General features: G+C 40.1%; 9 protein-coding genes across 14 annotated transcripts; 3 read left to right on the forward strand and 6 right to left on the reverse strand.

Moving 5' to 3' along the window:
- Window positions 1–30315: 30315 nt before the first annotated feature.
- LOC119915101 (growth arrest and DNA damage-inducible protein GADD45 gamma-like) lies at window positions 30316–31740 on the reverse strand. The gene is made up of 3 exons (XM_038734681.1): window positions 31331–31740; window positions 31009–31216; window positions 30316–30897 (listed from the first exon to the last, which is right to left on the reverse strand). Exons 1-3 carry the CDS (start codon window positions 31429–31431, stop codon window positions 30784–30786), a joined length of 423 nt encoding a protein of 140 aa, XP_038590609.1. The 5' UTR covers window positions 31432–31740; the 3' UTR covers window positions 30316–30783.
- Window positions 31741–34746: 3006 nt separating this feature from the next.
- On the forward strand, window positions 34747–36865 carry gadd45gb.1 (growth arrest and DNA-damage-inducible, gamma b, tandem duplicate 1). Its single transcript, XM_038734680.1, has 3 exons — window positions 34747–35514; window positions 35638–35845; window positions 35957–36865. The coding sequence occupies exons 1-3, from the start codon at window positions 35375–35377 to the stop codon at window positions 36068–36070; spliced, it is 462 nt and encodes a 153-aa protein (XP_038590608.1). The 5' UTR covers window positions 34747–35374; the 3' UTR covers window positions 36071–36865.
- A 789-nt stretch (window positions 36866–37654) lies between these two features.
- si:ch211-22d5.2 (serine/threonine-protein kinase NIM1) lies at window positions 37655–45694 on the reverse strand. Of its 2 annotated transcripts, none has more exons than XM_038734677.1 (4): window positions 45603–45694; window positions 41148–41444; window positions 39794–40062; window positions 37655–38965 (listed from the first exon to the last, which is right to left on the reverse strand). In XM_038734677.1, exons 2-4 carry the CDS (start codon window positions 41419–41421, stop codon window positions 38207–38209), a joined length of 1302 nt encoding a protein of 433 aa, XP_038590605.1. In that variant the 5' UTR covers window positions 41422–41444; window positions 45603–45694; the 3' UTR covers window positions 37655–38206. The 2 variants fall into 2 exon arrangements, with proteins under 2 accessions (XP_038590605.1, XP_038590606.1); XM_038734678.1 differs by lacking the exon at window positions 45603–45694 and adding an exon at window positions 41782–44220.
- On the reverse strand, window positions 44216–49988 carry LOC119915016 (coiled-coil domain-containing protein 152-like). Its single transcript, XM_038734554.1, has 7 exons — window positions 49874–49988; window positions 48930–48998; window positions 48628–48692; window positions 47700–47835; window positions 47214–47341; window positions 45603–45713; window positions 44216–44344 (listed from the first exon to the last, which is right to left on the reverse strand). The coding sequence occupies exons 1-7, from the start codon at window positions 49986–49988 to the stop codon at window positions 44216–44218; spliced, it is 753 nt and encodes a 250-aa protein (XP_038590482.1).
- A 2207-nt stretch (window positions 49989–52195) lies between these two features.
- On the reverse strand, window positions 52196–81798 carry LOC119915103 (growth hormone receptor-like). Of its 2 annotated transcripts, XM_038734684.1 has the most exons (9): window positions 78464–81798; window positions 73029–73104; window positions 64911–65046; window positions 63224–63402; window positions 62375–62553; window positions 61981–62125; window positions 61629–61719; window positions 56351–56420; window positions 52196–54129 (listed from the first exon to the last, which is right to left on the reverse strand). In XM_038734684.1, the coding sequence occupies exons 2-9, from the start codon at window positions 73093–73095 to the stop codon at window positions 53287–53289; spliced, it is 1710 nt and encodes a 569-aa protein (XP_038590612.1). In that variant the 5' UTR covers window positions 73096–73104; window positions 78464–81798; the 3' UTR covers window positions 52196–53286. The 2 variants fall into 2 exon arrangements, with proteins under 2 accessions (XP_038590612.1, XP_038590611.1); XM_038734683.1 differs by lacking the exon at window positions 78464–81798 and having other exon boundaries at window positions 73029–73134.
- A 164-nt stretch (window positions 81799–81962) lies between these two features.
- c7b (complement component 7b) lies at window positions 81963–92922 on the forward strand. The gene is made up of 18 exons (XM_038734682.1): window positions 81963–82055; window positions 82703–82770; window positions 83009–83084; window positions 84881–85022; window positions 85367–85511; window positions 85631–85769; window positions 85903–86031; window positions 86198–86441; window positions 86875–86988; window positions 87128–87294; window positions 87839–88067; window positions 88239–88410; window positions 88617–88704; window positions 88890–89022; window positions 89784–89975; window positions 91035–91131; window positions 91239–91420; window positions 91904–92922. Exons 1-18 carry the CDS (start codon window positions 82050–82052, stop codon window positions 92080–92082), a joined length of 2502 nt encoding a protein of 833 aa, XP_038590610.1. The 5' UTR covers window positions 81963–82049; the 3' UTR covers window positions 92083–92922.
- A 646-nt stretch (window positions 92923–93568) lies between these two features.
- LOC119915106 (complement component C6-like) lies at window positions 93569–119347 on the reverse strand. Its single transcript, XM_038734689.1, is given in 22 exon segments — window positions 93569–94847; window positions 97111–97355; window positions 97677–97764; window positions 98313–98507; window positions 98672–98804; window positions 100259–100370; window positions 100656–100824; window positions 101634–101859; window positions 101983–102149; window positions 102272–102394; window positions 103243–103438; window positions 103440–103487; window positions 103991–104185; window positions 105295–105433; window positions 106114–106255; window positions 106507–106651; window positions 107821–107977; window positions 108520–108651; window positions 115811–115949; window positions 117543–117673; window positions 118504–118676; window positions 118939–119347. Coding segments are annotated over 22 exon segments (3369 nt in total). The 5' UTR covers window positions 119071–119347; the 3' UTR covers window positions 93569–94665.
- Window positions 119348–121487: 2140 nt separating this feature from the next.
- On the reverse strand, window positions 121488–132189 carry LOC119915104 (E3 ubiquitin-protein ligase RNF180-like). 4 transcript variants are annotated; one of them, XM_038734685.1, is made up of 8 exons: window positions 132066–132189; window positions 130980–131078; window positions 130249–130344; window positions 127130–127888; window positions 126095–126217; window positions 123965–124184; window positions 123285–123410; window positions 121488–122301 (listed from the first exon to the last, which is right to left on the reverse strand). In XM_038734685.1, the coding sequence occupies exons 2-8, from the start codon at window positions 131034–131036 to the stop codon at window positions 122105–122107; spliced, it is 1578 nt and encodes a 525-aa protein (XP_038590613.1). In that variant the 5' UTR covers window positions 131037–131078; window positions 132066–132189; the 3' UTR covers window positions 121488–122104. The 4 variants fall into 4 exon arrangements, with proteins under 4 accessions (XP_038590613.1, XP_038590614.1, XP_038590616.1 ...); XM_038734686.1 differs by having other exon boundaries at window positions 130980–131137; window positions 132066–132156; XM_038734688.1 differs by lacking the exons at window positions 130980–131078; window positions 132066–132189 and adding an exon at window positions 128337–128474.
- Window positions 132190–134218: 2029 nt separating this feature from the next.
- On the forward strand, window positions 134219–135830 carry htr1ab (5-hydroxytryptamine (serotonin) receptor 1A b). The gene has a single exon (XM_038734690.1). The coding sequence runs from the start codon at window positions 134349–134351 to the stop codon at window positions 135597–135599; it is 1251 nt and encodes a 416-aa protein (XP_038590618.1). The 5' UTR covers window positions 134219–134348; the 3' UTR covers window positions 135600–135830.
- The last annotated feature ends 7407 nt before the right edge of the window (window positions 135831–143237 follow it).

Raw genomic sequence — 143237 nt, forward strand, 5'->3', positions numbered from 1 at the left:
AATAGGGTTTTATGAACCTAACAAGCACACAAACACAGACATCAGTTATGTCAACCCACAAAGGAGCATTTAAACATTTTAATTGTATCAAATCTGGAGATCATGGGTTTCGCTTAACAGCACTGATGACCATCAAATGAGAAATAACACGATGAATTCTTTTTAGCTGCTTTTTTGTTTTTCCTCTGTGCTTTAGTTTTTCTGTGTTTCTAAGTCAGTCCCTCTCCCCACCAGTGACCACTTCCTGCACAGTTATCATCCATTAGAACTGATCCTGGTCCTTTATGTTTGATTCCACATCAAATACACACCCTGCCTTTTTGTCCTGATGTGAATGAGGGTTTGACCAAACCTGCTATGATGTTCTCTTCCCCGTAAATGTTATTCCTGCTCTCATCGTATTTCCCTGGCAGTATCTGTGTCGCCTCTTCCTGCCGAGAACTAACTCAAAACATGTTTGCCTGTGATCTGGCATACCAGGGCCGAATCGTTATTTTTTCATTAAACAGAGCATGAGTTTTGGCTGGGAAAAAGATCTCGAAGGTTCCTTGTCGGGATCGGATATCGGTTATCCCATGAGTACGGAGAAGATTCTCTAGGTCGCTAGGAGGGAAGAATTCCAGAGATAATGTCCATGTGAATGCCAGCCAAGTGTGGCAGCTGATGAGAAAGCATGTCTTTAGTTAAGTTTAGACATAATAAACAATGATTGAAGGTCTATAAACATTCTGAGTATGACAGTTAAAAAGGAATAAGAAAAATATTGTACATTTATTAGACTTTAACTTAACAACTGAAAGGGATACAAGGGGAAAAGCCAACATTTGCGATAGACCCATATGTATACCAAAGTGACACTGTTGTAAACGATATAGCAGTATATCTACTGAGGATATTATATCTGCAATAAATCAAGGACATTACTTTGAATGACCTTCGAATGAGCTGGTTCTTAGTGTTGCAAAAGACTTCTATTATATCAAGAGGCACTACACTTTACATTAACACTTAAACACTTTTGCGACATTTCTGGCAATGCACCTGACAATAGGCCTCATGCAGGAACCAATAGTATGAACAGAACTGTTCAAATTGTTTAATATTTAAGAGACTTTGTGGCAATCATTCAGGGGAAAACAATCATTTGACTTTTTGATTCATAATGCCTTAATCTAAATTAAGTTTAAATATGATACCAAATTAATTAAAGAGGTGGTATTATGCTTTTTGGCTTTTCCCACTCCTTTATTGAGTTATATACCTTTTTTGTGCATGTAATAGGTTTGCAAAGTGAAAAAGCCCAAAGTCCAGCCCAAAGGGAGTTCTGATCTCCCACAGAATACTTTGCTCTGAACTGCCTGAAAACAGCTCATTTGTAGTCCAGCCGCTTCCCTTTCATCCCTGTGACGTCACTCTGAAACTCTTGCAAAGCCATGTTTGCTTCTCACTGACCCGCCCTTCTCTGCTTCTTATTGGCTAGTAGTCCTTAACTAGGAACTGAGCATGTACACTCCTCACAGTTTTGTAAATATTTTATTATATATTTTCATGAGACAGCATTGAAGAAATGACACTTTGCTACAATGTAAAGTAGTGAGTGTACAGCTTGTATAACAGTGTAAATTTGCTGTCCACACAACATAACACATCACACAGCCATTAATGTCTAAACCGCTGGCAACAAAAGTGAGTACACCCCTAAGTGACATCTAGCATACTTAATTAGAAAATGCTCTCAGACTTGTGCCAATGACACTGTTCTCTTAGGATTCAAGATTGTAATCTGTAATTGTAAATGTAACTGCAGTATGCAATTCTGATTGGCAGGAAATATTAATCAATCGTTTTTTTTCTACAGTCTATGGTTTCGACGCAATTATGCATTTGAGACGTTATTATGCATGTGACACCTGTAGTTACCGGTGGTAACAGCAAATCCAGTTTAATACTAAAGGTCACAAAAGTCTGGGGCAGATAATCAAACTATTGTCAGGCAGGAATTGGTCTTTCTCCAAAATTATCTGAGCAGTCATAATCTGACTTTATACTACAAACAGCGAAAGTGAAAGTAGTCAAATTGGTTACCTAGTTGAGAAGGAGGAGGTGTACAGCCTGTCACCTTCAGCTCTTCATCTAACAGCTCGCTGTGGCTGCTCATGACTGTTGCATTACTCGCTGCAATATTTGAAACTAGTCCGCTAACAAAATAAATGTTGAAAGAGACAGTTGTTTTGATTTGTAGTCGCATTTTGATGATTGACAGTGGTCAGTGCCAAGCTCACTGACACACAAATTGCTTTTCCTGTGAAATTCAACTCCATCTAATAAATATACCAACGTGCAGTGATGACTCCGTAGTAATCGCCACTATTACAGTAGTGATGAGGAGAGCAAAACTGTGAAACTGAATTATGAGAGATAAAAGTGCATGGCAGAGGAATGGGAGAAGTGAAAGTGCTTTGCATTTACATATTTAATAGGATGTAATCCTCTTTCACAGAACACATTACTTGTTGTTTTGTCTCTCTGCTGGCATTAATTTAGTCCAGTTCATCAAGGAGAAGCCATTGAGAATAAGCTAATTAACAGATCAGTTCCAAACTTCACCTGACAAAAGTGTGTGATGTCAACAATAAATCCCAGACACTTTATATGGCTGGGCTCATTTACACAGAAATATACAAATCTACAATATATGGTCTAGTGGTACACTTGTTGACAACATGCAGCAAGGAAGAGAAACATACTTACAAAGAGGTGAAGGTAATAATTATTGAAGTGCAAAATCATTATTTGGTCTGTCAAAAGAAGAAATGATGTGACTTGGCAGCTTGTAATAAATTAAGTTAATGCTATTTCACTGTAAATTTGAACAGCAGCAGAAGTTGCAGCACTTATTTGCTAAATCCTTAAGCAAGGTAAGCTCATCTGTTGTCCTGATTTCAATGCAGAGTTCATTCCACTCTGAGGCTAGGACATAAAAAAAGCCCTGACCAAGATGAGCAAACACAGGGCCCTTGTGGTTACTGGAAGGCCATTCGAGCGCAGTTATCGCCCTAGAATGTAAGGTTTGATCATGACATGGACGTAGGAAGTAGCTGTTCCTTTCACTATCTCCAGAGTCTTGTATGCAGCAGGGAATCAGTGTGGTGCATGAAGAAATGAACTAGTGTAGGAGGACAGCATTCTGGACTAACTGCTGAGATCTTCTGGCAGACACCGGGTCTCTTGCAAAAAGGGTCTCCAGGGGGTTTCAAGAATAGCCTGGAATCAGCATAGCAGTTGTAGGAGAAGCCATTTGACAGCATCAGGTGTCCCTGGGTAGAACGATAAGTGGAGTTACCAGGCAGCATGAATATCCTTTCCATGTCACCTAGTGGGAGCGACCCATCAGGTAGGATGTAAATATAGAGACACCCCATCAGTCAAGGGTGGAGAGGGGGATATGGTGGAGGACCGCAACAGACAGATCAAGGAGTATAAGGACAGAGAAGACAGTTCCCACTGCCCCACATGCTGGACGGACCTGTGTGGCCCAGAAGGTAATCACCTACCAGGTCCATGTACAGTGTTGCCTCTTTTCACAAAGAAATCTAGTAGGAAATTCCAAAGAAATTGACTTTGTGTGGAGATTGTTTTAAACAAAACGCAGTCCTGGTTTACTCTTTTTCAGTTTGGGATGTACATGTAACCAAAATTTCTGAAATTCAGTTTCTTGGAAAGATATTAGACTGGCAGTGTAGGTACTGAGGCTTGTCCTAAGCATGTCTTTCCAAAAGAGTACGCATGTACAATTTAAGGAGTCTGTCACACAATGTCTTTTGCAGGGACACAAAGCAACATTGTTAGTATTAGTTTGTAAGTAAAAAAACACTCAAACAACATGCAAAAGTGCAGAAAAAATGTCAAATACAAAGCTGACCAAAGACAGACAGAGGTGACATGTTGTTAAGTCTTACTCCAATTTGTTTGTTTGTCCTGGATGTCGAATTCTCATTAAGAGAATGAGTAGCAGATAGAGAAATGCACACTGGTCAAGGTCTCTACTGCAACTGGAGCTTTCTGTTATGTTTTGTATGTTTAGTCTGGCTGGCAGGATGTCAAAATGTATGATTTCTGTGTTCACTGATGTCAAATGAGGAAATGTTATCTCTTCAAGAAATACTTCAGATGCCATCCAATCTCCTCTACTCATGACTCCTACTTCCTACTCACCCTGCTGCTGTCTCAATAAAAAATAAACGTTCTGCCAGACTCTCACTTCCCTATAAATATTGCAGAAATACTTGATATCATTTGAGCTCAGTGGCTTTGACCCTTATAGTCTTGACTGTCAGCTGGTTTCATTGTTATTATTGTAGCTTTCTGTTGGAGTCATTACACAGTATGTTTTCAGGAACCCACACAGAAAAGCCAAGCTGGAAAAACAACAATGGCATTTCACGCTGGTGACCACTCATCTTAACAACTGTACACGGGTTGTAAATTGGTTGTAAATGTGTACATTAAAATACTAATCGGACCACAGAGAATGCATTCTTCTTTCTTTTTTTTTCATTTAGCTGACGCTTTTATTCTTATTGGTTAGAAGTTTATAGTGGGCATTGCATGGTTCTGTTGAAGCATCCCAACACTATAATTACTGGGTAATTGGAATAGTGAATTAAGTGTATACAAAATTTGTCAAAGATCCATGTGATTAAGAAAAATCAAACTAGAGTGTTATTAGTCTCTATGTCATACATTTACACAGCATATGTGTATTTTATTATAAATTGCTACCTTTGGTTTCATTTACACACATTTAACCAGGGAACAGACATGTTTTATGCTCTCATTTTCTACACACTAAAGCTGAAATATGTACTGTTTTAACCATGCTGGCAGGTATGCCTACGGATGGCAATGTTGGCTGGAACACCACGGACTGAAATAAAACAGCTATCGAATGACTTGCCAGAACATTTTGTCATTTTCCCAGAAGATGAATCATGATGACTTTGGTGATCTAGTGCAACCAGCAAGTCAAATTTCTCACTTTCCTAGAGTGACAGAGGCCAGCGAGGCTGTGCAGTGAGCCATGGTACCCGAGGTTGCTGGTTCGAGTCAGGACCATGCAGTATAATCTCGGGAGCAGCCAGTTACACTAGTGAAGTTTAGGGCAATGGACAATGGATCCAACTGAATTTAGTGACACCACAAGGTTGAGATTTGTGATTTTAAGTGACATGTCTCAACATTACTACTAGATGAACCACAAGATGAATTATAATAACTTTGTTAATGCTTTAACTTTTCCTGTAGCGCCATCTTTGGATCAACATTTCAAATTGTTCAGTACAAAACTAATGGCATCCCCATCAGCCTCAGCTGCATATTGTGTTCAGTGCTAATTACTCAATGTTAGCACGCTAAAAATTAAGATGTGATCATGGTAGCATTGTGATTGGGAACATGTTAGCATGCTCATGTTAGCTCAAAGCGCTACTGTGCTTAAGTACAGTTCACACAGCTGATTGGTTGGAGACTTTTAGTCTTGTTTACCTGATCTTTTGTTAATGTCCTTAATATAGTGGTGTTACTGTAAAAGTATTGCAGGTTCTTGCAAGATTCTAAATATAAGTAAGTTCAAGTATGACCTTTTTACCCAACACCAACAAGCACTTTGAACTTGTTTAAAAACCCGAGGCTGACATGTAGAACAACCTCCAGGCCTCCTTCCTTAGGGCAAAGGAAGTGACGGCGCCTTGGGGCCCGGCGCTCCTGGTCCTGATTGATTCTCTAATAAGGAATGAACAGCAGTGCCTGGTACTTTGGGTAATTGTCATATTTGTCACCCTCAGAAGCGAGCTGAGGCGGTGAGTGTGAGCAGCTTCTGTGATCTAATTGGACATAGTTATCAGACGGTGAACAGCGGCAGCGGCGCAGCGAGCAGCAGTGATCCATATTCAGCTCCAAACGAGAATGAGGAGTCATTAAGAGAGACAGAGAGACATTAGGAGCGTCACACATGCATCAATTTACACACATCCTTGTAAACACATCCACACACACATTCACTGTATCATGTTGATTTTAGTGCCAATATGTCAAGTCAGATTTATAGCCAGGACTGGTTTACAAATCTACATGGAAATGGATTCATTCTCACCTCAAATTCACACCAGAAGCAGCACATCATTGTAGTAAGCACTACAAAAGCCTCCACCTTTACCAAGCTGACGAATATCATGAAATGATTAATTGCATGAAAGTATAGTTTCTTCCAATCAAGAAAAGTCAAGTATTGGCAAAACATTTTTTTTTCAGAATCTGCAGGAAATCATATTTAAGCACAAGTGTAAATAATAAAATTAATGATGGTTGATTTTCATGTACTGCTGGAATAGAGGCAAGACTAGTCAAACAGGATTTACAGGAAAATACGTGGAAATACTCGTGTCTTATTGGCAGGTCTCTGTGACTGATAGGGTAGCAAGCTCTTACAGTCGGTCATTAGCCGTCTTTCCATCAACATTTTTTTATGTGCATTCTGAAGTGTCGAATTAGAAAAGGTTGAGGAAAAAATTTGAATATAAAATCTTTTTCCATTTCGCAAAAATGTTTTTGCCTTTGTTGAAGAAGAGTAAATGTGCTAAATGGGAGATGGAAACACGTAGCAAACTTGTAACATGTCTGTTTCCATTGTTGGCGGCATCTTGCAGGATATTCCCATAATCTGCGGAGACATGGCTGCAACTGGTAGCAATGGTAGCAACTTGCCCACTTGAAACACATACCTGAGGACCTCTCTCCATTTTTCTAAGATCAATGGCCATCAGTTCCATGCAGCTGGTTTTGTTTCTGGTTTGGAACCCATCGTCAACTACTGACGTAACTACGCTGACCGTATCCTGGTGTATTCTCTCCAAATCAGCTGATGGAAATGTACATATTTCACATACTGGACTGGAGGAGATCAAGCCACCAACCTTCTGATTAGCGGACTATCAGCTCTACCTCCTGAGCCACAGCCACCCCTGAGCACAGCAGGTTAAACAGATATAGAAACTACTAATAACTCCATGGTAAATATCAGTTTTGTGGTGCACTGGGTTTCTGTCATCATTTATGCCAATAGATAAGTAGAAACTCTTTTGATTGGTAACTGAATCATCTTTGATAACAGTTCCACAGTCTGCAACTACCTTATCTGTTTATAAATGCTTTGTTCCCGAGAGCAGATTGACTTGGGACAAAATTCTGGCCGTTTTTTTGCCCCAGTCCACCCCTCCAAGGGGATGGACAGCCAACACAGCAAACAGTAGTAGTCATGCAATCCAGTGAAATTAAAGACAATAGTGTAACAGGAAGAACAGCAAGTACCACCCAAATAAATTTTTCACACCTTGACCTCAGCCCCAGATGGTCTGAGCTGATCTGTCACGTCTATGGTAAACGTTTGGTCAAGTTTAGGTGACTAAACCTCCAGTATTTGAATTTATTTAATTTTTTTTCCATTTTGGTGCAGTGAGAAAAAACATGGGAACACATTGACATCATCACCTTTTAAGTTGATTTGGCAAACTTAGCAAACAGATGCTAATCGACGCATCCATCAGTTACGGAGCAACATTATCATTCATTTGGAGTTGTTTGTGTCCACCTGATGAATGCAAGCCCAATATTCATTCTCTCAGCTTTGTTTTTGGTCTCTACAAACTCCTGAGGGAAACATCTGGCTCATTAGCTGCTAAATGCTTTACTATGTTGACCAGCTGGTCACTGGTCACTGTGTCTGTCGGCTATTGGGTGCTCAGCTGGAAATGTATAGTGGGTTTTTAAAGCTTTTTCACTGAAAATGACTCAGTGGAGAGAGTGACAGCAACAATGAGCTGAAACTTGCTACAAAGCTCGGTAAAGACGAAGTGAACTGCTGATTCAGCTGATAATTCTCTGAAGGTCATCACTACAGAGGGTCACAGGGTCTGAAAAGTTCACTGCCTGCCACTGACAGGAAAGTGTTTTTTTTGTGTGCCACTTTTTATCCGTAACTTTTCCAATGTATACGGTGAATGAAGGAATAACATTAAGCTGATTTAGGAATCATTTAATGTAAATAATGTTGTCATTCAATGTTCAGTATATTTACACAAAAACATTACATGCTTGCATGCACAACTGGACAGATGTCTTACAGTACAAGACAATCACTCCACCTTCCTTAACAATTTTGAGTTTCAGTACAAAAGTTGGCCAACCAAAATAAAACCAAGTGCCGTCTCTCGCAGCTAATAGACAAGCTTAGTGATTCTCCGACACCAGAGTTACCTTCTACATATAGTCTAGCTAGTGCCTGCTGACAAGCTAACCTGCTGTCACTCAGGATTGGCTACGCCTCTTCCACTGGTGAGTTTGGTCTGAAACACTGCCATAATATTCCTGGAGCTGACTGGTTGGTGTGTGTGTGTGTGTGTGTGTGTGTGTGTGGTGTGTGACACAGGGGCATGCGGCGATCGCCATAATATGTTAACCTTATTCGTCCTTCTGTTGTGTGTTTTCCCTGTCTGCCAAAGTGGCTGATGACCTGACCGGTTTACCCGCCACTGACAACAATTTACCCACATTTGGCAGGTGGTGGTGCTAATTTCAATTATTGTGCAAACAAACCTTTCTTAAAGCAATCTCATTTGTTATTTAACATTTCTTGTTGCAAGCAACAGTGATGGGGACAAAATCAGCCATTTCAAAAAGTGGTGGAGACATGTCCCCAGCGTCCACAGTGTAAATGACACCTATGGTGTCATTGTCAAAATAATAAATTACTAATTAAAGAAATTCTCTAAGGAGAACAACTCCTGCCAAAAAGCGGGAATTCCTTCCTAAAATACGCCAATTTACCATTTTCAGTAACAAATTCAGTTCACCATATATGTGGACGGAAATGCAAGCAATCTATTTTGAAAAATGCTAAACTTTAATGTACTTGGCACAGACATTATCAGAAGCCAACTAGCAGATGGCACAGCAATATTCTTAAAAGAAAGATATCAAATTCCAACAACTATTGCAAAAATACTATGTTAGTACATGACACTTTACTAATCTGTGCTATCCCCATTAAATCAGAGATCAAATACCTGGGGATTTACCTTTCCAAGGACCAAAAACAAAGGAAAATTAAAGCATGTAAGTCAAAACTAAGAGACCTATCAATACTCAGCTGAAAAAATACTAAGATAACTAAGATGGAATGTTTATTGAGACGTATGAAAATTATTAAAATACATTCGATATAGTTCTGGATCAAACACAGCCTCTCCTTTTGGTATTGTATGCTAAAGCACTTACATATTTTTACTATTTGTAGTAGCTTGTTTCTTATTTCACTGTTTTAATTACTTCATTCTCCACCTTATTTAAGGGTCACTCACTTATTGAATCTGCCTCCTTTCCCTCAAGTTCTCTTTTCTCCACACTCACAGACCTACTGTACCTCTGCTACAAACACATCAGCGTGCCCTGCTTCTTTTCGTCTCTCTCTCCCTGTATGTGTGCTCCGGTTTCTTTCTCCATCAGTAGTAGACTACATTATAAAGTCGCCAAAAAAAACGTCTGCCCCCGAATATGTTCACAGCAGCTCTCTCCCTCCATGTTGCGGACCCAAACAGCGGTACAGCCATAACGTGGTGCACACACCGCCTGTGAGAGTCCAGGGTAAGTTTCCATTTGTGAAGTACCCATGTTGTGGGCTTTTATTGTGAAGCTTGAAAAAGGAACAAGAAAATTGGTCCTGGTAAAAACATGTAGGAGATGAATAAAAGTGTCTTACTTCTCGGTTAGGACAACGGAGCCTCCACGTTTTCATTGAGTAACATATATTTTGGCGCAAGTGATAAGCCTCGGTTTTGTTCATTATCATATTTTCTTTTCCCGCTGAAGGTGGGGAGGATCGGCTCTAGCTACCTAGCTAGCTTGCAAGCGTGTATTTTACCTCAGACTTTCTGCTAGTGAAGTTCCTAGTTACCTCTCTATTTAAAAGTCTGAGAAATAAATTATAGGAAAGCTAATGACATAAGGCAAGGCAAGTTTATTTCTTAAACATAGGTATCGGTCCATTATCCCCTTGCTATTAGGTATTTATTTTTCTTTAAATTATGTTACTCTAAGCATGGCCATCTCCAAGATACAAAAAAAACTATCAAATATTATTTCATGCATCAGCAAATAGACATTGAGCTTGGGGGGGTGTCTTACCCCAAACTACCATATACTGTAAATAAGAGAGATACAGTATGGCAGACATGGAGAGAGTGTTCGAGAGTGCCTCCTTGACAACATGCAGGGAAGGAAGAGGCTACCTTGTTTGAGAACTTGTGATGAAAGAGTTGAACTAATGTGCGTGTGTCTTCTGCAATAATTTATGACCCCCTGCAGCTGTGCAAATACCAGTGTTGAGCAACATTCCTCACTGCAAATGACATGCCGAGTTTCAGTATTATAATGACGGATCAGCTCTGGATAATTCATCTGAGGGCCCTAAAATATGCAATTACTCTGCAGTTGCTCCAGATCCATCTATCACAGCACTCAGCAATTCGCCTACAAAAAGCCAGCGCTTTTATCAACACAACAGTAAGTGATAGAAAGTTATGGACCCTTGTGTTTTGTTGTTGTTTGTTCTCGCTGAGCAAGACAAGGATCTGAAATGCAAGAGGAAAACAACACTGAGGGAGGGAAATATCACAAGTTACAAAATTCCCCCACTGTAAAGAGCCATGAGTTCAGTTTTTAACCTCTCGCCTCAACAATGAGGAGCCAGCAGGGAGTGAATGAACAATTTACAAAACACAATCAATCCATCCTGAAACAAAGAAAAATCATTCCCCATAGAAATCTCATGTCCAGGCCTCTAAATGTCTCATTATTCTGTCAACACAAGCTCGTTTGCTCTCTGTCATGAGTCCAACAGTGGTTTTCAGATGCCAGAATTCCAAGGTTTTGAAAAAGAGCGGACATGATTGAAATCCTCCTGGTGATGACTCTCGCTGTAATAAGCAGAGGTATCAGTCATCATGTTTGCCAGAAGAACTGTTTCTTCCTCTCTTCTTCTCCTGTAATTTAGATTAGAGTCTGGGATTGAGATGTCTTTGTATCTCAGTGGGACCTGCAAAATATTAATGTCAGCGTTTTTTAGTTCAGTGGTTCTCAAACTCTTTGTGCCTTGAAACCATTTGAAAAGTAAAAAGAAATGTCAAGCCCCGCTCCCGCTGAGAACCTTTAAAATGAGGGGGGAAAGGGGAATAAGTTGTGTAACTAATTAAAATCACTGAAATGTTCAGCAATTAAAGTTAATCATTTTAATAATGTTCTTTTAATTATATTTCAAATTAATTAAAATTATATTAGAAATTAATTTAATTAAAAACAAGTCGTTTTTTTACATTTACAGTTGCTGGTCATATAATTAGAATATCATCAAAAAGTTTATTTATTTCAGTAATTCCATTCAAAAAGTAAAAACTTGGATATTATATTCATTCATTACACACAGACTGATATATTTCATTTAATTGTGATGATTAAATCTGACAACTAATGAAAATCCCAAATTCAGTATCCCCGAAAATTAGAATATTACTTAAGACCGATACAAAAAAGGATTTTTAGAAATGTTGGCCAACTGAAAATTATGAACATGAAAAGTATGAGCATGTACAGCACTCAATACTTAGTTGGGGCCCCTTTTGCCTAAGGTCAGGTGAGTTTGCTGGCCAATTAAGAAATGTGATACCATGGTCCTTAAACCAGGTACTGGTAGCTTTGGCACTGTGTGCAGGTGCCAAGTCCTGTTGGAAAATGAAATCTGCATCTCCATAAGGTTGGTCAGCAGCAGGAAGCATGAAGTGCTCTAAAACTTCCTGGTAGACGGCTGCGTTGACCTTGGACCTCAGAAAACACAGTGGACCAACACCAGCAGATGACATGGCACCCCAAACCATCACTGACTGTGGAAACTTTACACTGGACTTCAAGCAACGTGGATTCTGTGCCTCTCCTCTCTTCCTCCAGACTCTGGGACCTTGATTTCCAAAGGAAATGCTAAATTTACTTTCATCAGAGAACATAACTTTGGACCACTCAGCAGCAGTCCAGTCCTTTTTGTCTTTAGCCCAGGCGAGACGCTTCTGATGCTGTGTCTTGTTCAAGAGTGGCTTGACACAAGGAATGTGACAGCTGAAACAAACAGCTGTCTTGCATACGTCTGTGCGTGGTGGTTCTTGAAGCACTGACTCCAGCTGCAGTCCATTCTTTGTGAATCTGCCCCACATTTTTGAATGGGTTTTGTTTCACAATCCTCTCCAGGGTGCGGTTATCCCTATTGCTATCTTTTCCTTCCCTTCGCCTCTCTATTAATGTGCTTGGACACAGAGCTCTGTGAACAGCCAGCCTCTTTAGCAATGACCTTTTGTGTCTTGCCCTCCTTGTGCAAGGTGTCAATGGTCGTCTTTTGGACAGCTGTGAAGTCAGCAGTCTTCTCCATGATTGTGTAGCCTACAGAACTAGACTGAGAGACCATTTAAAGGCCTTTGCAGGTGTTTTGAGTTAATTAGCTGATTAGAGTGTGGCACCAGGTGTCTTCAATATTGAACCTTTTCACAATATTCTAATTTTTTGAGATACTGATTTTGGGGTTTTCATTAGTTGTCAGTTATAATCATCAAAATTAAAAGGATTGAACACTTGAAATATATCAGTCTGTGTGGAATGAATGTATACATTATACAGGTTTTACTTTTTCAGTGGAATTACTGAAATAAATCAACTTTTTGATGATATTCTAATTATATGACCAGCACCTGTACATAAAATATCACTGAGGTAACAATGCCTCAACCTGAATAAGACCTTCTAGTACTACGTTCACTGTAGGAAAAACAAAAACAATGAAATGCTTTAAACTCCTTAAAAATATATTTTGAATTAAAACAAATCATGCAAGCTGCTTCCTTACTACTGGTAAATAGTTTTCTAATAATGATCAACACAGTCATTTAATCACATCACAGGCGTATCTAAGGGAGGGGGCAAACTTAAAAAAGGGGGATGGAGGTAAATCACCCCTATCCATTATGTACTATTGCGTACAAGCAGCTCTTCCCAGGATATTCAAATGTCGGGGCCCCTACAGTTCAGTGTCCCCCTCCTTCTTTCAATTAGGTAATTTCATAGGCTGCCAGAGATCCATGAAGTATTTGCCATGTCCCTATTTTTTTAAGAATAAGAAATTATTTTAACCAATATCAAAATACCCCAAATCCCAGTGTTTTGAAATACAATTTCCATGATTATAAAAACCATTAATAACCAAATAGAATTTATCTAATCTTTAAATGGGGGAACTACTAACAGACATGAAGAGGGTCTGCAGCTGTAACTGACTGCAAAAAGCGGAGGTACGTTAGACAGTCGGCCTACTGATTCCACAGGAAGCACACAAACACAGCAACAAACAAAATAAAAAAAAGAAAACAGATAAACATGTGGTCACACTTGCAAATTCTAAAAGAACTGCCATTTATTAAAATGCATAAAAATCTATCAATATTGTGTTCATTGCAGGCAATTATAAAACATTTTATTTATCATTGTCAAATTACTTGTAATCCTCTCAACTGGTCCAATAATGGTCATATTAGTTTATTGACGTAATTAACAAACTTCATCAGGTATGTGAACAAGCATCACATATGTACATCACATATGTACACCACATTATATACAGCAAATCTAGAGATACAAAGTAAATTACACATTCAGAGGATAACAGAAAAGTGGTGAGTGAATCAAACACATAGCCATCCAGTTTTTAAAAAGATTTTAAAACATCACAGTGTCTAAAGCTTAGAAAGACAGGGCATATAGCTCAAATCAAATCAGATCTTTCAAAACTGCTGGGTCTCTCTCCATCCATCAGTGTGCGTGTTGCTCTGACCTCTGTGGAGTCTCAGCAGTGCTGCAGGACAAAAAACAACCCATCAGCAAACACATCAGAGTTTATTTACCCCTGCTAAGCCACTCAGCAGCATCTTTATATGGCAGATGAAGCCTGCTCCTTTGATATCCATTACTGTATTATTCGCCGGTAATATTGCTGCCAGTATTATGACTGTAATTATGACTGCCATTCGAGCCAGGCTTTTAACATAATTGAGTCATAAGAAATTAGCATAAAGGCTAATTTGTTTGATTATGCGTGAATTTGGGAATTATGGGGCTAAATGATGACGGCTGTGTGGCAGGTTAAAAATGAGCTGTGGGGAAATTGTTTAAGGAGCTCGACATAAGTGCAGCGATGCAGCCGGTGTTCATAATGTGTCCGTCATGCCTGCAGATCACCGCTGTCCTGCTCGCACCTTGTGAATCAAAGAAGTCTAAGATAGCTTTGACTTTCATGGTTTAACATCAGCTGAAAGTCCAGCTGCTAGTCATATGAAAATCTTTCAAAATGACATTGTGGACACTGAGGTTTCAGTTAGCCAGCAATAGGCCTTTTTCACATCAGATATTTTGTCTTGTCATAGTAGGAAAAGCAACAGTGTGACTAAGTAACGATTGGCTCCATTGTATTCAGGGGTTTAAGCCGTGACAGTGAGCCAGCATGCACAATACCAGAACCCTGAAACTGAAGCAGCTAATCGGAGTTCAGCCATCATTAATCTTATTATTTACACCTGTGCTTTTCCTACTGTGGTATGTCAAAACGTCTGTCTGTAAAATTTTACCATCAATTAGTGCACCCATGGACGTGATTTCAATTATTTTGGCTAATTAGATGTCTTCTCAGGACTGTGTGATTTGGACTGCTTGAATGGCATCTAGCTTTTAAACCTGTTAGGGTCAAAGCTTTATGACATATCTTAGCAAGTGCTACATGGGACCAATTTAATAAAACTCTTTTGAATTGGATGGATGGATGAATTGTGTTTTGCGTTGTGTTGCATTGTGTTTATATGGGCAAGTCAGCATAAAGGTATCTGAATTCTGTTATTTAAATTAATTAAATAAAGTAAATTTAAAGTAATTTATTGATGGTCCCTTTAGTCAATGCCCAGCGCGAGAGGCTGTTAATGTTAATGAGATGGTACTGTAGGTGTACTTCAAGCTCTTCAGCCGGCTTATAGACTGTTTACTCTGAGTGAAATGTTCACCATGTTTTTAAGGGTGCATCATTGCCTTAAAAGTAAGTATTCTTGAGTCTTGCATCATTCACTCTGCATTTCCCTCAAATTCAGGCTGATATTTTTGCGATCTTTGGAAGCTTTGGGATCTGCTAGTTAGTAACTAGCTGGCTATAGCTTGAAAGCTAGCTACATAATGGCCGCTGTTAATGTGGCTCTTACCCTGAGTCTGTTATTTTCTGAGGTTTTCTGACAAGAAAAGGGAATTTTACTAAGGATTTATTGGATGGATGGAGGGTAACATCTCACTTATTCATTAAAAGTTGACAGGTCTCTCTCTGCTCTGTATTTCATGCAGTGAGCAGATATGACTCTTTCCACCCCAAAATGTCGCTAGGTTTTGAGTGCAGTCAGCTTCTAATGGATCAGAATGACCTTATAATTCTATATTTTCTATGTTCAGCACTGCACTTTGACATAGATACACCCCAACTCTCTCCTACCTCTAAAGTCCCCATTTTCTGTTAAGACACAAAAAAGTAAGCCTTCACTCTGTATCCATTTATTACAGATTAGTACTGTTACTGAGGACGTTTTGCCCATTTTACTGAGAACATGTTCTCCGTTGTCAGTAGAGGTGATCTTTTTCTAAAGCTCAAAGACACGTATATAGATCAGTGAACCATTGCTGGCTTGACTGATTTTGCTGTTGAAATTCATGGAAGCATGTTTTTTTACTGGGAGCAAAGTTCAGCTCCTAGAAAAGATTTAAGAAACTTTAAATTCAGTTACTTTGGTTTGTGTGGATGAAAGACAGTTTGAAAAGGCTACAATGTTTGTAGTTCAGAAAAGTCTGCAACAACTTAAATCCATTAAATGTTTTATTACTGCTTTGATTAAACTTTTACAACAAAGTCTGACATGCACAGACTAAATTCATTATTACATGGAAAGAAATAATATTGTAACGTAAGGTGAATTAACAATATTTTTCTGTAATTTATTGACCTCAACCTCATCTACATCTTCTTGTTTTCTTACAAACACAATTAACATTGGGGCTGCAGGGCAGCATAGTAATCAAACATATAACAACATTACCGCAAAATAATGAGGAATGAGTTGCTGATTTAGGTTTAGATGTAACAAGTTTTCTTTCTTTTTTTTTTTTACCTCAAGGGAGAATTCATGAGAGTAAATTTTAATAAAGTAAGTTGGTAGTTACACTTTGAATGTAAGAAGTGTTAATGATCTCACAGGAGGTTTGTGCTTCTTTATCAAAATAGGATTTTCTGACAGTAGACATGTTATATGTTTTACTTACATTTTTACAGCAGTTTTTGTTAGGGTTTTTTGTAACAATATCAAAAGCAACCATGAAAAAAAAATCCCTAAACATTTTCAAAATATTTTACCCCAACCCCCCCAAAAATGGAATTACAAAAATAAAAATAAAAAAATTTACTTTTTAGTAATCAGTTAAAAACTTTTCTTTTTCCAAAAACATGAGAACACATGGTTTACTTTTACATTTACCAGGAGCAGCCGTAAGTCCAAGCTGGGCCAGCATGGCTCTATCCCAGCAATCACAGTACCCACTGTGGTGCCTGGTCCTTTTGATTAAGTACATAAACATGCATATTGAACAGTAGTACTATATCAGCATAAGTAATGCCCGGTTCAAAGTAAAATTCAATAAGCTGATCCATACCGAGGTGTCGTGCTGGGAGCAGCCAAGTGGACACAGCTATGGCTCAGAAGGACCGGAAGAAGAATAGTATTGCTAGGGAACGCAAAACACATTTCGAGGGAAAGCAAAAGTAGGCCTCAAAAAGATTCTCGCCCTGACCTTTAGGAGGCTCCGTATCAAAGAATCACTTTCATGCAAAAATGTTTCACATTTTGCAAAGGCGAAGGCATGTTTTGGGCCTTTTAGTTACAATCAATGGAAATTCTAATGCAACAGCATACAGTAATATTTTAGACAATAGTTTTCTTCCTACTTTGGGGCAGCAGTTTGGTGACGGCTCTTCGCTTTTTCAGCACGACAGTGTCCTTGTGGCTTAAAGAAATGGTTTTCCCAGCCTTACCAACCGACATCAGCGTTGCTCTTGTGATTAAATAAGAGCAACTCCCTGCAGTCAAGTTCCAAAATTTAGCGGAAAGTCTTCCTGTAACACTGTTATAGCAGAAAATTAATGCATATAGTTTTATTTTCCGGTGTCCACATACTTTGTATGAAGTGTAAATGCAACTAAAAGTTACCCAAAAAAAACGTGCCAAACCAAACACACTTCTTTCTTTTTTAGTCTGAGAGTTTAGCTGTGTTGCAGCACCATCATCTCTCCCTTGAGTCTGTGTTTCTGACTTGCTGCAGGAGGCTTTGTGTCCTGCAACACACTGATACTCAGAGTCAGCGGAGCGCACAAATCCAATTTGCTGTGTGGGAGCATTAGAGTATTAGACTCCTGTGTTAATTTCTTTCTGAAATGACTTCCAGTCTGTTCTGTGTTCACCCTGGAACAAAGGAGGGAGGGGGTTAAAAGAGAAAGAATGAGGGGAAAAGACAGTTGGAGACAGAATCAGAAAAAAACGAGATAAAAATAGGAGGCACTTGCAGGAGAGATGAGCCAAAGAACTAAAATCTCTTACTTGAGTGAAAGCACTAATTCAGTTATCAATGAAAATGTGACAAGAAGAGTACAGAGAAGGATGTACAGAGGTTCACACCTTATGATGATATAATGTTACAGTGTTTGAATAATCGTAAAATATTCAAACCTAACCTAGTTAAAATCAAGTTTAGTTTGGTCAGTGCAAGATGGTCATAGCTGGCCCTCCCATCACAATCAAAGTGGCATAACGTCAGCTTCAAAACGACCAGCCACAGCAAAATGCAATGTACAATTGATACCTAAACTAAATGAAACCAGAGAGCATTCTTTAAAGAAGATGAGTCATAATAGCAAGGCTAAGACAGTGATAGACTAGCCTACTTGATCAAATCGGTGTTGGAGCACCATGAGAGATTCAAACATAGCCAAACCAGTAATCAAAAACATTTCAGCTTCTTCAGTCAGCGCCACTGACCAGTGACACTGGCACAGATCTGGAGTTGGACCCTGGCGCTGCACAGTGGCTGCCCACTGCTCCCTTGAGCTATGGGTTTACTGCAGAAAATGAATTTCACTACATGTGTATGTGACAACAAAATATCCTTACAGCGAACCCTTCACAGCGTTTGGTCAAATAAATAATAAGTTTCATTATAGGCACACTCTCCAGAGCTTTTTGCTGTGCAAAGTCGTGTATTAAACCCGTTAAATCCAGCTGGCAGATAGGGCCTTCTGGATTGATAGAGTGGCAAGTCCAGATTAATGGGTCTGTGCCAGTGAGCTCTTCAGGTAAGATTTGATAGGTTTTAGTTGGAAAAAGATCACTCTGGAGAGGCCACACTCACTGGAATTAAGAAAAGCAGTAAAGGTGCAGACTAATCCAAAGCTTGCGGCGATGCAGTTTTTGTCCAAGTTGCTGTCATTTTTGTAAATATGGCATAACTCACTTGTTTGCTGAAAATATTCCATCTGTTGCAGTCAGTGCACAGTGTTTCAGGCTGTAGAAATTTGAACGTGTCCGGGGACGCATAATGTTACTCCTCATAACACGGTGGATGGCGCGCTGCTGTTGCTATAGCAGCAGGTGTCCTCTTCGGCTCTTCTTGCTCACAACTCGTGCTTGCTGTCTTTATTTTTAATTTTCGCTTCTGAAACCCACTTTTGTGATTGTACTCAATAGCATGTTGTTTATTTCCCAGTTGCTGTCACTTCACTAGCTAGCTACTCTTCTGTGTGGATGCAGAAAGTCAAACAATATTACCCAGAGTTCTGTGCAGGCCCACATTACACATCTTTAAAATAAAATCCCATGAATTCATCCTTATTTAGATTTACCTACTGTTGTGTGGTAGAGTTGTGTGGCAATGGAGTGTTTGTACGTCGAAGTATTTCGTGTTATTGTATTGTTATTGAATATGAATGAAATCAAGTGTGAGACAGACACACCATAAAGTAAGAGGCTTAACTCACTGACTACTATAAATACCTACTGTAACACTAAAAAAATTTATTGTATGTAAATGACATCAGTTGATGTGGTCAGATAAATTCACCAAAGCCAAAATTAGACTAACCTAAAAGGTAAATTACGGGCCTTGCATACACAGTAGTTACGCCGCTGTCTTTACTACAACAAAAGGCACTGTCTTTCATTACCATATACCTGATTTCCAACATCTATTTAGGAGAGGTTTTGCATTATACAGTGTCACCTGTAAGTCAAACGTTAAACATGAAGGAGATTGCATTAGGGTTTTTCCGCCCTGAATAGTGTCTGCAGATATCTGTATACAGACTCAACAAGTTCCGTCTATTAAAAGGGCAGCCTGGATGGAAGTGAAGCCAAAAGAAGATCACAAAGCAGTAACTGCTTATAAACTTATAAAGCTGTCAGCGTGAGCACACAGTAACAGCTGAAGGTTACTCAGATGGCCATATTACCTTTTTCATCTACTTTCATCTGGATTTTGGCAGCTGGACAGTAAGTGTGTTTCCATCCAACTTTCACTGTGCAACATTTTAAAAGCCTTAAATTCATAAAAAATTCAAAAAGTTGAATCACAAACAAGTTTTTACACTTGGTTGGGGTGGAAAAGTTGGTATGTCAATAAAAAAAAAATAATGACAAAGTGCAATGGAAATCGACTTTGTGAATAATTCATGAAGCATGTGACTTAAAGCTGATGTAGGGAATTTTGTTAGTTTATGGCTTCAGAAGTTTTGTAAACAGAATGTCTGAGAATCTGGAAACTGCCCATCCCTCCTTTGCTACCACCAGTGTATGCTACAAAACACGTGTGATCACGTCCCGGTTCCACACTGATCTCCGGGCTCAATAGGTAGGTTCGATACCATGGCGCTCATATCAATGAGTGGCATGATGACAAACAGGGTGGAATAACTTCCGAGGGGAGACAATGGTATGTTCTGTGAAAGGGCTATATTAAATACATTTTACTTACTTATTAGCCTTTCATTCTGCTGTTAGACATTGTCGCTGCGGTCTATGAAGCCTGGGGCTTTGTTGGACGGGGCTTAGCGGAGAGATACGAGCAGCAGAGAGAGATGCGGAAGTTTTTCCATTGTATATTCAGTTATTACTGACTATAGCTTTAAAGCTTCCACTGGAGAGATGAAAACATGAGATCTGTGTGGAGCGATGAGGAGACGATAACCTTGATACCACCCATATTTGTGTTTATTCTCAAGTAACTCTAGTGACCATAGTAATTATTGCAGTAACAAAGGAGGAAGTCAGGTGAGGAAGTAGGCAGGAGGTCTGGGTGGATGGATGTGTCAAACAAAAAGTCAGTTAACAGATGGATTTTATCTTGAATAATGCAATAGGTTTCAAAAAGTGGATCTTAAACTAACAAGATTGCACCCGATATCTGAGAATATTCATGAATGTCCACCTGTGGGCTGGTGCCACACTAGAATTTCCTTGTTATATTCAGTTTTTGAAACAGGGTCATGAACAAGGGCGGATTGGTCATCAGGAATTTCGGGAACAATCCTTTTTTACGTTCAAGAGTTTTTATTTTTCAGTTTCTTATGTTCAACTTTAAATGATCCGGTCAGCTGCAGGGAACGCTGGCTGTGTCTATAACATTTGGTCAAACCGATGCTTTCAATAGTGAGGGGAGGATACAAGCGGCCCCTCCCAACTTAGACTGATCCCCGTTTTTGCTGAAATCTGATTGGCTAAATCTGCCAAATTAACCGACCTGTTCCTTGGTGGAAAGTATTTGCCTGACCTTGTCTTCTTCAGTGCAGTGGTGCCTTTCTTATACAAACTTAAGAGGCAGGTGTCATCAAAAAGTTTCTTGAAGGTCGTCATCATAATGAAATTGACTGTATACAAGTACGCTATTTATTAATATAAAAATCTGTTTCCGCGCCCCCATGCAGCGCTCGCATAAAAGGCCTCTCCGGCTCAAAATCCCGGGCTGAATTTCAGTTCCAGTACACTCCTGCTCATGAATGCACATGCAGTGGCCCTACATGTTTTTATTAATGCATAAGTGCAGATCTGTTTTCCTAGAGAATCTATTGGAAAAAAAGGGGGGGGAAAGGAAGTATCTTCACTGAACTGTGTTTCTCAAGTTGAGCAGAACATGGCTGTAAGTCAGCAGAGTCTCATGGTGCTTGATAGTCATTCATCTAAACTGTATATGAACTAAAGAGCTTAAACATGTTAATGCCTTTCAGCCACACACCACTCTCTGAACGACAGATGTGTTAGAGGGAAACCAGGGTGAATCTCTAACATAGTCCTCCGACCACACACAGATCCTCTATTGACTCAGTAAACACTCTAGCTTGCTTGCCTCATGTGTGTGTGGTCTGGTTGTTGGGCAAATGCAGGTTTGACCACTTCCTGCAGCAGCTCACATCTTCTTTCATGATCCAAATCTCAACTTAATTGTAGGAAAAGAAAACTTAATTTCAGCAACAGAGGTAACCCGACATTAAAGGAGAGCACTAAAAACATACGAACACGAATAAAGTAAAAGCAATTCATGGCTGAAGCAAAGGCTCTGGTTACTCCATGTCCAGAGATGGAAACTTTTTCTTTTTGTGCTTGTTTCCTTTTAAAACAAAATCTCTGTGCATCTTAATGTGTGTGGCTAGGAGGTATATGTATTGAAATGCTTACTATGACATAACTTGTTGGTGAGCTTCTCAACAGCTGAGAAACATCTGGCCAGAGGGATAGTGGGGTAAGGGAGGAGGGAAATGTCAAGTTATCCTTGAGGAAAAAGGAGGAAGTCGTTTCCAAACATTTACTTAACATACTTTTCTGTCATGGAGCCTAATTTGTTAAAAGGAATACCTAAAGGCCCCGTGACCCTGTACGCAGGATAAGCAGTTGACGATGGATGGAATACCTAAACGGGCACTCCACAGATTTTATGCATGTTACCCATCATATTTAAAGCTCAGCCAGTTAAAACAGTTGAGCAGCGTCTTCTTCTCTGGAGGAGCTTTGTCAATTCTGAGACATATAACCCTAATGATGTCATAGTGATACCAACAGGGTTATCTCGACTTTGGCTTGGAAACTACAAACATTTACAGCGTCTACTATGTTACAGACTGGGGGCGTGAAGTTGGAAAGAGGTGGCTGTTTACCAGGCAGTTTAATGGCGGTCTAATGTCAGCAGATGTCTCTGCTGCATCGATTTTTACCATTCTTTCTCTAATGTCACTCTTGTGAGTCCCCAATCTTAATAAAAGTGCAATACTACAGAGTACGTCTTTAATAGATCTTTTATTGGATGTAAATGCTTCTATATGTGCACTCATCTATGTTTATGTCCCTTTTTTCTTTTTTACAATGTCATAACCCAGCTCCTAGACCATGGCAAATATGGAAATTGGACACAATGGATAATGTTAAATTCAAGGTATTTATTTTAACAGCAACTAAAAAAAAGAACTGCAAATGCGCATTGTGTCAGTCAGTCTACAGCTCTGCTGGCTGCGGAGGCTCAACATGGACTCCAAGATTCTCTGAAACTTCTATGGATGTAAAATTGAGAGTTTCCTCACTGACTGCCTCACCACCTGGTGTGACAGTTTCACTGCCCTCACCACCTACTGCAATGCCCATAAGAGAAAACTGCTCATCACATCACCAGGACAAAGCTGCCATCCATGGAGGACCCAGTACACCCAGTGGTGAAGAAAGCCAACAGGATCATCAAAGACCCCAGTCACCCCAGCCACAAACTGTTCTACCTGCTGCAGTCTGGCACACGGTACTGCTGTAGTGCTCTGCGGTGATACACTTTAGACATGGAGGTAAATCAAAGTGCTTGATGAGACAATTAAATGTATTAGAAAAACATTCCTAATCACAAAGGGTTACAGTTACAGTGCAGTAGAAGAGAAATGAGCCTATCAAAAGCACACTGGTTGTGTAGCTCTCCTTGACACTCTGTGGGTCTGTATATGTTGGACTCGGTCGGTATGGGGGATTGGATATGAAACCAAAGGAAACTGAATAGTTCAGCAACTTTGTAATGTTTATACAGATAATATTTTGTGTTTAACTGAATACATTTATTGGATAAAAAGTGTGCAGCTTCTTTATTTTCTCATCTAAATTCAATGTACATGTTTTATGATAGGTTTAATCAAAACCAGATTGTCTAAAATCACATTCAATTCAGGAATTTGCTCTCATGCGACTTGTAACCACTAGGAGGAGGTATTGCTCTGTGAGTTTGGAATGGAGGGACGTGATGAGCCCGAGAGGACTAGTGAGGATACAGCCTGTAGTACCACTGATACACCACTGGATGGCACACGTGGACAAGATCCATTCATTCAACTGGATGTGAGGACTGTTTTTTTCCACATTCAGAACAATTTCAGACTCACTTTTTGTAACCAGTGGTTCTCAACATGGGGATCACGAGCTGATTAACGGGATAGGAACATATAATAATATATCAGTCACAGGGGACATTTGCTACTACTAAGTATATTTTTCTTATAATTCTTCTGTACTTTTACTTATTTAGAATCAATTATATATAGTTGTTATGGTAGTTTTACTACACAATCTGAAATGTTCTTTCAGGACTACAGAGATGTTTAGAAGAGAAATATTACTTTTTTTAAACTGCTCAAACCTCGACAGGTTATTATACCTCAAACAGGCTTTTACTGTTGAAATACTGACAAATAATCTGAGTGTAAAGCTCACTTTATTAATTTGAAATGTCCTCATGCTTCTGTTTACAATAACAGCAAGTCAGTTTTAGGAAATTCCTCCTCGCGGGGTGGTACGTGTCATCCTCAAGCTCGGGTCCTCTACCAGAGGCCTGGGAGTTTGAGGGTTCTGCGCAGTATCTCAGCTGTTCCTTGGACTGCACTCTTCTGGACAGAGACCTCTGATGTTTTACCTGGACTCTGCTGTAGCCACTCTCCCAGTTTGGGGGTCACAGCCCCCAGTGGTCCGATCACCACTGGCACCACTGTTGCTCTTACTTTCCACATCTTTTCTAGCTCCTCTTTCAGCCCTTGGTATTTCTGAAGCTTCTCGTGTTCCTTCTTCTTGATGTTGCTGTCGCCTGGGATTGCCACTTCTATCGCTGCAGCCTTCTTCTGCTGTTTGTCGATCAACACAATGTCTGGTTGGTTAGCCTTAGGAGGTGTCTTCCATTTTGACCTTGGGACTGCCAGCCCATATTCATGGCAGATGTTCCTGTACACTATGATAGCTACCTGGTTATGGCGTTCCATGTACGCACTTCCTGCTTGCATCTTACAACCTGCTGTTATGTGCTGTACTGCACCTAGGGTCCTGCCTGGTGTGGTAGACCCCAGCCTCTATTGATCTTGTGCCGCTATGATTAGTGCTTCTGTGCTGTCCTTCAGTCCAGCCTTTTCCAGCCACTGGTAGGATTTCTTGATATCAGCCACTTCTTCTATTTGTCGGTGGTACATGCCATGCAGGGGCTTGTCTCTCCATGAAGGTTCTTCGTCTTCCTTGTCCTTACCCTATAAATATATATATATGTATATATAAATATATATATATATATATATATATTTATATATATATATATATATATATATAAATATATATATATATATATATATATATATAAAATATATATATATATAAATATATATATATATATATATATATATATATATATATAGGGTAAGTCATAGAGAGAGAGAGAGAGAGAGAGAGAGAGAGAGAGAATATATATATATCTCTCTCTCTCTCTCTCTCTCTCTCTCTCTATATATATATATATATATATAAACAATTTCATGTTCATCATATATTCGGTAACAATTCACATCACTATTTATTTCACAATGTTTTATTTATTTATTTAATATAAACACTTTATGTCCATTAGGTTTAAGGTATTGTAAGATATTGTAGTATAAAGTAAATATGCCTATAACGTAATACATTTGTGTTTTATTCATTTTCACATAGTTCTTTTCTTATTTCTTGTGCAGGTGCAACGTTGGATTTCCTTCATGTGGATCAATAAAGTGCTGTAACAGTACATTCCTGTCTGAAGTCCTCTCCTGATTGAGAAAAGCATAGATATAGTTTAGGATTATGACCCCGGCCTTTTTTTAAAAAGCGATACCAGAAGTGATTCATGGAAATTTGCTTTGAAGCAGTTGATATATGACATTTTGGAGAGCAACCATTGTTAATGGAGATGTGTTCAAATATTTTTTTAACAAATGTCCTTAATTGTCATCAACACTAATCAATCGCCACACAGATACTCCTGGAGCACTAAAACAACAAAGTGGCCTCCTACCTATCTGGCTAATTGAGACACTGTGTTAATGACAGCACCTCTGGAGCCAATCAGAAACTAGAGATGTGTTACTGGGTAGAGCAGGGTGCAGAGCTTGTGCTGCTATTGGCTGTGGTTGGATTTTCTTTTAGTGATTCCTGAACAGATGATGTGCCTGGTCCATATGGCAGACCTCTGGGACTCCTTTGTGTTGTGACTGATGTGACTTGCGTCAACTTTAAAGGCTTCCTCCTTCACTTTAAGACCCTCCCTCACCCCCCACCTCTGCTGCTGATCTGCAGGATGAATGGGGAGTCTGCTCCAGTTGATCAGGGAAAGTGTGCCTTTCGTTTTGTATACAGCCTCCTCTTCCTCCTCCCCCTGCAGCCGTGCAGCCTGCACACTCTCAGTTCCAGACTTTGTGTTTAGTGAAAGAGGCCGTCTCAAATGTCATGTGCAGCCAACAGCAGCTGCTCATGGACCTTGCCATTCTTCAGCACAAAGGAGGAGAGAGGGCCGGGGTCTCGGTGCACCCTTGTGCAGGGCCCCTCCTGTCGTTTCTCTGCTCTTTGTGCCCATTGATGAGGCTGTAGAAGTGTTGGCTGTAGCTTTTGTCTGAGTTTTGTTTTGGTGGAAGTGTGCAGTGGATGGGGGTACACAAGCACATTTAGACATGTGATCTGGTTCTAGATAGATAACTAAAGTGTTGATGTACCTCAGTCTCAAGTCAGGTCTCCAGTCCACATAATTATGATTCCACTTTCATTTCAATCACCTATGCACAACCATCTGCAGAGATTTTCTTAATCTTGTGTGATATCTGGTTGAAAGCTAGCGAGTGTACCTTGAAGAAGTATTTCCACTAATGAAAATTAATGCTCAAGATTCATATTCTGCCATATTGGCGATCTCAAACACAACACACACATACACACGGTGTTGCTGTAGTGTCTGAACAAGGCCCTTGAGGGCTTCAGCAAGTAGACCAGTGTTTAGGCAACAACTGGCATTGTGTTTGTGTGTGTGTGTCAGTCAGCCTGTCAATCAGCCTGGAATCTCTGATTCCACTTTGTTTTTACAAGCTGCAGCGGTGGATGTAAACAGATAAAGAACAAACTTATGTTACTTTATGTTGAAGTCTTTAGAATTGGACATACAGTTTCTCACTTTAAAACCAAATTGTTCATGTTTGGATTATTACATGACTGATGTATTTGAGTGAAAACTATACAACGTGTTTTATTAAGAGAGGAGCAGCCTGAGGGGCTCCAGGGATGTTAATGTGATCAGTGATTAGATTCATCATGAGCTGAAACAGGCCTGACTGATGGATATCAGAAACAGAAATTAGCATTAACAGCTGATGACTGAGGGAATGGGCGTGTGTGTGTGTGTGTGTGTGAGTGTGTGCGTGTGAGTGTGCGTGTGTGTGTGTGTGTGTGTGTGTGTGGGTGTGTGTGTGTGTGTGTGTGTGTGTGTGTTGTCTGACCCTGGGCCTGCTGTGACCTGCAGCACAACAGTAGCAGGCATATGGTAGTGATGAAGGACGGCATTAGCATAGTCAAAAAGTATATTAGCATAGCTATCAGACAGAGCAACTCGGCAGACTTTGAACTCTGATACTCTTCAGCTAATCTTTACTGACACCCTTCAAACATTTTTCCAAAAATGTATATTATAGTTGAGATCCCAAGAATATAAGATGGAGTTTGAATATTTCACATGATACAGCTCTAATGAATGCAAAATGATGCAAAATACATTTGATGCTTTATTCTACAACTTTATTTTTCAAAAGTAAACACACCTACAGCAAGGTTTTGGTTAGGGTCAATGGATGAACAAATGCTTTATGGTTTTAGATACATAATGCGTTTGTGTCTTGTTTTGACTTACTGACTGTAACATGATTTTGAGAATAATAACTTCCTGTCTATGTCGTCTTCATTTTTAAATGTGATCTTAAGTTTGATCAAGTCTGCCACTAAAAATAAATAAACTGACAAAGAAATATAGATATATATTTGAGATGTGCTGTGGAGGGGATGCTCATGCAAGAACCTGTTACCAAAACACCAACAAACTAAGAGTACCAAAACACACACACACACACACACACACACTTAGCCTGCAGCCCGTCAGTACCATCTGCTGCAGCTCTATAGCACACAGAAAGGATTTTGGCTTTTATGTTGAAAGGACACTTGAGAAGCAGCATGTGGCTGCAGCAGCAGAGCTCTTTATGACCCGGGTTGAGGCGGAGGACAGCCGAGGTTGTTCAGGGTGAGAGTTCAGAGACACTGACTGAAAAGAAAAAATTCATTTGTTGTACATTTGTTTGTGTGAAGATAAAACATGTTAATAGTAAGCTTTGGAGGAGTTAGTTTGCTTAGTTTTGAAATGTGGACAGTCAGGCTTGCGGTTTCCCCTTGCATCCATGTCTTTATGCTAAACTGGGCTATCCAAGGCCTGACTCCAGCTCTGTGTTCCACACAGACACGTAATTGGCATCAATCTTCTCATCTCACACTCAGACAGACAGCAACTAAGTATATTTCCCCAGATGTTGAACTATGCATTTAAAGCAATTTTTTTCTTACATATTTGATTAAGTTTACCTCTAAAGAAATCTCATTAGCACTGTGATGTTCCTGTAAGTGGATGCAGCTCCACCCTGCAGGTTGTTTCTGCTGACTGTTGGGGGATGTTGTTGTTAGTCAGGATTTGGTCCTGAATGGATGAATGGCAGCAGGCTTGTGCCAGGCACACGGCCTCCTCCTCCTCCTCTTTCCCTTTCTCCTCATCATTAAATTGGACAGCAGATGGAGTGAGTGCCGGGTTGGTTGCCGTGGAGATTTAAAGGGGTGATTGCATTTCAGCTTGTCCAGCTTGGTCCACTGTTTGTATTCTTGTGAAACATTACATTCTATCAAGTTGTAATAAGCAGTTTGATACAAACACATTTTAAAAATGCCTGTGTGTGTGTGCGTGTGTGTGTGTGTGTGTGTGTGTGTGTGTGTGTGTGTGTGTGTGTGTGTGTGTGTCACAGTGGGGCGTGGGGGCTGCAGCAGCTGTTGACTCCACAATAGTTTGCAGTGACAGGCAACATGCAGGTCAGAGTGACTTTAGAGTTTGATTCCAAAGACACAAAAGCCTCTTAAAGGTTCAGAATCACAAATGAGACAAAGAAAAGAGAAACCAAAGTGTGCCAGGAGCAAAAGATCAACTTCATGAAACTGCAGCTTTAGTTCGGTTGATTTTTCTTGACTTGACACGATGACAGCTTCTGTTAATGATGAGAATTAAAGTTAGAACGAGATTTATTTCTGGAAACACACTGAGTCACGGATCAAAATGGAACAGCTCAGAGTCACTGTGATAGACCTTGAGTCTAACAATCCCACTACAAGAAATATGGCACCCTGCTGCATCAGCTTGAAGCTTGAGTTTTACCACTCCGGAAAGTTCTTATGGAAGAAATATTTTGCTCATCTGTCTTGACAGTGAACAGCAGAATTAGCATAATCCAAGTCTGTGTGCATGCATATATTTGATTGGTCAAATAATCAACCTGTAGTAAATGCACTTTTGTGCCTGACTCCCTCAGTCGGTACCTCTGCTGTGCCAACAAAGTGACTGAAACGAATGAGCAGCCTGCGTTAACTGGTTACGTGGCTTGCTGCCTCTTGAATCTTGTGATCATAAGATAAAAGGAATACTTTTAGGAAATACACTTTCTTGCCAAGAGTCAGACCACTCTCATGTTTGTTCTATGAACATGCAGAAAGCTAGCAGGCAGTTTGCCAAACAGCTCAAATTTTAATTTTTAATGTTGTTGTATAGATTTAACAAACAATATAAAATGTACAAGTTAGGTTTAGTTAGGAAGTGGAAGCTGTCACCATCCAAACACATGGCTTACATTGTAATCAGCACATTCACTGGTAGGAATTTATGGTGTTTTCCTGCTGAAGTTAAATTAACTTTTTATTTGAATTTGACCTCTGTTTATGTCACACGATGCACAGTTTCATCTCTTGCCTGCACATAACAGCAAGAATTGTATATATATTCTATACTACCAATAAAAACTAATCATGGGGTTCCCAGTTTTGTGCAGGACATTTTACTGATTTTTGTCGAAGCATCTCACGTTAAGAAGGATCAAATACTTCAGATAATTCCGAATCGCCTCTCCAGAGCTGAGAGGGATGTGTGAAAGGGCACAAATGTAGATATAAAAAGACATGTTTGCTGTTGTTTTGAGTCGCAGACTGATTTCAGCTGAGTTAGCCAAGACTCAGATTTTCATGTAAAGGGGAATTTTTAATAAATTCCACGAAAGGGTTCAGACAGTCAACAAGGCAAACCAGGAGCAGCTTTTCCAAACAAAAGGTCTACATGGGGCTCCAAATTAATTTGTGCTTCAGACAACTTTTACCTGAGATGGAAAAGTCAAAGTACAGTCAGAGTTCAATAATGAATTCAAATATTTTATTTATATTGCTTTCAAAAATCAGATATGCAGTGAACATGTTATTTCATCTGACATAAAGCTGAAGTGAAACCTTCAGGAAGTATTACATTTTCATATTTTTCACATTTCATACTTGTATTTGTTTTCATTTTAACACTTTTTTGTATTTTTTTCTCAACTGGTTAAATATCTAAAGTGAAACCTTTATTTTTTAAAGAATATTTTTGTCATTGTACAAATACTAAAGTGAAACCTTTATAGAATTAAGACAATTCTGGAAAGTGGGAAACATTTTCGCTGATTGCAACTGTTGTCGTGTTGCTCAGCAAAGAGGACATCTTTAAAAAGTCCCTTTTTAAGAATGCCTCTTTCTCAGCACCGCTTCTTCGCCTGCCGCGCGTGCTTCAAGATGCGATATCTGCTCTGTGGAACCACAGGACGCAGAACTCGCTTCTCCTTCCTCTCCAAACCTCATCCGCACAAAGAATGAGGGTCGATGTGTCGCTCTTGTGGCATACCTGACCTCATTCACATAAAGAATGAGAGTCATCTTGGCATGGACGGGACAAGAGGCGACGATCCACGGGGGCCCCTCGGGCCGGCGCCGTGCTGCCTGGACGGGAATCCTCCTCAGGAGTATCCAGGGATGAGCAGAAACAGGGTCATCCTGTTCATCAGGATGAGTATTTCCAGATAAGAAGCTTTACAGCATCTGAGCAAGAGGGGAGCCGAGTCCCAGATCAAGGCTCGGGGAGGTTGATCTCAGGAACCCAGTCGTTCAGACGCCGGCTCTCCTCACAGAACAGGTGCAGCTTCTCTAGAGCAGGGTCCTCCCAAGACCCATCAGCTGGGTTCTGTTCAAGGAGAAAGAGGAGAGAGGCTTTAGTCACATGATTCTTTTCAAAAGCATCCCACTGCTGAGATGATTTAGAATAACGTAAACACATTAGCTGAGCGCCACATACCGTGATGAGGACGCAGTGGGCATCTTCAAGCTGCTCCGCCTTGTCGCCAACAATCTCAGCCAGACGCTGCATGTCGCTCACTCTGACGATGCTGATGTCGTTGTCGAAGCAGAAGGACTGGATGAGGGTGAAGTGGATCTGCAGAGCGATGTCACACTCAAACTCCTCATCCATGGCCAGGACACAGAAAGACACACTGTCCGGGTCACTGTGGAGACAAAGAAAAGTCACCTCTTGTTAACTGTTGCTGTTTGATGTTGATTATGTTGACTGTTCTGCGAGAATGCCAAAGTCATATTTAAGTCATGTTTAGTTTACTTACTCAGTCATAATTTTAGCGCTCTCGTAGACTCCAACAGTGAGTCGATCCTCGCTCTGAGCACAGAGCAGAGCTTCTTTCAGAGGTTTTCCAGGAGACTGCATGGTGATGGTTTAGCTTACAGTTTGGCTGATGTGATCAGGAAGTCCAGGCAGGAGTGTTCCTCTCCAAGAATCTGCCAGCATTTATACTGCAGACCCGGCACACGCTCACTCTCTGATTGGCTGTTTGGGGTACAATGGCTACAACTGGTCTGCAGCCCCTGCCCCATCCTCAGGGACGCGTGCCTTTAGAAAAGTCTTAGAAAGTCGGGGTTAGCTTCAGTTGAAAGGATCAGATGTAAAAACTCTCTGACCTTTAATTGATTCTTTCAGCTTACAGGAATAATACAACCACACAGGAAGACCAGACCGCTGTCGTCAAAGTCTTCAAAGTTTTGGAAGAATCAGATGCGAGCAATAACTCCCATTCAAAGGAGGACCATACAAAGGGATTTCCATGTTCACATCTACAGTACTTTACATCACAGCTGAACATTTTGCAAACCATGCCATTGTGTTTTAGATTTTTTTAAATTAATTTTTGGACTTTCTAGGCTTTCCATTAATTTCTTCTTTAAACTTGCTTGAGTTGTGTAATCCATCACTGTGAACATCGAGCTTGCATTTATTTTTTGTCCAGTTACATTAATAGTTACGAGGTAATTCAGTTCAGACTCTTCAGATTTTTTATAGTCCTTCCATGTTTTTTCATATTTCCAGATTCAAGTTCTGATTTAAAAATGTATTTTCCCTGCCAGTGCAGCCATTGGCTTCTATTCATTTCCCCACATAATTAGGACATCTTAAAAAAAAGAAAAAGAGAACATCAGGTATGCATTCATTTTGTCAAAGTTACATTATTATGTAATACAGTTGAAGGAAACTTTACTTAAAATGTAAAGATTTTTAATTTGATGTAATGTATCTTCCTTGTCAGCCATTGGCTTCCATTCATTTTTATATGACATGAAAATCAACTGGCAGACTAGTTTGAGCTGTGCAATCCATCAAAGAAAACATCAAATCTGATTTAGTAATTGTAATAAGAAAATGCAATGCAGACTTTTCAAATCAATGTGCACGTACAAATTAAAAAGCATAGTTTTAACTTAAACTCTATTAACATGCAATTATTAACATTGAGCAGAAAACGAGGACAGACTTGAGGTTCAATGTAAACACACATTTGAAGCAAGATTCAAGACTCTGCTGTGTGATTTTCATGTCGTACAGATATGATTGGAAGCCCCCCTATTGTCAAATTCTTTGGAATTTGGGGCCTCATTACATAAGAGCATTACAATAAAAGCATGTGTATGTTTTAAAAGTGTGTTGGTGCACCATACTGATAAAACCCATGTATGCTGATGTTTTTTATCATACTGCTGAGATATGGAACATTTTCAATGCACTGGATGTCAGACAGACTTTTATAACTCGTGACCAATTTCACTGCATGAACTGTTCTTGTGGATTAGATAGTGGCACGCGCCGCTGCTTTGCATACGTAAAGTAAAGGCTCACTTGAGGCGCGTGGCATCTGGAGATGCCTGCATGCTTTATCTCTCTGTCTGTATCACTCCTCATAGCAACCGAGAGATACCATCTGTCCCCGGGGGGGGGGACGTGAAGGGACGGGTGGACAAAAGAAGTCAGGCAGCACCTGCTGGGCGTGATGACAGTTTATCATTTCGCTGCAAAAATGATTTTTAAGTCTTCAGGTTAAACGAACTCTGAACGCAGAGGTTTAGCTAAATCACACTTAGGTTTGTTGAGCTCAAAAACACTTTTTAAACAAAAAAATATAAATTATATTTGTACGTTTTCCTACTAAAATATTCGTCTTATGTTCCCAAACCCCAAGTCATATTTGCACGCACCAGAAGCAAAGTAAACATCTTATCCCGCAGCTTGAAACACTTTTATCCTTACAAAGAGGTTTGGGGTTTACTTAGTCGCCGCAGGTCACCAAAAAAGAGCTTTGACCACCAACACCTGTCGCGCGCTGCCGGGGAGGCCTCCGTCTGGCAGATGTGCTTCAGCAACAATAGGTCGGTATCGATTTGCACGCGCCTGCCCTGTGGCCGTGCAACTGATCCTTCCTAAAATAGCTCAGTGTTGGAGTCTCTATCAGCTGGATCCAAATCAAACTTTGGTCCAAATAAGCTTCTCTGCCAGTGGATGCGCCAATACCCGGACAGGAAGTGAAAGACATGTACAAATAAACGAATCATTTTGTTGCTGCAGTAACGTACAGATAAGAGTTATGTTGTGAAACAAAACGCGCTTTCAGCATTCTTGCATGTGTTTGCAGCACAGGCTGAAAGTGATTTTTATCTGTCTTTACACGTCTGGCATATTTTGGAGATAACGCTTTTCATTGTGAAAGTTTTAGACCAACACGCTCATCTCTATGGCATTCAAATTTAATCAAAACTCAGACAACAGCCGGGAGAATGTAGAGACTTGTAGACAAAAGATCGGCACGCCCTGGGCCCGTGGTTGACCTGCGTTTGGAAGAGAGGAGAGGAGGGGTGACCCTCATAGCGACAGTTCTCCATCTGCCGCTTTGCCTTCCGCAGAACAATAGCGCTGAATCAATCGCCGCCAACCTGTGTCTCCTGCACCGCCTCTCGACTACAGCCCCCTTTCTCTATTTACGCAGCAGCGACAGCAGGCCTGACCTGATGCAAGATGTATTTTGGAATTATTATGCAGATAAAACAGAACCAACTAAGCACGAGCTGTTAGGTAGAAGCTGGTCTCTCAGTGGAGCAGATGAAGTAGAGCAATGCGTAAAAGTCTCATAGTGCGTAAAAGTGGGTAAAGTGGTGGGAAATTAATAGAAAGTTGTCATAAACAAGTTTATTTGAAACCACAGATAAAGACATTTAGTGTCCCTACACTTCAACTACTACACTTGACCAAATAAGCAGGACCTGCCGGGGAGAAGCAGCTTAGTCAGTGGAACAGATGAAATAGAGATGTGCGTTCAGTTTTCTTCCTGCTGTAAAAGTGATCCGAAATAAACTTGATAGTTGTCACAGATAAATACATTTGGTGCATCTATGTACACAAAACAAAAAACACAAAGGTGCAATAAACTTAACAAGTGTTCCAATAGAATTCCGTCCGTGTGGCCCCAGAACTCCCCAGAGTAAATAAATAAAACCGAGCAAGGATTTTCTGGACAGCTGATGACCACGTGGTAGGCATTGGCCAGCAGCGCAGATTGCGCAGCACGTACAGCATTCTGGCACGCGCTGGTCATTTGCATTTGTATGGGGGGCCATAATAGAAGGCTTCTTTGCTCACAATGAGGCCGTTTTATGGCCAGCCTCTAGTCCACAGATGGCATCATCCACCTGCCCTTTCTCTCTGCTATTGGAAGGGGGGGGCTTCATACTCTCTCCATGTTTCTGCAGAAACACTGTCACCAAAATTCTTGAAATGCAAAAAAAGTACTAAGAGTTTATCCAGTTTTCTTTTAGTGGAGCTCGTGTACGTTTTTTTAAAGTTTGAAAGGTGACCTAAACTGGTCGCTAAACAGTTTCCTAAAGGGACAGCATGAAGCTTCTGTGCATGTTTAAGAGTCTTTATAAATGCATGCATGTAAAGTGAAGTTGATGTGCAGCATGCAATATCTGCTGCATGCTGGGGCTACAGTGTTCTCTCTAATTTGCACAGAAGTGCTGCAGAGTGATTATACTTCTTGTTTTAATGAAGCTATTTTTAGTTTCAGTCCAGACTGCTGCGCTCAGAGGGGGAGCGTGCGTGGCTCGATGACCCCCATCAATCTGCCACGAGCCGGAGAGTGACAATAGCATTATCATACCAATACACCATTCACCTTTAGCCAATCAGAGCGCAGCGCTTTCACTGCGCCGCACGAGCTGGATAGTATAAAAAGGGGAGGCTGCAGGTTTGAGGTCACTCTGCTTCTTTTCGGATTTCGACTAAACTCTCCAAAGCTCTTCCTTTGCGGAATATTTCCATCATCTTCAACATGACTCTTGAGGAGGTTCTGATCCAGAAACCCGAGCGTGCTCAGTGCACCGGCAAAGCCCTGGAGGAGGTCTTGGTGTCCGCTAAAGACAACGACTCCCTCACCGTCGGTGTCTACGAGTGCGCCAAAATCATGAATCTGTAAGTATGAGACTCTCAGCTGAAGAGTAAATGCTTACTACATTTTCATCAGTCATATGATCTAGTTCGGATACTTTTTGGATGAAATCTTATGAGCTTTTTTCCTTTTCTTTGTCTCCACAGTGACCCGGACAGTGTGTCTTTCTGCGTCCTGGCCATGGATGAGGAGTTTGAGTGTGACATCGCTCTGCAGATCCACTTCACCCTCATCCAGTCCTTCTGCTTCGACAACGACATCAGCATCGTCAGAGTGAGCGACATGCAGCGTCTGGCTGAGATTGTTGGCGACAAGGCGGAGCAGCTTGAAGATGCCCACTGCGTCCTCATCACGGTATGTGGCGCTCAGCTAATGTGTTTACGTTATTCTAAATCATCTCAGCAGTGTGATGCTTTTGAAAAGAATCATGTGACTAAAGCCTCTCTCCTCTTTCTCCTTGAACAGAACCCAGCTGATGGGTCTTGGGAGGACCCTGCTCTAGAGAAGCTGCACCTGTTCTGTGAGGAGAGCCGGCGTCTGAACGACTGGGTTCCTGAGATCAACCTCCCCGAGCCTTGATCTGGGACTCGGCTCCCCTCTTGCTCAGATGCTGTAAAGCTTCTTATCTGGAAATACTCATCCTGATGAACAGGATGACCCTGTTTCTGCTCATCCCTGGATACTCCTGAGGAGGATTCCCGTCCAGGCAGCACGGCGCCGGCCCGAGGGGCCCCCGTGGATCGTCGCCTCTTGTCCCGTCCATGCCAAGATGACTCTCATTCTTTATGTGAATGAGGTCAGGTATGCCACAAGAGCGACACATCGACCCTCATTCTTTGTGCGGATGAGGTTTGGAGAGGAAGGAGAAGCGAGTTCTGCGTCCTGTGGTTCCACAGAGCAGATATCGCATCTTGAAGCACGCGCGGCAGGCGAAGAAGCGGTGCTGAGAAAGAGGCATTCTTAAAAAGGGACTTTTTAAAGATGTCCTCTTTGCTGAGCAACACGACAACAGTTGCAATCAGCGAAAATGTTTCCCACTTTCCAGAATTGTCTTAATTCTCTAAAGGTTTCACTTTAGAAATTTAACAATGACAAACATATTCTTAAACATTTAAACAAGTACTTTCTCTAAAGGTTTCACTTTAGAAAATGGCAAAATTAAGTTTGTTTAAAAAGATGAGAATTTCTAAGATTATTTTATAAACATTTGATTATGTAAGACAGAAATGAGAAAAAAAGAAAATGTTTGACTTATGATGTGATCCTGTTGGAACAATGTTGGAAAGAAACTAATTTATATCTTTCTAACAGTTTCACATTGGAAATTGTTGGAAGTTGTAAGTGGAAAATGCCTAATAAAACCCTTAAATGTCATTTTTGCCGTGATGTGTTTTCACTTTATGCTTGAGTTGTGTGTTTTGTGGGTGCTTGGGAGGAGGGGGAAGAGAGGGAGAGGAGGGGGTGGCTATGAAACTAACAAAAGTTTTAAACTGAGCAGATTTGCATGGAAGGCGCTAAGGCCTGTCATCTACTCGCTGTTGTCCCAGCAGTAAAAAAAACAAAAACACCCTCTGCGGTCCCTCCTCCAGCAGACCTCATCTGCATATCTATGGCGCAGCGCACAATAGCGGAGCTCCGGGCCTGTCAGCTCCAGCGGTCCGCACACAGCGCCTATTGTCTGGCCTGCAGATGTCTCTGCAGCCACGCCGCGCCATCTGCCGTTTCCTGCAAGTGGGGGTCGGGGAGGGCAGGGCTGGGAGGAGCCGGGGCTCCAGTGCCAGAGGGGGCAGCCGAGTTGGGTCTGACCGGTTTGTGCCGGCTGAGAGGGGCCCGAGTATCATCTGGTGTCCTGCCAGCTGCTGTCGGGACTTTTATTTACCAGCACGCACTTAGTGAAACTTTGGTAAACAGAACACAACGGCGCGAGATCAGCTCTGTTTGGGTGCAGCAGCAGCAGCAGCCACCTGCTCTGCGCCGCAACAATGAAATCTGCGTGACGCAGCGGTTTTTTTCTCTCCAGCAGTTTAAGTTTTTCATAAACACTACGAGTCTTTTCAAGAGACAGAATAGGTTTAATTGGGCGAACGCTTTTCCCTTTACAATGGTGTGCGTCATTCTGTGCACAGAAAAGGACTGAAAGGTAAAATCAGGTGCACAGACATATTTTGCATCATAGTTTTATTGGATCCGTTGATGGACAGAAAATGAAATATTAACCAATGCAGATTTTTTTCGTTTTACATCCTAACTAATTACTAATTGTGTTTGTGCTCTGGGAAATTGCAAGAGTGTTTGGGATTATTTTATAGATCTGAGGGTCCCAAGAGAAAAGTTACAGAAAATTACTGTTTAAAATTTTTCTCTGACTTCTGCTTTTCTTCTTTGTAAAAACTGGATGCTTTCACCTCTTTGCTCCTCTAAAAATCCTTTAAATCAAAACATTTGAGAAGGAAAGATCACTCTTTAGTTGAATGTATATAGATGCTTTCACAACTTTTCTGCATTTTCATCAGGCACTTTCACATATACCTAAGGCTATCCCATAAAGATGCCTTGGAAAGAGTAAAATAAAAATGTATCAGAAGCTACAAACTGTGAAAAAGCTATTGTCAGTAAAACACTACAAGCCACTTTCCCATAAACAATGTCAAATTACATTTTAAAAAAGTAAAATAAAAATAGAAGTCTGTATAAAAAAGTGTCTCCAGCAGTCTGTTATGAAAGCACACAGAATTTGGAGGTATGTCTGAGGCCCCTGTAGGCCCGGAGCCCTTCCCTTTTGGGGTCCCTCACCATCCCTCGGACCACTGGGGGAGTGTCGTAGCCCCTCCTTTTCTGGGCTCGGTGCAGCAGGATTCGATGAACCCCGGTGACAGGGCTGCGGCTGTCTCTGGGCTGATTGTTCCGGAGGTGCTCCATGGTAAAGCCGAGCTCCTCCAGCGTGCTCCTGACCTCCTCCTGCTGCTCCTCCATGTCCCCGCTCTCTGAGTCCAGCAGTGTCTGCATAGGGCTCGCTGAATCGTGAGGCATACACAACCAGGGAAACTCCACAGGTAAGAGCCAATCGCAGCCCAGCATCTGGTCAATGGCGTAACGGTCAGCAGGGACCACCTTCAAGATGCCCTTGATGAGCCTCTGGCAGGGGCCGGGCACCCAGGGAGGGATGGTGTAGGCGCCTTCGATGATGCAGCGCCGCAGCTTCCCCAAGGTCTCAGCTCGGAACGGCATGGTGCCGGTCACCATGAAGAAAAGCAGGACCCCCATGGCCCACACGTCCACTGGGGGCCCCAGGTAGCACTCGTCCCTGAAGAGCTCGGGGGCGGCGTAGGGCGGAGAGCCACAGAAGGTGTCGAGGATGTCGCTGCGGTTTGGAACCCGCGTGCTGAATCCAAAGTCAGCCACCTTCACACAGCCGTTGCTGGTGAACAGAACGTTCTCCGCCTTCAGGTCCCGGTGAAAGATGTTGTTGTTGTGCTGCACGACAAAACATAGCCAGCGGGATAAATTTTCTGTTGGACATTTTCTTTTAACCTGGGTAGCAATTTCACTGCCTTGGCCATCATTTCTATTGACAATGATAACCTTTTACTTTTCAGCCTAATTCCTTAGGTCCTGGGTTTTTCATTAATTACTAAATGCACGCTTGACAAATCTCAGTACTGATCGCACAGAGTACTGATCGCACAGAGATTAAATTGATAGACAAGCGTATTCCTGAATGTTGGAGTAACACTTAAAGGGACTGAGACAAAAGAAACAACCTGATCCGAAACATTGCCACATCATCATTTCCTTATGAGCATTTCCCGTACCAGTCCAGTGACAGGCAACCGCATCTTAATTGTGTATGACAATAAACACTTGGTTAATGTGAAAAGCTCACAGTCACAGTCACAGTCAGTTTGGTTAGGTTTAGTCATCAAAACTACTTGTTTAGGTTTAGAAATATATCGTAGTTTGGGTTAAAGTACGTGACGTAAATCACTTGACATAAGTCAGTAACGCTATTTAACTTAAACGGGTCGTAATAACGTGCTTAAACCAACAACCTTCTTGCACAGTTCCCTCACACTGTGTGTGAGGTTCCGCTGTCGCCACATGTAATCACCTGTGTTATCAATATGTCTGACTGCACAGTGTCTAGTATCTATTATTTTTATAAGATTTAATATATTTTATGATATTTCTACTTGTAATAGTGGGGAAGGCAGCGTGACAGTGAACTAGGATGCACCAGGACCAACATGATTTATATGGATAAATAAATACAACTGAATAATAAATACAACTGAATAAGCTAACCATATATTTGATGGCAGAAATGATCTGGGCGAAGGTGGTCTTGCTGGTGTTGTCAGACAGTTTTCCCTCATTGCAGATCCTGTTGTGGAGGTCTCCTCCTCCTGCGTACTCCAGCACCAGGTAAAGCCGGCTCGGCAACTCCACTACCTCGTACAGACGGACCACGTTGGGGTGCTGGAGGCACTCCATGCTGCTGATCTCCCTGGAGAGCAGACGCTGGGCCTGAAGGTCCAACCTCGCCTTGTCGACAATCTTCAGAGCCACTTTGTCTGCATGAGGACAGATGAAGGGACATGGACACATTAAACAACAGTCTGGCTGTCAACAAGTGCACATGGTAAAATACAAACTCTGGACTTGTGTACAACATCGAAGATGAAAGGGGAACAGAAACAACATATAAAGACTAACAACTTAACAATGAAATTATTAATCAGTGGAAAGAAAATAAATCAGTGACAGCTGAACAATAGTTTATTTAGATAAATTCACAAACATTATCTGCTTCAAGTTTCTGAAATTGGAGGATTTTACTCTTACTGATTGTAAACTGAATACTATTGGACAGACAAAAACAGTAGTTGAAGACCTCACTTTTAGCCTGTCTGTCGTTACCTTAGTTCTGAAACAATTAGTCAATTAATTAAAATTGATTATTAATCATCAACAATTGTCATAATTGGTTTATCACTGAAATCAGCTTTCTCTGGCTCCAGATTGTAAGAATGCCCTCTGTTTCATATTGTAAATGAAGTGTTTTTGGATTTTGGTCGGTCTGACAAAACAAGCCATTGGAAAACATTTGGGATCTTTCAATGGGCTGTTTCACTATTTTCTGACCTTCTAGAGATGATCGTCAGATCAGCTGATAATGAAAGTACTGCTTAGTTGCAGCCTACCTTACTTTTAACCTTTTACTAATTGAAAACAGTAACTGCAGCCTTAGCAAGGACCAGAGTTCTGCTACCCGACCCGGTTGTGCTGCCAATCATCTGCACCGTGCTTGTCAAGAAGAAGTATAATGCCCAGTGAGAAAGAGAGCATGTAGCCAATGTGTTATAATACATAATGATGAATGAAATATAGCCAGCTTTATAGATTTGGGTAGTGTTCGGCTCTGTCTCTCTACACACAGGTATGGACTGGGCTGGGTTTGGGTCTCTGTTTCAGAGTCCTCTGTTGTTTAACTTTCTATGACCACCCTCTGCTGCTCATCCCTTTCCTTAAGCTAATCACAAGGTGTTCTGCGTATCTCTAAACAGGGAAGGCACATTTAATTGGGAAAGGATTACAGGCAAAGTTAGCAGGAGAAAATGGGACTCTATCGCAGATGTCAGATCGCGTGTACACCTACCTTTAGTCAGAGCATGGAACGCCAGTTTGACTCTGGAGAAGGTCCCACAGCCGATCTCCCCGCGGACCTTGTAGAAGCCCACCCTGCGGCCTATGATCAGCTCCTTGATGGTCTTGTCGTCCTTGCACATGTCGGTGGTGAGCTTCTGCAGGGGGGTGAGCTGCAGCGGGACGGCGGCCTCCTCGTCCTCGGGGCCGACATCGGAGCTGTCCGTCAGGCTGTAGAGGCTGTGGTGGCGCTTGGTGCTCGTCACCTGGTACTCCCTTCCAGGCATTTCTGCAGCAGGCTGAAGGTCATCTTCAAGAACATGATAACGTCATTAAGTTCATGGCTACTTTATTTTCCTGAAATTCCTAATCGAATGTAAAAAACACCGTAAAACTATACTGAACACAGCTTGATAGCAAATACTCAGGTAGGGAAACCAAATTTCCACTTAAATTCCCCCTTAACATCAAACATACATATTCTACACTTGCTGACTGCACTGACATATTAAATACAACAATTACAAAATTTTGTACACATATTCCTGTACTTTTACAAGAAAGATCTAGCCCTCAAATGGCTGCAGGTTTACAAATACGTCAAGAATATAGAATGAATGTAGAAAACATGAGTCTAGTTTTCTTACCAAGTTTGCAAATTGCTGCTCTGCATCAAAACACAGCCGTGGAAGTCATTGCAAGCAGCAATACAAAAAGTCTTTCAGCCCGGTAGGACCCCGAAAAGTGAACTTTCTTCTCAATTACATGACTGACAAAGAAAATCCTATCCTTGCGAGCAGAACGCCGCCGTCGCATCATTCTCTGTCCTTACTATCGGACCACTGGGCACTGACGGCCGAGAACGCAGGAAGGGAGGATCGTGTGTGTTTCACCCGTCAGTCAGGTGGACAGTCATCTCTGGCTTCCCTGGCCACACCCCTCACAGCCCACCTCTCCCTGTCTTCACCTGCTCTCCCAACTCAATGAGGGACGGAGGATTAAAGCGGTGTTGTGAACTCTAATCCTGTTTTAATTTAGGTTCGTCCCAATCCCTTCAAATGACTAACATCAGTTCAGGGTGGCAAAGACGAGGCCAAAAGGTTGCAACAGACGACAAAATATGCACATGTATTTGTATCTACAGTAAATATGACCAGGATGCTTTGGTTTGCAGGTTTAGCACAACACACCTGGGTGAGAGGAACGGCTGTGTTACGCAGCTAAGGTCAATCTCCTGGCTTTTGTGAAGATGAAATGTTATGCAACAGTGTTACCCAATGTTCCCATAGAGATTAGCTCCCTGTCTCCTTTAGACGCTGGCTGAGCAGCGCGGATAAAGAGATTACACATGCACGCATGAAGTCAGCGGGAGGAGTGCCTTCATTCAGGTGTGCTGTCACTGTGAGTAGCAGTGGAGGGGCAGCGTGGACACACGACAGTCAAAAGACATCAGAAGACTTTTCCTGTTCCTGTATCTATTCTGTTCCTATCTATACATGTCACTTAGTATTTCACCTAATTGTATGTTCAGAGGTGGCTTTGAACAGTATATGAATGCTTTTTTCCTTTCTTTTTAAAAATATTTATTAATGTACAATATATTGAGGAGGTGTGTTAATATAATGCAATTTAATGTAATGTGTTATGTAAAGTATGTCAGGCGGGGGCCCCAGGTGGATTAGCTGACTCCCATGGCATCTGCTAATGGGGATACTTAAATAAACAAAGCAGGACAGTTATAAGTAATAATTGTATTATAAATAATTATGTAATGCACGTGTAGTTTTATAACTTTAGCCTCGTCACAGAAATTGTGGTATCGGCAAACATGTCGGCCTATAAGGAAGAAGACATTGCAGTACAGAAATGCCAAAGATGTTTGAGGTCATTTAGAAACAGGGTCTCAGCTACATAGTGTGCTGACCAGAGAATGCGCTGCACATATTTTGGATGGAATTCTTTTACAGCAGCATTATTTTCCTTAGTCATCACTGATTGATCTATTTCCCGAGGTGATGTCTTCATATTGCATGTTCTTTAACAGTCAACAACCCAAAGATGTCCAGCTTACTATACTATATGACAAAGAAAAGATGTAAGTCCTCACATTTAGGAAGCTGTCTGGCATTTTTGCTTAAGAAACGACTGAAAACATAAAGAGTAAAGAGAAAATAGTCTGCCTATTTACTAATTAATCATCAATTAATAGTTTCTGCTGTCAATTACCCATTTTAAGGGATCCTTAAACTGTTGGTTTTTGATATTTAGTTAAAAACATAATGTTATTAAACAAATATAAGCAAATGTATTGCTCGGGCCAGTTTTCTTTTACTCTCAAATATGTAAACAGATCTGCCAAATCCAGTATCAATAGGGCTCTACTAGTGTCTGTAAATGGTGCATTATCAATCACGGAAGGGAATCTTGGTACTGAGCTCAGATAATGCAGGAGGACTGCTCAGGAGTTCATGTCCAGAATGACTGCAATGTTCCCACTGAACGCTTCACTCTCGTGTTCAAAATCAAACTTGGTTAAGAGAAAGAAACTGATCATTATTCAGGTGACGCAAAACTTTAAAGCTCATGAGAATAGCAGATAATTTCACACTTTCCTAAATATCAACAACATATCATTGAACACAAATTACAACAAGTAGTGTTCAAGGGAGAGACTGACTTCAAGGAATCTGAAAAACTAGGAGAAATGTCTTTTTTCTTTGAATGAAAGGAGAGAAACAGGTTTAATTCCCTGAATGAAAGTGGCCTTCCAGCTATCTAATGTACTTAGAACAGCTCTTCTCCTGCATCCGCCCCTCCCTGCCTCCCTCCCATGCAAGCGCCTGATTGGATTAAAGCCTTAGACAGGAACCTACACGTGTTTAAGTGTGCTCTCTGCACACTGGTCGCCTGCAAGCAGGACAGTGAGACTGTAAATCTAGTCAAGTGTGACAGTGCACAATGTGCAGTGTAGTTCAGAAATAGTATCTGGAATCTGGAAATATCAAAACACTTTAGTAACTTCTGTCCCCTGAGAAATGCATATGCAACTGCAGAGCTGACAGGTCAACAGCTTGTTAGTGTCTACATCTTTCTCCTCTTCAGACGGCTGTCGTTCAGGCCGCCGGCACGCTGGTTCTCTTCCAGCTCTTTGATTCTCTGACGCAGAACTTCAATCTCTTTGTTCTTCTCCTCCTGGAAGAACTGCAACTTCTGAGTAAACACACGCACAGTTAATCCACAAGAAAAGGGCAATATAAACACAACATGCCCCACATTCTCTGAACAGCACAGCTGGAAGATAATAAAAAATCCCACCTACTAATTTAAAACCTTTTATTCAGTGATTATTTTGAATGGCTGCTCCAGGTAAATGATGGACTGTTGACTTTAGCGTACTTTCTATTTAGTGCCTACTGATCAAATTTGTTCTAGGGCTGGAACTAATGATTATTTTCATTATCGTTTATGGGTTGTGAAATGATTATCTTCTTGATTGATTTAGGGTCTAAAATGCAACTCATGATTTTCCTGAGCCCCAGGTAAAGGCTTCAAATAGCTTATTCAATTCATAATCATAGAAAACAGAAAAGCAGCAAATTCTCACATATGAGAAGCCGGAACCAGAGACACATGAATTTGCTCTGGGCAGTGACATTTCTGTGTGAGTTGAAAATGTATCAACTGCAGTGAGATAATTTGCACTGTCTCTTGGTTTTATGAGAAAAGAAACCGGCACGTTGCTACCTAGCTACGGCTCATGTCTCTGCAGTCAGCATATTGGCTGTTTGGGGTGAATAAAGTTGAACGATGCAGCTGTCAAATTCATTAGAGTAGCGTAAGGTAAAAAATAAAGTCTGAATACCAATTTAGGCTACCCATCAGACTTTTGTCCTTCAGACAAATAACAAAACTGATGGGGCATGCTGGGAATTAGCCCGATGTTGCTTAGAAAGCGGGGACTGGAAGGATGAAGCAGCAGGTGAAATCAACTTGTTTGCTCTGCTCTCAGCTGAGGTTTGCACACCAAGGTTACAAACAGACAAACCCAAACCACCATTAACACCAGTCACACTAAGGCAAGGATTATACTTTCCGCGTCCGCAAGTATGCGAGGGTCCGCTAGGGTCCGCGTGAGGAAAAAATAATCATCAGTGGGGGTATGTGTAGGGTCACAAAAAATGGGACTAGCGCTACCAGGGCAACAACTACTGCTCATTTGTGGAACGTGTCCGCCAAACTGACTGCTGAAGGTAGTATAAACAGAAGTGGTCCACATCTGTCCGCGTGCGTATAATCAAGGCTTAATGATTCTGTACTCACTCCTTCACAAACTGGAGTATGAAATATGTTCCTGCACATCAAGACCTGGAGCACAAAATTGATTACCTCTTCAATTTGCTTTGTATGTTGTTAGTTACCTTTATAATGGAAAAGAGAGCGTGTAAAAGACATTGTGTGGCCTGCTCACCCTCTTGAAGACACTCTGTGGAAGAAGGCTGGAGCCATGTTGTTGCTCCTGCCGCTGCTGCTGTTGGCTCCACTGAGCTGCACTCTGAACTCTGGCTAACTTCGCACCAAACTGCCAAAACACACAGAGCAAAACGCCAACCAGCTTACAGAGAGGCCGAAACTGACCCCTATAGACCAACGCAGAGCTGTAGTTCATCTTGATATAATTCCTTGAGGCGTCTTTTCACAGAGCTTTCCTGAAAACACTCATGTGAACTGTGTCTTGTTGTCAATACATGAAAGTAGATTGCAATTATTCCAATAAGCCATTAATCAGTCCAGTGCTTCCCCTATATGCATTCAGCAGGGGCGCACCGCCGCTGCTAAAATTTCCCACGATAATTAAACTATGCGCTACAAATGTTTTCACTCACACACTGTGGGAGCACGGCAACACTCAATGCTTGGCTCGCTTCCTCTCCTCGTTCTATACAAAACATCTGCGTGACAGATGCTGTTATAACAGCGTAACTCCTGTGAGGAATCAGGAGGTGCGTAGCGAGTGTTTGATTGTCTGAGCGCCAGAAAGTTAGCTAACATCCCCCCTCCCCTTCAGACTGAGCTGAGCAGGAAAGCTTCAGCAGGCTGCGTCTTTTGGCTGCTATGTAACTTAACATTAGCTCAATAGAAAGTAACTGGTAGCTGTATTTTATTACTGCCTACTTGTCCAATGTTGAGAACATCAGTTACAATCTGAGAGTAAACTGGTGTAGCCTGCAGCTATTTTTCAGATGAAAGAGTGGTTGTTAGGAAAAGAAAGGACGGAGGTGACTGAAGGAGCTGAGGTTAGTAAAGCAAATTAGTGATGCAAACTAGTCCTTTTAAGCTAAAGAGGAGACATTTCTTTTTGGATTTTAATGTGCAAATAAAATGCACCTCAGAAGGGAGGAGGTTTCTCATGTCGCACACAAATGGCAAACATGAACAACCATATCTATAACGATTCTGAGGTCATATTAACAGGGTTTTAGGGGGTGATGTCCAAAACATGCTGTGCAAAAAATGTTAAATCACCGTGGAGAGCATCATAACTTTCCCCAAATCTAAAGTTTGTAGTTCCTCCCCAGTAGACTGATCTTTGGCTGTTGGTTATTTAAGTATTATCTGCTCTAGCTTTTCCAACTCTTTGTTCAGACATATGGTGAAAATAATGGCCTAATGTGATGTGAAATTACACATTTGTCATTGAAAAACGTAAAATTGTCTTGGAGGAAGACCCCCCACCACCCTGACCATGACCACCAACACCAAAACATTCAGCTAAAGCTCACATTAAACTGGGAAAACACTGAAGCTTTAAACTATTCTGATGTGCATCGCATGCTCGTGGAAACAAGAGCAATACTGCTGAGACATGTTGTGTTGGGGTTTTATATTCATACAAAAACTTCACCTCCGCTGCTATAACTCCATCCTAGGGGAAACACTGCAGTCTATTCACATGTAAACCTGATTATTATACAGCAGCCTTGTTTAGCTTTTTAAATTCTTCTGAGTTTTTCATTGTACATGGTTAATTGATTCACTCCAGAATCACTGTTAGAATTAAGAATCGGTGGCTTTTAATTACCTCCATCTGTAACTTCAGAAGCTCGCTCTGCCTCTCCCTCTCCTGGTTCTTCAGCACCTTTTTCATGTCCTCCAGATCCCGATCCTGTTTCTCCAGAAGGTTCATTACTTCAGCATCTTTAGCTTCTACTGTCAGAAAATAAAACAAAAAGCAGAATAAAATACAGATTCATCTTAAACATACTTGTTTTGTTTTTCTATTTTTGTCTAAATAAATTTCCGTTGTGCTGCTCTGCGCTGATGCTGTGAGCTGATCCCAGGACAAACTTTTCAGGGATTACTGTTATGAAACTCTCACAATGTCACTTTGATCATGTTTTACTGAAAAATGAAGGAAATGCAACACACATCTGTCAAGTGTAAAACAGAAATTTCAGGATATTTACTCCCTTGTCTATGTCCTGTATAATGACTTTAATGCTGTAGGGAGCTTATAATGTCAGTATTCCCTGAAACCTAAAACACTGACTGTTTTGTGAGGCCTTACACTGACTGAGAGCCTCCCTGTGGGCGTCCTCCACCTCTCTCCTGCACTGCTGCCTCACAGTCTCTAGCTCCCTCTTGTGTCTCTCGCTTTGTGCTCTCATTTCACTGACCAGCCGCTGAACCTCGGCCTCTCCGTCCTGATGACAACACACAGGCCGCAAACACACACACACACACACACACCGCATCACCGACTGACGCTAGAGTTCAAATTACTTCTACAAGGTCCAAGGTCCAAGGTAGATTTATCATTTTACAACACAGGGTTGTTTAACGAGATGAAGTTGGAGTTGCCTTTATGCTACTCACAAAAAGCAAATGTTATATACTAGGGTAACACTTGAAATTGCTACTTAGTATTAAGGTTTTGAAAGGCACCAACAAGTCTTAAAATATTGGTAAGAAAATATACGTAGGGAATCATAATGATGTCAAACTGAACTCTAACTCAGTAGCTAGAAAAAAAAAGCTTTGAGACTGAAAATTACACCTACAAATGATTTCTGTCTCAGGAACACTGTCCTTTACTGCCGTGGCTTGATGTTGTAAGTTGAACTATATTTTTTATCAGAAATATAAATAAAATAGAATAAAAACATTTTATTTTATTCTGTGCAGTGACTGCAGAGCTCACAAAGCTTAATATTGCTGTGTGTGCACAGTAATAATTAAAGGCAACCCACTTATACACATCAATGTGTTTATCAATTCAGAGCTTCACTCATTTGGATTTTGGCAGCTGGATAGTAACAGGACAACATTTACAGAGATAATAATACATAAACTGAAGGTAAACTTGAACCTTGTGTACAGCTTACAATAGATAAATACATTTCTGGGAACATTGCTAACACACAGAGCACATGACTTATCCACATGGAAATGGACACATTTGCCTTTTTTGAGTTCACTCCCTCCTCACTTCTTACCTCTGCTGTTCTCTCGTTCTGTTGTTTCAGGTTCGCCATTTTGTTCTTCAGTCTCTCGTTCTCCACTACAACATGAGCAGTTTGTAAGTAAATGCTTACAGAGAATTTCATCTTCGGTATCCCAAATATAAGTGTAATACTAGTTGGATATCACACAGACAATAGGACATTTTTATTCTTTCCTGTGGTAAATCTGTGTTATATGAGTGCTTAAGATTGACCCTGTACATATTTCTTCATCCTGGTTTTATTTTGATAAATCACTTATCAAATATCTGTGTCCAATGGGTTATTGCAGTTACCTCTGAGGTTGCACTGCTCCTGCAGAGTCTGCTGCAGTCTGTTCACTGTGACAAGAAGACTGTCTCTCTCTGCAACAGGTAGATTCACAGAATTAGCAATGTTTCATGGTTTGTGTGATTGTTTTCAGGTGCCATATATATTTGCAGGTTCTGCTATATACAGTATCTCACAAAAGTGAGTACACCCCTCACATTTTTGTAAATATTTGATTATATCTTTTCATGTGACAAAACTGAAGAAATTACACTTTGGTTCAGATGGTGTCAAGCGTGTGTGGCGGCAACCAGGTGAGGAGCACAAAGACAACTGAGTCTTGCCTACAGTCAAGCATGGTGGTGTGAAGCTCTGGTGAACTCCATGCCCAAGAGGGTTAAGGCAGTGCTGGAAAATAATGGTGGCCACACAAAATATTGACACTTTGGGCCCAATTTTGACATTTTCAATTAGGGGTGTACTCACTTTTGTTGCCAGCGGTCTAGACATTAAAATCAAATTTAAACTGTTAAACAAGCTGTTCACTCACTACTTTACATTGTAGCAAAGTGTCATTTCTTCAGTGTTGTCACATGAAAAGATATAATCAAATATTTACAGAAATGTGAGGGGTGTACTCACTTTTTGTGATCCTACATAACGTGTATACAACCAGTGAAATGTATTAATTAATTAATTAATGCTTAATTTTCTTGGTTATAACTTTACCTTACACTATCTGAAATCCACCCATCTGTAAATTTGAACAAATTTAGGATTTCCTTTCATGAATTGAAACTGGAGACAGCAGGTCAGGACTGTCATTTGACAGAAATCACCAGCAGAGGGAGACATTACAAAAACCAAGCATCACAAGGACTTTAAATCGCAGGAAAACAAACACTGTAGTCAAAAATAATAATAAATAAATGTGAAGCTCCAGCTTTCAGATGAAAGCGCAAAAACTCACCCTCAATCAGACTTTTCTCCTTGGTCAGACAGAACTTCATGAGCCTGTTGGCATCCTCCAGCTTGATCTCCAACACGCTGTTTTTGTCATTAACCTCTGTGATTTTCTGTTTCATAAAAGATTTCACTACTTATTTACAGTTACATTACTCATTACTGATTTTGGGTGTATGTTCGATAACGTTAAATGTTCGAGTAACGTAGTAGTGTCAGTTTAGTTTTATATCAAGCTATGGCTTTTTATTGTGTTTTGTTTCTTCATTTTGATTTGGTTGCTGTAACATTAACAGTACAATTTACCTTTGTGATTATGGAAGGCAACTGTTATTTATCCAAGTTACAGTTAACAAAATAGAAACTATCATAATCATAACTGAAATTAAAAAAATAGAAAAAGTAACTGTTAGCTAACAAATGTTGATCACGGTCATGGCACATAACGTTAATCACATAATAACTCAAATTTTCTTTTTTGTCAGATTATGACTAAGGTTATCACTCATTTAACTTAGTCAACCTTGAGTTAGCTAACGTTAACGTTAGTTATCATCAAAGTTAACTTAACTGTTACCTGTTCAAGTCGAGTAAACTCTTCCATAAACTTGTCAAGATTAACACAGTTTAACTTTATCATTTTACTAGTCTAAGAAAGAACAAACAACGGTAATAAAACGTTACAATAATGTTACGATAGAAAAATAAAACAACTTTCGTGGCCAGCAACAAAGTTTCGCCGTTAAAGCTAGCTGACACCCTGCACGCGCTCCGTCTGGTTTCTGTTGCGCCTACAGCAGTGTTATTATGGTAAGGACGAGGTGCGAGTGAGCGGGAGGTCCTGAAAGATACATACGCGTTTTTTGTGATGGTCTTAGTGATTAAATTAACACAGTTACATACAACGGTAATATGATATTACTAATAATAACAATGTTGATAATAGTAGTTTTAATAATAATATTATTTATTATTATTTGACCTATTTGAATTATTTGAAATTTGACCTTTCACCAGCATAATTCCTCAGCAGGTAGTTCAGCGTTGTCATGGCTTCTCTTTCCTAGTGTCCTCTATTATCACTGGTACAGATATCATAAAATTTTACTGTACCAACTATGAGATATTGCACTCAAAACATCCCTCAAACTGGGAACTTTGACCTTACAACAAAATAATTCCTTAATAGGTGGCATCATCATTGTCATATCATCTCCTTCATAATGTTCTCTACCATCACTGGTACATATATCAAAACAATTTACTGTAGCAACATGGAGAAATTATACTCTAAAAACCCTCCATTGGCGAAAATAGACAGTTAACATTTTTGTGAACTTTGACCTTTGGTGAAAGGTCAAAGTTCACATAAATGTTAACTGTCTATTTAGTTTTCACTGTTGGAGGGATTTTTAAAGTGCAATATCTCATAGGTGGTACAGTAAAATGTTAGGATATTTGTACCAGTGATACCAGTGGTACCAGTAGAGGACACTAGGAAGGAGAAGCCATGACTGAACTTACGTTGGTGAAAGGTCAAATTTCATATAAATTATGTCCAGATTAATAACAAATAATAATAAATTATACTACTATTATCATTATTGTATTATATATATTATTGTAATATTTTTATTGTATTTGTGTTCATATAATCACCAAAACGTCACAAAAAACCGCGTGTGTATCTTTCAGGAACTTCGGCTCACTCGCACCTTGTCCTTACCATAATAACACTGCTTTAGTTTAGGCGCAACAGAAACCAGACGGCGTCTGGCTTGACCACGGTTTCGCATTCGGCTGCTCACGTTACCGCAGTTCTTAAACGGCTGTGAAGTGCTTGCACAGGGGTTCGCCGATAACATTTATCTACTGGCAAAATCTCTTATGCAAGTACGTTTTTCTACTTCAGTATTTACTTTCGTTGTTCTTTTACTTAACATTTCAGAACAAAAGTGTTAACAGTTAACCTTACACTTAAAGTTAGACGCAGCGTTAGCTGTGTGAAACCAATAGACTATGAAACGGTAACTTACATAAATACTTTAGCTTTCTGAATGGGAGTTGTTTCACAAATTAATACATAACCATAATGCATAAAGTTAGCCTACCCACTTTTACTTAAATTGGCAATAAATAGGATCAACTGTAATCCAAATGTGCAATTTCCCAATGCAATGCTGCTACTTTTACTTGAAAAACCCAATTTGTATGGTTAATTCTTCCACCCCTGAATAGGAGTAACATTTTACTCCTCTTGCAAAGTCTTTGCAGTGCTCTTTGCAGTGCTGTGAAAACATTTACTAGGTAAGGTTAATAAGAAGACAGACAGGTATGAAAGTACTTTATTTGCAACAATTTGAACAGTTAAATGCAATAACTGATGATCTACCTCAGCATCATATGTGTTTTTAATCAAAAACATAAAAATAAAAAAAACTTTTAGGCTACAGTCCATGCATTCAAAAACAAATACTGACTGAGCATAACACTGACAAACCAAATGATTTATGCCAGTTCTGAAACCATTTCCCAGTTTAGAACATAATGGCATCAAAGTATAAGCATCTAATATTGTATGCTACAGCTGATCCTTTTACATAAAGCTCTTGCTTTATTTTACTTGTTTGGTAGTTCATGTGTTGGCAACAAGGTGATACCCCAATAAGGCTGAGTATTTAAAAAGCAGTGGTTAAGTAACATAATTTTACTGTGGTAACAGTAAACACTGATTTATTAAAAAGGCAGCTTTTGATATGTACCCTGCAAATGTTTGTAAAATTACATTACATTAAATGTGTTCTCATTTAAAGCTGCATTAGTCCATATTTACATATTTACACTGAATGAAATGACTACCTATACAAACCATTACCACCAACTCTGCAGCTCTGCAAAGCTTTTTAGCAGCTTTTCGCTCCTAGCACAAAACAGCAGACAAAATGGGCGATGGGCTAGTGAAGAAAATGGCGGACAGAAACATGACTCTAAATGAATGATAGCTAGTGTTTCTAATTGTCAGCTGGTTGTCTAAATAGGCAACTAGTTAGCTGTCTAATTAATTCACTAGGGCTGTGTGTCTGTCAGCTTGTCTTGTTTTCTGTCCTCTTGAGGCCAAAAAATGATCAATGCAGCTTTAACACAGTTACTTATTTAATAAGTGGTTTTGTACATCTGCTCTTTTCCCCTCATACCAAACTTCCTACCATGCTGACTTTACAGCCCTGTCAGAGGGAGTAGCGGGACGAGGTAGAGGTGGTGGCAGGACAGGCCCCGACACCCCTTCAACTATTTTAGGAGAGCTGACACTCAACCTCATGACCCACAATCTTCAAGACTGCTCCCAATCTTATCTCTGCCTTTGACTATGTCATATATAGTATACATAATTGTCTTATCTTTGCACCGTTCACCGCTGATCTAAGGTGTGATGCTTCTCAAAAGGTCAGGGGTCAAGTAGCCGCCTGGTGTCGGCATGGTCTTTGGGATTATCAGCTGGGGAGCAGGTGATGAGTTTTGTGTCAGTAAGAGGCTGTTCTGCCCGTCAACACCCTCTACCACGGTGTACATGGGAGCAGGGGGAAGAGGGGACGTGGGGGTGGAATCCAATTCGTGGTAAGGCGACGGTGACGGCGAAGAACACAAGTCTCGTCCTGTCTGGCGCGTTTCACTCATGTCTTCTGTGGACAATCTTGGGCTAATTTCTCCTGCGTTAAGCTCGGAGGTGTAACCCCCATGATCTGTATTCACCACCAGGAGCTGAAACTCTTTCTTTTCTTTCTCCTTATCTACTATTATGTCTTTCTCTGTGTCTTTGCTCAGCAGAACCTTGCCAGACAACATCACCTCACTCACCTGGGTGTACATTCCCCCTATGCCTGGCGCTACAAAAGGAGGCTCCCCATTGGTGGGACTCTGGACCGGGGAGCTTGGCTCACAGGCTGTGAGGAATGACGGTTCTTTGCTGAGAGTTTGAGTTGGGATGAGAGGAAGGAAAGGTGATGGTTCCGGGTCGCTGGGGAGATCTGGGTCGCAGCAGCTGGCCCGGCCCGAGTCGTCATCTCTGAAGCCGATGGAGAGGGGAGTGCAGTTGGAGGACAGGGAGCGGTGCATGAGACAGTCTGTGTCCAGGTCATTCTGTCTGTCGTTCTGCTCCTCAATGTCCAAATCGATGAATTCCACCCAGGGGTCATTGTTGTACAGCTCCGGCCTCAGATCAGGGGGCCCTCCCAGGATTGACGTCAACTCCCTCAGCTTCCCCTTCTGTGAGATGAAGAAAATAGATTAGTGAGTTAGGTCGATTGCTTCAGGGATAATACCGCTTCCACTTTATCACTCCTTCTGCCTTTTGTTAGCATGGCCATCTCATCTCACTGGGAATGCGGTGACATTGCTAAAAACACGTCACACAGGTCCAGAAGCATGAGCAGTCAGACGATCAGAAAGGTTTAAACTAGCTGTTGGGACCTCACAACATGGGGAACAAAGAAGAGGCCTACATGTAAAACACAACAACAACAAAATTCCTCTGGTCCGTTCAATCTCACCCGAATGTGAGCTTTAAGTTTAATCCAAATCCTGGATTCTTACTGGCCGAGCCCCATGAAGCACAGAAACCTCCTGTGGCGCGACGATGACGTCACCATTTAAGAGGAATGGTGGACCCTTCCACTGTGACTCCGGAGGCTACAGGAGGTGAAAATTTTAACTCGCTGGGCGAGACACTCAGTTTTGTGTTTGCTGAAGACATGGATAACCGCTTCGCCCCACTAAGTCAACTCTGCTGTCGCCCGAGGAACAGCTTTACATTTATTCATTTAGCTGACGCTTTTATCCAAAGTGACTTACAAATGCTATACATGTCAGAGGTCGCATGCCTCTGGAGAAACTAGGGGTTAAGTATCAGGGGAAACAATGGTGGATGGGTCACAGTGGGGGTTAGAACCCGGGTCTCTCACACCAAAGGCATGTGTCTTATCCATTGCGCAATCACCACCAACAGCATTTACAATTGGACTCGCTGACAGAGCGGTACCCCTGCCATCATCAGTCTCTGAGCCTGAGAGGACTTCGCCGGATGACCTACAGTAAATGGACTTATCTAATCGCTACCAATAGCAATCTCTTGTGAGGAGCACAGACAAGTTTATTACTGTTTAATTTTTGCATTGCTGTGGGAAATAATGGACCACAGTGTCCTGTTTCCTGCTGTGTGCCTCTGGCTCTGTGCTTAGCCTGTTTTCATTACTTGTTTCGGTTCCACGCCACCAGGCCTTTACTTGTGTTTGTTTCTGCCTCTGCACTTTATGAGACAAAAGTCCAGTAACACAGCTGCCAAATACAAGTTTTTTGCCAGGTTCCTGTGTGATAAAGGGATACTAACTGCGTTTTTCCACCGCAATTATGATCTCTTGATTGTCTTAGTTTCTGCCACTGCATGTGGAGCTATTAACAATACTATGTTTTTTGCCTTGTTGGACTTTGATCTAGCAAATTACTTTGTTGAGTACAGATTTAAAACTATGAAAAAAAGACTTATTCAGAAACCAGAAATTACTTTTGAAAGGGAAATACATATACGTGAACACAAGCACAAACACAAGTTTCCTCCCGCCTCCACAGACACACATCCATGGCTTACCAACCCTTACCAACACAAAACCTTTTTGAGTTATTGGCCATTGAGACTTCACATTCCACCTCAATACAATGGAGTCAAACAGAATTTAGTTTGCTGTGCTCAAATTATCACCAAATGACCTGTACATTTAAAACAATGAACAGCTTCCTCTTCCAAAAAAAAAGCCCTCGTTACTCAAGATATAATAACCTTACCGTGGAGTAGGGATGGGTACGAGAATACGGTATATCGATGACTCTATTACTAATCGGACACACAAATGATTAATTAAAAAAAATATTTTTTTTCCCCCTATCTTATCTTTTTTTCCTTTACTATTGCATTTGTGTAAATCCGGGTGTGTATAAAAAAAACATGGCGTGGCGCTTCTCAAACAGCAATCTAAAATATTACTATTATACAATACTGTCAAGTCATAATTGCCGGTGTCACAGATGATAAGGCGCTCAAAAACACAGTCTGAAAAAATGCTGACTCTTCCAAGGTCTGACAGGAGAATGCCACACAAATATGTGATTTATGTTTTGCTTTTCCATTTATAATCAGGGTTGTTCTCTGTGCGATTAATGACTCCCTCTGTGAAAAGCATGAGAATCAGCTGTGGAATGAGAACTTATACACACACACACACACATATACATATATGATTAAGGTGAAATGATCCCTTTAAGTTAGGAAGTTGGGAATGATGACAAAATCTATGTTAATCTAGGTCAAAAGCTCTGCTGGGAAAGATTTCTGTGGACCTGAAAATTGTTTCCCTCATACACTTTAGGTGATGAATGACTTTAATACAGATGTGCAAGTAAATGAGATCAAGCATCATAACATGTTGATAAATACCTTGAGTAGTTCAGAGTCAATTCCTCTTATTTTAGGTCCAGGAACAGGAGGCAAAAGAATAACCATCAACCTTAGGGAAGCAAAACAGGAAAAATTTAAAATTTGACATAATACATGCAAGGCAAGGCAGGTTTATTTGTATAGCACATTTCAACAACAAGGTAATTCAAAGTGCTTTACATAAAACATAAAAGCAACAGGGAAATATAAAAAAGCAACATAGGGAAAAAAATAATAAAAGTGTGTACAATCAGGGTTAAAAGAGTTAAATGGAAAATAAAAACAGGCTGAGGGGTTGAGCAAATAACTGAGTTACAATTATTCTGAAAAGAGAACAAACAGAGAAGTACACTTAATCTACTCTCTCTAGCTAGTCTGTACTCGGGTCCATAGCAATCTTTGGGTCCACTCAAACTCCAAAAACCCTCGGACACTACAGAGAAACCAGGACATGTCTGTCCGCAGGCCACTTTGATCCAGTTATACTCTGGACCCACCTGCGCGTTTACAGGTGGACAGAGGTCCCTGCAAATCACTCAATCACTCAGACGCGAGATTTAAGACCACTTCCTTCACTCTGTTCAATCTCACTATCATTATCTTTTCACTCAATTACCTACTCATTTCTCACCGTGTAAATATTTAATTAAAAGCAATGGTAAAAAGCTAAAAACAAAGAAGAAGAAAACAGGACAGTAAAAGTTACAGCGCAGTGTAAGTTATCAATCTACTAGTTAAAGGCAATGGTAAAAAGAAAAATCTTAAATATTTAATTAAAAGCAATGGTAAAAAGAAAAGTCTTCAGTCTTAAATTAAAAGAACTGACAGTTTCAGCAGACCTGCAGTTATCTGGGAGTTTGTTCCAGATATACGGAGTATAATAGCTGAACGCTGCTTCTCCTTGTTTAGATTTGACTCTGGGGACAGAAAGCAAACCTGCCCTAGATGACCTGAGAGGTCTGGATGGTTCGTAACGAAGCAGAAGATCAGAAATGTATTTTGGCCCTAAACCATTTAGTGCTTTATAAACTAACAGCAGGATTTTGAAATCAATTCTTTGACATACAGGAAGCCAATGTAAAGACCTCAGAACTGGAGTGATGTGATCCACCTTTTTGGTCTTAGGGAGGACTCGAGTAGCAGCGTTCTGAATCAGCTGCAGCTGTCTGATGGATTTCTGTAAGGACACTATTACAGTAGTCGAGTCAACTGAAGATAAATGCATGGATAAGTTTTTCCAGGTCTTGCTGAGACATAAGTCCTTTAATCCGTGATATATTCTTCAGGTGATAGTAGGCTGACTTTGTAATTGTTTTAATGCGGCTCCTCAGATTCAGGTCTGAGTCCATGACTACACCAAGATTTCTGGCTTGATTTGTGGTTCTTAACGTTACAGATTGAAGTCGAGTGCTGACTTTCAATCGTTCCTCCCTGGCTCCAAAAACAATAACTTCAGTTTTATCTTTGTTCAGTTGAAGAAAATTCTGGCACATCCAGCCATTGACCTGCTCAATACAGTTACTCAGCGCTTGTATCGGATCATAGTCCCCTGGTGAAATGGTTATGTAAATCTGTGTGTCATCTGCATAATTATGGTAACATTTTGTTGTTTTTCATGATCTGAGCCAGTGGAAGCATGTAAATGTTAAACAAAAGAAGCCCCATAATGGAGCCTTGGGGAACTCCACATGTCATTTTTGTCAGCTCAGATGTGTGATTACCTATAGACACAAAGTAGTCCCTGTCCTTTAAGTAGGATTCAAACCAGTTTAGTAATGTGCCAGAAAGTCCAACCCAGTTTTCAAGTCTGTCTAGTAATATTTTGTGGTCGACCGTGTCGAATGCATTTTGTCTGTGAAGAAGGAGGCAAATTCATTGCAGGCCCTGGTGGATAGAAGTTCAGAGGCTACAGACACAGGAGGGTTGGTTAGCCCGTCGACAGTAGCAAACAGGGCACGTGCATTATTAGTGTTTTTGGTGATGATGTCAGAGAAGAAGGACCGCCTTGTATTTCTCAGTTCTAAATTATTAATGCGAAGTCTAAGATGTCATAATGAACCTGGAGATTTGTTTTCCGCCACCTGCGTTCAGCTTTTGGACACTCTCTTTTTTTAGTTCTAACCAGCGTGACATTTCTCCATGGAGATCTTCTCTTACCAGAGACCACCTTCACCTTGGCTGCTGCAATGGCATCAATAACATTTGTAATTTTAGAACTAAAATTAGAGTGAGAGGGCGGGTGTCGAGGAGAAAGCCTCAATACATTTTTCACTAGTGTTTTCAGTGATATGCCGTTTTGTGAACACCTCTGTTTGTACATTTGTGTGCACGCAGATAGCACTCTCAAAGAAAACACAGGAATGATCAGAGAGAGCAACATCAGTCACCACAACCTTGGAAATGTTCAGACACTTGGAGATGACTAAGTCCAAAGTGTGCCCCTTATTGTGTGTGGGCTCCATCACATGTTGGGTCAGTCCATAATTATCAAGAACACAACACAGTTCTTTAGTCCCTCTGTCCTGGGGGTTGTCAACATGGATGTTAAAATCACCAATAATAACTACACAGTCAAAGTCAATACAGATTATAGACAGCAGTTCACCAAAGTCATCAAAAAGGTTTGCACAGTATTTAGGGGGCCTGTAGATATTTAGAAAAATAGCTTGAGAAGAGGAATTCAGCTGAAGAGCCACATATTCAAAAGAAGCAAAATTCCCTTAAGACATCTTTTTGCATTGGAGGAAGTCATTAAACAAAATGGCAACTCCACCTCCTCTCTTATGCACTCTAGCTTCACTCATAAAACTGAAGTTGGGAGGGGTAGACTCAATAAGGACAGCTGCACTGTTATCTTGGTTCAAACCAAGTTTCAGTTAAAAAAATGAAATTAAGATTGTGAGTGATTATCAAATCATTGACTAAAAATGTTTTTCCTGCCAAAGACCTAATGTTTAACAAAGCTAATTTTAGTGTGTTAAAAACATTATCTGGCCCACTTTTTTCGACAGGCTGTGGCTGACGAGGAATTAATACTAAATTTTCAGGATATGTTGAGTGTTTCCTGTTTCTTAACACATTCACCGTGCTTTTTCTGTTACCTGTCAAGACAGGGATGGAGAAGACTACCAGCACACTGGGCCCTGGCTTGTCCTGGGAAGAGTCATGAGTGCTATTTTCCTTGTAGCCTGGACCCAGCACATATCAGACAGAGCTTACTGGGCTTTTTCGCCATTGCGGAGCGGGAAGGCGGGTTGTGCGCTGAATTTGTGACACGTGTCAAACCTGGAGAACCAGTGGTGGAGGTGGACGGTGAGGGGGGTTTATGATAGAGAAAATGGGAGTGGAGCAAATAAAGGTACAGGGAGTAAATTTGGTCCCAGCGCTAACCAGGTCTTCCATGTGATCAGTGAAGTCCAACAGTGGGGAGAGGGGAGAAAGGGTGTCTGAAGATAAGGGTGACCTAGATGGGGATTGGGGGGGGTAAAGATGGTGAATCCTCACTGTTGGTTTTCAGTGAGGGAGGTGGAGGCTCTTCCTCTTGGTTCAGTTGTCTCCCGTGATAAGAGCTCTCTTCCGGCGGGGGCTGAGGTGGCTCTCCTTCAAGGTTTCGGGCGTGTTGTGTTATGTCTTCTTCTTGTTTAGATTCCTCTTGTCTCTTGTCCTTGGCAGAGGGAACAGATGAGTGACGCAGAAAGTAAAACAGGTTGGAGCTGAACAATTTTACTCCTGACTTGTTAAGGCGAAGTCCATCTGCCTTAAAAAGATGTCTGCGGTCCCACAGAAAGTAAAAGGTTTTCAATGAAATGCACTGAATGGACAGTACATGCCGTTGAGAGCCACGTGTTCAATGCCATCAATTTGCTGAATCTCTAAGCTCTTCTTCGGACTGGCGGTATAGGGCCACTGATAAACACCTCAGCATTCAAAGAGCTGACTGTGTTCAACAGATTATTAAAGTCCTCTTCCAACACTTCAGACTGTTGCTTCACAACATCATTGGTCCCGATGTGCAGTATGATATTTTTCACAGCAGGATATTCAGCCACAATATGCAGGATTCTTTCTGCCAAGTCAGACACAGTATTCTTCGGAAAGCAGAGTATTTTGGTGTTCTTACTGCACATGCTTCTTACATCGTTAACAGCAGAGTCACCCACAATCAGAGTTTGAGGCCCAGTCGTTAGCTTTCCCTGCAGCCTTTTACTTTCTGATTTACTCTCAGTCCTTACCCTTCTGTGTGAGGACGGGATGTTATCCAGGTCATCAGACGGAGATCCAGGGTCCTGCAATAGTGGTGAAAATCTGTTCTGCTGTTGCACACTCGGTTGTTTGGGAGGTTTGTTGCTAACTCTCCCTTTCGCAGATGTCCACGGCTGTGTCCTACCAAGAACAGGGGTTGAAGAGGCGCTCTGCCTGGATGATAATGCAGGCCAGCCAGTCGCATCACAAATCTCAGGGCGCTGGGTTCTGCCTGTTACTTGTCCTCCCATTTCCCCAGGAAATGATTTACTCTTAGGCTTTGCTCCAAGAGCGTTCCAGGGAGGACTCCAACTTTCCTCCTGCTTCTTGGTAGTCTTGTTGGTGCTAATTAGCCGTGTGTTAGCATGTTCTTGTCCACTGTTTTGGGTCCACGGTAAAATAGTGTCATTCCCACATAGTCCATTCACTTCCACATTCACTTCCAACCTGTGGATCTTGGTTTCCAGTACTGCAATCTTCTGTAGAAGTTTGTAGAAGTCGTCCATGGAGAAGGGGGGCATGTTGTTGCTAATTAGCATTAGCTGTAACTCCAGTCACTGCAGTACAGGCTAGTGCTATTGATAGGCCGCACTCGCGTAGCACTAAGATCATAAAAGTTTTTAAAGTATGGTAAGAGCCAACTTTATCTGACAGGCCCAATAATTTAAAAGTATCCAAGAGCTGCTGATTTCTAGCAGGAAAAAAGAGAGTTTCAGCAAAAGAATGCAAGCAGAGGCAAGAGCAAGCAGCAAAGTGTCTGCACTGTAAGAAAGCAGGACGCTTCTGTTGCATGACAACAGAAAACACACTTCAGACCTCAGTATAAACAACGAGGAGCAGCTATACAGAATGCCTTGATATTTAATACCTTTGTATGACAGCCTCCATAACAGAGACACTGAAGAAGTTTTTCAAGGTCCAGCAGCCCACACAGTGTGCTGATTACTGAGCAGCAAACTGCCCTTTCTCATTTCTCTACACTTTTTTCTCTCCTTTCAGCCCTACACAGACATTTACATGGTTGTAAAACACTTACTTTTCCTGCTGCGATATGACGACTAACATCAGGATGGCCAATAAACACAAGGCACCAAAGACAAGCAAGGCCACCACCGGGAATCTCGACACTGGGAAAAGAAATTCACATATACTTAATATATTGGATTGTAAGATCAAAAAAATCTATCAAAATAAATAAATGAAAAAAGCAACATGAAAGGCTATGTTAAGGTTTTATATTAACAAATGTATAATTCACTGAAGCCTTTTCAGGCATGAAATATATAGCATTGCTGCTTTTATCTATCTGTTATCTATGTATTGCTCTCTATCCTTCAGACTCAGACATGACAGGACTTTTATGCAAAAACAAGATGTTGAGTTTTTACCTTTAGATGGGATGTGGACGAAAATCGAGTCACTATATTCTCCAAACTCTTTCCCACCAAGCATTTTGCACCGGACCCGAATCTCGTGATTGATGTTAGTTTGAAGCCCATAAAGCGAGCGATGTGTGCTTTTCACAAGGTCGACCTGTGGTGGAGAAAACAAGGTTCAAATACCAGACGCAGTGCTAAAGCTTTACTATCTTCTCCTCAAAGAAACATTCATGTTTTCCTCGACATTAACAAAAATCAATTAATGTATATGAGAGTCTTGTAATCTTCATATCAACTGCACTTACTGAGGATAACTGATGCACACAGAAGTATGTTTTAATATGATACTAAAATTCAACCTAACTGAATTTAGACACTGAAATAAAACTTAGAAGACACCCACCGCTTCAAACATGTCAGAGCTGGCATCGCGGTATTGGACCTCATACTGCAGTGTCATCCATCCCATCTTCACATCTGCGGACTGAGGAGGCTTCCAGCTCAGCATGATGTCATAGTAAGTGCCAGTCAAACTCACATTCAGCAGCGTCCAGTTCAGGTCAACTGGAGGATCCGGTTGAACTGTATATGGGTGGTGGAGGCAAGTTAGTTGGAGTCAGAGCTTCATCCATTGTAATACATTTGTTTTTGTTACAGGGAAAAAAGAACCAAACTAATTCTTCAATCAAGATCACTCCCACTGATTGCTTTTTTACACCACATGGTCACAAGTGGACACCCAAAAATTACATCAATATATGATTGCTGAACATGTCAATCAAAAACCACGGGCATTAATCACCAAATCACCAAAGAACAATTTGTCCTCTGGGCAACATGAATGTGTACATTGGCATCCCTAAAAAGAATTTTTAAAACCCAACAACCACATGAGGCTACAAGACTCGTGGGATATATTGTACAGGACGGGCTTCCCTTTATCTGAGAATATGGACAAAAAACGCATGTTTAGACTTTTCAGAGACTAGACTAGTAGCTAATCTCAAATTTGGGGAAGAAAAGGTAATTTTCCCCCCGCCAAAACAGTTCCTGAAGGCCATTCCCATCAAAGAGCTTAGTTTGCAGCTTGAGAGGTGCAAGTCAGGATAAATATTCCCCCAAATGCTCTATGCTGGTCATTAAACCTTTAGGTGGAAAATGAATTATGGTAAGACCTCACAAGCTAATCAGCTTTTTAGTAACTTTCTCTAATCTGAATCATGATTGGTGAGCAGTGAGGCAGTAAACTCACCGATGTCTTGAACATGGAAGAGGTTCTCATCATAGAGGATGGCTCGATCCCTCGAGCGGAGCTGGACACTGTAATATGTCCATATGGATGTGTGGTTCTCATTGAAGAAGCACTCATTTGGCCTGTCTGTGCTGTACTGAGGACACTCACTCCACTCTTTAGGAGAGGCATGGGGGGGTCTGCAAAGGAGAAGGAGGCAACATGTGGTCTAAACAACAGTATGAGCAGAGGAAGGAGGTGACAGAAATCACCTATTCATTTGGTCAGAAACACAGTTTCAAAATATTTAAGATTGTCTGTAGTTAGTATCTTTACAGCTGTAGAGCCTAGCCAGGTTTTTGCTCTTCTAAGTCCCCTACCAGTAGTGGGGCTTAAATGTTAAGTTTGCCTTGAAGGTAGTACTAGAGAAGAGGTCATATTAAAATGAAAAGCATTCATTCTCTTGGGAGTATGAACTGCCAATAACATTATGAGATTCAGTATCTTATGAACAAAGCTGACATTTTGGCCTGAGAGTAGTTTAAAGAAACAGTTTGACACAATGGCGGCAGTATTCCGCCATGTTTTTCTTATTGGTAAACAAAGAAATGAAAATAAAATAAAATGAAGTCGTGGCTGTGTAGGATATATAGAATATATTTTATTCTTCTGTCTGCAGCTTGTATATACAACGGTGAGACCCAGCCTTCGGCTCCCATAATGCCTTTTCTTCAGCACTGACAACCAAGGTCCAGTGAGGCCTTCAAATTAGAGGGCTGCGCCTATACTCATAGAGTTACAGTACATAACTACCGTTCTATTTCGTATAGGCTTCGCTCTCTAAAGCTATCACTATTGGGTTAGAGGCGAAGCAGGATGAGTAAACGCCTCACTATTTTATTTACAGCCTTGTTGTTGGTGTGGACCAGAACGTGCTGGTCCAGCAGCAGAGGGGCAAAGTGTCAGACCACCTTCCACACCGTGAATGTTTATGTGGAAAGGCATGTGGCCCTGCTACAGACTGCCTACCACCTGAGAAAGGCAGGTCCCGCCCTAGCCCATCAGGGAGGCGTCTCTGAAGACCGAGACATGGGACGTGACCCTGCCCGGGGGACCCCGACTGAAAGAGAGAGGGAGTCCCGCCAGTACGTTAGATTCAAACCGTACAGACAGATTATTATTGCTTGAATAGATCAGATGAGCAGTTGAGTAATAAAGAATAAAAGTGTGGGTGAAGGTTTTTTTTAAAAAAGTGGTTTAAGACGACTGTTCCTTACACGTGAGTGCATATATACACTTCTTTCCTTCCCTCGTCGTTTCTTTGTACGATGCTACATTATTATTTTTTTCTGTTATCTGAGTCACACACATGCTTTGTTTCTTTGGAGGTCTATCTTTATGTATCACACATTTGTGAAGACAGCTGGAAACTAAATAAGGAAAAGCTACTGCACTGTAAAGGAAGAAATGTGAATGTGAATTGTTTAAGGTTCTACCTATTGAGTTTGCTTAATTTATTATGCACTGGAAAATGCAAACATGATATTACACATTTGTCAAATCTGTACTGTTTAAAAAACCTGGATAGTCAAGGTTTATATCTTTTGTTGTAGTGACTAATCTTTTTTGTTTTTTGTACCCTGATTTCCCTGAAAGCCCAGATAAAAAAATTAATTTCTGTTAGTAATGACAAAGTTTTCCCCCTCACTTTTGGTTAATGTAGAATAATCGTAAGTCTCCAGGCTTGGAGAGGCTCTGGGAAGTGCCGACATTCCATCTGCAGCGGAAAGTCTCCATGTTGGTGGAGACGCAGCCAGTGAGGTGTGGGTATTTGTGGAGGAGGACTGCAGGGAGACAGAGAGGGAGGAAAACAATTACATATCTAAATATTTCTGATTTTATAAAGATGTGTTTCTCTTTCTTTTCTTTGTTGCAACTGACTCAGCATTGCCTTTTAAGTGCTGCACTTCATAGACAGGATAACAAATGTAACGTAACTCCAGTGAGCAGTCTAGCCAGAGGGCAAATATCAGCATTTTCCTGGAAGTCATTTTACTGCTCTCCAAGCGAAAGCTGCAGCTGGAGAATTCCCTGCCAAGGCTGTCGTGGAATAAGCTGTTTGCGTTCGCTGTACTCAGAAACGCATTTGCACAGAAAGTACCACTCTGATCCTGGATTACAGGCTCCATAAACTAAACAATGTGTGCACATAGCACATTTGTGTAACTCTCTTGCAGCTGACCTTAGCTGTGTCCCAATTCCTGTCTGTCTGTAGTGTGTTCATAATGTGAAATGTATACACGTATTGTATCATTTCTTGTTATTACAAAATGGTAAAGTACTCAGATTTTGGGTATGCTAACAGCAAAAACAGTATATTCCCCAATGTATTGCAATGTATTTAATTTAAGACTGAATGCATAGTAATAATAGTCGATCGGTCAGGTCAATGTGTTTGATCTTAATAGCTCCTCATTTATGAGCTCATTTGCCCCGTGCTTGGTACTCTGCAACATATCATCTCTTTAAATGGATTGTCTGTCCCAAATGTACAAAATAAAATGCTCACTCGCTGCTAGTGGTATCTAGCCATGTGGATAAGGCTATTTAATTATCCCACATTTTAAGATATCCTTCTGATACAGTAGAGGTATGGAATTTCTTTTGTGGTTTTCACAACATTGAAAAATGTCTTTAAAATACTTAACAACATCTCTTTCACACAACACTATTCTGGTTACTCTAATCCACAGAACTAACTATCAACACTTTTTCTTTGGGTAGAAAAGTAGTTCCCCCTGAAAATTGTGAGAATTATCCAGAGAAACTGGGACAAATACTCTGAAACTAGAGGCAGACCGATCCATCAGACAGGCGGACATTATGTGCAGATATTAGCTTAGTGCAGATGAAATTTCAGAAGAGAAATATCATAGATATGTGAGATTCATTTTCAGTACAGAACACAGTTCGTTAAAAAAACACATTTAAATGTGTTGTACATTAAAAATCTATATTGGCAGATTTTTTCTTTTTAAGTCTCAAATATTGATATTGGCTCTCCCAAAACTTTGACAAAAAGATCTTCAGCTACACGTATTACCTTCTTCTACACTAGAGCATCTCACGGTCTTAGTGAGTCTTAGTGGATATAGTTTGCTTAGAAAAAGATGCAGGTACTTGAGACACAGTGACCATAACCTGCAATTCAAGTACCAACTCACCGAACCAATTCTGCTAAAATACAAGCACATTTCCTGCTTTATACTCAGATTGCAGTTTTAAACCACACTTTTTTCAACCTTCAAAACACACAGTTCTCTACACACATAGACGTAAACATAAACTTTACTGTAAATATTCTGCAGGATATTTGTCATCATTCTGTTTTAAATGTGTTTTTAACAGTTTTGGACACTGTGTGTTAGCATTTGAAAAAAATGTTCTGCAGATATACAGTATAGTGTTTTGCAAGTGGTGGAGTAGTAATGAGAAAAAGTTCATGCAATTTGGAGAAAGTGGTCAATGAACACATTTTGCATGAAAGCAATGAAAAATGGTCCACATACACTTCTGTTTCACTGACTCTGTGAAGAGTTTTGATAATGTGACTTCTTAGCAACAGAAAAAACTGTAATGGGAGTGAACTGGGCCTTTAACGAAAGAGCTGAGTGAGCTTCTTTTTCTGTTTTTACTTTTTAAAGCAAACACTGTTGATTCTATTACCAGTAGGCTTTGTCATTAATGATTCTGAGGACAGCAGCAGTCAGCTGACCACTTCCAAGATTTCAGAGAGGAACAACACACAAAGCCCGTGCTGCTGGCTGAGTGCCGAGACGTGTGAGGACAAGCTGAGAGGCAGTGATCGGAGCAGATGATGAATACCTCTGGCCTGTTTAGGGTGCTTCAGGCAAGGGGAGCTACAGGTTAAAAATAACCTGTTTACCAGATCCTCGACTCCTCCTCAGAACTCTGCTTAGCTCAGGATTAAGGGAAAAATCAATTTGACACTCAGCTATGCAGAACATTTTTCTGGCTCACCTCATGATGACAAATGAGGACATATGCATGGTCTGTAAGTTTTGTGTGTGTGTGTGTGTGTGTGTGTGTGTGTGTGTGTGTGAGAGAGAGAGAGAGAGAGAGAGAGAGAGAGAGAGAGAGACAGGGAAAATGTGTAAAAACAATAGTTTTACCATATTGATTTATTTTACATGTGTTCATTGTGTGAAAGAATGTTCCTGTTTTTATTATTATCATCATTTTACATTATTGAACATAAAGATCTGAATAAAGATCAAATTCAAACAGTAGCAGCAGTAGATTTACTCAAGTACTATGCTACTGCTGTGCTAAGCACAATTTTTAGGTGCTTATAAAATGACAGTATGACAATATCGACTAAAAAAATTGTCTCACACTTTCAATTTGCTATACTGTTTTATCAAGCTATGCATTTAATATCTCTCCTTGCATTAGACAAATGAGGACAAATCAAGGGGCAGGACTACCACCACTTAGTTATGAAATAATGACTGTAATACTTGTTATTTTTGTGTATTTACTTTATAGGTTTTGTCAAAAGCAGATATTCAGATGAGGTTATTTTATCTATAATTGGCTTCTGAAATTAGTTTAATAAGATTTACAGTATTGCAAAATATAGTAAAATTGCAATATAAAATCACATAGAATGTGGTAGTAGATTTCAACCACATCACCCACAACAATTTTTACTCACAGTGCCTCCCTTTTACTCCTTATACAACTATATTTATTTGCAACCCTGCAACAAATTATAATTTGCATAACCATATACACTGTGAGGGAAAATTAAATCACTGCCTGGATTATTAATGTTTTTTTCTCGACTGAGTGAAATGCTCTGTTTACTTGCTGGACGGCATACGTAGGTAGGTGGTCTGGGTGGATGGTTGGTAAACAAAACGCAGGGGAACATTTTGAAAACTGATCTTTTCTTTCTTTTTGCTGGTTCTGGACCTTTTTAACTACCGTTGGACATTTTTATATATCAATTCAACAATGAATTGATAAAATAAAATGTTTGTTTGCGTTAACTTGCATTAACCTGCATTATACTTCTGCAGTTTCAAGTGAAATTGTGAATACGTGTGAGTATTTTGCCAACTGAGTACTTTTTCACCACTGAGTGAGCGTGAAAAAGGAATTTAAAGAGAACACAAAGGATCGGAGTGGATTGCTCTACGATGCCTAATTCTGACCTAGTACATTTTGACATACATATAATGTGCACATCAGGCCCTTATTGGCAGAGAGGGTGGTTAGAATAACCAAATCAACTTGAAAATTAATGGCCTTCATTTTTTTGCTTGTCAGGGTAAGTGCTGCTGTGTTTACTCAACAGCTGCCAAGCAGAGTTCACTTCTGGTGTAAGTAAACATGTGAGCAGCAAATGCAGAGCCCTTTCTGAAAACAGCCATCACGGAGCCAATACTGAAGACAGTAATATCAATTTATAACGTACTCTTATTACAGGGCTCTGCCACAAACTGCCACAACCCGATGAAGTAAACATGTTTACAGCATGATTTTCCTCTTGAGTGTTGCCGACAGGGTGGAAGAAAACATCCTCGCTCAAGCCTAGATGTGTTTCCTTTCAGCCCATAGAAGAGAGCAGGAAGGAGCAGCTATAGCATTAATTTCCTTAATAGCAGATCCCACAAATTATCAGGTAGCTTATTGTCAGTTTTTGTTTATATAACCTCTTGATGATAATAAGTGTGTGTTTTTCCATCTATTAACATCTGTGCAGCGTGTTGGTGGGAAGCCTTCATTAATGTATTTCCTGAGAGCACACAGGCCAAACAGTTATTTAGGGAGTCACATGTTCAGGCATCAATCAGTGCACTCTCAGGAGGACATACTTCATCCTCTGCATTTAGAAAAGCCATTTCCTTCCTTCCTCGGCTGACGAACACAATGCTTACATCAGTGATTAGGGACTGTTCATTACTTATGAGAGCAGGGGGAGGGAGGAGGGATGGGCGTCAAATAATTTAGTAAGCACTTGACTGGTAGAGGACAAAAAGCCACACACTGAAGGCAAATATGAACGATCTCTGCAGTCCCTACAGGAAAGACACCTGTCCCTCCAAATTTCACGGGTCTCTTTCATTGCGATTGTCATCGACTGTCATACACAGAGTGCACGTTGGCAGCTAACATTTTTCTGGCCACTGCTGCCACTGTGTCTGATACGTTTATTTGGGTCACCACTTGAGCACTGATGGCTCCTGTACCGGGGGCAGCATGCGATTTTGCATTTGCAAAAATCATGTCTGAAACTACTATTGCATCACCCTATCCATACTACACACCTCTGTGAAGCTAGGAGGCTCAGCTAGAACGTCAAACCGACCATTGTCATCCACACCAAACACACGTCAAACACCAAGCATCTAAATGAACTTATATCACAACATAAATCGCTCTGCACAGTGGCTGCAGTCATTGCCATCCACATATCTCTCATCTCATTCCGCACCGCAGTCTGACCACTCTAAAGAAAGCTCAGCTCCAGCTCTGATCAGCTGAGTAACTTGTATCACTCAAATCACTAAACTCACAGACTTATTAGCTGGATAATAATAACAACAAACGCACCAATATACATATTCAGTTACAACCGCTGACTTACTTTTGACATTTTTGCTGTTTTCAGTCCAAAAAGAGCTGTTTTCTGTGTGTATAAAGATCGTCTTGGGCTGCAATCTTACAATTGTGCAATAGCTGAGCTGTTAGGTTTAGTTTTTCTTGTCAAAATGAAGGAGAGAAGAAGTGTTCCTTTGGAACAGACGGTCTTTATGTTTGTCTACAAGCCGACCCTGTTGTGATTTAAGGATTTTGGTCTTGTTTTAGTTCTGTGTCTTGTGTTTTGCCTTATTCTTGTGAGGATTTTGTGTTTGGTTCTCTTTTCTTGTCTTACTTCTTAGTCCTGCATTTTAGTTCTGTGTCTTAGTTCTTAGTCCTGTGCCTTAGTTCTTGATTTATTTTGTATTTGTCTGGTGTTCTGTTTAGTTTCAGTCTTGCCTTGCCCTGTTATGTTGTGTTCACTCCCCGCCTCTGTGTTCTAGTTCTGGGTTCTCATTTAGGTTTTGTCTGTTATGCATGCATGCTGTGGTTTGTGTTACTTCTGTCCTGGTCTATTGTCGCATGCTTTACTTCCTGGTTTCTTTTGTAGTAGTCTGTGTCTGGTGTTTGTGTCTAGCTTATCCCTTTGTCTGATTAGTCCCTCATGTCTTTCACCTGTTAACTCCTGTTGCGTGAAGCTGTCTTGCGCTGTCTCCTGTGTATCAGCCTGCGTTTGGATCCATGTACTCCGCGCCCTTTTTGGTTTTTGTTCTGGACTCAGCCACTGCCTGTAAGTATGCTCGCTTTGTTTTAATAAATCACTGAACTCTGCCTGCTCAGCTCTGTGGTCTTGCGTTTGGGTCCTCAACTTGCTCACACAGACTGCAGCCCCCTTAACAGACCCGTAGGAGCTACGCAGACATCCAATATATCAAACAATTTGTCTGCTCAAGATGAAGAGATATAGCCCTGTAGGATGTTCTGTTCTCAAGTTGTGGGCCTGTAAAGCATGGGAGTGCAGTGGGAGTTTTTATCAATATTTCAATGTTTTGGAAGCTTTATTTGGAACGTGGTTGTATGGACAGAAATAGTCTTTTGAAGAAATCTCCCAATAAGAGTGAACAGTAAATATGGCCAAAACATGGACATTCGCCTGGTATATTTTTGAGAAATTGTGTAATAACTGTTGTTTATTAGTTTCTTTTCATCAAATTTACAGTTACACTTGTATTCCAGGTGTATTAGAAGATATTCAGTTGCATTATAATCAGTTGGATGATGGTTTTGATGGTGATATTGCTATTAAAATATAGATTTTATACCAGGCGAGAATGAAAATTGCATCTCCATTTACTCTTTAATAGAAAAATAAATAGGTTCACTTAGTTTATTTGATTCATATTCCTTAGCTTCTGACCTATCTAAGGAGACTAGAGTTATGCTTCTAGGCCTAATGGTTGAGGAGTTATTACTGAATCATTTTGGGTATGTTATTTTAGGCGTTTTTCCTGGAAATAGGTCTCTGTTTCCACATATTGCTAATGCTGGCTGTGTTCGCGCGTGCGTGTGTGTGTTGTGTAGGCCTGTTGAATTTTGTTGGTGTTGTGTGACAGAGTATGAGTGGCCATCATGCACCCATACTCTGCTGAAGGGCACACACGGCTTGTGTGATGATGCAATCATTTGTAAGGATGATTGGCAATTTGCTTCTCTCACTCCCTCCATGCTGCTTGCTGGTTCCATTGGCTGGACTAAGTTAGCGTTGGTTAGCATTTTTGTTTCACAGCTGGAACTGTCACAGTAACTTTTGCAGTAGTCTACTATGAGAGGATACAATAAAGTTGGGCTGGTAGTTTTTTTCCCCGACAAAGGAAGGGGGGGTGCAGAGGGCCAAGGTTTAAGAGTCATGGTTTGTTATTAAATGCAATGGTTAGTAAAGGTCAGCCTTTCCTTTTTATTTTCTCCATTATTAGCTTCCTTAGGTGTGAATATTATTTTTTAAAAAAGGTTATTTATGGTGGGGGGAGGCATGCGTTTTCCTCTACTCATTCAGGGAGGTTCAAGGAAAAATATTTATAGCTGTGGGTAGGGTAGTATAATAACAAAGTCAGAAGTTTCTCATCCATTCCAAGAGTAGCAGTTTGCAGTCAGAAAGCACTATGTCTAGGTCTGCATTATAAAGTAAGTCTCTTTGAATATACTAGGATTATAAACATGTTTCTTATACATTTGTTCTTCGGTTACATGTAGTGGTTTCTCTTCGCTTAAGCCACACCAGACCGATTTAAATCACACTACAAAATTTGAGATGAATGCAGCGATTTAGAAATCTGAAGGTTATTAAAAGTTGTCAAACTTGCTACCGAGTCTTTATTAAAAAAATATCTACTTAGCTGAGGCACCATTCTAATCGGTATATTATGCTACAGGAAAACATGCCTGTGAGAGCACAGCAGCTTTTTTCAATCCCACAAAAAGAAATGAAACAAAAGCAGAATAAAAATAAGTAACAAAAGTAACAAGAGAATAGGAATAGAGGGGAACACACCCTGCGTCCACACATCTGCTAAGCTACTGACAGTGTTACGTAACAAGACAAAGCACAGAATGTCCATGTGTCACTTTACTGGTCACTGTAGACCTTGTTTCAATCTGTGGATAAATCACGGCCCATATATGCAAATACACAGCCTTTCCACTGCCACTGAGGGGCTGTTTTCTGGAAAGGGGTGGGGGGGCTCTACACACTAAACAGCTTTCCATTGTTCAGCGGTGGAGTACTCTCTGCGCTCCAGAATTCCTGGGAAGCCAATTCACTAGAAATCTGCTGGCTGTTCCCCCTGGCCCTCTGTGGAGGGCTTCGCTGTTGTGCAACACATTTCATGTTCATTTGAATGCCAAAGCAGCACAGTAAGTACGCAACTGTAAATGTTTTATTTTATCCATTAAAAGCAGATCTATATCATGAATTGGTTCCATCTGGTGTTTGGTTTGGAATTTTTTATTCCAAACCAAATATATCAACAGGAAAAATCTGGGCATCAGGGTTGCCAAAAAATTACAAAATACGTTAATGCATGTTACATAATAAAAATTATTTCAACCGTGCTCAAGTCTTCAAATGCCTGCAAATGTGTTAAAATTCTAATCTATTTATGCTATGCTAATAAACTGAAGACAGTAATTACCAAATTAATATCAATATTCATAAACATACCTGGCTCAGAGGCTGACGCAGTGAAGACGTGAAGGAGGAAGAAGAGCATGGAGAGTCTGGCGGCCATGGTGTTGAGCTGTGGAAGAAACATGTGGTGAATGTTAGTTACTCAGTGCAGTCCACCCAGATGAACCACACAACCCTTGCAGGCCCAGCCCACTACCACAATTAAACAGGGACTCTCTTGCCCCTCCTTAACTTTTAAAAAAAAAAGAGGAGCGGTTGGGTACAATCAATTGTGAAAAGTGCTTTAGATGACATTATCAAATGACTTGATGTGTCAGCTTGTAAACCCCACTCCGGTGCATACACAGCAGCTTATCTTTTAGGTTATTCTATATCCTCACATTCAGCTGGATGAACCTTCCTTCCTTTCCTTTATTTCACTTATTGCAACTGAAATTCCAGCTACTTTTAATGCTTACACTTACACTATGTTTACACTTCAACTACCAATTTGTACATCTATTCAGCATCACTTCAGCTACTACTGTACTTCACTCAGTGCAGCTGAAACTGTCATTTCAGCTGTGTGAGGCACTTACACTTTCAGCTGAAACTTCAAGTCTTTAGCCCTTCAGTTTTAACTGCAACTTTCAACTTCTCTCAGAAATCTTCCTTCCGTGTTTACACTTCAACAAACACGAATTCCTTTAAGGGCTTTGTGACACTCCTTTTAACATCTCCACTTCAACTGATTAATTCACTGAAACTTCAACAACTGGTACTTCCTTTTTGCGGACACTTTGATTATTTCAGTAATGCTGTTCAAACTGTCACTTTAACTTAACTTCATTTATTATCTTTCATATTGTTATCATATCAAAATATCTAAAGACCCAACGTATTAGGAAATAATTTCAGATGTTTCACGCTGAAAATTTTGCATAAGCAAGCACACTGTCTTTTTCCATGTAATGTGAAATTTCAAGTGTAAGTGATGAATCATAGCACACAGCACTTATTGGACAGCGGGGGGGACCAGCAGGTCTAAATCAGAATCTCAGCATGTTTTATTCATTATTTTCTATGTAGTATTCACACTCTTTATCCTTCCTGGTGATGGGTGTTGCAAAAGAGTACACACTTTTGTTCTGAACGTGACATCCACCTCCAGCCAACAGTGCTGGATTCCTGCCAGCACTTGTGAAATCCATCCCTACTACATTCTGGCCTTGATTGGATTTTGTTTACTGATCCGTGTATAGGGATTCATACAGGACACATATAAGTTCATCTTGTAAGTTGGGGTCCTTTGTGCATTTGTGATTCCCAAAACATTTCTCAGTCTGATTTCTCATTTGAAATAACACACTTCGCAATATCTTTATAATCTATTTGGACATGGCTCCTTACTCAGATAAAAATGGCAATGTCGTTTTCAGAGTTTGCTGGCATTATGATTACTTCATGGCCTAAAATTTGTGTCAATAGACAGAACAGTAAGAACAAGTCAATTTTGTGCAGAGAGTATACAGGACAACTTGTGAACAATGCATTGGTCACACCCAACGGAAAAAATAATTATTGCATAGGAGTCACTGGACACTCTTCGTGACACTCAATGACCTTCTATATGGAGGCAAGAGTACTAACTCTTGGCCATTAGTCCTGAATAAATCAGTCACAGCTCTATGATGCTGTACAGGTGGAATACATTTCCAATGTATTTGTGGTTTTCTTGATTTGTAGTAGATATTTTAATACTTTGATTTCTAGAGAGATTTACTCTTCAAACTCTCTTATGCAAAGCATGGATAAAGATAGATTAAACCTCAAACAGATTGACTGAATGAAGTCAAACTAATACTATATAATGTTTCTGTCAACCCTGTAAACTGTAAAATATCCTGGCTCATTACAAATCTTTGTGACAACTCTATAAACGCCACATATGAAGGCAATCTGTCAAAAAGAGTTTTGGGCAGTACTGACTGGATTACTTTTTTTACTCTCCAACTCTCCACTCTCTCTACATCAGCCTCCAAAGTTAAGCATCAGTCAAGCTCTGTGTTATGTTCAAAAGGTTCACATGAGAATATGCTAAAAATAATTACTGTATCACTACTTGTGTTGGTTTAAGTGAAGGCTAAATACCTTAGAAGTGTTTATTATTATTACATGTATCTCAAATACAAGGGCCAGGAGTGAGAATGACAATGTTCATTTACACCAACATAAACTTTGCTGTAGTCACAGCATTATTATTTTGTAGTCTCTGTTTGCCACAGTTGGCCCACACTGAGTTAAGATAAGACACACTTTTACATTCAGGGATTTCTCATGCTGATAAGACAGACTAACAAACTAAACTACCCACATGGCAGCAGATGGCACAAGCTCTGTTTAGAAGAACATTCTCAAGGTCATCAGTTTGGGAGAATCCAGCAAAATGTTTAAATGTATTTTATTGCCATTTAGTCACTTTTCCCTGATAAACAATATTAACAACACTCAAACTATATTTTTGAGTTTCTCACATTTTATAATACAGAGAGGGTAGTGGGAGTTTAGCTTCCTCTATGTTCTTGCAAATGCAGCCCACAATTGTCCCTCATAACTTGGCTACTCAAGATTCATGACAATTGTGGGACTTGGAGTAATGGGACATAAAGCTTGAGAACCCCTGCTGTAAGAGGACATTGGAAAGTATCACCAGGTTGACATACTGTGTGGAAAATCTCATTACAATCACAATGCAAATCATTGAATTAAATCACATTGCAGTAAAATGTACAAAATGTATGTCAGAGTTCGCTGTCAATTGTGCTGTTGTTGTTTTGAGGAAGAAACAGCAAATGGAAAAGGGCAGCAGGGTGAGAACACATTGTGTCGATCATATTCCCCACTATTTTAAATCAAGATCAGTGTAAATGATGACTAACTCTTTATTATGAAGAGTACAGAATTATTTTACCTTCTCACTGTAACTCTGAATGCATGCCTTTTATACCATATCTGGATTGGTTGAAGTGTTACAACCATCCCCTTACATATAACTAAGAACACTTTCTTGATTTGAATAATTAATAATAATTTTACAGAATGCCCAAGCAGTGCACAAGAAAGCCTGACAGAGGTGTGCCTGCCCAATTTTTTTTTAAACGTCTGATAAGGTCACAGAAAAGGGCAAGTCAGTCAGGTCAGTTGGATCGGCCATGTAACGCTGAGTGGAAGCTGAGAGACCAGGGACCCAGTGATCCTCCCAGTGTAAGTAGGTTACATGAGCAGCAGCAAGGTGCAGGAGGAAGTGTTGGCTGACTATTTGACTCAGACAGCAGATGTGTATTATGGACTGACTGCACGTGAGATAAGAATATGACAGGTCAGCCAGTGGAGTCCAAAGTAGAATTGGATACTAGCGTAGGTGCCAGACAAATTGAAAAAACATTTTGTCTATTTACTCACATTTTGGGGCGGCTGGAGATAGAGCGGGTTGGCCGTTAATCGGAAGGTCGGCGGTTCAATCCCTGGCTCCCCCTGGTTGCATGTCGAAGTGTCCTTGGGCAAGATACTGAACCCCGAATTGCCCCTGGCGGCTATTCCGCCAGTGTATGAGTGAGTGTGAATGTTAGTTTCCGTTTGAGCACTTAGGCTCAGTGTATGAATGTGTGTGACTGGTGAATGCAGATGTAGTGTAAAAGCGCTTTGAGTGGTCGAAAAGACTAGAAAGGCGCTATACAAGTACGGAGCATTTACATTTTCTATTCCACTTTTTTTAAGGTGGGGCGTCATGGTGGTCCAGTTGACAGCGCTGTGGCCCTGCAATGGACTGGCGACCTGTTCAGGGTGTACCCCGCCTTTCGCCCGATGTCAGCTGGGATTGGCTCCAGCCCCCTGTCAGTGACCCTGTACGCAGGATATGATGATGGATGGTATTTCTTTAAGGTCAGAAAGTTTGTCTACCAACTGGCAGTAATATATAACATCAAACACCCACAAACATGGGGTGACAATCAGATAACAGGGCCTGACTGCTACACATCCTATATGAAGCGGAACCCCAATCTGTCGATGAGGAGACCAGAGGCAAGCAGCCTTACACGGGCCACAAGTTTATATCACACAAATGTGGAATGCTTCATCAACAGCCTTGAACAGGTCACTGAGAGACAATCTCTGATATTCAAGTAGTGTGAAGATGCTCTGCCTGCAGCTAAGACACCCAAAAACATTCAAGCCGGTTTCCAGTCCACACGTATTTGGCTCTTCAATGCTGACAGGGTGACTATGCACCCTCACAAGACCATGACTGTCCAGTCCCAGGTACGTCATTGACATCTGGAGATTTCCAGAAGAACAGGCAGTGTAAAATACTCATTGATGGAGGAAGAACAGAGAAGAGGAAGCAAACATGTAAGAGAGTATCTTCTGGAAAGAATAAAGGCAAGCAAAGAAAATGGAAAGAAAGTCTGCCAAGAAAATGCTGAAAGCCAAAGGTGAGGATTAGGAGACTTCAAATTATGATGTTCTATACACAGATATGTTGTAGTGGAGTGTTCATTAAGCACACGTACCTTAAGGAAGTTCTAGTAGACTAATTTACACACACACATTACTGATTCAAACAGAAAGTGGATTTGAGTTCTGGTCAATCACACACAGAGAGAGACACTGTTCTGGATTGTCCCTTTATTTCATTAAACCTCTTATTGAAGCATATCGCATATCTAATTTTTACATCTTATGTGTTACAATCTCACCCAGTGTTGGGGTAGATTCCATAAAAATCGTGACAAATGCCTCTCAGGATTTTTTTTGTCTGCGCAACAGTCCAAAATAAAAAATAGCAAATCCTTACAGAAGCTGGAACCAGGGAATGTTGTATTATTGATTGAAGAAGGATACAATCAATTATCAAACTTGTTGCTGATTAATATTCAATCAACTGATTGTTTCATTGGGATTTTTTTTCTTCTTCTTTCTAAGAAATAAACAATAAACAGTATTCCACTTTAAGATTGCACCAAATGGAAATCATACAATAACGTAGTCCCCATTAAGTGTATTAATTCATTAATATTAATTAATATTTCACTTCATGGAGTCCTGAGTACATAACATTGCTATCCACCTCGATAAGCATTTTTTGTTATGTACTTTAGACAAATTTAACATTTTCTTCTCAGTTTCATTGTAATTACATCTCCAGTTTGTTTTCCAGCCAGTGTTTGGACTCAGACCTGTTTTTCCCAGTGCGCTCTCTGACATTGTGCAAGATTCATGGAGAACATGTAAATAAAAAGCTGTGAGCTCTGACACGATAACCTGCAACAAGAAGCAGGGATATAAGCTGCCTCTATAAGACAGCTGTAAACATTTCAGTTTAAGGTTCTGAGTTCAACGGACCGCTATCAGTTCACATTCTGCTGCGTAAACACCACAGACTGTATGGAAAATAGACATGAACATGCAGGAGACGAGAGCCTACTCACCGCTGTGGTGAAGTGGACAGCAGTCTGCTCCCCGTCCAAAAGGTCTCACGGGGCCTTGATAAAACAGCAAATACAGCGAAATAATACAAAACTCCAGAGTCCCTCTAAACAGACCCAGGACACCCTCTAAAAACCAAACGGGACTGTTAAACCGAGATCGTTGCAGGCACTTAACGCTGTCTGTAGAAACCCTGCCTGACTGGCTGACGGTCTGTGTTTGAAGCAGCAGCACAGCTGTTACACTCACCCTGTTGTTCCCGAGGCAGAGTGAATGGCGCCATCTGTCGGTGGAGACTCGGTACAGCAGATCTCCAGGAAAAAGTGTATGTATTCTCTATATGTCCCATTTACTGTTTGTCACTGACCTACTGCACATTGTTTGTATATGAGGGTACTTTATGTAAAAGGTAAATGGCTGCATTTATATAGTGCTTTTATCCACAGCACTTACAGTTGAATAAAGCTCAACTACTGCCATTTTCTACTAAACTTAAACTATTTGTCTTTGTGTAATGAAACTGCTACCCAACAGTTTTAGAGTAGTATTCCCCAGCCTGTGGAGTCACCTTTCAGGTCATGTTCAGTCAGTGGTGCATGTGTCTCACCCACTCACATGTCAGCAGTAACTTTTCTCAGACTGTAAGGACCACCGACACACTCTCCACATGCTGTGCATACCACACACCTAGTCTAGAATTTGAAAGAGGCCACTACATCAGTCATGTGGCTAAATATTGACTATAGTATAGTAGATACTGTATAGCTGTTGTTAGTGTAAGACAACCATCCTGTTTTTGTATTTCAGCCTTCAATAACTCATTTATTCCATTTCATATGGCTTCCCCACCACCACCCCTTAGAGCTGTGGGTTTATCCGCTTCAAACCAAGTTGATCATTTACTTGGGTGTCCACATGTGCTCAGCCACCATGAGAGCAAAGCTGTCACAAACAGTTTATAAGTGTACATGGCAGATCTTCACCAGGCTGGAGTGAATGTATCTCAGGTTGTTGGAGGAAGGTGAACGAAAGCCTCCTTTTCGCCACATAAGCTGTCTGGAGCTGTCCACGGTCCTGGAAGTGTTTTAGCACTTTGTGTCCCACAATCATTCAGATGCTGTGGGACAGGTTTGCGAGGTGAAGGTAGATCTGTTCGCCCCATAAGAGAACATGTAATGCACACTGTGGTTTTCAATGAATGCATGACCCTCCACTGCTGGGAGTGAACACCATCTCTCACCAGTCGTTGTCCAGAGCTCTCCTTCAAGCGTTTCCCCCAGTGTCCCTCATTCCTAGCCTCTCTGAGTATAGGCAAAGCCCTCTTAAACTCAGCCCCTTTGCTCCAATCCACTGGCAGTACTTCAAGAAACTTTTTTTGAAAGCAGAACTCAGGTCACGCAAATTGATATATACAGTAGTAGAGTGCAGGTCTACTAAACCAGAAGCTCTTAGAAAGCTACATATATCATTTTCGTATACTCAAAGAATCTGGAGCTACAATACACAACTAAGGTTTGGCCACTTGAGGGCAGTAAACAAACCGTTGCCTATTATCTAAATACCTGGTTCTTTAGCTACTAAATGCTCCAATATGTTCACGAGCTAGCTGCTAGCTGCGCCTGTCTGCTTTTTGGTGCTGGGCAGGTAGTGTACAGTGGGTTTTTACAGCTTTTGCCTGGAAATTATACTAAAAAGTTTGTTGCTTATAAAACACCATCATAGGAACAGTGTAAGTTAGTGTAAGTTGAGGTAGTGATAATGGCAAAGGTAGCTGAAAGTGAAAAATATCATAGAATCATAGAAGATTTATATTCTCTATTTTCTCTATTTCAGATCTGACTAATTGTTGAGGTGAAAGATAAGTTATTTTGATTGAACCTGCATTAATTCGTTTTTGGGCAGTAAGGGCAGAAAAGGGCCACAACATGCTGACAGACACTCATTTCCGATCAATGATCTCCATGTATAGTTGTCCTGTCTAAAATGCTAGCAATGTGCACATCCAGCAGACACAGAGCAACATTATCATTCCATTGGAGCCATGTTTGTGTACACCTGATGCATTTATGTCCAATTTCTCCTCTTTTAGTCTTCTCAAACTAAAAAAATATTTGGCTAGTTAGCCGCTAAATGCTTCATTATATTTAAATATTTGGGCAGTTAGTGTAAAGTGGCTTTTAACATGTTTCAATGTTTCTGATTAAAGCACTGAGAGTGAACCAGAACAGTTATGTTGCTGGCTAGAAAACCAAAAAAATTACCTTAAAGTCACTGTGACTAATAATTCTTTGTGTGGGAGCTGCTGCAGCCAGCGTTATAGCCAGTGATTTAGAAATAGTAAGGTCATAAGTTCAAATACCCCCAGCAGAACCCCACCCAAAAAGTATTTCACTAGCCAGTCATACTAGAAAGTAAAGGAGTCTCCACACAATGTCCGCTTCATCTTGAATAAAAACAGGTAGACATGCTGTGGAGATACATTTCTTGGTGCCCCGAAGAAGACAATAAGTCACCACTAGATAGCAACCACAACTAACTAGGCCTACAAAGACACTGACACATATCTCCCTGTTCATCAGGTGCTGGTTCTCTAGTTGGATTAGCTCCAGGTCTGGTGACAGGTCTGGTACTTTTTGTTACGTTAGTCCTGTTCTCTGGAACAAACTGCGCCATGTCCTGAGATTTGTCACAACGTAAAGCAAACTGCTTTTCTTTTTCTTTGTGTATAGTTTATTGCATTCCTCTGGATGTCACTTATTGCTTTGGATGTGAAGCACATCAAGTTATCTTGTAATGAAAAGAGATTAAATCTACATGATTAAGTGACACACAATAAATAACGACTAGGATTGGTTTTAATTGTGCACAAAATGAAAACTAAGGGTTTTGGAAGACTTTACAGCTTATTTTAAGATATTAGTTGCAGGGTGTATGTAGAGGAGGATGAGCCATATAAACAGGGTTTGATGACAGGCTGAGGAATTATTTATGGAATTGAATTTATATTTACAGATATAAAACAAATTTAAAAGAATAAAAAAGATGATTAGGAATAACACTTAAACAATGGACTTTATATTCTTTGTTTCTGGTTACAAAATACTCACACACTGCATAAATAGCATTAAAATTGTAACCAATTGGGGATTTTTTTGACCTTGGTCATACTCTCTTCTGACAGCAGGATAACCAGTTGTGAAACATCTACTTCTGTTGCAATCCACTGAGGCTATTCTGACAAAAAAGCAGATTTCGTCATGCTCCTTTTTGCCCTTCAGCACTCAAAGCAAACAGGATTATCTTTTTTTTTTTTAAACTGGAAATAAGCTTACAGTGTTGTTGGAAATAATCAAGCTCAGATAAAAGAGCACAAACAAACAAAGCTCGACTGAAGCTGTGGAAAAGAACACTGGGTCTCTGTTCATGACTCAATGTGTGAACAGAAGCGGTAAGATCTAATGGGTGAAAGTTTCTTCAGAGTGGGAATTCCTAAACAGGGAACAGTTGAGCAATCGCCCCTGCTGATTATATGAGCCTCAATACAGTGCTGGACCAGACGAGAGAGCCGAACTTTTTGAGGAGCACATCATGAAGGTACTGTAAACTCCACAATCCATTTCCATTCAAATTTGGTTCCACTATTATATAAAAAATTGTTTCGTATTATTTTGTTTCTGTGAGGAAGAGAAATCTGAGAAAACTCAGTAACAAAGTCAAAGTTTTAGTAATATTTCTGAGGATTTGTTGACAGAAATGCAATATAATATACATAACTATGTTTTCAGTGGTGTATAAAGGCCTTACATAATGAACCCTTATGTTTTTATTACCTTAGAATGGGCTGTTTCTATTTACATACACCGCGGGTCCTCTTAAATGTTGGTCACCATGTTTCTACAGTAGTCCAAATGGACAAAACTCTCTACAAAATGCGTTTTATCACTATGTTGATTATTACAAAGGAGAAAGAAGAAGAAGTAGTAGAAGTAGTCGTCTGGTTTGTTAGAAGTACAAAGAGTATAATTTGGACTAATGACGGAACACACATATTATTTAGCACAAGAACCGACAGAGCGTGTTAGCCACTGTAGCTTCTCCTGCGCATTAGCAAGTGGGGGGTTGAGCGGTGATTGTGCACTTGGTTGCAATTTGCAACCCTCATCACTAGATGCCAATAAAACTTACACACTGAACCTTTAACATGAGATTAAGTTAATAATTTTCTTGCTTTTTGTGTACAGTTGGCTTTGGATTTGGTTCCATCTCTGTCTTCTTTGGCATTGCTGCTCATCTTTTTGTCTCCAGTTTGGTAGGTGCACACACATATACCACACAAGCTGTCTTTACATCTTAATGTATTGCTGTTGTGAAAATGATGTCTCTTCTCCACATTATCCATACTACACATAAGAATGCAGCTTTTTTAATTTGATTTCAAAAGACTGGTTTTGGCGTGTGCTATGTTGATCTAACAAGTTTCTCAAGAATTCTCAAGAAAGGAATATAACAAATATCATTTTAATAATGTCAATATCCATTCCTCTCAGCTGTCAGCAGCCTGTAAACTGTAGATGGGGGCCTTATGGAGAGTGGTCTGAGTGTGATGGCTGTTCCCGTACAAAGGTACTTTAGAGCATGCACACACTCTTACTGTATTAATACTGGCTATGGCTAAACTTGTGGTGACCAATTGTTGTCCCCAGATTGATGGTGAGTCCCCACAATGTGGATGTGTGAACATGGCTTTGTCCTCACAATGTAATTTACTGAAAACAGAGCACACATCAAGTATTTAAACAGTTGCCTAATCCCCTGTGTTGGCTGATGCTCACAACATTGACACTGTTACATAAATCCATTAAGTAGCTTGAGAATCATAGTGTATGTGAAGAAGGTCAGGTCATAACAGGCAGTGCCACAGACAAAACAGGTGGTGCTGAAAGCTTGGTGACTTATTAGCTACTAGCAGGGCTTGTTTGTGAATTCTGTGTCATGCTGTAGCCATGTGGAAACTCCTCAATACTAGCCAGTCGCAATAGATTTCCAAGCTAGCTAAAACGTATATACAGTTTATTCAAAAGATGTACAACATTTACCACTGACTCCTGTCTCAGAGATTGCAAACCATGTCTTTTTCATGGCACAGTTTACACCCTGTCAGAGCAGGGTTATATCAAATCTGATGGAGCAACACAACTAACGATAGCTCTCTTGCTCTCCGTTTCCTCATATGTCAGCACTGTTTAGACGGTTCACTATTGGTCAGTGGCACAAATTCAGGTAAACCTGCAGCAAAAGATTTGCTATGATTTAAAGTTTGCCCCCACAAGCATGTCCAAGGATGAACATGATTATAGTGAAATGAAATTTCACTATAATCATACATTTTTGCCGCATTATAACTGTTTTAAGTGCTTTTGTGATTTTGCCTATGGACAGAGTTTTATTAATAATAAAAAGAATATTATTTATATAGCACTCATCAAACAATAGTACAAAATGCTTTACAAAAGATAAAAAAGGCATGTAACAGCACCATAAAAGATAAAATGCATGAGGACAACGCAAGATACAAAATACATATAAAAAATGGAAATCACAAATAAGTACAGATTAACTATAAAAATAGACCAGAGTAAATAGCAACTTTATATAACTAGAATAAATAATCGTAAGATAAAACAGGCAGCTCAGATAAAATCCATATATACCTTCTGATAAAAATGCATTTTTAAAAGTAGACTTTGAGAGCCTTACTTACTCTGGCCTTAGCACTGTACACTGTTAGCCAGAAAATCTCAAATTACGCAGAGGTTCAGAAGGAGTTAAGAGGTCTAACAAATAAGTAGGAGCCAAGTCATCGAGAGCATTCATAGTAATCATTAAAATCTTAAAATCAATCCTAAAGCAAACAGGGAGCCAATGTAAAGAGGCTAACATAGGAGTGATGTGATCTTACCTTTTGGTCTGAGCAGCTGAATTTTGTACAGTCTGTATTCGTTTTAAGCTGTTGCAATAATCAAGAAGTGAGGAAATAAAAGTATGTACAACAATTTCTGCACCTCTGAAATTTAAAATAGAGCTAATTTTAGCAATTTCCGTAACTTGTGGGTCAGAACATCATGTTGGGACTATGCACAGTGTCAACGGAAATTTCTAGGACTGACAGTAACAATAGTTTTTTTATTTAGTTTATAAACTAATTTGGGCTGCCTTCCTGTTGAAAATAAACTATTGTGTTATTAAATGGAGTCACCAAAAAGTCCAGAAAACGAACAGAAATCCCAGTCTGACATATTATGTACTGTGGGCCTTCCACTGTGGTTCTAAACTGATGCGTGAATACATAAAAACAGACAAAGTATTTACTTTGTTCACTTCTTTAAATCATTTCATGTTTAAGGTCATTTTCTTTTCAGGTGCGGACTCGCCATATGCAGGTGTACGCCCAGTTTGGGGGCGTACCTTGTACGGGAGAAGCTGCACAAACAGAACAATGTGTCCCACAGAAAGGATGTCCCTTGGGAACAGGCTGTGGAGACAGGTTCCGCTGCACCTCTGGTATGTTGCGACATATACTGTATTTTACAAATTGTACCTAAGCAATTTTTTAATAACATTAATATGAAATTATATTTTTGTCAAATAACAACAAACGTGCCACAATACTGATGTATTTGTTTATTTATTTAAAGCTTGGGTCTGAGTAAATGTTTTGATTTTTGGGGCTTCACTTGATGTGTCTCACTTGTCACCATCACATAATATTCTTTTACACATTTGTTCAAAAAGACTGTACAGACATAATTAAGAATTTTTAGATATAATAAAACATACATAACTTTTTTTTAACTTATGCTTCTTGCGATGTGCAAATAAAACTCTTCATTGAAACCCTGATGCAGGTAAGTGTATCAGCCGGTCTCTGGTGTGTAATGGAGACCAGGACTGTGAGGACGGCCTGGATGAGAGAGGATGTGATCAGGACAGCAGCCACTACTCATGTGACCTGGACAAAACGCCTCCCAACTCTGACTTCACAGGCAGAGGGTGAGTATCTACTGTAACTAGTGATTTTAAATCTGCTTGTAAATAAGAATGCCATTTGGGGGTAAAATATATATCACCTAAAAGTCTATAAAATGGATTTGTTGTGTCATGTTTTACAGGTACGATGTGCTAACAGGCAAACTGAGAGCAGGTGTGATCAACACTCTAAGTTTTGGTGGGCAGTGCAGGAAGGTTTTCAGTGGTGACCATAAAGTCTATTACAGACTGCCACAGAACATCCTCAGGTACAACTTTGAGGTGAGTAATGGAATATGAACAGAGATAAAAAATAAAGTAAATGACAGAGGAATAAAGTAAATGACAGAGGACGGTGAGCTGTTCTTACAGCAGCTGCTCTATTGAAACTAAATGTTTCCTTTTTGGGCTGCAGGTGAAAGTAGACAATGAAGAGAGCGATGAATCCTATGAGAGCTCCTGGTCTTACATGCAGCACATCCAGTCCAACGCCTTATGGGGACACGACCGTCGCACTTTCCACAAAGAGCTCACCGACAATAAGGTAATGATGTAACCTGAGCTGCTTCACAAATCACTTATTCAGACTTCTTACTATAAGTGTTGGACAAACAGACATTGCTGTCGTTGGGCTCACTAGTAGGGTTAAAGGTTTCTGTTCACCAGCATACAAGGAATGACATCCTGGTCTTTTCACATCTATCATCCAGGCCCACAGACTTATAATCCTGAAGAATAAAGTGGAGCTGGCCCAGTTCCAAAACTCTGCCCCCCAGTATCTGACCTTGTCCGAAGGCTTCTGGAAGGCCCTGTCCTCGCTGCCTTTCACATACGACTACTCAGCCTACCGCCGGCTGTTTCAGACATACGGCACACACTACCTCTCAGAGGGCTCGCTCGGAGGCGAATACCAAGCCTTTTTGGAGTTAGACCGTCAGGCGCTCGCATCGACCAGTAAGAACGTTTGGTGTGATAATTGTTGCTATTGATATTAGTGCTTTTACGTACACAGAAATCTTGATTCAGCTCATAAAATCTGAAGCAGAGTGAATATGATGTGTTGAGGTGTTTTGTATTTTTAGGGAATATTGTGAATTTGTTTCTTGCAGTACCACCTATGAGCCTTTAATTTTTAGACGTAATAAATAGAGTAGTTGATAGTAGTTGAGAAGTAAGTACTTTTACTTGCACTGTATCGATTGGCTAAAAAACATTGGTGATACATTTATAATATAAAATAATTCAGACATGCTATTTTATGAAGTACACATATTATTTAAAAAAACAAGCACTGTTAAACACTTATTTTCTATGTATCACAATTTGATGCCTGTCAGCAGAATTTTGATCTGTTTGTATCTCTTGCTCCTGCCTTATTTGTGGAAAGGTACAACAAATATAGAGTACCAGAGGTGTTGGAGAAAGGTGAAGCGCCGTCTTTTCAGGAAGAAAGTCACAACCACCTGTGAAAAACTGACAAAATCTTTATCATCCAGCTACGGTGAGTGAAAGCTTTCTTATTTAGAGTTTTAAACCAATTTCCCTGGAGGGTCAAATGAATTCTAAGTTCTAAGTATATTTGAATTTTGTTTAAGTTTGGATTTAAATAAATAGAAATTAAATTATATCGACTGTTGCAGGACACAACGTCAACAAGATGCCCATTAAGGTCAATGTGTTTGGAGGAGATCCGGCCTTTATAGGCGCTCTGTCTGTTCTGGATCTGGAACACCCAGAAGCTAATGGAGAGATGTACGACAACTGGGCCTCATCTGTGAAAGACTTCCCTGAAGTCACAGACCAGAAGGTATGTAAGCACAGCTGGTTGTGTCTTTTATATATAGGTAGATTTTGGCTGGGGTCCCGTGAAGTGAAGTGAGTGAAGTCTCCAAATCCAATATAGCAGGATAAAGCTACTAACATTAGCCTAAACTCTTACATAGTTGCATCCTCAACTGGCTACCGCACAGAGAATCTCTGTCCTGAGTAGGGCTTTTTCAATTGTACATGTAACCTTAGGTAATAATGATGCTTAGCCTTGGAATGCTAGGTACTGTAGGTATGCTAGTTTGCCAGGCTTGCTAATGTTTGCAGGTCCTGTGAGTGCTTAAAGACATAGGCCTAGAGTTGTTTTTCTTTACATGATATTAATGAACATATTTATGTATTAACATTAATTAGATTAGTTAGATTAGCAGATATATTTAGTAAATAAATCTATTAATGAAAGGCACAGGAGAACAGCAGTTTTAAATTTAGATTTGAAAGTGGTTAGGGTCGGGGCGTAAATGAGATAATCAGGAAGTTGTAGTTAAGAGTATACGTTAAAAAACTGTAAACTTGTTTTCCAGCTACGTCCTCTGTATGAGCTGGTGAAGGAAGTGCAGTGTGCAGGTTTGAAGAAGGTCCACCTGAAAAGAGCCACAGAGGAGTACCTGGCGGAGGAGCATCCCTGTCACTGCCGGCCCTGCCAGAACAACGGCCAGCCACTGCTGACGGGCTCAGAGTGTCGCTGCGTCTGCCGGCCGGGGACCTCAGGACAAGCCTGCGAGAAGGGAGCTGTGATTGGAGAACAACCAGGTAAGCAAACAAAAACTAATGGTTTAGTTTGGGTTAAACATGATAAAACCAGATTCAATTCAATATTAGGGGGGCGAGGATTGAGAGGTCAAGATTGAAGTTTTATGTTACTGTGGTGTCCAGTTAGCACGACAAATAACACAGAAGAACCACATCTATTCTCTCTTTCAGGAGTGATCCATGGCAGCTGGAGCTGCTGGTCCTCATGGGGATCCTGCTCTGGAGGTCAAAGGTCAAGGACCCGAAGCTGCAACAACCCTGCCCCTAGCGGAGGTGGCCACCACTGCTCCGGACTGCAGGTGGAGCAGAAGCCATGTGAGGATGGAGACATCCAGTACTTACAGTAAGGACACATGCAGACACACAAACATATTTGTCATGTAATAGGACACAGATTTACCCTAACCCTAACCATAAGCCCTAAAAAGTCTTAACCCTAAAATTTAATGGTTTATCTTGAGGGAACCTGATTTGTATAAAAAATGGGAGATTTTTGCCCCCAAAGCATCGTTAAAAAATGTTTTCTCACTGTAAACTGTTTGTGTGCAGGATGATGGAACCTCAGTGCTTCAGTCTTTCTGTGACTCCACCAAAGACATGTGGGCCGCCTCCAAACCTCAGGAATGGATTTATTCAGGTAGGTTTGCTTGATTGACGCTGTTTTTCCATTTATGTACTAAGTTCCCAAAAGAGTGACAGATAAGGTTGCAAAATGTGTAGCTCTTTTGTGCTTCTTCTTAGTTATTGTGTGGCAGACAGGAAAGGAGGTGATTAAGTGCATGCTTTTGATTATTGCTAGTGTTTTTGCATTTGTTTTCTCAGAATCCCAGAGATTTTTACCTGGTTGGAAACACGGTGGAGTATTCCTGCATAGGCAGTCATTACCTCAGTGGAGACGCTTTGGCTGAATGCACTGAAAACCAGAAGTGGAGGACAGGAGTGATGGTTTGTAAAAGTACGTCTTCACTTTATTAACTGTCGGGGAGGTTAAATACTCACTTCCATTGTTTGTTCATTAACAGGAACAATTTCCTGTAACAGACAGAAAAAAGATCTTTTGATTTCATTGGTATGGCATACCATTTCCCTGTAATATGTTGCCAAATTCAGTCCACAGCCATGCTAGCAGCTCTGTGAGGCTGGGCAAAGTGGCACTTTGAGGTAAATGTTAGCACATTTTAAACCAAAGTATTGTACAAATGAAGATTTTGACCTGATGATGGAGCTAGATGAAAAGTTAAGGGATCACCACAGTTGTTGTAGTTCATCTTGAGGGAAACACGAATGTCTGAATTCAATTTTATTGAAAAGCTAATGTCATCCTCATGGTGACCTTAGAGTGAAAGTCAGAGGATCACAAAAATAATTAGGATACATCATCTGGGGAACATGAGCATCTGTACCAAATTTCATCTTTATCCATCTAAGTGCTGTTGAGCTATTTAGTCCCAAGTTAAGCAAGTCCTAGATCTAGACTTGGGTCTGAGTCTTGAAACTGACTTGAGTCCACATCTCTGCTCTGTATGAGTCTGAGTCACTTGTGTTTTTGCACAATGTGGGAATTAAGTATTTTCCACAAAACATGAGATACTTTGCCATGAGATGTTTTTTTAAATGCACATGTTGATCCAGATGCAGGTTAAACCTTTCTAAAGATTTGGTTGTTATGTTTTTCTTATTTCTTCTTTCCCCATAATGCCTCTCTTTCTATTCCAGGTTCCACGTGTGCGATTCCTCAACTCAACAGTGAAGTTAAAGCCACGCCCACCAAAGCAGCCTATGAGATTGGAGACAGGGTGTCCCTGTCCTGTCCTGCAGGGTCAGTGCTGGATGCTGAGGTGTCAGAGATCTTGTGCAGTCCCAGTCTACAGTGGTCTCCTTCTCCGGCCAGTGCTCATTGTAAAGCCGGTACAGTACATTTATTCTCAGTATAAAATCATCCCATCAAGGTTTGATCTGACTATTTTCTACAACTACAAATTTCACTGTCACAGGTGCTCAAGGGTTTTGCTCCAATAATACCTTCATAGAACCTTATTTTCATATAATTCCAAGCAGAAAGTGTTGTTGCAGAGGACATGGATTGGATCAACTTCAGGATCAAGAAACTTGATCCTACTTTGACAAACCAATAATTATCATCAACTTTGTTTGTTTGGTTAAGTCCCATCCCTGTTTCCTGCAGATGGGAGCAGTTGTTTTCATCAAACAAGATCTGATAAACCCACTGTGCACTTCTTTCTCAGGAATTAATTGAGACCAAGCTAAAAGGAGAGTGACTATTGCATTGCATTCATCAGCAGTACATAAACGGACTTCATTGAGATGATATTGCTGCTCTGTGTCTGCTGGATGTGTAAACAGGCAAACTTTTGTTAACAAGTTAGCCAGAACAATGGTGATCCTGTATCAGAGTTTGTTTTGCCATTTGTCTGACCCCTAATGGCAAAAAAAACCTTTTGCTTTACCTAATGTTTTACTGCAACATATGGTTAAAATGTTTTCAAAAAGCTTTCATTTTGAGCTGCATTGCCCTCATTTGTCATCATCTTAGATGGCAGCAATGATGGCAAATGATGGCAATGCAGCTGAAAATGAAAGATTTATCCAAAACCTCAGACTGGGTGTCTATACCAAATTATCCAAATTAAATCTGTTTATTTTGCCTCTTGGAGGAAGCAGAAACAAACTTTGAACACAACACTGGCATATCATCACATTTTAAGTTAATGTGGCTAACATGCTTGCAAACAGTAGGCTATTTACACATCCACCAGATTATGGCAGCTTAAGCATTCACATGTTTCCAAACCAAAAAAATGAGCTGAAAGTCACTGTAAAGCTCCTTAGAACCGATGAGAGCTGCAGAGATGGGTTGTAATGCTTTATGCGTAGAATGAGAGATATATTTAAAGATTGTGTTTCTGTGGACACACACCAATCCTGCTAACTAAATTTTATTCTCAGGGCCAACAGCTCCCTCTCCTCCATCTAGCCTGAAGTGTAAGCCATGGGAGACTTTAGGAAAAACTGAGTGTGTCTGTAAGATGCCATTTCAGTGCTCGTGAGTATGATTTTTGATATTTTCTGCATAACACACAAGGAAATGCCTGGTCTAAGTAAAAAGCAAAATTTTAATACTGCATCGTTCTATATCTTGTCTTCATTTAGGAATTCTCTGCAGTTGTGTGCTAGACTTGACTCAAGCAGAACCCGTTTACTTAGTGTTTGTCAGCTTGGAGCTCTGCGGTGTATGGGGCGGAGCTTCACGTTGGCCAGTGACAGCGACTGTGAGTGGCCAGTGGAGACCTCCACGTCCTGCGAGGACTGCAAACCAGGGACAGTCTGTCAGGGTAAGTCTGCTTGAACTTTTTTTAAAGGAAAATTCCTATGTATTACGACATTTTTATTTTTGTAGTTTTGACCATAATTTCAATCTATCAGTTATATTAACACTGTATTAATCTCTACATCTTAGTCCGATGGGACAAGAAACATAGTTTCATAGTTCATAGTTTAACCAGATGGTCCATTAGCCAAAATGAAAGTGAGCACACTCAAAATATTACTAATAATCCTTCACTGAAAAAGTAAGGGGTCTGTAAACTTTGATGGATGTTTACAACTGAAAGTTGGGTCAATAATTTTTCTGTTTGCTAAGTCAGTCTAGCTAACCTGGGGTTTTGTTTACGAACTGTCTGATAGTCTGACTGCAAGTGTTTCTTCCCCCCATCTCAGGAAGTGATAGGAATGATGGCCAAAAATCCTTAAATTCTTTAATATGAGCATGTGTGTGACTGTATCAGTATATATAACTGTTACTTTTTCATTTCTAGACTCGACAAGAAAATGTGTATGTCAGAACGTGACAGAATGCCCTAAAGACTCCGCCCCCCTGTGCCTCAACTCTGGTGTTGGCAGCGTAGCGACCACGGTGACAGAGTGTGAGGTGGGAGCCAGACGGTGTGCTGGGGAGCAGGTCAATGTGATCAGTATTGAGGCTTGTTCAGAATAAAGATGGCTCTTAGTTTTCTAACTAAAGCACAAACTTGTTCTTTCTCAATGAATAAATTGTAAATAGGATTTTTTGAACACTGAATTATGTAAATATGTTCTTCTGCCATCCTGTAGTGTCTTTTTATATATGTACTGGAGGACTGATGATTGAACACATTTGCATGTAAATTAAATGTAAGATTTTGTTTCAAAGGTTTGACTAAATCTTAAATAAATGCCTTTGTTAGAAATTGTTTTTGTTATAGGAAGTTAATAAAAGTATTTTCTCTTGGCTTTGTTAAAACAATAGTTATTTGAATGGGTTTCTTACTACTTGGTTGCCTATAAGATTTATGAAAAAGACAACTTTGCAAATCACCAGTAATAACTTTCAATGTACCTTTCGTTGATGGTGTGGAGCCAAAACTTCACATTTTGTCTTTATGCATTTATCCAAAGCATTTACAAAATGTATCAGAATACGTACTGTACAGACATGTCATTTTTAATTGAAAATTGAAATGGCCATTATGCAGAATTTCAATTTATTTCATTTCATCTCCCAAATCCTGAAGACAGAAGACAGAAACATAAAAGGTACTAAAAGATGTTGTCCTTCAGATTTGGTGTTGGCATTTAATGTGCTAACATGTTGTGTCTTGGCACTGTATCTCCTATTGTATCTCCAGGCTCAGTAAACCATGCTATGTTAAGTCTTTATCAGTTTCCAAAACCTCTTCATCACACCTGAACCTGTGATCTGCATATTATTAACAGTCATGTTGTGGTATAGTATTTCTCGATATAGACTGTCGAGCGCAAAGCAGAATAAACTGTCCAGCAGTAGGACCAATTTGAATTAAATTTTCCTTGTGTGGATAGAGTCACCCAGCCTGTGGTGCATAGGTCATTCTTGGTGTAAAAAAGTGTTTCATTTGACTTAAATGCTATCTAGTCTTTGTACACTTAGTAAGAGATACTCTTCTGTGCTACCTATCTACACTTAAAAATCAAAGGACTTAATTAAAGACAAAAATAACTTAAATAAAAAGTGTTTTTGCACTGCAGCCCAACAACGTTTAGTTATTGTATTAGTTTCCTGCTTCCATTTCATTCAAGTATTGCCATTGGGCATTGGGAATATTTCATTTTATTTTACACAGTAGTAGTCCCATGAGACCCCTGGACTCACAATCAGAGCGGGTCTAGCTGATTACTATCACAGCGTACATCGGTGTCAGTCAGCGGGGCGGAGTCGATTCACTCGGTGAGTCTATCTTATCGGTTATACATTTGTATTTCACTGCATGAGAAAATCAATGTGTGGTTTTACAGCGTATGAAACATGTAATTTGCATGAGTCTCGCGAGACAGCTTTTTATCTGATGAGAAATGTCACAGTTTCAATCAATCAGATCTCGCGAGATCTCACGGAGCGAGATCTCACCATATCCCTAGTAACTAGAGAGCAAGAGGTGCAAGAAAAATAAACAAAACAGACAATGTTATGATTTGACATTTTTATTATTACATATGTGCTACACATTGTAATTAGACTCAACTGACCGCTGGAGTGACCAAGGACATTCTCTCTGTACAAACTGGCCTTCAATGATATGATGACATAAACATAACTACAGATAGATGACCATGGAATGTTGACGTAAATATCATTTATTCACAAGACAGGATGCAAAAAATATGTTCAGGCCTCATTAGGAAACAATGTTGACATGACTTGAGTTACAACAGGAGACAAAGACCATCTGGCGGTAAAGGAGATGAGAGGAGGTTTTCAAGCAGGCCTTGCTGTTAGTATCATCAACAGCAGAAAACCTCCTCTCACACAGATGAGATTGGAAGGTATGTCCTGCTTGCGTTACAAAGCTTTTCCAGTGTTTTACCTGGTGCTTATCTTAAATGGTTCATGGCGATTCATTGCACAAACTGAGTGGGACTAAGAAAGTTTTTTTTTTTTATGATCTTTGAGTTAAAGAGAGCGAAGTTTATGATACGCTTCAATGGCTGTGACAAGAATAGCAGAATAGCAGTAATAGCCTAATTTTACGCATCATCCATGATAAAGATACAGAAAAATAGAAATGCTAAAATAGAATATTTTCAATATTTTAGATAGCAAAAAAATCATGGTTTTAGGGGAACCCCTGTAGTTTGCACCCTGATCTTTATGTTGCGTTTAATTTTTCAGTTGTGTCTCAGGTCCAGCTCGGGTTTATTGTGTATTCTGTGACATTGCAATAAAGTTTCTATCTGCCTCTCATCTTTGAGTTTTTTCGACTAAGTGTAAAGAAAATCTTCCACAACATTGCACCAGCTGTATGGAACCTTGAATACGTACCTGCCAGTCTACTTTTTTTTTTTTTACAAATATATTGATTTTTTGACATCACATAGTGTAATCTTTAAAAAAAATATATGGTCTATAATGTCTCTAAATGAGTGGATCTAGTGCACATTGAAAGGGAAAAAGAAGAAGTGTATTTTAAACTATTTAGTTATTTTTAACTACAATTATTTAAACATTCTACTGTTAGATAAAGTCAGAGGTTAAGTGTAACCACACAGATACCCTTTAGAAGGATCATCTGGTCAGACACACGCCTTCATTGAGAATCTCAAACTGATAGCTAGCACATTTGAGGGCGGCCATAGAACAAAGGTCGATGCTGCGAATCCTCTGGGTCCTGGTCAGCTTTATGCAGAACATGTGCTCTTCAACTCTGGAGCAGTCCCGGGCAGCTCTGCACTCACACTTCTTAGACGCTGAGGACAGATGTGAGTTAACGTTATGGAAAATAATCTGATACATACACTCACCTAAAGGATTATTAGGAACACCTGTTCAATTTCTCATTAATGCAATTATCTAATCAACCAATCACATGGCAGTTGCTTCAATGCATTTAGGGGTGTGGTCCTGGTCAAGACAATCTCCTGAACTCCAAACTGAATGTCAGAATGGGAAAGAAAGGTGATTTAAGCAATTTTGAGCGTGGCATGGTTATTGGTGCCAGACGGGCCGGTCTGAGTATTTCACAATCTGCTCAGTTACTGGGATTTTCACGCACAACCATTTCTAGGGTTTACAAAGAATGATGTGAAAAGGGAAAAACATCCAGTATGCGGCAGTCCTGTGGGCGAAAATGCCTTGTTGATGCTAGAGGTCCCTGAAATAGGTTGACTGAAATAACCACTCGTTACAACCGAGGTATGCAGCAAAGCAGAAGACCCCACCGGGTACCACTCATCTCCACTACAAATAGGAAAAAGAGGCTACAATTTGCAAGAGCTCACCAAAATTGGACAGTTGAAGACTGGAAAAATGTTGCCTGGTCTGATGAGTCTCGATTTCTGTTGAGACATTCAGATGGTAGATGGTTGGCGTAAACAGAATGAGAACATGGATCCATCATGCCTTGTTACCACTGTGCAGGCTGCTGGTGGTGGTGTAATGGTGTGGGGGATGTTTTCTTGGCACACTTTAGGCCCCTTAGTGCCAATTGGGCCTCGTTTAAATGCCACGGCCTACCTGAGCATTGTTTCTGACCATGTCCATCCCTTTATGGCCACCATGTACCCATCCTCTGATGGCTACTTCCAGCAGGATAATGCACCATGTCACAAAGCTCCAATCATTTCAAATTGGTTTCTTGAACATGACAATGAGTTCACTGTACTAAAATGGCCCCCACAGTCACCAGATCTCAACCCAATAGAGCATCTTTGGGATGTGGTGGAACGGGAGCTTCGTGCCCTGGATGTGCATCCCACAAATCTCCATCAACTGCAAGATGCTATCCATCAATATGGGCCAACATTTCTAAAGAATGCTTTCAGCACCTTGTTGAATCAATGCCACGTAGAATTAAGGCAGTTCTGAAGGCGAAAGGAGGTCAAACACAGTGTTAGTATGGTGTTCCTAATAATCCTTTAGGTGAGTGTATGTGAAGTCATAAATCATTCAAACCTCACTTGTGTTCATTAAGTTGCCAATTTAAGTTTTCGTACCTAAATTTGTTGAATCCAGAATTCATACTGACAAGTTTTTTGTGACTTCAAGTTCTAAATACAAGTGATGATGACAGGTGCAGCAAGCCTTTCCTGCAAATCATTATGGGACTCAAGAACATTTACATTTTTTTTATAATCTTTAAAAAAAGGATAATTGTAGTAGTAGTAACACAAGATTGTGGTGACTCAGACAGTACAAACTTTTGTGTCTGTCCATTAAATATGTGACAACGGCCAGTAGATGGTTAGCTTAGCAAAAGCCGTGGCTGGGCCATGGAAATACTGTATTATAAGAACTGGATACCGGACTCCAAGATGGCGCCAATCCACTTAAATGAAAATTACTTGGCAAGCGCATTAGCCAAAAAAGTTTTCTAGCACGTAAAAGCGGTTAGGGAGCGCGAGGGAGAGCAGCTCCAGCAGCAGCACTGATTGACAAGCCCTAAAATTCTGGCCAAATCTTACACATTGTACATTTTAATTAAAAAAAAAATTTCAAGAGGGATTGTACAATAAAATGTTATTTTTATCCATAACAATAATTTCATAAAAATAATATAATTTATATTCTGCACTAACTCATTAAAACAAATGTGCGTATTCTAAATGCTAATGTCATGGTTTAGGGTTTGAGTTTTGTTATTTCCTGTGTTATTTTGAAAGTATCCTTCCTTGTGTGTCTTATATAGCTTTGCTTCTGGTTCCCTTGTCATTTCTCAGATTGTCTTTGTATATTATCAAAGTGTTTTGTCTGTCTTCAGTGTTCTCTTCCTGTGTTTGTGGATGTCTTTTGGATTATGGATTTTTGCCTATACCTTCTGGATATGATTGCTAGTGTTTTGGACTGCTTACTTGGTCTTTGCCTGCCTCACAATCCTGTAAGTTTGTGTAAACTGCATTTGCTCTGTGTTCTGCACTTGGGTCTAAATCCCTTTATTCCTGTGTCAGCGCTTGTCAAAAGGTGACAGCTAAACCCCACTGAATGTATAAATGGTTTCATATCAGACAAACTCACCAGTACAGGTCTCCCACTCGTAACAGGTGTCAAGATCGCAGGGCTGCTGAACAGAGCTCTTAGAGGACATTTTGGCTCTGAACTTGGCCCACTCCAGTTTGGCAGAATCGGCTGCATCACACACGCCCTCGCTGACAAAGAAGAGCGGATCATTGTGGCAGCGCCCGGCATGGAATGAGCACAGGGACATCGGCACGGTGACGCCGACATCTGTGTTCAGGATGCAGAGAGTCTCCGGTTGTGAACTGCGCGCGCGCACACACACACACACACGCACACACACACACACACACACACACACACACACACACACAGGTTGGTCAGCTGATGGCTAAAAAGAATAATGTATTCCACTTAGCGTTCACATTGAAAATCTCTCATAGTCAGTAACTTTTGAGGTTGAGTTGTTTTATGATGAGCTTAAAGTGTGCATCATTTTTTTGTGTTTTAAAAAAAACTTTTTTATAAAGCACAATTTATGGATGAAATACATCACATAGCATCACATAGAAATAACCTAACAAATACAATAAAATAAAAAAAATACAATGAAAAATAAAACTTACAGGCATCTCTCCCGTTGAATACAGACACATTGAGAGCCCTGTAGTTTCTGTCCTGGAGGGCATTGACCATCGGGAACAAACGGTTCCTCTACATACAGGAAATACACAGAAACAAGAGACACCTTTGCATACTTCTCATACAGAACACATGCTTCATTTGGGTCCATCTCATCCACTGCGTGGGATACAGTCCTGGGCCATTACAACTACAAAATGAGGCAAAGAACATGCTACACTGCTGTTTATGCTTTATTGGAATTTTTTTTCTAACTGTATGTTTAGCTTTTAGGGGAAAAAAGACTTCAAGCATGAGGAGGAAAGCTGCCTGTGTGCTTCTCTCTCTTTTATTTTAAAAAGCTTCAAATAAATTATATTAATGTCTCACACATGAATTAAGGTTCACAAATATGTGACACAAAAAATAGCTTGTTCCCGAAATTAAGTTTATGTTCTGTTGTAAGCCCATATGAGCTGAAAAAGACTGATTATTAATAATTTAAAACATATCTAAATTGCAAGAACCATAGGAGTGTCCCTTTCTCCTCTGTGACATACCTGCATTAAAAGTATTGGATGTTAAAGTTTTTCTGAATTTCCCATCAGTGTGGGAGTTTAAGTACTCTACTGTAGGCCTACCATCAGTGCAGCGTAGGTCAGCAGGTAACGGAGGCTCCCAGGCGAGACTGTTGCTGCATCTGTAGGAGCCCCGTGGCAGCGGCGCCAGGCCCGCCTCGTTACAGTTCAAACCCACTGATTCCCCCACTTTGTACTCATTTTTGTTGGGGAACAGCACCATGCCATCAGGGATTTCAGGAGGAAGGCACAGTTTCCCTAATGTTAAAGCAGACAGATTTTAAGCTAACGTAGATATGAGGTGTAGAAATATTTAACTTGATCTTAACAGTTACTTGAATTGAGACTGACGTAATAAAGAAATTGCAGACACCAGAGTTCTTATATTACTGTTCACTCATCTGGTGGGAAAACAAACTTACTGATGCATTTTCCACTTGGTTCACTCCAGGTCCCATCAGGAAGGCAGTTGATGAACTGAAAGCCCTCCAAGTCAAATCCAGTGAAGCACACGAACTCCTCATCCTCACCAAATTTATAATATTGCTTTGCTTTCTGTCAGAAAAGGAAGTTAATAAATGCAAGAAAAGTTAGGAAGAACACATATATAAATCTTCCTGGGCTTTCTAAATGTCTACAACTCTTGTCTTCTACAATTTTTTCATGCCATTTTTTCTTTCCTTTTTCTTGTGTTTCTCTTTCTTTCCCTTAATTCCTCATTTCATCTGCACATTATGTCGCTTTCAATTAGATGGTTTAATATAAGAATAGCTTCCTATTGCCATAATTTTGACCACATACTGTATTAAACATGGATGTAGTCTCTGTGACTGTATATTCGATGAACTGCAGTTTATGGCACTTCTGTGATGTATCAATTTTGCAGCCCCAGAGGTTACCGCTTGACTATGATATCCAGAGTCATAATTCTGATGTATAATAATTCTGTTGTTTTTACCCATTATTTTTTACTGATTAAGGCATAATTAAGAGATAATTTTGTTTTAATTTTGCGAGCCCTCAAAGTGCTTTGTGGGTTGGACTTCAGTTTACACTTCTTTAAAGAGATTAGCCTTTAAATTAAAAGGGATGCCCATTAAGTTGGGGGTCTCACAAAATACAGAATAAAAGAAGAATGATCAAAATTAAAGATGCAGTGGCCAAGCTATCCTGACTTTTGTCTCTAGTATGGCCAAGCCCCAAAAACTTTGGAGCCTACAATTCTCACAATGCAACTGAACAACATCCAAAACGCCTGCATCTTTCAGTCTTCATGCACCACGTTCGTAACACAGACTAGCACAAGACATCATCAGATGAATGAATTGTCAGGTGGAATTTGACAGGCAGACACGTAAGTAAATAAATAACAATAAAAAGCCTTTCTGGCATTCATTTTTCTACTCTCAGACTAAGGAAAATTAATTATTTAATTTAATGATCTCTTACTTTGGCTGAGCTTTATGCAAATTTAATAAAGCATTTGCAATATATTTATTCAATGTATTAATTCATTATAATTAAACACTGAAAAATGTTTGAAAAAAGTGGCACACTCCAGACTCCATTCAGAGGTTCAGAGATTGGTCTTTTTAACTCCTCAAGCGAAACTTATATAATTAGATGCTATTATATAAACAGATAATAAAAATAACAGTTCTAATTATGTGAAATATATCGTCATAGAAAAAGTTATAATTGTTGAAAATACTGTACATTAATAAACACTTAAAAATGTACCCATAGCTTCTTATAAATACACTATAATATGTTTAATGTGTTATTATTATATGCTGGTTATAGATGATAAATAGGGGTGTTGAAATAAAGTGTTATTCATAATCAATAATCAATTTTTATTTGGAGAGGTGAGACTAGAGAAGCGGGTTTTTCTCAATATTTTGGTCAGTTAGCTGACACATTTATCAGAGCAATAAGCAATGAAGTACAGACTCTGTCTCTGTCATTCATTACTATCACTGATTACAGGCTGGAGGATTAGTCTTCACCCTGAGGAAACTGTTGGCAGGTCTCTGTGGCCTCAGACAGCCCTGCACTCCAGGTGGCAGCTCGTCCCTCCAGCCCACAGTGAAGTCGTCATCATTGTCACAGGTTTCTTGTCTGGGCACAAAAAAATTATCCAGACCAGATTATATATATATATATATATATATATATATATATATATATATATATATATATATATATACATACACAAAATCCATTTGGAAGTTTTGAGTTTAAATATCTTTAACAGCAGTAGTGCATCAATGGTTCCACATATTTGGGTAAAAATTATTATTATATAAAAAAAATTCAAAATTTCTTTCTTCTACTAAAATCTACTTTATAAAATTAGATTTTTCATGACTGCCTCAGGATGTTTTAAACAACAGTTTGTCCTACTTTTCAAAGATGGAGATGTGACACGGATCCTCATCTGTGTCGGGACCCTGGCAGGGTTGGCCTCCTCTGAGGGGGGCGGGGTTATCACACCGCCTCCTCCGATGTCTCTTCATAGTGGCTCCACAGCTACTCCACGGCCCCCAGCAGCTCCAGTTACCATCCACTTCATCTGTGTAGTACACACCAAAAAGTAAATGTCTCTGTGCTCTAAATGTTTGTTGCAAGGGCGTAGTATTGACATGAGTGTAATGTGTTTTTTTAAGTTTTGAAAGATTACATCTTCCCTACTTGTTTCTCACAGTGGTTTTCAGACCCTTAGTGACTTTATTTAAAAAAAATCTGAGGCTGGGAGATGTTTTTGTTGTCCTCACCAACAGTGACATGACATCCTCCAAGCAATCTCGTTTACATTCTAAACACTGATACAGGCATGACAGGATGCTGATTAAGGAATCAAGTTTAAAGATGTAGTCATAATTTCTTAAATGAAGATGAGGTCTGAGATAGGATAGGACACCACCATGAGTTTAGGGATTGTTTCTGTAACAAAGATAGGATTTTTCCTCTTTTTCAAAGGATCTTTGAAACTGAAGTTAACATATGACAAGCAGTTGGAAATGACTGGACATGAAACTCTCCTGGTTGAATCATCAGCACAAAAGAAGAGCAACCACACACAGTAGCTGGTCTCCTGTGGACATAAATACTGAAAGAGAGTCAATCAACTCCAAAGGTGAATTTTCGGTGAGAAAGATCCAATTACAAAGCTTAAAATAGTGGTATATGCCCTGCCATCAACAGCAGAGGCTAAAGATGATGCTAAAGACATTCCTGATCCCCCGAGGAAGCTATAATGACTTTGGTGATGCTTTGACTTTTCCTCAAGCACATCATAATATTGACTGAGTGAAATGTCTCAAAAAGAAAGAGACGTGAAATGTTTTTAATTGAATGTTCAGTTATTACCGACTGATATACCTGATTTGTAGTCTGGAGCTCGTTTCTCACAGTTTGCACCAAACGTGCCTGTTTGGCAAACACACTTGCACTCTGTTCCAGAGAGAACTGGCTTGGCGTTGTTGGGGCAAGGAGCACACTTGCAGGTATCAAACTCTTCAAGGTACTGCAGCAGGGCCTTCCTCAGGTGTCTCCTCTTTGTGGCAGCACATGGAATCCCCCGAACCAGATCTATGATGGGAAGGGCCTGGACAAACAAACACACATGAAAGCAACATCAGCTTTTTGTAGTCTTATAACTTTGATTTCTTTATTTATTTATTTATTTTTGATGCTGGATTGAAGACATTTCAGTGGTGTTTGATTTTACCTTGCTTTCGACCACGGCAGGGTTTTCGAGAACGGACTTGGCCCAGTCCTTGTAGGATTTTCGGTCCGGAGCAGGGCCCTGCCTTTCCCAGGCTAGAGCTGCTGCCTCTCTGGTTCGACCCCCTTTCACCATAGAGAAAGACTTCTCTGCTGACTGAATGTACGAGCCTGGACCAAAGAGATGTTTAAGGAATAAATAAAGAAAAGAACATGGTGACAATAAGATCAGTGTCCTTTTACAGGCAATGGGAATTAAAAAGATGTGCTTCCTGGCAGATTTTGAAAGAAACCTTGAAATTTCTGAGTCATCCTGTTGTCAGAGCATCGGGTTACACTGCTGTGTTCTGTGTAGAGGATGATGGTCCAGGTGGTCTCTCGGCCCAGGCAGCCTTTGATGTGCTCTTCTGTTTCACCTGTTGGAGAGGAGTAGTGTAGCTACATGATGCAGAAATAAAGGAACAAACAACATTGTATCGATCTATATGGGTTCTCTTTATTCCCAATGATTTATAAAGTCACATTTAAACATTACAGGTAAACTACATTTTACCAAATTTCAAGTTCTATTTATTCAATGACAGTTCACTCATTTGGTGTTTCTTGTGCTCCAACAATTTTAATCCGTAACTGTAAGGAATTGTCTTAGAACAAGATAAGATTCAGGGAATTTTATTTGATTATTAACCAAACCTTAACCACAACACTTACTTTAAGTTTAACAAGAGAGATTTGGTTGTGATTTTAAGATTTTAATGTTATAATTAGATGTTGAGGATGTGGTAATGTTGAGGAGAGATGTTCACTGATCAACCAACAGGATGTTTTGTTTTTGGAACTTATATATAGAATTTTATATACACATTTCAACACCAGGGAAACATTTAGCCCTATCTGTGAACACCACCTTCACATTTCACTAAAAACTAACTTATAAATGTCTGTGTAGGGAATGCTATGTGACAAAATCACAGAGTAATGTGCAGAGATGGTGCTATGGAACATTGTGATTTAACACTACACTAAGCCCCCACACAGTAATTGATTGGACAAAGCAATGCCTTGCTGAATGACTTTGCTTTGTGTTACAGCAGGAGCTGAGTCATGTTAAAGTTTCTGCCAGACAGCAATATTTTTTCATTTCTATTAACTGAGTCTTCTAAACTCTGCCTTCCTCTTTAAAAACCTCTGGTCTAGACTTTTGGGTTACCACTACATCCAAGGTGTCATTCTAAATTTTGACCACCCGGCTGTGCTGTTGTACCTGAACTGGTGAGCTCCTCTCGGCTGAACTGGTACAACAGGTCATAGTGGCCTCCAAGTGTCCCTGAGCTGTAGTAGTGCGTCCCAAAGCGCTGGAAGATGTCTCTGTAGAGGGCATAGTTGTACTCAAGAGGAAGAGCGTGAAGGAACTGGAGGAATGGCTGTGACAGGACGAGGTCCCCCGGGTCTCTCACTTTTGAATGTGGACACGGGCAGAACCTGGTTCACCCGGAAAAACTTGGAGTCCTATGGGAGAAAAGATGAAGAAGAAGAGTTTAGCTGCAACTAGTAATGTGTGTGCATGTTAACAGATATACGCGTGTGTGTGTGTGTGTGTGTGTGTGTGTGCATGCTCTTGTACCAATATGTTGTGGGGACCATGTATCAGACCTTGAAATTGAAGAAATTTTTGTAAAATGTGGACTTTTGACGGGTCCTCTCTTCTTTATGTTAAAGGGATAGTTTGGGATTTTTTTAAGTGAAGCTGTATGAGGTGCTTATCCATAGTCAGTGTATTACCTGCAGTGCACAACCAAGTTGGGCTTTTGTGTAGGCATACAGAAGTAAAATGTAGTTCCATAGGAAATGGCTCTCTAATGGTAAGGTAATGAGTTGAAAATATTGAACACATGGCATGCACTTGAACTGATATAGGTAGGCCTTCCTTTAGGTGGATAAATAAGTTTTGTTGCTGACCCTGTCCACACCACTATATTGCTTAGCTTCTGTGCATTGTTTCAGTCATTCACCGTTTTTTTTGAAGCTTCAAAAGCTTCCTTGTTAGAGGTGACTCCCGATCTAAATTTCCTACTGAAAAAAAAGATGGGAAAGAAAAAGCTGTCTCTATCTTGTTGGCTGTTTCCAGACGAACTGGACATCTTCAAATCGATGACCTCGCTGTGCAGCGGCTGGGGTTCGGTGTTGAAGTCCTCCAGTACTCCAACCTTTACAAAACACAATCACATTTGTAAATCAAGAGCTATAACAATAAAAACACAACAGTACATTTTCTTGAAGTATTCATCTGTGGCGGTAAATCCAAACTACTGGTGAATATTTTTCAAATGATTATGTATTTCTGACCATGGCTGCTCCTAGTGGCAGTTTAACTTTATTGCACCTATTTTATTTTTTTTTTAAACAAAAGTTTATTGCCATTTCGTTTCACTTCATTCATCAGCCCAACACTATGGCCATGTAAGCTGATTTTTTTTTGGAGATTTTTAACATGTTTCACGACGATTTCACATAATCAAAGCAGCGTAGCACATTTAGAATTTCTATAATGATTAAAACTCTATTAGGAACTATTAGAAATCACAACACAAATTCATTTAAAGGAGGAGGAGTTAGATGTGCTTGTCGCACGTCCAGTGCACAACCTTCACAACTGTCATTAATATTTAGCTGACGCTTTTATCCAAAGCGACTTTCAATTGCTAAACATGTCAGAGGTCACACGCCTCTGGAGCAACTAGGGGTTAAGTGTCTTGCTCAGGGACACATTGCTGGATGGGTCATAGTGGTGGATTGAACCCTGGTCTCTCACACCAAAAGCATATGCATTGCGCCATCACCACTCATCATGGCTGATTGCCACCTCTATATGAGGAGCTTTCTAGTGTGCTTCCATAAAGACAAGTTGTTGTAAAATACAGCATATACTCCTTTGAATTTTGACCAGTGTCATAGCTGTCTGCTGTTGCAGCGGCTGTAACCAGGGCTTTTGTCAATGCTATATTAGAAGGCTCTTTGTTTCTAGGAATAGTACTAACATGTCTAGGCTGCTCTGCATTCAGCACAAATTGGGTAGGATTTAAAACTCTGATCGTTGGCCTTGCGGAGCCACGAAGATGACATCCCCATTATCCTGCCTATAAAGCTCTGATTGGTCGGATCTCCAGCCGCAGAAACAGCTGGTCAGTGACAACACTATAAGACCTATTTTGAATCACTGAACAAATCTGAGACAGGTGTGGTGATTCAGAGGTCTGACACCAGGTTAGATATACAGAAGGGCTGTATAATTAAATATTACAAATAATGAAAATACCTTAATGTCAAAGCTTTCAAAGTTGTGGGGGACTCGGTGGTAGAGCACAGTGGACTGAGGCCTCCTGATGTTGCAATTCCCTCCCATAAACATGTTGTCCAGCACCGCTCCCCTCGGCTCCTCTGCTAGAGCATCAAACCTTCAAACACAAATCAGTAAAGACTAAAATCTTATTGACTTTTCTTTACAATAAGCACTAAAGCCCAACAAGATATCAGCAGACCATTATTATTGGCCAATATCAGATTATTACTGATAAGACAAATTGCAGAGCAGTAAACTGGATCAATAAATATTTTCTTGGCAGCATTCAATATGTATATGTATGCTCAAGTTTAATATTGTTTGTTTCATGTATTTTAATTTTTAATTATCTAAATATGAACTTCAGTGTCACTGATTTAGTATCATACATTTACTAAATTTAATAAAATAGTGTCTTGTTTAGCTGTAATATCTTAGCTTAGACATATCAAAATGTCAATTTTCTAACGTTTATGCAAACAAATTTCCAAATTTAAGATAATAGTTGTTGGATGTTTTGTTTTCAAGTGGTAACATCAATATCAACCTTAAAATCCAGCATCGATTATGCTCTTCTAAATACAATTGCATTTTTGCCTTTGCAGCAGTGGTATAACAACACTCTTAAAAAATATAATGTTCAGTGCAGCAGTGGAAGAGCTACTACTACAATATTGTCTTTTTCACTTGGTAGAAAGAAATATTATTTATGAACAGAGCAGGGAGGAATGTGGGCTGGTTCACATTCAAATTAAAGTTGTGATATCAGCGGTGACCATTTGACCTTTGGCTTACCCATTCCCCACCAGGTCAACCCCAGGGGCCACTCTCTTCTCTGCTGGACACACTATTTTAAAGTCGACACAGTCCCTCTCATCAGAGTTATCTCCACAGTCGTTCTGTCTGTTGCATGTTAGCGTCGAGTTGATGCAGCGTCCTGCAGCAGAAAAGATGTTTTGTAGTCAATAAAATGTTGGTATGTGTCCTTATCTATGTGTGTGTGTGGGTGTTGTACCAGAAGATTAGAGTTAGAAGAGGTGGGCCTGTGACTGAAAATATTTGATTTGATTCTCTAAATTGGCTGATAAAATTATAATTCTAAAAAACAACATCATATTTGGAGGCTTCCACATGTGACAATTTTTTCTTTATTCCATAACACATTAGTTATGGGAAAACAGTATTTACCATTATCACACTTAAAGTCATCTCTGCAGTCGATGGGTGCTAACTTGCACTCTGTGGAGGGGTAACAGGGCCTCTCCTCTGTCAGCTCCTCGCTGCAGGCTGATCCACCAAACTGAGACGGCCGCTGGACCGACCGTGTCCGAAACTGTGGAAACAACATGTGAGAGGGTCTGATAAACATTTTGATTAATTTATACAGAATAGACAGAACAGAAGAATCGAAAGTAGAGAAAGATATGCATTTTCTGACAAAATGCACAAAAAAAGAAAACAAAGGTCTTTCCTACCCTTCCACATATAGAACTGCCATTCTGTCATTAAGCAAGACGTGCTGCCAAAGTATTTCATAAACAATAAATAAAAATTAAAAAATATAATTGAGTGAATGTGATTTTTTTTTTATTTCCTTCTTTTTTGGTGTATAGTCAAACATTTAAAATGCATTTATATAGTAGATTTTTTTTAACCAATTACATTTTGGTGAACTGTTGCCTGGATTTACTGATTTGTTTAATATCAACATTTTGCAACTTGGAGACTACATGAATTTAAAAAAGGAGTGCTTCACAATGATTAAAAATTTTTATTGCGATTAATCACATGATTTTCTGCGATTAATCGCATTGTTATGCGCAAAATTGAATAAAGAATTCTAAAGTAGTGAATTGCGCACTTTTAATTTAAATTTACTGCAATATACACAAAAGTGCAACAACGTGACAATAACACGTTAACTTGTCCAGCCAGGTGGCCCCACATTTGTGCCAAATGTGCTTGCTTTGCTAATTAGTTGTTTATAAACCAAATTTATACTAAGCAAGGTTGGCATGTGGGTTGGCACTGCAGGAAATTGGAAGATTGGCCTCAAAACATGTACCCATGGACACTAATCACAGTGAGACTTTAGAATGACGCTTCCATTTAAATCCCCCCAGTTAAAGATAAATAATCATCACTGAATGAAGACAATCAAATATGATCTAAAGCTAGAAAGTATACCTTTTAGCTTAGATTGTTTTGTTACATGCAATGCAAAATGTTATTTGAAGATAAAATACTTAGTTTTGGGGGGGGTTTTTTGGGGGGTTTTTTCTTCCCTGAGTGTCTCACCCCCATCAAATTATTTTAGTGGTTTCTAGCTGTGAGCAGCTCTTCTTATTTGTCCATCAACAACAAATGGCCACTTTGAGTATACTTACTACTTCATGCTGTCACTTTTCAAGTCTGAATACACTACGTGCTCAAAACCTGCTGAGAATTAGTCTTTAACATGAATGTCTCAGGGTTTTGCAGTGTGATTTGTGTGTTTCTTGCCTGTTTCTTGGCGCAGGGTGAGCAGTCAGACCAGGGCCCGAACTCTGTCAGCAGGCAGTTGATAGGACAAGTCTGCTCGTTGCAAGATCTGATGTCGTGTTTTACACACAGCCTATCACAGCTGCTCTTCCAGTAATATTCCTCAAGCTGAAATGCTCTGTCAGAAAAACATGAAAATCACACACAAACACACACACACACACACACACACACACAAACAACATCTGTCATCATCATCTGCATTAGGTATTTGTATTTCACAACAATAATTGAAAACAGAAGAGAAGAAAAGAAAAAAAATCTTGATCACAGTATTTCACAATTGCTTTGACAAGACTCTTTCAATTTGCAAAATTCATAACACAAAATGCTAGACTCCTGATCCAGGCCTCAAAAGCCCGCCTGTGTTTGTGTTTTGTGTCACCTGTCTCAGCTGTATTTGTGCTGGTGTCTCACCTCTGTTTGTGCTGTGTCTCTTACAGAAGAGACACAGGGCACAAACAAGTAATACAGCACAGACACAGGTCTGTGCTTGTTTATGTACTTTGTCCACCTTTGTCTGTGCTGTCCACCTGTCTCAAAAGAGCCCTCCATGTATCAGAGTTGTGTGTTGGTGTGCTGTGTATCTACACTGCCTTTCCTATGTCTAGTATGTCTCACTGGTATTAGTGTGTTTGCTTTGTCTGTGCTGTGTCTCACCTCTGTCTGTGCTGTGTACCGTGGTTGCAGGTCCGGGAGCAGGCAGACCAGGAGCCCCAGGGGTACCGGTCACAGAAACAGGCCAGCCCAGCTGACATCCAGCTGAGGACCTGTAGCAGCAGGAGCAACCGACTGGAAGGAGCCATCAGAGAAGTTCAAACTGGTTTCACCTCCTCTGAAAAATATTTGATGACCTGGCCAGAATCAACAACTGTCAATGAGAAAAATACAGTATTAAAATTTGTTATTTATGTAATTTCTTCTTCTTTTTTCATCACACTGATAATGTATTGTACTTTGAATAAACAATAGTGTATCAGCATTACAAAAAGGATCAACACTGATACCCAACAAACCTTTCTCACATCTTAAGACACATTTTTTTCAGAAAATCTTTTACTGTAGGATGCCAATTTTATTGTTTGCTTTTTTGCATGTAGACTTGTTTATGTTTATTGTCGTAAAACACTGTCTGGTGGCAATTTGTATCTTTTAATTTAATTTAATTTCGACCTTTGTGTGTTTTTATATTGATTATTGTAAACCCCTGTGTAAATATTAATGACAGTTGTGAAGGTTGTGCACTGGACATACGACAAGCACATCTAACTCCTCCTCCTTTAAATTAATTTGTGTTGTGACTTCTAATAGTTCCTAACTTGGTTATGTTTATCATTGACTGTAAACCACATTATTACCTGTATTGAAAAGTGCTATACAAAATATACAAAACAGATATGATTATTATTTTTATTCAGGGCAGTTCAGCCCTTCACTGCAGTGCAGCGTCCAGCATTTTCTACTTTACGTTTAAAACATTTTGTTTTCAAACATATTAAAGTCATTTATTAAACTCTGTTTTCATTGTTTTTGATACAATACTACATTTTACATTTACACTAAATTGATGCTTTTGATTGATGCATAAAAAGGCATGTAGACAAATAAGACAAAAAATAATAAATAAATAAAATTATGAACAACAAACAGTTGCAGTTTTGTTAAATTTTAAGTTAATGTAGTTTTCTACACCATTTAACTAAGTCAAAATGCTTTTTAAAAAAAAGGAAAATCTGACTCACCACATATACTGACGTTGTCTTCAGCAGATATTAAACCTCATCTTTTAGGAGCTCCTGTGTTTGACTGTATATTTGTGCAGTTAAGAGTCTTCTCACTAAGTCGACTCTGCACTGCAGGCAGAGATGAATCTTACAGAGCTGCCAGCAGCAATATAAAACCTCCCCCTGTAATTGCTCATGGAAAGAAAGTTGTTTTTTGACTTGCATTGGCCAAAAACATGTGTCCAAAAACATCTCATTAATAATAACAAATATCAGAAAACATAGTAGAAAATAATGTTCTTACATAACCCTCTTTTCCCTTATTGTTACGGGAAGTAAAGAGCCCTGGAGTTTCCCGGCTGCAGAGATGTAAACCAGATGTTTTGTGTTTGAGACTTGACAGTTAGAGATACTGAGGGGGAAGGGAACTTATTTTCTTTCCACACTTTCTTCATTTATCTAAATATTTGTACAATCTGGCACTAAACACAACTGCAATTGGTCTATGTCGTAAAAAGCACGTAAGTTAATTCTGTCAAATATGTAAAACTGCAACAAAACCAATTGTATACAGAGAAACGTAAAGATTGTTGCTCAATGATTAATTTGAATATTTTTACACATTTTAAACATTGTTTTTGGTGTGTTATTGCTTAATTTGGGGGACAAGAAGAGGAAAAGGGTTTGCAAAGTGTTACAAAATATTTGGAGACATCAAATGCCCAGTTGTGCATTGATTTTATAATTTAACAGACAAAAGGGGCAAATTGGGATAGAAGCTAAGAACTGACAGTATATTTTGAATAAACAAAGAGTGGAACCTCCATACAGACATAGTATCTTCTTGGTTAAAAAGATCTTCCTCATGGAAAACCTGATGCAAATATTCCTATCAGAGGACGCACAACTATAGTGGAAATTATTTGAATGAACATCATTGAAAAGGCAAAGAAAACTGAATTTAGTAACAAGACTGTCAAAAATGTAAGATAAATTGAATTCCCATGCTACATATTTGTTTTTGTCTACTGCTCTTGTATGACTACTTAAAGGAATAGTTCAACATTCTTATTCGCTTGTGTGAAATGAGAGGATTGATATCAATCAGAGCTGGAGTCAGGACATAGTTAATCTAGCTTAGCATAAAGACTGGAGGAAGGGGAATCAGCTAGCCTAGATGTGTCCATAGTTCAAATATTATACACATACCAACACATCTAAACCTCGTTAATTAATATTAACATCTCATTTGTTTAATTCATTCACAAACATATATAAAAACAACAATATTTAGTTTAAAAGGTTTTGTTCGTTTGTAAAAAAAACTAACATTGAGATATAGTAAGTTAATAAGTGAGCTTTAGGGGGTGCTGGTTGGCACGTTTTTTTTTACTTTGGACAGAGGTAGATTAGCTGTTTCCCCCTGCTTCCACTCTTTATGCTAAACTTGTACTACAGCTCTGTACTTAACTCTTAGTCATAAGATCGGTATTGATCCTCTCATCACACTATTGAAAAGAAAGCAAAAAATAGATATTTCAAAATGTTCCTCTGAGTTCAAGACAATAAAAAAAAAAAGAAATATCATCTTATTTGTATATAAAACTTTTATTCACATTATAAAATGTCCTAAGCTGTACATAGGTTTAGCTGTGGATTCTCTACACTGCCGGACACACTGACAACACATGGCCTACTCTGGGTCATATACATGCCAAAACAAAGAATTTGACATTTGCAAATTAGACATCACTACTGTAGATTACATTAAAGGAAAAAAAAAATTCACAAACACGAATTTGCAAATTACATTGCACTTACATTCAATGGAAAAATGGCTCTATTAGAATACTTCAGATGAAGAACCTCATGAGTGGATTTCAATTAGTTTTTTGTGTGTTGTGCTGTTTTTCAATTCTGCAGTTGCTGTGTGTAGAACATTTGCAAAGCCCTTGTGATGGAAAACTGCTAACGGCATGCTGCACATTGTATAAAATAAGACTAAAAGCCCTGCTAGTTTCCCCTAGAGGCTGCAATGATAATTACACTCACGTTGGATCTGCCTAACGGCATATGGGATGATCTTTACGACAGGGTAAAAGAGAATCATAATATCACGAGTGGCAATTTTACAAGAAAAAGTCTTGATATTATGATAATAAAGTCATAGAAAAAGATTGTTTCATTTTGAGAACAAAATATCATATTATGACTAGATTGGGCAGATTAGATAATATGCCCTTATGACTCATCGTAACTTTATTCTCAAAGTGCTACGATCTTTTCTTGTAAATATGGCTTATTTTTGTACTCTTGTTACAACATTTTTTCCCCCAACGTCATGCTCAACATCTTTGACCCCTGCCGTCAGTGACCCTAACACTCTTGTAATTCTTACCAGCAGTGAAGCTAAAAATGTAAACCCTGACCTGAGGGTGAAGCTAAAGGAATGCTCATATGGTCATCAAAATCAAAGCGGTTCATCCTCAAGGGAGTTGGTTTGTGATGGCAAAATTTAATGTTGATTTGCCCACTTAGAGTGGTTTATGCTGTTGATGATGCTCATGTAAGTTAAATTAATAGCATTCATCCTCTAGGGACCAAGAATATCAGTAAAGTTCAAGAAAACACCATATAATCAATATACCACATACACCCAATAGTCTTCAAGGTCCCTGGCTATGGACTAAAGTGTTGGTCAATAAACAATATTCATTTTAGAGAAAAGGCATCATCTAAGTGATTAGAAATCATCCTCTCTCTGGACTAAATTTCATATTAATCTGTCTTGTTGAAATAGCTATACCAAAGTATTGGACAGACTAACTGACACACATCCTTATGCATCTTATCAGCTCACAGCTTTTACTTCTCTGGCATAGTCCTTTTTTTTTCTATAGAAAAAGAAATTATTTTTATAGGAGCCAATAAGGTATTATGTATCATAACACCGTAGATAATTTGTCTACGATGTGTCACGCTGCACAGGTAAGCAGAGACTCACCTGGCAAGAGCCTCTACTGAATGATGTTCAGATGAAATACATCAGGAGGTTATTGGGACTAAAACATCTCACAGTGTGACACATTCAAACATGGAGGCGTGACACAGGCACAGTGAGACAGCTGAAAATGCCAGTGCATAGCCTGCATATGTCAACTTTTATTCTCTTTCATTATATAAAATGGCACAAGACAGAAAGATAGGAAGGGATGACTGAATACGTGAGAACAAAAATAAAGAAAAAGCAAAGATGCCTCTGCTTAAAAAGAACTAGAAAACAAAATAGAGTTCTGCAAGGGCCTAAAACCCAAACCTGGCCCCCATGCCTGTGTTTTTAAGGTCCGACCCAACAGAACCTGAATGGTACTGACAATTGACAACATTTCCTTCTTTCCACTGGGCATTGTGTATGTACTATCTACTTGAAACACTTCTTCCGCCACAAAACACGTCTGAAAATAGCATGAGTAACTCAAGAACCAAACAAAATTCCCAGCAAAACGAGTAATCAAGATGAAAAAGACAAAATGGGACAGAATCAGATAACAGATAATACAAGATTAAAATTTCAGATAATATGGAAATAAATACTGTAACTACATAAAGAAGAGAATGAAATAAGAGAATCTCTTATTTAACATAGATCACAAAATCAAATCAAAGTCCTTTCCTATGTGTGTTGACTGTAGTGCTGCCTTCAGACTCTCAGCCAGACACCATGCAGCAGAGTCCAGGGAAGCGTCTCTTCCTCTGTCTGATCAGCGGATGTGGAGTCAGATTCAACAAGCTGCTGTCATCTGGAACAAACAAACATTGTAATCAGAATCGGAAATCAGAAACAGCTTTATTGCCAAGTAGATCCCGGGCCTTGTTGATGAGGAAGAAACTTTTCATGTGGTGTGAGGTTTTGGTCCTGATGGGCCGCAGCCTCCTGCCAGAGGGGAGTGTCTGGAAAGCTGTAATCAAGCATCATCATGTCATCCTGCTCTGTGTTTCTATCACAAAGACAAAGTTAAATGTTCCCAACCTTTTTACTTGTGAACCCTTAATATGAAGCAGTGTCTTCCTGTGAGCCCTCATCACAGTTTGCACGTCTATGAGCTGTGAGCAATCATGTGAATACTGTATTATTTTTATTATTTACCTTTTTCCGCTTCCTTTTTTCCTTTTGTTTTATTAATTTCTCTTTTTTAATTAATTTTCAAGTTTTGTTAGACTGGTTACCATTTTGCTTTAATGACTACTTCAATGTCCTCTAAATACAAATCCCCGTCAAGGGTTGTACTATTTGTTTTTGGATTTGTGTACCTCTCTCTTTAAATTGGATCACTAATTTTCACTCCAGCTACCTAAAAAGTGGCAAAAATTGTCTGATGTTACTATTTTTAAGTTACATAACATAGGTAGGGGTAGGAATTCGGCATAGACAGCATTGCTAATACAGAAAACGATTTTATACTACGTAATGAGACTGTGCTGGAGCTGAGTGAATATTTAGTTGACAGATCAGCTACATTTGAATCCATGCCATAATAATCTAGTCTCTAATAGCAAATCAAGGATCCCCAAAAATGCCAAGTAGGTTTGGTCTTCAATATCCGGAATTGAATAGTTTCTCTATGAGGAACTTAAACTCAGCAAACACAGTGACATCTGGTGGCTTGTAAAACAAGGGCCAAAGCATCACGGCACCTTGCTGATTTATTATTAAAGCTGTAATCTTTTGTTCAGAAGTGATACATTAAATATAGACGTCAGTGTGCAAAAACCCAAGATAACAGATCTGACACGATCATGAATGTACCTTTTGGTGTAGTTTAATCTGAGTGCCACTCTGGGCTCATGCTTTTAAACTTAATGGTTGGTATTTATTTGACATTTCGTATGAGTCGCAATGTGATGTGACTGGAGAGTGATTCATTTAATTAAGCTAGCTTATTATTTTTATTATTACTTGGTTAACGTTAGCTAGCTAGTCAGCGATACATTTTTGGCTAGTCACCTCACTAACTCACTGATACTAGCCCAAGTCTGCGGATGGCAGCTGAGGTTTACTCCTCCTGAAAACTTTTATTTCCATAGTCCCAAGCTGGTTAGCTAGCTAGCAAGCTTGCTCACTAAGGTGACATGAGTGAATGAAACATAAATACACAAGACAACAACCCCCTTATGACAATGCTAAGGAGGACCTATAGGCTAGATGGCGATATTTCCCCAGTAACAGAACTTTTGATTCATTGATTTGCTGCTCCAGTCAGAGAGAGCAAGGCGAAATTAAAGTTCTATTAAAAACCTAAAAGATTCTGTGCTTTTGAGAAAACATTCGGGGCTCGCAGCCAAGAAATCACCCCCCCTGCTCCACCTTTGCTTTGGATGGAGCCAGGCTAGGTGTTTCCCCCCGTTTCCAGTCTTTATGGTAAGCTAGGCTAACTGGCTGTTGGCATACATATAAATTATTTCATATAACTCCCATCAATACAGTGAACACACGTATTTCCCAAAATGTTAAACTATTCCTTTAATAATTTTCAGAGGCCTGGAACAGTAAACCAATACAGTTTGTCACAATAAAAAATAAAGTCAAGATTAAACCTAATTTTGAATCTTTGCAACTACACAAACTCCAAAACAAAGACGGCCTGGGAGGAGGAACTGGTACAACAATTCAGCGAGGAGTGGTGGCAGGAAGTCGATGATAGACTAAAGGTGGGGTGGGTGATTCCTTGGTTATGTCCCTTCTTTTATGTTCCTCCTTTTTCTTATTTTCCCAGCAATCATTTGTCAACCTCTTAGATTCATCTCATGACTGTTTGTGAGGGACCACAACTCTTTACGGATGTTGTTGAAATAAATATTTTTCATTTTTTCCCCCTCATCTCCTCTCCATTGATGCATCTATCAATATAAATCACTCTGGATTATGCATCTAGAATTGGAAAACTTCAGAAAGAAATAAAAGTTGTTGTTGTGCAAAAGGTTTCTTTCAACTGTTATGTATTGATGGTGTTGTGAATTTCATCTATCACAAACATTTCATACCTTGGTTTTTCAGTGGCAAGGGCATCGTCTCCCTGAGTTTGCTGAGTAGGTTTCGCATCTCTCGCATATCTCTGTGAAAAAAAAGTACACACTGACTCAGCAGACAGATATTTGCAGTCCGAATTCACAGCAGTTTACACAGCATCAAAAAAGAATTAATTTAAAAGAAGGTGCAGTCGGTGTACCTCTCTATATTTTCAATATCAGTTCCCACCAGCCACTGCTCCTGCAGAAAGTCGATGGGGGAGGAGGATCGTTCTTCCAGGATGGGAACGTCCGAGCTTTCATCCACCCTGAAGTCCAGCTTCGGCTCCGAGTCTGTTCCTTCAGGTCCGAACAGAGACAGCAGCACAGAGAAAGATCATTCACATTCAAAACAACCACGTCTTTAAAGCAATGGATGATTTCCTCCCTTAAGGAAGTTCTGGTGCTCACTACGCAGTATTTCAAAGACACCACCATCTCTACTGTGATTGTTTGTTGTATGTCAAGGTCCTTACTGCATTTATAACTCATAAATTTCTTTAAAAAGTGAATCATTTCTGATATCTGTGATGAACAGATGGTAAAATTCCATTTAAAAAAATTTAATTTCATCTGCTCCTTAAAAAATGTTTTGTTTTGAATTTTTACACAATCTGTTATTAAAAAATGCAATGGAAAATCAATCTGTATACGTTGACCACACTAACAACTCTCTACTGCCCTCTGCTGTTTCAAAGGTGTGATTGCATTGAACAGGAATAAAGGGTTAATATACTTAACAGAAATGCCTTTAAATTGTTTAATCATCGTATGCATCACTGCATAATCTGATTTCCAGACATAAAATGTGCAATGCTCAGAAAGTGGGAATATTTGGGTGGGGGTGTTTATTCATGAATACATGCATTTTGAAATACAAACTGCATTGAAAATGTATGACAAATGTATATTTCTCTTCTTATGTGAGGGCCCTCTAGGTCAAACTAAATTCTTGCCTAGAGTTGACTCAACTGTTACATGTTTTATTTACATTTTAAATTATTTTTTAAATTATATTCCCCCCCGCGACCCGATCCCGGATAAGCGGATGAAGATGGATGGATGGATTATATTCCCCCAAGGACATACAATAACGCAATAGCAGAGAAAGCTACTTGACAAAGTGATGGAGGTTTGGAGGGGGTCTACATGGAAGATGGGAGGGTCTCTGTTGTTAGAGTATAGAAAAGGTTTAAAGCCAGGCTGTCACATTTTTTTAGGTTGAGAACACTGCTTGATAGTAGGCGAGGGTCCGTCTAGTTTATTCACTGCAGGGGTTTTCTATTTACAGACATCCCCACACTACTGCTACTGTTACCACCATTGTTGTAGGTAATGACAGTGTTACCTGAGATAAGCCTGCTCCTGATGTTATTCTGATTTATTTTTCAAAACGTTGGTCGACACTAGAGTTAACTATGTTAACTACTGCCTGTGTGAAAGTTATAATGCTGATTATTACCTCATTATTGATTCATTTTTTGAGCCACATTTGTGCTCTCTTCCCCATCTGCCTACATAGATACCTTAACACAAAAGCTAGTGTGACAGTGCAGTTTGACACACATCCTTACAAACAGCCCACATTATCCTCAGTAATTGTGATGACTGATAAGAGGATGAACGTGATGGCCACGTAAAATTAAGAATAAAATGTATCCTTACCCTTATAGTTATTTGCTCTTCTGTGTGTCATTTTAAATGTATAATCATGTTTTAAAATGTGATAATACAAGCAGTTTCAGAAACATCCTGGTTTTAAAAATCATCAACACTATGCCTATAGGTAATCAATTATTTTGAAACTGGCTTTAAAAGAAACATGATTTTCATTAGTTGTGTATTTTTTTTTTCTTGAAAAGTTGTGTCATAATAAAACTGTGATTTTTGTACTTTTTCTGTGCAGCTGCAGCACCCCCAGCAGGCACATGGATTTGAGCATCTCTGTTATGAACATCTCCAGGCAGCACTGCAGCTGGATGAAGAGCCGGCAGATCTCAGGGTGGATCTCTCCGTCCTCCGGACTGCAGCGAGGGGGGAGGAGAGGAAAACAGAGAGAAAGAGATACAATTTGTACTTTACATTCAAGATGATCAATGATGATCCGAAACATACTGCAGATTAAGCTTTTTAAACATGTTTCCCCACTATTTTTCATTAATTTTGTAAAAAAGCTAACTTGCTGACAAAAACCCATCACTGTGAACTTTTGTCAAATTCATGTTATACAGCAGTAGGAGGGTTTATTGTTATATAGTCTGTACTGTAGTACCAAAGTAATACCATAACAGCCACTTCAACAAATTACTTAAATTTGTTTGTGTATTTTCATACTAGTGTCTCCAGTGTTTTATTTTTAAAAAAACCCATTCCTCTGTTTTAAAATGTGTGTGGAAATGGTGGCTTCATGGAACATAAAAAAAACAGTCCACTTCCTTTTCAGCTGTGCCCATTTTAACTGTGCTGAACCATATTAAGTTGTTTTGATTTTGTTTTATTCAACTTTGTCAGCTTGTCACCTCATTATGTTAGAATATCAATACTTATTCCCCGTTTTGTATTCTGCTGTTTTTCTGTCAATCACTTTGTAACTTTTTTTGAAAGGTGCCATGAAATGTTTTTTGTTTTTTAAATTGTTCTAAGCATGATACAATCAAAGGGATTGCTGGAACATGCGGATATGTAAGTTATTGCAGTCATACAGTGTGAATCCATGTTTTTCCTAAGAAAATCGGGGTTTAAGAGGTTAAAAAGAGCTTGGAAACAAACAATGAGGCAAAGCTGAAATGTTTCATAAAAAGTGATAGCCAGAATATGTTCTTTTAAAAACAATCACTCATTGTTTCCTTCTTACCCTGAAACGGAGATGACGGCGAGGTCCTGGTGAGCAGCCCGGGCCATGGAGCATCCTTTGGACCGTGTGTGGTGCATCTGAGCCCGCAGGGACGGACAGTCGGCTGAGATCTCCCCGACCGATATGACCTGCTCCCGGTACAGCGCAACGAGGGTGTTGAATTCCTGGACAGTCTGGAGAAAAATAACCACCGACCTGTTGTTAAGCCTGAACAAACATGGCATCTTCAAAGGAAGGAAAGACTACAATAAAAATTTAACCGTAAAAAAAAAGGATTCTGTGCGCTGTGTCCTTTGTGCCTTTTGCGCCACTGCTGCACCTGCACATGATGAAATCGGTTCTATCTGGTAAATACAGCAACCTGCCCTTTGGTGCAGAGCTACGCTAAACGCGGACCTCTCTCCAATCATTAACAGGCTGGATTTCAGTACTCACCATCCTGCTGTCGTCCACGGCCCCCTCCGTGCTCACCCGGCGCTCCGGCTCCGTCTGCGCCACTTTACTGATGGGGAAAATGATCCCCGCAGATCTTGGGCGCTTTTTCCGCCCGTACGGTGCAGAACACATGCATGCACACCCACCACCGGAGCCAGGCCAGACGCAGGAAGAGAGGCAGAGACAGAGAGACAGAGACACAGAGAGAGACAGACCTCTCTTTTCTGGCAGCTGCTGTGTCCTCTCTAAAGAAGAAGAGTCCCCGCTCAGACGCAGCGGGGTGGAGGGTTTGGTGGAAGCTTAGAGCCCCCGCAGGAGTTGTTATAGTCGTTAATCCCGGAGCAGGACCGTGTAGCGGGCCGGACGGACCCCCAGCAGCTCCCACTGCATCCCAGCCGAGGAGAGTCACCTTCAGCCCCTCCTGAAGGCCGAGAGGGAGGCTCCTCCGTCTTCCGCCGCGCGTTCACGTGTGAGGTGGATTCAGAGGGAGCCAACAGCAAAACAAGTCGTCACCCACCGAATGACGGTTAACTGTTTAGGAGCATCAGTGGCCCAGGAAACAACAAGAACCGGGATTATCCCTGTGACATTACATTATCACAACTGACTGATGAGGGGCATTTAAATGCTGCTTACAGCCATCACATGAATGTCCTGTAGCCTACTTTATTATTGTTCTATTGGAGGAGGGAAAGGTTTCAGATTGACAGTAGGGTGTTTATGTTTTTTTATATAAAGGAATGCGTGCATTTGAAATTCAAACCGTATTGAATAGGCCTATGTATGACAAATAGGCTATTTCTCTTCTTATGTGAGGGCCCTCTGGGTCAAACTAAATTATTCCCTACAGTTGACTGAACTGCCACATGTTTTATTTACGTTTTAAATTATTTATTTATTATACTATCCCCCCAAGAAGGACTTCCAAAAACTTAACAGCAGAGAAAGCTACTTGGCAAAGTGATGGATTTTTGGAGGCAGTCTACATGGAAGATGGGAGGGTCTCTATTGTTAGAGCATAGAAAAGGCTAAAAACCAGGCTTTCACATTTTTATAGGTTGAGAAAATTGCTTGATAGGTGAGTGTCTCTCTAGTTTATTCCCTCATCTATTCTCAGTGTTATTGTTCAAAGCTGCAGTAGCTCTTTGGGCCACTGGGTGGCAGAGGAAGTTCAAAATAAGCTAACACAATAAGGCCTTGAAAGGTTCAGTGTGTCCTATTTAAAATCTATTGACAGAAATGCAATATAAAGACCTTACAAAATGAACCGTTATGTTTTTATTACCCTAGAAAGAGCCATTTCTATTTACAACACCCCTTACATGGAAGTCGCCATGTCTACTACTACTACTCTGTCTGTCCACCAAAACTTTGGACTTCGTAGCACTATGACTATCACTTTACTGTTGTTGTACTAAACTAAAATATTTTGGAAAGACATTGTCCCTGATCCAGCACACAGAAGAGGGGTCTATTTTTCATTTACACCACTGGTAATAACTAAAGGAACCCACTGTTACAAGTTATTTGAGAAATGTAGAGAGGAGGGAAAAAAACAGGTTTCATCAGTTTGTTAAAATAAGTTTTGTATTTGATAGAAACTACTTCCATTAATTCATTAATGTGGCCCAACCCGTTACTACTTTTCACACTGAGCTGAACGCACAAAAAACAAAGACTTATTAAACCAGAGAGTGTAAACAGATTTACAATTAAAACAGATGCAGTGGGTTTGTTCTTGCTCTCAGTTTCACTCTCCTCAAGACCGAAGGGCTGAATCTGGCCCCATTTCATCTTAAAAAAAAAAAAAAAATGATGAATAGATGCATAGCTCAAATAACACACCTTTTATTCTTTCTAGTTGATTTGTAGCAAGACAATAAACTCTTACACAATATTAACACAGATTTTCTTAATCAAACTTTTCCTTCAATAAAAAAAGACATAGTGTTTAGTGAAAACTTTATATTCTTTAAATGTCTCTCTCCCTGTGAATGGAGAAAATTTTGTGCCAGAGAGCTAAAAGCTGCTCAATTCCAGTTTTATATTATTTGTTATAGACAGAAAGCACAGACTAAGCAAAGGCACCATTGAAACGGGTAATTTCCCCATTTGTGAATCTGTTAGAACCTGTTCAGAAATTTGAGTCCTGAGCATCCCTCTACTTTGTAAATAAAACATGTACACGTAGAAACAAAACTTTCACAGCAGTGCATCTCACTTCAAATGTGATGTAAATTACACAATTTCAATGAGCATCAACAAAACACAAAGCTGAACTTCCTCCAATGACACAGGAGCAATGACTCTAAATTTGAAGTTTTGTGTCTATAGCGGACTCTCCCTCATTTTTCAGTAAGTGTCATAGTGTCTCCTAATATTCTGCCTATGCTACATCAAATAGTTTCAATATATTTGCATTTATTTAGAGAGGTAGATGAGAACCATCATTAATGATCTCATGTATGTGAGAGAGAGAGATTGGGGGGGGGCGAACAGGAGGAACAGGCAGCACCAACAAATCAGAAGCACATAATGTAAGAGCGTAATAATTAAACAATAAAATGTTTATTAGTAGAGTTGTTGGTAGGCATATTTTTGAACTACAGACCGAGCCAGGCTAGCTGCTTCCAATCTTTATGCTAAGCAAGGCTAATTGCCTCCGGGCTCCAGCACCGTACTTAACTCACAGACTTGAGGGTGGCATCAATCTTTTGTTTTTCTCTGTCTGATAAATACTTCCATAACCCAAAGATTTCATCACCAAACAGCACCCTTTTGACAAGGTCTTCCTGATGTGCAAAGTAAATTAACAGATGAAACACCACTCCGCTTCAGTTTTTCTGTACTTCAGCTCTGCCCATTATTTCTCTCAAAACTCCTAAGTGTATTATACAATGGGTGTTGGGCTCTAAGCTTTGTTCAAATCATTACATTTTAAAATATTTGTAGTCAGGTGACCCATATTTTCAACTTTTGCAAGCGTGCAAACCTGCAAATGATCAGTTTCCTGCTCCTTGCTTCTATGCACATCACGACCACCTCCATTTGTAAAATACTTTGCCACTTAAAAACAGGTTTGACCAGGAAAACCACATTACACACACACACACAAACACTTTGAAGAAAAGAAAAAAACTGCCCTGCACTGCAATTCCTCAGTGTCTCAAAAAAAGAAATAGTATGTGAGCAAACAGAGGAACAAGAAGGCCAGGATCCAGGTGACTGAGTGGATGTAGACGGTGACCAGGCCGATGTCAAAGAGCCAGCCGCGCATGTCAGTCAGGTCCAAAGGATCCAGCGTGAAACCTCCATGGGCAAAGTGCCAGCGTCTTCCTGCCATCACTGCCCGTCTCTGATCTCCTGAAGTTAGACAGATAAAATGACTGTATTCAAAGTGATTAAAAACAATTTATCCTTCTGCCAGTTTGAAATATTGTAAAGTAATTTATTTTAGAGAGCAATGCAAACATTTTCACGCAAAAAAAAGTTATTTAACCTATTGCTGATTCTGAAATGTTCTAACATTTTTATTTATTTTATTGAAACCGATTCCTCACAAAATCCCTGATCCAAGGGAAACTGTGTGGGAAAACAAAGTGTTTGGCAGAATTATTTCTTGTTTTTTTTTTTTTATCCTTCTGGCTGAATATAATGGAATCCCAGGGCTAGCAATATCTGGCTGGTAACCATATCTGTTTCATTTTCTTTAAGAATGGTCTAAAATCAGGACATTATTCATATTTAAAAGCACAGTTTGCAGTTAAAATGTCCAGTTTGGGTTGAACATATGGGCTGTAATTCTGTATGTTCAAAAAATTCACTTTCATTAATTTTAATATTGGCATCCCCCATCTTCCACAGATTATGCGGTTAAATAACTTGAGAGATGTTTTTCCAGTAAAGAACACTTTTATGTTATTTGTTTTGTTATTTACAACGTTTTTACAAACACCATATTCCACACACCATGTACAGTACATTCACTATGCAATCATGTTTATCTCTCTGGATTTGTATCACTTCTGTTGTATTGCTTGTAAAGCCATTAGTAGGAATGAATTGTCAACTGCTGTAAGGATAAAGTTTATTATTGCCAATAAATTGTAGGGGGAAAAGCAACATTTCTGGATTCTCAGTGAGGAAATCATGAAAATGAGGTCAGTCATACAGAGAGACAATTTTTGTTTTAAAATAGCATCTAGTGGTAAACTGAACCATCTCTTCTGAAACAGCAAATCCTGGTTAGTTAGGATAATCCAGATACTTCACAGTCACGTTATTGATACTCTGCAGACAAAATAAAAATAAAAATGCTACTACAACTATTGCAAACACTTTCTCACTCCAGAAGATACGGAAGTGTTTGTGACAGCTGGGCAGAGGCCATTTTGCACACGAAGCGCTCTTGAAATTCTGCTTGCGGGCATGGTACACTTTTGGGAAGAAGGTCTTAGCCGTTTGGTTGAGATCTGAAGAGGAATGAGAACAGTACAGTAAGCCATTACTACTCATTAATGTACTGTAGGTCATTTCAAAGGCAGGGCTGCGACTAATGATTAACATGAGTAATATTTTTGTATGCATCCATTCTCTGTGCAGAGTGGCAGGAGACAATCACACGTTGGGCAGGAGGAGGTGTAGACCTAGACAGGTCTCCAGTCCATCCAGTCAGACAACTATTCACATTTATACCTCCTGGCAATTTAAAAGTTTCCCGCGTGTGTACAGGGAGAACAACTAATTTTGTCTATAAAGTGTCAGAAAACTATGAAAAATACCTTAACAGAGCCCTAGGGGACATCTTTAAACTGCTTGTTTTGTCCAAAAGCCCAAAGATACCCAATTTAAAATTATAACAGAGAAAAACAACAAATCCTTATTGGAGAATGTCTAGCATTCCAATAATATGGGCAAAATGGTTTTGCCCATTTACTTTATTAACACCGGTATCAGACAGGACATGGACATAACATCACATATTTCAGTATTTGGTTTTGGAGCATGAGCCCTGGAGGAAGCTCACCTTTGTCGAAGTTGGTATGAGAGATCAGGGTGCGGCACAGAGGGCAGGGTGTGTCTGTGGGTCGGTTCTTGGTGATTATACGGAGACACGGCTCGCAGAACACGTGACCGCAGGGCTGACAGCTGTACGGGCTGAAGTAGACATCGAGACACACGGCGCAGGTGAGACCCTCTCTGTCCTCCTCCTCACTGTCCAGCAGTGAAGTGCTCACACTCTTAGCCTGGATAGATATAGATATAATAAATAGATAACTTTATTGTCTGATTTAAAACCTACATTAAAAAAAAACATCAGCTGTACAATGTCTATTTTTTGTTGTTCAGAGTGATTATTGCAGACAGCATAAAAGATTTCATGGCTGGTGTTTTTCCGAGCCAGAGGAACTTTATCTCACCTGCCTGATGGTAACAGTAACTGGAAAGAGTGGTGGAGAGGGTGAGAGGGGTCCTCTGTGATCAAGGTGGCTTTCCTGATCTCTCTCTCACACACACCAAAGATTTTCCAATATATATTTTCTAAAGTAACAAAATTCATGTATAATGTTTAAAATTCTCACCTTAGATTTTAACTAACAAATGCTGTGGTTTTGCTTCTGATCATATGTTGTTTTTTTTTTTTTATGGCTAAAAGCCTTTTCACATTCCTCTCCCATACTTTCCTCCCCTTCATTTTACTTTCAAGATATGAATTTAGAGAGTCCAGTTCATTACAAGTCTGATTTATGTCAAATTTACAGATTCAACATATGGAATTCTTTTTCACATTTGATTTAATTTGCAAAATCATCAACTGCCTTAATCCTTTGGAGCAAACTTTCAACAATGTATTGCAAACACTCCTCAGCCTTTGGTCCATATTGTCATGATAGCATCCAGCAGTTGCTGCAGATTTGTCGGCTGCACATCCATGATGCGAATCTCCCGTTCCAACATCCCAAAGGTGCTCTGTTGGATTGAGATCTGGTGACTGTGGAGACCACTGGAGTACAGTGAACTCAATGTCAAGTTTAAAAAAACAGTTTGAGATGATTTGAGCTTTGTGACATGGTGCATTATCCTGCTGGAAGTAGATGGGTACACTGTGGCCAGAAAGGGATGGACATGGTCAGCAACAATACTGGCTATCGCATTTAAACGATGCTCAATAGGTACTGAGGGGCCCAAAGTGTGCCAGGAAAATATCCCCCACACGGTTACACCACCACCACCAGCCTGAACCATTGATCCAAGGCAGGATGGATCCATGCTTTGATGTTGTTTATGCCAAATTCTGCCATCAGAATGTCGCAGTTGAAACAGAGACTCCTCAGATCAGACAACGTTTTTCCAGTCTTCTATTGTTCAATTTTGCCTGTGTGAATTGTAGCCTCAGTTTCCTGTTCTTGCTGACAGGAATGGCACCAGGTTTGGTCTCCTGCTGCTGTAGCCCATCTGCTTCAAGGTTCAACGTGTTGTACGTTCAGAGATGCTATTCTGCATATCTTGGTTGTAACGAGTTATTTTAGTTACAGTTGCCTTTCTGTCATCTCAAACCAGTCTGCCCATTCTCCTCTGACATCAACAAGGCATTTTCGTCCACACAGCTGCCGCTCATTGGATATTTTCTCTTTTTTCAGACCATTGTCTGTAAACCCCAGAGATGGTTTTGTGTGAAAATCCCGGTAGATCAGCAGTTTCTGAAATACTCCTGACAACCATGCCACGTTCAAAGTCACTTAAATCACCTTTCTTCCCCATTCTGATACTCTGTTTGAACTTCAGCAAGATGTCTTGACCAAGTCTACTTGCATAAATGCATTGAGCTGCTGCCATGTGATTGGCTGATTAACTATTTGTGTTAACAAGCAATTGTAGGTGTACCTAATGTTGCTAGTGAGTGTATATACCTATACAAGAATATCATCTATATCTTTGACATTGTGAATACTGTTATATATTATTTAGGTAGAGGTCATGAATTTTGGGTCCCCCTCTCACTGCTTTCCATTTGTGATCCAGTTAGTTTCATTTTAATTACAATCGCAATTAGTTGCCTTGGGGCGGTGGGTGGTGACGGGGGGCTTGTTTAGTGGTAATTGTGAATTAGATCCTGCATGCGCCCACAATGTCAGTGTGAACTCTGCTCTCTCACCTGCTCCAGCTCACTGTGCAGCCATCGCTCTCTCCTCCTCTGTTTCCTGCGCAAGCTCTTCAGACGGTTCTTCTCTCTTTTGCTCAGTCTGCTTGAGTCCGGGGAGGCCATAAAGGCTTGAGGCTGAGAAAGTAAAGTAACAAACGTTAAGGATCACAGTCCCAGTCGCGGATTCAACGGCTGAAACAAGATCCATGAGGAAGATAAATGCTTGGTAAGTTGCTTTCCTGCGGTGTTAAGGGTATAAAAAGGTTCTGAAAGTTTCCCCTAGATGCTACAGTGTTCGCTACCTCCCACACTACTACAGTGTTGGACAGACCACAAAACATACAGACAATTTAGCTAACTATGTTCAAACAGAACATGAATTCTAGTGGAAGCTCACTGCATTAAAATATATAGGGAGAGGTGCTAATTCAGGCAAAATAGGCGCATCGATCTAATGTTTGAACTTGAGTGAAATGTGTGTGCATATCCCAGGGCTTTATGAATCTGCTTCATAAACAGAGAGAGGAAAGGAAAAGGGGGAGACTAGAAGGAAATGAAAGAAAGAGACTGGGCTTTCTGGTAAGTTCTGAGCTGCCACACAGACACAGTCAGGCACACTACCCCAGACACTCAAAGATCCTTTGAGGAACATCATTTTCAGTAAAGTACATTCCATGGAATTGCATTTTGACATTTCACATTCTTTTGCAGATGAGGCATTTTGGCCCTGCAGAAAAAGGTCCGAAGGTCAGCGTAAACACCATGAATATCCGCAGCACATTCTATGAAAATCAGGCTGTTGGTTTCATGATACCTCATTAAATAGAAAATTGGCTATATCTACATTCTTTAAATTTTTTTCTTTCTTATTCTGTTTCTAGAGGCACATTTCAATTCCTCTTAACTGCAATTTCCTGGGAGAAACTATTTTATTTCATAACGTTTTAGTGGATGTGGTATTTGTTTCAGGTGCTGGGTCCCACTTCCACCATGAAATACTCAAGGAAATCCTTTTTACACACATAACTGTAAAAAGCAGCAACATACCACCAATTCCTCGTCATGCTCTGCTACACTGTCAGAGATGGATCTCCCTCTGAGGAACAGGGCTGAATCAGAAACCTCCTCGTGGACAGTCGTGGTCCCTGGAGATGACTCGACATCCTCCACAGTTTGTGGGAGCTGTTGATTCAGAGGTGACCGTGTCCTTCCAGAAATAGATGAACGACGGGCGACAGCGTTGACAGACGCTTCACCATCAAGGTCAAAGTGCTGACTTGTGGGATACGAAACAGGAGGCCGTGGAGACTCATCTGTGCCGGCTCTTGTCATCTCAACAGCAGACTTGTCCGTAGGGCCTGCAGCGCAAAAACATGATGAACTGATGACGGCATCATCTTCCAAACTGCGCCGTCTCCTTTGAGAGATGCAGTACAGAGGACTGAAAGAGAATGGCTGGGTGTTTTCATCGTCAGCCAGTGAATTAGAGGCCTCTGCAGGGCTGATGTGGGACATGACAGCAGCACAATTAAGCTGTAAACTGTCCAATGCAGTCCTGTTAAATTCAGGCCTCTGCTCTTTGTTCTGAGAGACGTCTATTGGCAGACCGGCACGTCCCTTTTCGGGCCTTGTCCTCCTCGGCTGGACGATGAGAACGTAACGTTTGTGGTCATCGTCCACACGGCTTTTGTTAAGGTGGACAGTGGCGTCCAGGCCACAGGGACACTCAAAACGGTTAATGAAATTGAAGCCACCCAAACGAGCTGTGCAGTTCTGGCAGTTCAGTTTTCCTACAGTCCACTGGGCCTAGACAGAAACCACAGAAACATAATTCATAACCACATTTTACAATGGATTCATTCTTTTAGAAAATAAAAAGTTAAATCCCTTTTACTTTATTGTATGAACAAAAATATAGAGCCGCAACTATAGTTTTCTTTAAGCCTCTAATTTAAAAAGGTATCATATATAAAGTTGTTAAATGGGGAAATGGAGGAACTGCACTTTCCCCCCCCCATTCCATGCTGTATGCATTTGTCAGCCCCACAGGCTGCCGCTTGGGGATACATTGTGATATTGTGGTTTTAGCTGGATAATGTTGGCTAAAATTAGGTTGTGTGCTAACCTTAAGTTGCGTGCTAACACAGAATAACTGCTAGCTGGTTAACATAGCAAAATACTGTCTTGAGTGGATAGTGTCAGCTAATTCATCCAGACTCTTGGACTGATCTTGCAGGTAGATTTGCTGGCTTGCCGTTTGCAGGTTGCTTTGTTGACTGGTGTGGTGTGGGCGGTGTAGGCCCATGCAGCATGACTGGGTTGCAGATGGCTGGCTGGCTAACCTTAGCTTGCATGCCCGCTAATAAAATAATATCTGAATGCAGTGTTTCCCCTAGAATGGAAGCGAAAAAGAATATAGTGAGCACATAGTGAGCCCTGCTGCATGTCTTAATATGAAAATCCCAATATAACATGTCTCAGCAGCAGTGCGGTTGTGTCCATGAACACATAATGGACATTAGAATAGCTTAAAATTTCAGTGACCCATAGTCTTCGATGCACATATTTGGTGGTAGTGGTGGTGGCTGGGGGTCCTCCCCCCAGAAAATTTTACTTTTTCTAATGACAAATGTGCAATTTCACATCATTAGGGACCATTATATTTTTACTTCATCTGTGACCAAATAGTTGGAAAAGCTAGAGCAGATTATAAATAAAAAAAACTAAGGAAACTTGCTGAAGAATTTGTCTGTAGAGACAAAGTAGAGAGTTTAAATTTCATGCTCTCTCCATAGTGATTTTACATACATGGCACAGCATCCAAGCCATTTTGGCCTTCACCTCTTAAGCCTTTAATAGCAGGGAAACCCTGTTAATATGACCTCTAAATCATTATAGATAGGATTTTTCATGTTGCCTTTTGTGTCTCAATTAAAGCTTTTGACATTTATCAGTCGAAATTAATATGAAAAATAGGCAACTTGCGAACCATCTCCCTTAATTACCAAGCATTTCATCTGCATAATAAAATCCAAAAGAAACATCTCGTTTCCATCCCTAACTTGCTTTGCTAAAGTGAAAACTGAAAAATAGTTAACTAACTATTAGGATGTACAGTCTGTGTACAGGACAGAACTGTAGGCTACACCAGTTTAGTCTAAGCTTGTCCCTAATGTTCTCAACACTGGAGCACCGCCGCTACTGAATGGATAAAAGGGGAACCGCTTATAGTGGCGTTTGGTCCGGCTTGTCTGGCTGGGTGTTTGCTTTCTACTAGTCAAGCGGGCAAATAGCTAACTGTAACTTTCCAGCTGGCTTTGGCTTTGCTATGAGGCGTAGAGTGGTCTGGCACTGGTTGCTTCATGGCGTTGGCTGATGAGGTGATTTGCAAATGGAAAGCTAGTCAGCAACACGGAGCCAGTAGTTCCAAATAAAATAAAGGAACATTACAAATAGTAATGTTATTCTAAATATGGTTGTAATTTATTTCCCAGCATTCAGTGTCAAGCCCGCAGACACCGAGCAACAGGAGGCAGACTGCAGTTTTGTTAACAGCCACCGGTGTCATTAATAACGAGGGTTTTCTGACAGTTACAAACAGAACTTTGAAATGATAAATTATTCACCAAAATTGCAGTCAATTCATTTTCTGTGAATCTACTAATTGATTTATCGACTCATCTTTTCATTGTAACAGTACAATGATCAAACATGTTTTATTGTATTGTATAAAACTAGGGTAAATGTATTTAGACAGGCACTTTTGAAATTGCAGCTGCAGTAAAGTAATTTCAATTAAAATGCATCAGTTGTGGTAACAAATCTTATTACTCACTAAAATAAAATTACACACATTTACTTTTAAATATATTTTTTTTAATTACAATTTAACTAAAACATAAACACTAAAATATAAACATCAAATATCATGCAGGATTATTAGATCGCTTTAAAAGTTGGTGTTGTGCACAACTTAATTTCAAATAATAAACTAAAATATACATGAAGTTAACTTTTTAATTTGAAAAACAAAAATGTGAAACTATTTGCTCAAAGTGTGCCCTGATCTACATGACAAAAAATAAACAATACATTTTTTACCTTTCTTTCAGTGAAAAAAATAATTTAATACTGCAGACACTTCATTCCTAAGGTGAGACGCTTACCTGGTGAACTGAGCTCAGTATCCACTCTGGCAACGTGTCAACATTCACATGCCAAATACTGCAAACAGCAGCTGAGCTTTCATCTGTGGCCTCAACCTGCGTCAACATAAAAAGACACAATCAACCAGGACACTTCCCATCAGACCCAGTTTCTCTGAATATGGTCAGCTGTCTTTTATTATGACTGAAACACAAGCTGTTATCTTTCCCCAACCCCGATGTTCCCTAACAACTTTACTTTGACTATTAGCTATAATTAGGGCTGCACCTATTGTCTATTTTCATTATCACATTTTGGGAGGGATTTATTGAGTAATCATTTAGCCTATAAAATGTGAGATAATAGAATAGGACACCCATCACAATTTCCCAGAGCCCAAAGTGACGTCTTCAGGGTCTTGTTTTGTCCGACCAACAGCACAAAAAACTAAAGATATTCAAGTTACATTGACGTAAAACAGAGACTTTAAATCCTCACATATGAGAAATTGGCAACACAGAATGTTTGACATTGCTCGTAAAATGTTGTAAACAATCATCAGAATCATTAGTGATTTTCTGATGATTGGTTTATAACTTATTGATCAACTCATTGTTTGGGACTAGGACAGAGTCAACACTTCCTCACAAGCAAGGTCTGTAGCAGCTTACTGGATGGAGAAAATGCAAGGAAGGAGGGCTTTCAGAAGAAGCAACTTTAGACCCATCAGATGCACAAACTTTTTACCAACCACTGACAAACATGTCGAGTCTATGATGCCTTTCCGACACCTCCGGCAGCGGAGCATGGTTCTCTTTCTTCAGGCTCCTTTAACACGTTTTCAATCCAGCTGTCGATGATAATGTTTCACAGTCACGACACACAACTGAAAACACACGTGCTCACACACTGTTGCAAAAAAAAATAATATTGGAGCTCAGGTCAGATTTAGCTGTCTGCATTTAGTATGGATGTAGCCAAGACAAAAAGTAAAACATGTTAACAACATAAATGTTTGTCACAAGAGCATTAGTGAGTGAGGGTGAGCTCAGGGCTCTGTGCAGGCCGGTCAAGTTCCTCCACAATAAACTGGAATTATGCTCAGGGGGAAGTGTCACCTTAAAAAAGTTTTTTTTTCTCTCAGCTGCCACTGTGGACGGTTGCTTCACATTTCTACAGGCCACTCAATGTTTTTGTCTGCCACTTCTTGAGTGTATGTAATGTTAGAACACTTTAGACTTGTAAACACAGTAACCCCTGACAATTCTCCCCTTAAGAATTGCTTTTTTTTAAAAATAATATTGATTAATATAAGAAATATTTTCTGCCACGTTGGCAGGTGACCTGAAACGTTTATCGAACAACAAACATCCACCCTGTATTTGGCAGGTGTCAGGTGCTAATTTCATTCGCTGGCTGTAAGGTCTCCCTTCATTGGAACTGGGGGACACAGGGCTGCCCACAAACCTTACTGACTGGATTTTTAAGAAAAAAATGTTTAGTAACGTTACCATGCTCTAAAGCCTGGTGACCCTCTGATATAAGGCTACGAAATGAAAATAAGTGACTCAGGTGTTGAGGTTGAGAGGATTTCTCACACACTCTCACACTCTTCGAGTCACTGTTACTGAATGACTGTTTTATTTCCCCATGTTTTAGCTCTCACTTAAGCAGCTAACGTTAACAATCACGGTGGCAGAATAAAAACAAATGTCCTGCTAACTTAGCTCTGTTAACCATAACAACACGCTCTCTTGTGGCGTTTTCACCGAAAAATAACGTTTTTAAAATGATGACACTCAGTATTTGAGTATTTTTATTACAAATAGTCGCTTACCCGGCAGCTGGAAATACTTTTTGAGTCGAGGTAACGAGGAAGACGTGGACACAAAAACAAGAAAGTTATGCAGCTGTTCGCTTTAAGGAAGGCCGTGACGTCATGACAAATTTGCCACTACGGAAAGCCTAATGGACAAAAAAGCCTGCGCCCTTTTGCGTTAAAGTCTATGTTAGGTTAGAAACGTCTGTTCACCAAGATGGCAAACGGGACAGGGAAGAGAATAGAAGAAAATAGAAGTATAAAACTTAAAGAAAAGAAAATACAACTTAGTGCTAACTAAGTAACTAATCTAACTATTCCCGATTGCTGAAGCTTCTGCCGTCAAGCCAGTACACTATTTTAAAAAATTACATACCAAAAACAAACAAAAATAGACATTATTTTGTACAACTTCCTGGTCTGGAATTTACCCAAAAGAAATTAAGTAGCCTAAACATTTTTAAATATAGGCTACATTTTTAGCATAACATCTCAGGTTAAAGTGTATTTAACATTAAAAAGTTAAGAAACCTTAGAAACCTATTTAGAAATAAATTAACAAGAACAGTTTTCATAGTTTTAGGGCTTATTAAACTGAGGCCTGCATTTGTTCAGAACTAAACAGCAAGGCTGTAATGTTACCAACTGGGAAAAGTGGCCCCAAGGTCCCAGACCCCCAGAGGCCCCAAAAGTCCCAGGTTCATGTGGCAGTTGTTTCCTTTTTCTTTTCCTTGTTTCAACTTCAAATGTGTAAGGGTATTTGCACTAGTGATGGGAATTACAGCTCTTTAAAGGGAGCCCGCTCTTTTAGCTCCCAAACGGCTCCTCCGTTAGTAGCGCTTCTGCTGGTCACTGCTTGAGTTACATTCTTATTTGTTGCAACAAATAAATAAGCAAGATTCAACTGTAACAAATCAATTCTCAGACTTGTTCGCAACCGACACATCACTAATTTGCTCCACTAAAGTACAATATTACCTGGATTGTTATGCATAAAGCTGTACTGTAGGCCTGCTTAATGGGAACAACAATAGCAATGTATAAGAGAGAGAGATTATTTTACATATCTATATATATTTGTTTACATTTACATAGCAAATTTCACATTTGCTATGTAAATGTATATTTTCCATGCCAATAAAGCCCCACTGAATTTCATTTATTTGAGGGGGAGGGGTGGGGGTTGTCATGCAACTGCCTAACAGAAAATAATGTGACGTTTAGCAATAGCCTACTGTTGGTGGTCAATTCATTTTTACACCCTCTCTGTGAATATAAATAGGCCTACTTTTTCTTCAAATTTAGTCAAAAGTCAAATTTAACTTTAGGCTATATTTGCTCAATGGTCCTTATTTGTATTTATTTACGTATTTTATTTATTTATTTTTTGCCATGTTAGCGTAAGATAAAAAAGATTTCCATTACCATTTCAAAAAGTTTATTAAAGTGGACATACACCAGGTGGCAGTGTCACACCTGGTCACAGCGCTGACCGTGGTGCTGAAAGCAAGAGAATAAGCGTCACTACTTTCTAAAAGAAAGTCCTGTAGGCCTAATTAAGGTATGGCTAATAAAAATAAATAAAATAAACAATGTATTTACTCCTCACAAGGTAAACTTAAAGCATTTTTTTCTTTTACATGTGCGATGTTTTTATCTTCCAAAACACTGGTTCTGCAAAAAATAGGCTAATAATTCCATTTCAAAAATCCCATACAGAATAGTAAATAATTACTATTGTCTTTATTATCATTATTATTAAATCAAATAAAAGTACATTACAGTGCGGTTTCATTTATTATTTAATACACAAGTACAATACAAAAACATACAATGCAGATTAGTTCACTAACATCAACGACATTTGACTCAGAGTGTAATTTAACACAAAGGAAATTTTAGAAAGCTGCATTAAGATCGGATAAACTTATTTTCTCACCGAAATGGCAAAATCCACTTGTTTCAAGCAGCCTGAAGAGCATAAAAAAGTTAAATATTACAAGTTTGTATAGGGCAATGCTTATTTAATAACTCCCACATATCCACTGCCTCAGCTGCAGACTAAACAGACACACAGCCAGACTCTGTTACATCCTCACAGACAAATGACGCATTTTCCATCACTGGTATAAATGAGCAGCATCATTCTCCGTCAGCAGCCGAGACTCGCAGTTCAGACCCTCTCTGCTGCACTAAACAGTCCACTATGAGCTCTTCAAGGTGCGACGGTGTGATGCGCACCAGGCTCTCCACTAAGTAAGGGAAGCTCTCCAAACACGAGTAAACACGAGTTTACCAACAATGGAGGGCACAAACAATACGACAGCCTGGTCTGAGTTTGACAACCCTTCAAATAAAACCCCCAAACCTGAAGACGAGGAGATGAAGCTGAGTTATCAAGTGGTCACATCCTTCCTTCTTGGCGCGCTCATCCTGTGCGCAATATTTGGGAACGCTTGCGTGGTTGCAGCCATCGCCTTGGAGCGGTCTCTCCAGAATGTGGCCAACTACCTGATCGGTTCTCTGGCTGTCACCGACCTGATGGTGTCGGTGCTGGTGCTGCCCATGGCGGCGCTTTACCAGGTCTTAAACCGGTGGACTCTTGGCCAAGTTCCGTGCGACATCTTCATCTCCCTGGATGTGTTGTGCTGCACGTCGTCCATCCTGCACCTGTGCGCCATCGCCCTGGACAGATACTGGGCGATAACGGAGCCCATAGAGTACATGAAGAAGAGGACACCGCGTAGAGCCGCCGTCCTCATCAGTGTCACCTGGCTCGTCGGATTCTCCATCTCAGTGCCGCCAATGTTAATCATGCGCTCCCAGCCCAGCAGTATGGCAGAGGACAGGGCGAACCCCAAGCAGTGTAAGATCAGGCAAGACCCCTGGTACACAATATACTCAACGTTCGGGGCTTTTTACATCCCGCTGACGCTGATGCTGGTTTTATATGGGCGGATATTCAAAGCGGCGAGGTTTCGGATCAGGAGGACTGTGCGTAAAACGGAGAAAAAGAAAGTGTCCGACTCTTGTTTGGCGTTATCCCCTGCCCTGTTCCACAAAAAGACACCCGGAGACGCGCAGGGCAAGAGCTGGAAAAGGAGCGTGGAGCCCCGGCCACTGCCGAGCGTAAACGGCGCGGTGAAACACGCGGAAGACGGCGAGTCTCTGGAGATCATCGAAGTTCACAGCAACTCCAAAGGCAACCTGCCGCTGCCCAACACCCCGAGCTCCGTGCCGCTGTTCGAGAGCAGGCACGAGAAGGCGACCGAGGCGAAAAAGAAGATCGCGCTGGCACGGGAGCGCAAAACGGTGAAGACTCTGGGCATCATCATGGGCACCTTCATCCTCTGCTGGCTGCCCTTCTTCATCGTCGCCCTGGTCATGCCTTTTTGTCAGGAGTCGTGCTACATGCCCCGCTGGCTGGAGGATGTCATTAACTGGCTGGGCTACTCCAACTCGTTGCTCAACCCCATTATTTACGCGTACTTCAACAAAGACTTTCAGAGCGCATTCAAGAAAATTATCAAGTGTCATTTCTGCAGACCGTGACCGGTCACCCAGGTGAGAAGAGGAGCAGCCCTAAAAACCAACAGCCTATAAAAGTGGCACAGAGATTGTCACTCTGAATACAGAATGACGCTAAAACCGAAAAGAGGGCTCATGATTACTGTCGATCATCACCATCGTTATCAGTACTGAAATATCCCCAGAGATGTCTGTAGCCTATGCATAGATAAAGCTGTGATCGTTTGATTGAAGCTCCATGTTGCTCATCCTGTTATGTGGTCAATAAAGAAATACTTTTTAATATTTTTTCTGAAGTCATGATTTTAGAATTTAGATTTTAACTCTTAAATTTTGCAAACTAAATGATTCCTAAAATAAATGGCACAATGAGGAACGTAGGGCTGACTTCAGTATATTGTAGCCTACTCTAGTGCTGAACTGAAACGAACCATAACAATTTTGATAACTGATTTAATTTAAGTAATCTATTAAGCTAAAATGTAAAACACTCTGTGGTTCCAGCTTCTCAAATGTGGGAATTTAGACAAGGCTGCATTCCACAGAAGTAAATGGAAGGATTCGCTAATGCACTGCACGGATTTTTAAAGGGTAAAGTCGTGTTATTTGAAGGAAGATTGAAGACACCGGGTTGCAAAACCAGACATTTGATGACGTCTCCGTGGCCTCTTGGCGGATTGGCCTGTTCGTCATTACTTTCTAACATTTTACTGCTGAAGCCACAGTCCATTCACTGAAATGCTAAAACGATTTATAGACAGTGAAAATACCATTTGCAGCAACCCAATTTCCTGTACTATATGCCTATAAATGGCAGTTAGAAAATTAAAAATTAAGGATCCAAATGAGCAGCCCATTTACATTCACCTCATTTAGCTGAAGTTCTTATCCCATTATTCCACATAATGTTGAAATGGATCGTTTAACATCTGCAGTGAAATATGAAAAAAAAACACCCACACTGCTGTCTTGCTCACACAAGCTTGTGCATTTTTCTGGTCTTCAGGATTTCTCTTTTTTCGGTGCTCATAATTGTCCCCCAGCCCCTGCAAACTATTTGTGGATGTGCGCTGAAATTATGGCAGAAAACATCGAGCCTACTGCAGTGCCCTCAAGCAAGGCACACAATGAGACACATTTCCAGTGGAAGCTGTGGAGGATGTGACTGTGCAGCTTCCAGGTGTGGATTTGCTATTTTTCTGTGTCGATGTGAAGCAGAAAATTCTAAATTCCGGGTGACTCAACTTGGCTGAAGAAACTCTTCAATCCCCCTGACGTTTTGGTGCTGGTCATTACAAACTCATGGCATGCAGGTAAACATTGTTTAAACCCACAAATGTGTCGAAAATATCATATATGATATATTTGAACCTGTCACACAGTGTGGCAAAAGATAATAACTTTGGAAATTAAGGGAAAATAAAAGGGGGAACTCGTTAAGGGGTATGTAATATTTGTGGTTTTAAATTTGTCACAGTGGGACTTTGGTTAGTTCAGAGTATGATCCGCTGTAACAGAAAATGTGTCACCGTCCTCCAAGTGAGTGCAAATCAAGTATCCCGAGCACACAAACTGCACCCCCGAGCTTCATCTGCTCTCTGATCCTCTCATATCATGCGTGTGCGGATCTGCTGTATCTCAAGGCTGATTGTAAAACAAAGACAATCCTTTTTACACCATTTCGTCATTCCAGGGGGTCACACCGACATGGAGGGGGGGTCTCCGATGTGGTGGGCGGGCAAACAGACAAAGACAGAGACAGACAGTGTCACAGAAAGGGAGATAAAAGGGACGCACGTGAACACATTCGTCACCATACATGAGCGATCATAAAAAAGGTTGCTGTTGAAGTGGTCGGGGTGCTTCTTGTAGCGCCTCGCTGCCCTTTCCCTCCATCACTTACAGCCTCATAACATATAAGTCCATCTTAAAAAGGCTGTGAAGGAGGCACACAGATGGATGCTGGAGAGGTGGTCACCATAGCGACATATGGGGGATGCAAACTCTGGGGGCCGAAGGGGCAATTACCTGATCAAAGGCCTGCTGTGACACAGGAATACTGAGGCGTGTGTGAGGGGCCCACAGCTGGCAGCTACCTCAGACAATAAGCAGGTGTAGTTGTTACTCTTTTTTTCTTTTTGCCTCACAGTGTTACACAGTGCTACTGCACAGTAAGGCCTGCAGCCTTAATCATATCAACAAGAGTGCCACAAACTTTTTTCTTTTTAAGTTGGTTTAACCCCCTAACTGTTTTCTCCTTTTGTTTCCCCTTAAGTAAGACTAACAGGTTATTATAATGATGATTGTTGATGTTTACAATGAATGGAATATTTAAACCAGAGACTCAGCCTGACAGATATCACACAGGGCCTATTGGATATCTTTGGAAATTGGATCTCTACTAGAATTTAAAACAAAGTTTTGTGGGTTTGAACAATGCTTTCTTGCATGGCATGAAGGCTGGCCTGCCGTAAGGGCCACAGGTTTAAAGGGTCACTCTGGTGACAACTTGGTTAAATGCTGAAATCAAGGATCACAGACACATTGCCACAGCTGTAAGTACCAACAGTGACGACAATGTCCATACTTTTTCTGGGACTTTGGTGGTTTTAGCAACCTGGAAGGAGCTCACATTGTACAGTTAAATTTGTACATATAGCCTCAGGAGTTTTAGACCCAATATACTTACGTCTGTCTCCTTTAAGGCCAATAAATAAAAAATTAAAGGATCAGTATTTCTTCGCTAGAATTATATTCCTGGCAGTGTGCATGCCACATGAAATCTAAAAGAACAAAATTAAACTGGTCAAAATTATTTTTGTGTATGTGTGGGCAAGTCATTGCTAAAAAGAAATCAGATGGGCAAGAAACATGAGCAGTCAGATAACAAGACTTAGCCTAAACTGTAATACACAAAAATGATCCATTTTTTGTTGTTGTTTGTTTTATGCCCAATTTTTTTTATCAGAAGGCTAAATGAATCTGTGACAGAGTCAGGTGTGATGGAGAAAAACAATATTGTGGACACATTTTAATAAGCATGCTCACGATTGATTAATTTGAACAATAGTGTGACTTACTGGCTCACACATAGACAAACAACCACTCACAATCACACCTAAGGACAATTTAGGGTCATCAATCAACCTAGCCTGCATGTCTTTGGATGGTGGGAGGAAGCCGGAGCACCAGGAGAGAACCCACGCAGACACGGGGAGAACATACAAACTCCACACAGAAAGGCCGGGGTTTGCTGCCCCTGTGCTCATGTGTCATACCAAAATAATTTGGGTGCCTACTGTGAAGTGACTGCATTATCAGTTATTGATTTTCTCCCAGTGTTTTATCTGTTTTTATGGAGTTTGCCATTTTACTTGATACCTGCAGGTGTCCTTAGGCTTTTTAAAGATGACTCTGACTCTGTCCCTATTAACAAATAAGGCGAGGGAAATTTCTTTCAAGTTGCCACCAAGCAAAATGCTGCCTCCAGAAACTAAACAAAGACTTTTTTCTTTGATGAATGCTCAGACGCAGTCCTCCAGTTATTTTGGTTCTGCAACTACACAGAGTAATCTTATATCTAACGATATTTCATCTTATATTTAAACTGAATTCCTATTTGCTTTTAAAGATGTATTGTTTGGTATATTTCTCAATGATTGCAAAAGATAATAAATCTAATTTTCCAAATCTAAATACCACATCCATAAATTCACAAAAACAAAACCTTTGTTTATTGTATTTAAATATGAATTGATGCACTTTATTGATTGTTTTAGGACTTCTTTCAATTCAAAAGCTATTGTATATATATTGCTCTTTAAATATTCCTTAACTTTTTTATTAATCTTTCAATTAGTCTTAGTTCTTAATATGTATGCCATGTTTCTTATTTGTCTTGTTGTTTACCACTGCCTTTAAATGATTTGACTTTGCCAAACAAAACTGATGAAAAAACTAAAGAAAAACTCACAATGGTCAAACAGCAAGGACAAAAGACAAATGACTGACACTGGAAACAGAGAGAATCAGCTGTCTGTGAACACCAGATAAAACCCATTCATAGCATCAACTGGGAAGAGGTCAAAAGTCAGTCGAGGACTATAGAAGGAACAAGAAGGACACTCACATCCAACACCGTCCATGTGTAAATCACATGATGACAACGGAACCAACTCTGTGACAATGGGGGAGACTCTCTGCTGACTATCTGCTGAGGAAGACAAAATGTGAAATGCAGTCAAAAGCACCAGAAAAAGCTAGATTTTGTGTTAGATTTTTATTCATTAGTTCTTATTTTTTGTAACACTAACATTTTGAAAGTGGGGAATAAAGTTAGACATCACAGTTTTAGAATGTTGCTTGTGGTTTCTGGATGAATCAAGTCTAATCGATTAATGCTGATGACGTCGTAGTGATGTCATCATGGTTATCTCAGCTTGGGCTTCGCAACAACAACTTTATAACAGAAAGCCTTACAAAGAGGGAGCATGAAAGATGTGTCACCAGGCAGGAAGGGTCAAACAAAAAGCTGCCATTCAGCTGCACTATGGGAAGCATAGGGAGTTTGGAGCTTGACCCATATTAGGGACTAAAAGTCAGTATATCCTGGCCTCTGCTGCTTTGATATTGACTGCTATTGTTTTTAAATCTGCCTCTTGCATGCCAATCAACTTCATGGAGGTGACATACTGAATCAACTTTTTGAAATGTTCTACTCATGAAATATGTTGCTTTGCTGTAAAATAAACTACCCAACAGTAGGCAGTAGTAAAGTATAAGTGAACACGTTCTGCTCATACCTCTGACAGTCTGTAAATCCTTAAATATCACAAAGAAATCAGTAACAATTTGTTATATGATATTTAAGGATGTAAGACATTTTCTTTGTTACTAACAAAGAAAATGTCTTGCATATTGTGGTTATTGTCCAATGTGATCCAAACACCTTTTCTAGTATGGCACCATATTATTGTGGTCAAAAATTCAAATAAAAACACAATGATCCATACTGATGCGTTTCCTCCATGACAATGCCTTTAATGCCTAAATCCTGAATTTGTATTCCCTCCAAACAACAGGATTTGTCTGTCAGATTTGCAATTGTCTTTCTGACATTTCAACACATAATTTCTCAAAACAGCAGTAAACAACGGCTTGAGAAAGAAACAGAATAATTTTACCTTTTCCCTGATAGGAGTCAAATTCTACGAAGTCACATAAAAATGTGCAGGACAATACTAAAACCATTAAAATACTGTAACGCTGTTTGACTGCATCATTGTAGATGTGTTTGTGTTCTCCAGTTGTGTTTGTTGTCTGTCCTCAGAGACTGCCAACAAGTGCACTTGGCTGTAAATCAGCCGGCATATTGGAGGAGGTGAAGAGTGTGGATTAAATTTCATCCGTACGCTCTTGAACTGTTCAGTCATGTTTCCCCTGCAGCAGCGCCGGTGGCTTTCTGCTGTCAGAGGAATTATGTTACGGGCCTTCACAGCCTCACAGGACCCAAAGAGAGAATAAACCCGCCTCGTCTTTTTTGTATATATATACATATTGTATATTCATCTCAGTGTCAGGAATCTCGGAACCCATGGGAAATTTAAACCCTACAGATGAGAAATATATCATATTTAAAACTAAATGCTTTATTGGATATTGTGTTAAATTCTAAACATTGTTATCGTCAAATTGTATTAAAGAAAAGTATTATTCCAATCCAAAATAATAACTAGTAAAGAAAAAGTTTCAGAAGTGCACTAAACAATAAAAACCCCAAAACAAGATTCTACTCATGTTATAACTGATCTGTGAGTTCATCCAACAATTTAGTGAAGAACTAAATATCTCAACAACCAACTGGTTTAATTGTCATGAAATGTTGTGTTGATATTCAGTCTTCAGAGAACCAGCTGAAAACAACTAGTTTTAAGAATACCCAATTTACTATAATTTCCTTGACAGGATATGTAACAGTAATAGGCATGTTCTTCAGAACCACAATTTACTTTAGTAATAACTGTAGGTCAAATTGAGACAATATTAAATTGGTTTACTTACAGTTATTCCAACTATCCAGTTTTTCAGTCAGTACACCACAGTCCGGCTGAGCAAATATTGTTAAAATCGGCTACAGACAAGCATGCAATTCAACTTAAATGGAGTATTAAGATTTTACATTAACATCTTAAACTCACCCTGCGACCCTGTACGCAGGATAAGCGGTTGACGACGGATGGATGGATGGATCTTAAACTCAGCAAAATTAACTAAACTCTGTCTTACAATTCTAGAAGTCTTTATTTTACCTATAATAATTTGTATAATCTCTTATTATGAAAATAACTATCAAAGGCCCTGTAAAATAGGAAAATCTTTCTAATGGTGTAATTGGTGAGCCCCTAACTTTTCCTCTAGTGCCCCCATCAGAACAGATTTTTGTTTTAAATGTTCCGATCCTATGTTTGCTCTCCATTAACCCTTTTTATTTGAATGATGATGGTGAGGACAAAGCTTGCATTGTTAGCTCCACTACTCGTAAGGCTCTAAAAATACCTAAATCTTCACATTGTTTATACCCTCCAACCCTTTCTTTATGGGAGTGTAATGAACACTTCAGCCTCTAAGGACTCCTACTAGGAGTTAAGATTTCAAAGTGAGATCTGACTTTTACTAAACAGTGCCCTTAGTGGCTATAAGTGACAATTGTGGAATTATGCTAAATGCTTAACGCCTGTTTTGCTAAGCAACTGTAACAGTAGCAAAAGTGGAGCAAAGATGGTCATAAAGCCAGCATAGTTGTGCAGTAATGTAGTTACACATATTTACTTAATTAAAGTCTGTGAACATTAGCCAACATAAGCTACTGTTCATACCAGCCTTGAGGCCTGTACTACGAAGCGAGGTTACTGGCTTATCCAGGTAACTTCAGGATTAACTTTGTGACGTTGGGTGTAACATCCTGATAAACCCGTACTACAAAAGGTGGATTAGTTTTACCTGAGGTCTGTTGCCATGGCAGTTTACACTGGTATGACAGCATACCTCGGGTAAAACGTATCCACCTTATGTAGTAAACTACTCCAACCAGGTTATGTTCGTGGTCAGTCGATGTTACCCTATATACATGAGTGGGCTATTATTAAGTGTAGGCTACACAACACATCTGTACTCAGTGTTGAGGATGAGAACTATTAATACATACCACTTGATAGAATATTTTTAGATTTCATCGTGACTTGTTGCCATGCGCACTTTCCACTGGCAGCAGAAATGATGTTAACCTTAACACAATAGCATTACATGCATACAGGTAGCCCTGCAGCCGGTGTTGTAGTCAAGACCGCCCCAAAGCGAGACCAAGTCAAGACTAAGACCAGAGTTTATCGTGACCAAGAGACTTTAAGGGGCTGAGACCAAGTCGAGACCAAGCCCAAGGGAGGACGAGACCGAGTCAAGACCAAGACCAGTTCCCCACATTACATGACACACAATAAAATGTGGATCGAGACCATAGTTACTTCTCAAATTGATCTGAAAGATCCACATTCCCATTAAAACACCCACGCACAAACACGAAGAGGTGAAATCAACATAAGCCTCTTTATTCAACACCCCTTACCATCGCGAGGAGGGGGGACAGTCGTTAACGGGAACAACACA

Source organism: Micropterus salmoides, unplaced genomic scaffold, assembly GCF_014851395.1.
Source record: "Micropterus salmoides isolate LMB-PRFRI ecotype aquatic unplaced genomic scaffold, ASM1485139v1 Ms_hic_scaffold_20, whole genome shotgun sequence".
Taxonomy (NCBI): domain Eukaryota; kingdom Metazoa; phylum Chordata; class Actinopteri; order Centrarchiformes; family Centrarchidae; genus Micropterus; species Micropterus salmoides.

Coding starts and splice junctions, on each gene's coding strand:
- LOC119915101 (XM_038734681.1), bottom strand. CDS start 31,431: ATGCAGTCTCCTGGAAAACCTCTGAAAGAAGCTCTGCTCTGTGCTCAG. Junction 31,217..31,330: donor AGCGCTAAAATTATGACTGA/GTAAGTAAACTA, acceptor TTGTCTCCACAG/TGACCCGGACAGTGTGTCTT. Junction 30,898..31,008: donor CCCACTGCGTCCTCATCACG/GTATGTGGCGCT, acceptor CTCCTTGAACAG/AACCCAGCTGATGGGTCTTG.
- gadd45gb.1 (XM_038734680.1), top strand. CDS start 35,375: ATGACTCTTGAGGAGGTTCTGATCCAGAAACCCGAGCGTGCTCAGTGC. Junction 35,515..35,637: donor TGCGCCAAAATCATGAATCT/GTAAGTATGAGA, acceptor TTGTCTCCACAG/TGACCCGGACAGTGTGTCTT. Junction 35,846..35,956: donor CCCACTGCGTCCTCATCACG/GTATGTGGCGCT, acceptor CTCCTTGAACAG/AACCCAGCTGATGGGTCTTG.
- si:ch211-22d5.2 (XM_038734677.1), bottom strand. CDS start 41,421: ATGCCTGGAAGGGAGTACCAGGTGACGAGCACCAAGCGCCACCACAGC. Junction 40,063..41,147: donor GTTCCATGCTCTGACTAAAG/GTAGGTGTACAC, acceptor GTCCTCATGCAG/ACAAAGTGGCTCTGAAGATT. Junction 38,966..39,793: donor TTTCTGCCATCAAATATATG/GTTAGCTTATTC, acceptor TTTGTCGTGCAG/CACAACAACAACATCTTTCA.
- LOC119915016 (XM_038734554.1), bottom strand. CDS start 49,988: ATGAAACAGAAAATCACAGAGGTTAATGACAAAAACAGCGTGTTGGAG. Junction 47,836..48,627: donor AGAACGAGAGAACAGCAGAG/GTAAGAAGTGAG, acceptor TGTTGTCATCAG/GACGGAGAGGCCGAGGTTCA. Junction 47,342..47,699: donor CAGGGAGGCTCTCAGTCAGT/GTAAGGCCTCAC, acceptor ATTTTCTGACAG/TAGAAGCTAAAGATGCTGAA.
- LOC119915103 (XM_038734683.1), bottom strand. CDS start 73,119: ATGTTTCTTCCACAGCTCAACACCATGGCCGCCAGACTCTCCATGCTC. Junction 65,047..73,028: donor TGCGTCAGCCTCTGAGCCAG/GTATGTTTATGA, acceptor GTCTCCCTGCAG/TCCTCCTCCACAAATACCCA. Junction 62,554..63,223: donor CTTCCATGTTCAAGACATCG/GTGAGTTTACTG, acceptor ACCCATATACAG/TTCAACCGGATCCTCCAGTT.
- c7b (XM_038734682.1), top strand. Junction 86,989..87,127: donor ATCTTTATCATCCAGCTACG/GTGAGTGAAAGC, acceptor CGACTGTTGCAG/GACACAACGTCAACAAGATG. Junction 89,023..89,783: donor AGGAGTGATGGTTTGTAAAA/GTACGTCTTCAC, acceptor TTTCTATTCCAG/GTTCCACGTGTGCGATTCCT.
- LOC119915104 (XM_038734685.1), bottom strand. CDS start 131,036: ATGCTCCGCTGCCGGAGGTGTCGGAAAGGCATCATAGACTCGACATGT. Junction 126,218..127,129: donor AGCATGACGAGGAATTGGTG/GTATGTTGCTGC, acceptor TTACTTTCTCAG/CCTCAAGCCTTTATGGCCTC. Junction 124,185..126,094: donor TGCACAGTGAGCTGGAGCAG/GTGAGAGAGCAG, acceptor ATATCTATCCAG/GCTAAGAGTGTGAGCACTTC.
- htr1ab (XM_038734690.1), top strand. CDS start 134,349: ATGGAGGGCACAAACAATACGACAGCCTGGTCTGAGTTTGACAACCCT.